This window comes from Pinus tabuliformis, chromosome 3_1, assembly GCF_031772625.1.
Source record: "Pinus tabuliformis cultivar Carrire ecotype Pingquan chromosome 3_1, CPIR1, whole genome shotgun sequence".
NCBI classification, from domain to species: domain Eukaryota; kingdom Viridiplantae; phylum Streptophyta; class Pinopsida; order Pinales; family Pinaceae; genus Pinus; species Pinus tabuliformis.
The window spans coordinates 847,710,192-847,854,370 of record NC_142301.1 but is presented as its reverse complement, the minus strand read 5'-3'; the positions used below and the strand labels follow the sequence as shown (position 1 = coordinate 847,854,370).

Sequence of the window (144,179 nt, the reverse complement as noted above, 5' to 3'; positions counted from 1 at the left end):
ATCTCAAACTTATTGCTGTAATTCATGGGTATTTTCAGATTACTTGCTTCCTTAGCCAATGCATCCACAACACCATTTTGGATCCGGGGCACACATGTCAAAGTATGTTCAGAAAATCTTTTCAAGATATCTAAAACAGCATTTCTATAAGCTCTCATGCGAGGATGTTTGGCCTGAAATTCACCTTTCACTTGCTTGATAACTAATTCGGAGTCGCCATATACCGCTATCTTCTTTGCCTTTAACTTCCGAAGGATTTTCAAACCAGCAATAAGAGCTTCATATTCCGCCTCATTATTCGAACAATCAAATGCCAATTTATAAGAACATACCCTTACCTTGCTTGGAACTTGATCTTGGCCTGAGAATGGGCTTCGGATCCACACACCTATACCAGCACCATCGCTGCCCACTGCACCATCAAAATCCATGGTCCAAAGACCCTCTTCATCATCTTCTAAGTGCTGAGAATCTGATTTTGATTCATGTTCTGCTTGCTGCCCATTTATTTCTGCAATTGGCCTCATGACAGCAGACCTTTCTTCACTTTCCTTTCTCAAAACTTCCCTGAAATTTTCTGAAATGTCTGGTATATCTTCTACTTGAACTAACTGACTATCTATCTCATTGAAATTCTCCGCAAACAAAACAAAAGATTCTAAATCTGTTTGTACATAATTTACAGGATGATTAACGGGCTTTTCCTTACTAGTGATCATGTATTTCATCTTTTGTTCCCGATATAACTTCCTCATTTGACCGAAAACTGGAATTGTAGCATATGAAAAATCAAGCTGAATTGTACCTTTGAGTTTGGCTCCCCATGACCTCGACAACAACATGCCAAACCGCGGAGGAATATCCGCCACCACCACATCCATCAAAACATTCTTCGCTGGAATTTGATCTAGACTCACCACTAAGTCTTTGATCAAGCCAATACATCTTACCCAGCTGGAATCAAATGAATACAGATCATGATACTTTCTTGTGATGTCAAGTCCCAGCTTCTCCATGATTGTTTTTGGCATTAAATTATGTGAAGCTCCCGAGTCAAACATGGCATTGTGCAACACAAACTCATGCAAACGCAAACTGATATAAAATGGAGGAATATCACTCTCGGGAGACTCACCATTCAAAGCTGGCCCAAAGATTAACTCCGGCTGATCATCTTGTACATTCACCATGTCTAGCATTGGATCAACATTCAGCAACTTAGAAATTTGCCCTCGATAAGTGGTGTTTTTCATGACCTCCGTTAAAGGAATAGATATCTTCAACTTTGCAATCTCATTCTCCAAACTGAAAACTGGAAACTTCTCACCTTCCTTTGCCGGATTATCTCTTTTCTCAGCTCTATCTTTTGGTGCATTTGATGGCTGGTCAATTTTAGCTGCCGGTGATGTTTGAGTTGATGATGGACCGGCTATATCTTTACCCTTTGAGGAAACCGAATCATTCTTTGCTGCAATGTCTTTCTTCTTCTGCACGGGATTTATAGGAATAGCCCGGCTTCTCAATTGTCTTTGCTGTCCTTGCTGATCTGATAATGCATTCAAGTACCCTCTTTGATATTCTTCAGATTCTTCTTCAAGTATCGTATCATTTGACAAAATATAATGCTCATCTTGGGGAAAGACAGAATTACTCACCAACTCATCTTCTTCCATGATATATGTAGGCATATCATCAGGGGTGAAGAAATGATTTTCCTCGCCAACATTATCGCCCTCATCTTCAGACTCTTGACTGACAAAATTCTGCTGAAAAGGTGGTTTCATTTGCTGCTGAGGTGCTGTGTCTTGTGCCTTTGTTTCGCGCTGCTTGATCCTATATTGTTGCTGCTGTTGACCTCTGAAATTAGGATTGCGAATTTGAGGCTCCGGTTGGTCAATAGTCATCTTTTCAAGTGCCCTCTTTATCTGCTCAACCTGCTGGAGAACCTGATTTGATGTGGATGCTTCCTCCTTGATTGTAACCTGCTTTTCTGCCTTCATCCTTGCTCTTTTGTCATTCAAATTTGCCTCAACACTGATAGCAATTTTCTGCATCTCTTCCAATGTAGGTGGATCTCTGTCTCTCAATGAATAAGCCATCTCCGGATCAAAACCATCCGGGAACTTAAGAAGAGCTGATTTTCTAGATGGCCTCAAATCATCGGGAATAGCATTATAAACTGTATTGAATCTGATTATGTAATCTTGAACAGACTCACCCGGATTACGCATGAGGTTGTTATATTCGGCAATGATTTGAAGCGGATCCTTTCTGATTTCCCACCGATCTAAAAACTGATTCTGAAGTGCCTCCAAAGTAGTGATGTTGTTGGCTGTCAACCCTCTGAACCATTTTCTAACTTCTCCTGCAAATGTTTGCACGAATAACCGCATGGTAACATCTTCTTCATCTAACTCATATAGATCAAAAAATGTGGTCATCTTATCAATATGTTGCTGAGCTGTAATACTTTGTGGAGTGCCATCAAACATGGGAATTTTACTTTGGTAATCAGCTGGCATATCATGAAGATTTGCAGGTAAAACCAATGGGGCAAACCAGGCAGCCATTGCTCTAGGTGGGGGAGTAAGATGTGTATGAAGTGGAGGAGCTGTGATAGCAGGGATTATTATAAGAGGAGGTGTAGTTTGTGGAGTTGGAGGAGTGGGAGGTGTGGGAGACGAAGGAGGAGAACCGGCTGCTGATTCAGGATAGGTGATTATAGGTGAAACTGCCACATAAGGAGGGTAAGACTCTTCGTGAGCCGTGATAGTAGATCCAATGTGATCAGAGATACTCTCAACAAAATCAGCAAGGGTAGTAGCTTGAACACTTGACTGAAGATGTCTTAAAATGAAATTTTCAACCAATTTATTATGTCTCTCAAACTCAATAACAGCTGCAAAATCAGGGTCAAGAACTAGAGAATCGAGCGCACTTTCAGACTTAGCTTTAAACAGGGACAACTCAAAGCTTTCGTCAAAATCTAAATCTTCAAGATAATCAAAAATAGCTGGGCATGAATGAGATCTGGAAATGGGTCTAGGATCTGTAGCCAGCTTGTTTTCTCAAAATGACTAGGAAAGAAAAAGCATTCAGCCTGTGAAAACTCTCAACCTATCATCCACGGCTCAGAGTTAACAAATACATGGGGATAAGATGTCAAAGAAGCGCTATGCTCACAAGCTCACGGAGATTGACTGAAGCAGCGTTTATCTACTTGCGCTGATGTAAAACAAGAGCGTTTTCGAAGGCTACCTGGCGTAACTTCAGGCTCCGTCTAAGACTTATGAAATAACACGTCTATGAACAAGAAATTAGATGTTCTTCCCCAGTATGGTCGCCAGTATGTTAGCACTTGAAATTTCACCTCAGGCTGAAAAGGCAAACCTCAAATCTACATCAAACCATTCAGCCTCGTAGCTAGCCCTACGGGGCAGGAGAAGGCTCTCTCCGGTCAATCTCGGTAGATTTTCAATAGGATGAGATGACTAACAATGTAACACTGATATAAGGCTAGTAAACTGGTTATAAAGGTTGATTTTGGGGGTTTTTGGGGTTTTGGTGGCAAATTAAGGAGCTGCAATTTAGGGTGCGGGGATTGGACACAGTTTCTGCAGGGGATTCTTTGGGGCGAGGTAGGAGCCTGTATTGATGTCTTTAGATGAATTGGATGATTAGGAAGAAAGATAAGAAGGCTAAAGAGAGCAAACAATGAATTTGAATTCTCTTTAGACAGCAGAAAACATAGAAATTAAACAAATTTAAAAGTAGAGCATGGCAAGCATGAATTCTAACTTTATCACTTCATTTGTTTAATATGCAGCAGTATAGAAAGGAAATGAATCACATAACAAAGCTTACAATAACATGGAGAAACACACCATCAACACATGAGTCCACAAGAATCCCAAAGATGACTGCAAAACCCTGGTCTTCCTTAGCCAAAAATTGCAGAGATACAAGTGATAATACAATGATAGCTTCTCCCTCAAGAGTCCAACCATGAAAATGAGCAAGAAAGTACATAATATAGATGATCTAACCTCTTTCCCTGCCTCCATGGGTCGAGCTCACTATCCTAGGCGCTGTTTGAACCACTTCTAAACTAAGCACTACAAAATAGGCAGTCAAAACAACTTGCCTCTATAAACTTGGAAACCAGTTCATACATTCAATTTTTACCCTTTACATGCAAGAAACTTCTAGAAGAGTTAAACAAGAGTAAAAGTATCCAAAAAATGTCACAATTACATCCAAGAGGACCACCATCCACCTCAAAAAGTCAAACTGGAGCCAAACTGCGTTTTCTGGGCTGAACTGGTCAAATCTGGCACAATTTCCTCAACGGGTCGCGCACATTTCCTCAACGGGTCGCACACTTTGGAGCTCTGTTTGGAGGCCTTCCCGGTGTCAGAATGAGGTGCAGGATAGCTCGTTGGAAAGGTCTCTGAGTCTAATTTCCAACCCAACTGGAATTTTTGTATTTGGAGGTCATTTGCCTAGTCAAAAGTCAATTCGCCAAAGACTGCTTTTGCAACTCAAAAAAGGGGCAGAAAGTCAAATTTTGCCTATATTTTGACCTTTTGGAGGCCCAAAAATCCATAAAAACTCAAGTCCATCCATAGGCATGTGTAACTTTGTATGAAAAATCTAGAAATGTTGAGTTTTTGCAAAATGGAGCTACGATGACAAAGGGTCTCACCGGGGGTGAGACCCGTTGAGAAGCCAAAACCTGTAAATTTCCCAAAATTACCAAAATTACCCAAAATTCTCAAAAAAATTTGGGATTTGTTCTGTGGCTGATGCTAGTGAGTGCCATGATCCTTGAGGGATGCCTCAGCCAAGATACGGAGTGGGTTGGTCTTCTTCTTCCGCCTAAGAGCCTCGGACAACCTCCTTTGGAACATTTTCATTTTGGCCTTGCAAACATGCATTCTTGCCCAATAGTGATTCTTCATGTTTCTCAGCAGCTTTTTCTCTTGGTTGGCCTTAGCCAACAGCCTCTCCAAGTGGGCATTCTCCTGAATGAGCAATGACTCTCGGTCAGTAGGCAATGGATCACCGGGCCTCCTACGGTTCAAGACTCGGTCGCTACGAATCCTCCATAGCTCATCAAGTGCCTTCTCCTCCTCTAGCTGTGTGTTCCGCTGCTCCAGGTAAGTGATGGTCCATTGAGCACCCTCAAGTCTCCTCTGTAAAACATCATTTTCAGCCCTGAGATGCTGAATGATCTCCTTTGCCTCTTGGCTAGGAGAACTGGCCTCGAGATCAATCACCGGATCCTCATGAATCATGGGCTCTTTGCCCCTCTGCAGTACCTGTGCTGATGAAGAAAGCGAGGCCCCTTCCACCTGATGTGGAGATAACACTCGCTGAGCTGAAGATGAAGGCGAGACCCCTTCCACCTGCTGTGGAGATAGTACTCACCTAGCTGCTGCAAATAAGGCCCTTGGGCCTTTCTGATAGGTGACCAAAGGAGTGGAGCTGACATGTCGGGTGACGGGAGCATCAGGCTGCTGAGATGGTCCTCCCTCCTCATGAATGACCTCCTGATGTGGCTGAGGTGGCACTGTGAAAAACTCACGAGAGATGAACTCCTCCCATGAGATGCCCTGCTGTGTCAACTGATGCAATACTACTAGCTGAATCAAACCATAATGGCAAAGGCTCCTGTACTGCTGGGCCGGGGTCTTCCTCTGCAACATGGGCACCATCCTCTGAATGTTATGAAACAAGAAGACCGGGATGTTCATCATCCTCACTCGAGTGAAATGCATCAAAAGGCGAATGTGATATGAATACACCTGTGAAAATCTGCCCTCACAGGTAAAGTAATGCATAATAAGTCTCATGAGGGGAGCATACTCGCTCCGGAGAAATCTGAATGGGAAAACACCCGTCAAAAGTCTCACAAATGATGGCCGGACATAGGGCTCAAAGTGAACAAAATCAAGTAATCTGCGCTTAGGCCACACCTCACCCACATTTGGTATCCCTGTAGCCTGTGAGATCACCTCAGGTGTCAATGTGAAGTTCACCCCTGCCAGAGTGACATGTCCATCATGGAGGTGTAAGACAAACAAGCAGGCCAACTCTCTATGATGCTGAATCTGAGAGATCCTCTCACAAAACTGATAGCAAGACATGTACTGGAAGCAATTCACTGCCAAAGGACAGGCCTGTAATTCTGCCAAAGAAGTAGGCTCCTCCCGCTTATGATTTCCTCCCTTACCTCCTCTACGAGGCCTCCTCTGTTCCTCAACCTCTGTAGATGATGAATGGTCATCACTTTGCTCATAAGTTTCGGTTTCTGACATGGTTTTGGAGCAAAGTGGACAAACTAAACTGTTGTCTCTGCCTGCAAAAGGTGCTGAAATCTATGCTGTTTCAAGGGGAACCAACATGAGGGAAATGTTAGGGGAGGGAACTTTTAACCAGGAATGGGAATATATAAAAATAACAGGGAGTTTTTAAGGGAAATTTTGCAAATCATATTCATATAGGAACACATATTTGTAATAGGGAAATCATTTGCAAAGAGTATTACATATGGGAAAAAACATGCATACAAGTGAACATGGGAACATATGCATACATGTTTAATAGGGAAAAACAAAAGGGAAACCATACACCACACATGTTGACATTTTATCAACAGTTTTTGTTATCTTGCATATGCATATGGTAGAGGGGAATTAGGGTTTCACTTTGTTTTGTTTTTGATACTTTGGGAGAGGGGTAGGGTTTTTAGTTTTAGTGATTTAGGGATGGGAAGGGGATTTGTATGTCATTTATAAAATAATCATGGGAAAAGGAAATGTACATATGAGTGTGGGCAAAAGGAAAGGGAAAGGAAATCAACCGAAGGGAAAAAACAACTTGAAACATCATAAACCCTAACACAATTTGGGCATGAACATTGCAGCCATATAAATCCATTCATTTGCAAGTTTTGAGGTTAAAATCATAGCATGAAGACTTGCATCCATCACCAATCTCAAAAACCATGCATAAAGAGCCTACCTCGACCGATTGAGATGAGTTGAAGGGAGATGGAGAAATTTGTTTGAAGTTTGGAGGCAAACAGCTCAACGGGTCGCGCAGGCCTCCCAACGGGTCGCGCACCTCCCAACGGGTCGCGCCCGTAGTAATTTTGCACTGTGGAAAGGTTCTGGACGGGTCGTGCACCGCCCAACAGGTCGCGCACCACCTTCAACGGGTCGCGCACCACTCTACTACCCGAAATCACTGCGATTTTGCTCCTTTTGCCAATCACTCTCTCAAAACCTCTCTTGCAAGCTTTAGAATGCACAATGAGAGTGAAAGGAGGGAATATGACCTTTTATAAACTTCATTTGAAAAAATTTCATCCATAAACCCACTTTATAAAGTTTATTTTGACACTTTTTAAAACACTGATTTTTTGGTTTCCTTTATCCTGAATTTGACTCTTTGAGTGCTTTAACTCGATTCTTTTTGCAGGTAAATCATCTGAAGGACTGTGGCAAGGGGACCAGGGTTATTGCTGCCTTTTTGAAGACTTTTTGGAAATTTATTCTTTTTACAAAAATTTATCATGACTTTGGCTTTAAAAACAGAGTTTTTAAATCCAAGTTTAAAAATGAACTGTACATGATGAGAATATCAAAGAAACATGTTTACAATCCTCCCTCTGGCTTGTTGGTCACTCAAGGACTTTCAAAGACATGACCTTGCTGAGACAAATGACCAAAACCCTAGACCTAGGACCTTTGACCTTAAGACAAAACAAGACAAGCTTGAAAAACTAAATGACATGATATGACCTGATCCAGCAAAGCCAAGAGGGGTATAAATAGACCAGCTCCTCCATCAGGGTTATGGCATGCCTAATGGGATGCAAACTTTGACACTGATGAGACACCTACTAATGCAAATGCAAAGAGCTTTGATCACTGATGGAGGGCTTTCAAGACCGACACTAACACCACCCAAGATACCAAAAAACTTTAACAGTTAACAAGAAGTTCCACTATTGGCTGAATTTGAAGAAAGAGGTGATTGATTTTGTTGCAAGTTTCTTGGATTGTCAGTAAGTGAAATTTGAATGTGAACATCCATATGGTTTATTGCAGCCTATTCTAATTTCAAAATGGAAATGGGAGGTCATTTCCATGGACTTCATTATAGGATTGTTGAGTTACATTGAGACATCGTGATTTCATCATGGTTGTGGTTGATAGGTTGAGTAAGGTAGGTCACTTCATTGCAACGAAAGTCTACTAATTCAGCTAGTGAAGTGGCTCATATCTTCATCAGGGAGACAATGAGGTTGCATGTAGTTCCCAAGAAGATTATATCAAATAGAGATGCCAATTTCACTTCCAAGTTTTGGAATGAGTTGTTTGTAGGCTTGGGGATAGAGTTATCTTTCAACATATCTTATCATTCGCAGATAGATGGGAATACATAAAGGGTTAATAGGATTCTTGAGCATGTGTTCCATGCATCAATAGAGGGATGGGAGGAGTATCTACCACTTGTGGAGTTTGCTTACAATAATGAGTAGTAGGAATCCTTGAAGATGAGTCCATTTGAGGCTCTTTACAGGTGGATTTGTAATACTCCCATCAGCTAGAGTGATCCAGTGAACAGGGTATTGATTGGACCAAATATATTGACAGAGATGGAAAAGAAGATGCGGGTTATTATAAGGAATTTAAAGGCAACACATGATAGGTAGAAGAGTTATGCAGATCAACACAGAGAATTCAAGGAGTTTGAGGTTGGGGAGCATGTGTACTTGCACATCAAGCCCAAGAGGATCTCCTTGAAGATTGGGTCATGTGCCATGGTGGAAACTTGGTATTGTGGACCTTTTGAGATCCTTGAAAGGATTGGACCATTGGAATATAGACTTGCACTACCCCCATTAGTGAAAGTCCATGATTTTTTCCATGTTTTATTACTTAAGAGATATGTACAAGATTTTGATCATGTGATTGATTGGTCTATATTGTAGGTTGAACCAGAGGGAAAGTTCCAGCCAAAGTTGCAATGTATATTGTAGTGGAAACTTCTCATGCTTTGGAAATGAGTAATAGAGAAAGGAATTATTGAAGAGAAGAGAAATGAAGGTGATTGGTTCTCAGGTTCCCTGGAGGCTATGGGTTGAGATAGTAGTTCCTGGAGCCCTGGACAGTGTGGGAAGATACCAATGATGAGTTAATATCTGCAGTGGTCAAATCTAAATATTATGCATTTAGACATTGATTTTAGCTGTGGATTATGGACTTCCTAGGAAGGAGGTGAATCCCTTATTGTTGATCATATGCGGGCATTATATCCTTCCTTATTTTCTAGTTGAGAAAATATGTTTGCTATATATTTATTTATATATGCGTATGTGTATTTAAATACTGCAATGAGTTGTGTTATAAAGCTCCAATAAGCAGTATGTTGTAAATACTGCATTGAGCTATGTTATAAAGCTCTAATAAGCAATATGATAGTCATGGTTTCCAATAGTGGGTCATTGTAAATACTACATCAAGTTGTGTTATAAAGCTCCATAAATAGTATGTTTTTCTAGTCATAAGTGTCATAGAACACTGAGGACGGTGTTCCCCCAAGTGTAACAACCTCAAGTTGATTTTCCATGTAAATAAATTAAACCAAGGTCATGGGACACTTATTCCAAGATGAATAGAGGGATGAAAATTATAGTGGGCATCACTTGTGGTTTATTAATGGCTATGGAAATTGGCATTGGAGTTGGAAAAAGGAAAAAGGCAATAAATGGAAATTGATTAAAAGAAATAAAGGAAATAGGAGAAAAGGAAGATGAAGAGACAAAATATGCATGCAAACGAAAATGAAGGAAAAGGAAAATGAAACAAAACGAGAGAGAGAACATTCTATGTCTCTCTTGGTTACTCTTATGCTCTTAGCTACTCTTAGTCACTCTTACACTCTTGGATACTTAGAGAATTCTTGGAGAATTCTAGCATTTACTTAGACATACAGGCATTCTCACTTGGACTTGGAGAGAGAGAGAACTTGGACAGAAGCAAGCAAGCAAGCAAAGGAATTTGAGGGCAACAAAAGAGAAGGTTCGAAAAGAAGCTACAGCAAGAGAAAATTGTAGGTAAGAGGTTTCATGTGTGATTTCATTGTTAATATTTGAGGGCATGGTACATGCATATGGTTATTTGGTTACCTTGTTGTCTTTGACATGGGATTTTCCTAGATTGATCGTGGTTTCAGCCTTTCCTTTCCATTTTCTGAATAGACATGGTGTAGTGGGTTCCTTGTTTTGATTAAGCTTTGTATGTTCGGTAGACTTTGGATCCTAGTTGAGGTGGTTTTGAGAAATTTCCCAAGGGTCGAGGGTCGAGATGGTGTTTGTCCTGGAAATCTTGACAAATGGGTGGAGACATGAAAATTCCTCTGGGTATGGTGAAGAAAGTTGGAGGCATCCAGGCTAGTTTTGGTATTAGTGATTTCTAGACTGGTTGAGGTGAAATAACTGTGGTTTGGGTATGAGGTGGTGTGTCCTGTGGATTCCCTGGTTGGTTTTTTTTTTTTTTTTCCCATGTAATCCCACATTCATGCTTGGAATATGGCATGGGGGTGATTGGATGAAAGAGAGGTTTGGTTCAGCCCAATCTATGGTCGGGTGGTTCATGGAAGTCCCTAAGTTGGTTGGATTTATGCATATGTTATTATGTGTTATTTCTTATTGAGACCAATGAGCACACGTATTGGTTATTGTGTTGCTTTTATGATTGATTTGTCTTGAATTTATTATGGTTAAATGCTAGTTATAAGCATGGTATATTCTTGTTGTATAATGTAATATTGTTATGAATCTTGCTTATGGATTGATAAGTTATTGAATGGTTATGTGAATGCATGGGTTGGCTAGTTTTTTATGTAGCTAGCTTGAGAGGGCATTGAGCCTTCTTGATAATTCTCTGATGAAGCTAAGAAAACAGTGAACATATATCCATTCATGACTTGTAGTTACTATGTTTACCATGTGTTTGACGAAATGTTTATCATGTGTTTGGAAAATTATGAGCAATATCTAGCCTTAGCATTTATCATACATACTTGTTATCATCTTCGATTGAATTCTAGAAAGTTTTTGGTTTTTTTTAGTAGTTGGTCTGTAGCTAGCCCTGAAAATCCAAATCAGTTTTGCTAGTCGCAGCCTCTCAACTGAGATATCTCAGCTGCAACCACCTGGAGGAAGGCTTGTGCATGCGGCTAGAGCTTTCTGATCGCATGCACAACTTGGCATGCATGCGACTAGAATGTAAGGTCGGGGAGAAAAGAAAGTTGTATCCCATGGCAAGATCATCAATATATCTTGTCTAGTATCTAGGTGATGTGGTGTTCCTCGTAGGTTGCAATATATTTTTGGTTAATAGGGCCCACTTCCATAACTAGTAATTGGATGTTGTGTCATGTCATAGTAACTCTCAGATCATGTTTACCCTCGAGAGCTTGTAAAAGTGGGTAAATGTGGTATGGGGTGGTTACAATAACTCATACCACTATCTTGTGCCCTTCTTTGTCTTCGTGGTGTTATTATTTTCTTGCGAATTCAATGAGTTGTCCTGGGTCACCCCACCTTGGATTTGTCCTTTTTTCTTATGGTTTTGGGATGCCTTTCCCTTGCTTTGCATTCACAAATCCAAAGTCTTGCTACTTCTATTTAAATGTATGCTTGATCTTGACAAAATATCGATATGCACTTCCAAGCAAGGAGATATACAGGAAATCCATCTCATCCTAGATATATTTGTGTAGACAACCACAGTACTTGAGTACCAGATGCCACTCAGAATCCTTGATACCCAATTTTGCGCAAAGGGTATGAAAAATATTTGTGAACTTTGGCAGAACTAGGTCCCTTCCTTGCCGCAGTGTAGTCTATTTTATGTACTTATCTTCATATCTCTTTACGAGGTAATATTTTTCCTTGACGATGTCTCATAAATAATTCCAAGTTGGTGTGGCTAAAAATAGGTAGGGTTCCTTCTCATCCCTATTCTCACAGTAGGTTTCCAACCATTCCTTGACATGGGGGGTGGCGTCGAGGAGCACAAAAGTAGTATTTCCCCTATTGGAAAACTTATGGACCAAAAAAATATCCTTTGAGTATAATTAACCATTTATCTATGACATCTACATCTATCTGGCCTTCAAATATAGGAATGTCAAAGTCAATTTGTGCCTTGAAACGGGTGGCGCCTCCGAGGTGGCTGCCATATGAAGATGTTTCGCCCATTGATACCCGTCGAAGGATCTAGGAAAATTTATCCATCATCTCGTTCCTTTATTGCTCAAGGGCTTCTTCGAGCAACATTTTGAAAGGATCCCCTACTCCCTTGTCTTTCTTTTCTTCCACTGTGGGAGATCGTCAGGTTCGGTAAGGCCGGTCTTGTAAGGGTTCAACTAGTACAAGTCCTAACTCATTATACCCCGACCTTGTTGGGGAGATTCACGAAAAAATAGAGAAAGAGAAAATTGATATTACCACTAATATAGATTTATGCAGGAATGAAATTAAATATAGATTTAAACAGAACAGAGAGATACAACAAAAACTGAACTTCAATTCATTAGTAACAAATACTGAAAATTGTTTACATGCAGAAATGGAAATAAACTATCTTGGGCGATGATAGCTTATCTTTGAGAAGAGATGTTGCAGTCACATGCCTTATGAGTTGTGTTACAATGAGGCTCGAAGGCCTTTTTATTATTCAGAAACAAGGGAAACCCCTAAACATCCAAAAACCTAACTCTAGGAGATGAAGCGCCAAAAATTTATGGGCCCCGTTGGGGTTAGTTGGTACACTAACTTCCCGAGGTCGTAACTTTGGAATATGATATTCGTTTGACACATATGATACCTCGTTTGAAGGATCTATCCAAGGACTGCAACCAACGACTGTAAACCCCTACTATAATCTGTGAATTTTCCTCTTTTCCAAAAAAAATGTCGTTTAGGGCCTCAAAACGGCTCCAGAAGTTTAGGGCCTGAAAAACTACCAAAAATAGTAAACTCTGCTACAATTAACCGAACTGAAAGAAACTATGTTGGGGGTCCAAGTGGAATAGGTAGGTGTCCACCAATATCCACCTAGATCGCAACTTAGTTGAGATTGCCATGCCATGAAATATTTTGTAAACTATGAGATCTAAGGTTCAATTCCCCTCGATTAATCCATGTCTATAAAAGGGGCATATGTAGGCACCTAGAATTTATAGTGGTAGTGGCCGGAATTGACACCATAGCAATCGAGTACGAAATTGGCTCGGTTGTAAATTCCTCTACATCAAACAAAAAAGTGAACATGCTTGTAGCCTTAATTGGGGATTCATTATCTCAAAATAAATCACAAAAGCATGCCCAAGATAGGTGTTCAAGTCTACCAAATGTAAGTTACCTAATAATGAAATGAAAAATCACAAAGGCTAAGGCTCCAGAAATATATAAAGAAAAGTATCTCAAAATAGGAGATTTCGAAGGTAGATTGGGTTGTTCATCTCTTGTGAAAAATAACAAAGTGCCTAGAATCCTCTAAAAACTGAAAGTCATTTCCACTTCTAGAAAATCAATCTAGTGGTACATACTATTTTTAGAATTGGAACCTAGATATTTTACTTTATCAAAATCCCCCAAAAGTCTAATCGTTTCTCTTCATCGCCATACAACCTAGCCCATGTATGGTATTTTCTAAAAATAAAACCCTAAAAGTCAAATTCCTCTTATCACTGCCAAACTTTGAGCACATGTGCTCCTGTATAAAGGATATCCTAAATGTGATTAGTTTCCAATATACATGTTTTCAAAAGATAAAATGTTTCCCATGATAACAAACCTCAAAAATCAAAAGGTACCATTTTGAAGCTCTTTGTTTCCCATGTGCATGCCACATGCAAGCATGGGAAACCTATGTAACTTAGGAAAACATAAAAAATTCGTACTAGTATGTGTGTGAAACTAATCCTTGAAGAAGGTTGCTATGAATATCTCATGCAAAAAACATGTTCAATAGTTAACTTCAAGATAAATATTGATGATCATGTTCTAAATATGGCTACAACATTCACAAATGTGTTGATGCTAAATCAATCAAATGAACTTTTTTGAAGTTTATCCTTAGTGATAACAATGATTCCAACTTCGGGAAAAGAGTTCCATGTGAGATGCTAAATATCCCAACACTCTGTAAATAATTAATACTTGCAAAAATAGAACTTGAGACCAAAACTTAGACTCAATATTACATAGCATTTGACTTGACTCTTAAGTGTTTACTCTTAGACCTATATCAAACCTCTTGATCCCATTATAAATATTTTATAAGATTTAAGATCGAAAAATAAAAAATAAAAAACATTTTTTTGGGGTACCCTATCTTGACCATGTACTCAAACTTTATTATAGCTTATAATTACCCTCCCTAATTGTCAAAATATAATAATTAACACTTGACAAAAACCCTAAAAACCAAGACAATTAACAACTTTTAAGAATGAAATTGTGTCATAATGACATTGAAAATCAAATAAATTAGAATCAAAATGGAAACAACTAAACCTATCAAATACCTTTTGGTAAATAACATGCAACACTTTATCAAGTAGACACCTATCATAAATCAAAGACATGTGCCTTAATGTCAATAAAAATATATGGTATCAAAGTAGAATTTTGTACCTGAGATCCTCCTTGAGGATCCCATCAAGGAGGCCAATCCAATGGTTGATCTTCTTTGAAAATATCCCATTGATCTTTTATAAATGATGAGTCAATATTTTCCATACAATTCTACCTCTCTACAATTATATTGCTTGGATTACTAATGAAATATAGCTTGGTTCTTTCTAAAAGAGGTCCAAATTATCCCATTCTGCTTCTCCAAATCCTAAATTCTTGAGATTTATTCTACCCTACAAGCTTCAATCATCTTCTCAACATTAATGGAAGACAAATTCCATGATTTATCAACATGCATGTCCAATTACCTTAGGAATTTCCCACCTATCCTCTAGGGTAGAGACTAAGGGTCTCACACATTCATCTTCCTCTACTAGCTAAGAGAGTGAATAAATAGGTGAAATATAATTATATTTTCAAATCATTCAGATGCTTCTAAAGAGTATGTTTTTGTTCTTCACCATATGCTTAGCCTTCAAAACAATGTGCTCCCATTGAAAAACCATCTAACCATTCTACTTATGGTGGGAATTACATGCTCTGTCCCAAATAAAACGTTGGTGGATTTGAATAATTTAATTGATCTCATTACTTATCCTTTGGAATAGATCCATAAATTTATGAACTTCTCTTAGACTATCAATTATCTTTTATCTGATGTTCAAGAATTAAAATTTAATGGTAATTGTATTATTAATTAAGGAATTTCAATATGAAATGTTCATACTAGTAAGAACAAGATTATATGTCCAAGAAGTTCAATCTCCCAGTTGAGTCACTAAAGGAAACATTTGCGGATTCATCAAGTGAGGAGTCTTCAATACACTTTGCCCACCAACTTATGTGTTGATCGATCTACTAGTTACAGGAAGCTAGACTTCAATCCCCATCAATGACCTTGAAATGTATCACCTCATAAGAAACCCTTGGAAAGGTTCCAAGTTGCTTTAAAAACATATAGGTAGGCATGCCTTTATGAGTAACTTATCTCCTCTTGCTTCAAATGTATTCCATGCTAAATTTAGGTGGTGTACACAGGGTTGTATTGTTGAACAAATTTTAAAATATACAATAAAATCCAAATCAATAAAGAATTTATGATATTTCATTTTGGAAAGAACTAGGATTTTTCTTCCTTAATATAATTCTATAGGATTAATGTCCTCATTGTAGTAATTAGCCATTGTTTTAGAGTTATTATTGGATATGATCGTGCTTACCACTCAATTTGTCTAATCGACCTTGGCTTGGTTGTTATAAGGAAAGGGGGGGTGCAAATGACCACCCAAATTCTTGATTTGTCTCATAAAGGACCACAAGATATTTCCAAAGAATTTTGAATCAATGTCACCCATGGTACTCCTAAAATTGCTATGAAAGTTTATTTTGAAATTTTACCATTGGGTACACTCATTCATGATAATGAAATTCCAGTATGTTATTGTTTGTGATTACTGAAAAAGTTGCACCCTTTTAGTTTATTTGATGGGTTGAGTCTATCATGAGCTCGAGAGTATAACCTGTTAGCGCTTGCAATTTCACCTCAGGCTGAGAAAGGCAAACTCCAAGGCAACATCAAACCACTTAGCCTCGTAGCTAGCCCTACGGGGCAGGAGAGGGCTCTCTCCGGTCTATCTCGACAAAGATCTTCAACGGGCAGAGATAACCAATAAAGAACATTGATTTTAGGCTAGTAAACTGTTAAAAGGGTTCGATTTGCGATTTTTAGGGTTTCGGTGGAAAGTTGGGGAAAGGCAATTTTGGGTGCGGGGATTGGACACAGTTTTTGCAGGGGGTTCTTTGGGGCAAGGTAGGAGACTGTATTGATGCCTTTGAAAGAGTCAGATGGGAAAGAATGACTGGTAAGGAGCTAAGGAGAGCAAGTAAACACCTTGAGTTCTCCTTAAACAGATGAAAACATTGATATCAAGCAAACTTAAAGGCAGAGCATAGCAACCATGAATTCTACCTTAACACTTCATTTGCCTAGTTTGCAGAAGGAAAAGTAAGAAGATGATTCACATAACAAACTTACAAGTACAAAGAGAAACACACCATCAATACATGTAACCACAGGAATCCCAAAAAGGACTGCAAAACCCTGGTCTTTCTTCCTTTGCCAAAATTGCAGAGATACAATGAGTAATACAATAGAAGCTTTCTCCCTCAAGAGTCCAACCATAAAAATGACCAAGAAAGTACATAATATAGGCAATCTAACATCTTTCCTTGCCTCTAGGGGTCGAGCTCACTATCCTAGGAGTTGTTTCAACCAACTCCAAACTGAGCACTAAAATCTAGGCAGTCAAAACAACTTGCCTCTATAAGCTAGGAAACCAATTCATTCATTAAATTTTTGCCTATCTCATGAATGAATCTTCTAGAAGAGATAAATGAGTGTCAAAATATCATAAAATTACATCATTTAAAACAAGGAGGATCAAAATCCACTCCAAAAAGTCAAATCCAGTCAAAACTGCGTTTTGTTGAGCTGTAGGTGCATTTCTGTGAAAATTGCCCAACGCGTAGCGCCCTGATTCTGAACGCGTAGCGCACCTTTGGAGCAACTTTTGAGGCACTTCCAGGTGTCCAAATGAGACAAAAGTGGGCTTGTTGGAAAGTTCTGGATGTCTAATTTCCAACCCAAGTGGAATTTCTGAATTTGGTGTCCATTTTCCCCTCCAAAATTGCAATCTCCCAAGACTGCTTCCTGTGTGTCAAAAAAGTGGCAGAAAGTCATTTTTTGCATGTTTTTTGACCTTCTGGAGGCTCAAAACTTGGTGAAATTTCTTGGAAATTGCTGAGAAAGTGTATTTTTGCATGAAAAATCTAAAAATGCTGAGTTTTCCTGAAATGGAGTTGCCCATCTTAAGGGTCACGCGCGGTGCGCTACGCGTTGAGGGCAAAAACCTGTGTTTGGCACAAAAAAATTCACAATTGACAAAATTTTCTCCAAATTTCTTGAAATTTGGGCTGGGGGTCCCCAATCAAGTAACAAGCTCATTCAAAGAGGCTTTGGCCAAAATTTGGAGTGGATCGGGCCTTTTCCGTCGTTTTAGTGCCTTGGCCAACCTCCTTGGATCTAGCGATTATAATTTTGACATTTCTCTAAAACCATGACACCTGTGCAAAAAGTGAAGGAGGTTTTTCTTCTTTGGCATGTTTTGGACAAAAACCTCTCTTAGTTTTCCAAAATTCATCTTTGTTGCTCTGAAACATGTTTTGAGTGAAACTTATCGCGATGTGTGAAACAAGGAATTTTGTCGAAATGAAGCGAAATGAAGGGGATAAGGGGCTTCTAAATTCTTGGGGAAATTTTTGGAAGTAGGGAGGGATGTTAGGAAGTAGGGGAAAGTGGAATCTCAGAGATTGAGTGAGGGGAAGGGGTCCAAAAGGGCAAAACACAGGCCAAACCTAGAAAATTGCCAGGTTGTAGCTAGAAACTAGGGTTTGTGCAAAAATGAGGAATTTGGGGGATCTCAGAGATGGGAAGTGTTTAATAAGGTACTTTAAGGATAGGGGAAGGTGTATGAACATTAGGATACAAGTTTTGCCGATGATTTGACCATCCAAGAGAAATTGGCTTCAAAACCCTAGGAGAGGAAAATGACCTTACCTAGGCGCAACTGAAGCATGGACAAGGTGTAAAATGACTCATTAGACACTGAAATGATAATGAAAACCCTATGAATGATGATAGACTCAGCAGAATCATGACATGGACCGACATTTGGACAACTTTAGAAGGAGTGAAAGCGAACCCTAGACCTAATGCCTAGTGACCAAATTTTGCTTGAAAACTCTTTGAAATGACAAAATTTGACCTGGACACTCTGAGACCACTTTGTAAGAGCATATTTGATCACTGGAGGAAGGCTGGAAAGACTGACACTAACATTGGCTCCAATGGGGATGGTAGCTCCTTGGAGGTGCCAAGAACGACAGATCTCTGGGATAGCAGACCAGCGCCTTATCCATTGGGCAATGGAGTCAAAAACTCAAACTAAAATGCATGACTGAAAACCGACACAAACTAACTTAACAACAAGACTGAAAATTGACTCACAAAGAACTCATGACTCAACTAAAAACTGACTCGATACTTAAACACAACCGACAAACTAGAAATGATGCTCAAAGGGGAGCTTATTCATCAAAACCTACTCTAACAGTTTCATTCATCACCTGATCAAGTGAAATGAAACAACCAATGCATCCAAGTAAGTATCATGTTTGTTGTTCGAAGTCTCCGCAAGTGCTCACTTATGAACAGCAAGAGAGAACTACTGAACGGCAACTCCCATGATAACTTAGAAACAGATCCGTTGAATGATATGAATTCTCTATCCGCCTCCAAAAACACTGCATAAGGATCTTGAAGTTCATGCACACTGGAACTTAGCTCATCCAATGGATTACTTCTCTTCTCCTCATACCATGAATGCAAACTTTGATCTGAGCCTTGTGACGAGACCTCTGTTGAAAATGAGAAAGAAACCGGCTGCCGGATCAAGTTCATATCAGCACATGTTTCAAGCTCACATATAGACAATGGAGAAAAACTTTGACCGCAAACCTCATCCAAAACATCAGCTATTGGATCATGAAAAACTTGAAAAGACTGCTGTAATGTACTCATTGAAAATGTATGACATCCTTCTAACTGTTCATCTTTTTCTTGAGAGATTTTACGAAGATTTTGCCTTATAAACTGAAATGCTTCGAAACAAAAGGGTATAGAATCTTCCTGCATCATCAAATCATGTATTTCGTCTTCCACGGCTTCATCTGTAATCTTTCCTTCAATTTCATTTGGTGGCTACAAATCTGATGCTACATGCTGCTCAAGAATTTTGTTATCTGTCTCATCCTCAACATTAACACTGAGAGATTGTTGATTTGTTATAGGCTGTTCATTTGAAGATTTACTATGTAATCTACCCTTCAAAAACTGAAATGATTCAAAACAGAATGGTACGGATTCACCTTGAATCATTAAATCATGTGTGTCCACTTCCAAGTCTTCAGCTGCAACTTGACAATCAATGGCTTTCGGGGGTTGAAAATCTGAATATGAGAAGTCTTGAACAAAATTTTCATTGCTCTCAATATGATTCAAATCAAGACTTGTTGACATTTGATTTCTGATTGCATGGTAGTTATCTCTGATGAACTGAAACGAATCAAAACAAAAAGGCAAAGATACTTCACTTACTTCAAACTTTGATGCACTTTCCTCATCATTGTCATAGCTGCTATGCATCATTTGATCATTGTACTCGAGCTGCTGTAAGTGAACTTCTTCCTCCCACAAACTAGCTGCTTGTTTGATTGCAAGATTAGCTTCTGTTTGGAGAACGTAATCATCATCATACTGATCAAACTGAGGCAAATCATCACTATAAAACACATCATCAAGCATACATGTCATATCAACAGATCTCTCTTCTCCAAGATGATCTACAAAACAATCATTATCAGGTCTATGACAACTAGGATAAGAAACAAAATGTTTTGGATCAGCAACTTGTTCTTCTTCAATCAGCAAGCCATGGGCTTGAACATCATAATCATTCCTTGTGTTGATCTTGTTCATCATCTTTTCCACTGCACTTACCAAAATGTCAAGCTTTACCTCTAGAGATGTTGATTTTTCTGGATCTATGTTTTTCATCTCTTCTTCCTTCAACCTTGCCCTTCGGATCAGCAGATGAGCCTCTACATTTACTGCATTGTTTTGCATCTCGTGAAGTGTTGCAATATCCCTTTCTCTCAGCTGAAACTCCATCTCCGAATCAAAGGCACCCGGATAGTGCAAGAGAGCAAATCTAGGAGTAGGCCTTATATCAACTGGCATCGAATAATAAACTTGGTTAAATCTGGCTGAAAACTGTTGTACTGTCTCCCCTGGCAATCTTTTCAGCTGGTTATACTCTTCTACAATCAAGAGAAGGTTCTGTCCGATCATCCACCTATCAAGAAAAACTTTGACAAACTGCTGGAAATCTGAAGTGCTTGCATCAGGCAGGGCTTTGAACCAACTCTTCACTTTGCCTTGCAAAGAAAGAGCCAAAAGCCTTATACTAACATCTTCGCTATCAACTTCAAAAAGGTCTAGAAAAGACTCAAAATTCTGCACATGTTGCTCAGCGTTGACATTCTTACATTCACCATCAAACCTCGGCAAGTATAGATCATAGTTTTTGGGGAAAGCACGAAGAACAGAAGGTAAAACAAGAGGTTTATACCGATCTGGAATTTTACAAGGTGTAGGGGTATGTACAGTAGGTATAGAATCAGTCTTAGTCTCTTGAGGCTCATCAATTTGAAGATGGTCATCACAAAATTCGGAGAAAGGATCTTGATCAAGCTCAAAGGCATGTAAATCTTTGGTATTCACAATCTTCAAAGGGAAAGAATCAACTGCAAGCCTGGGATCTTTTCTCAAGCATACTATACTTTGCAAAGCCTTCTTGACATTCTTGGGAAAAGAGAAGAAATAATTTATGACAAAGAACAAAATGTCTTGGATGCAATTCCAACTTGAATACCTGATATGTTCATATTGTCCTTCCATGTTTTTGATGGTCGGGATCATCCTCCAGTGGAGTCTTTAGATCTGATCTCGAAACTAATTTAGAGTCGCCAGGTGAATGATTTCAGCCTTGCCAGTGTCTGATCATTGTCCACCATCAAAAATCAGATCTGAACTTGATACATGTACTGGGGTAATTAACAAGTTAGATGTCACGTTTACAAGCTAGACCGGAGATTGACTGAAGCAGCGTTTATCTACTTCCGCTAATGCAAAGCAAAAGCGTTTCGAAGGCTACCTGGCATAACTTCAGGCTCCGTCTATAGCTTATAAAACAAATGACATCAACCAGCAAACCATTTGTTCTTCCCCAGTATGGTCGCCAATATGTTAGCGCTTGAAATTTCACCTCAGGCTGAGAAAGGCAAACTCCAAGGCAACATCAAACCACTTAGCCTCGTAGCTAGCCCTACGGGGCAGGAGAGGGCTCTCTCCGGTCTATCTCGGCAAAGATCTTCAACGGGCATAGATAACCAATAAAGAACACTGATTTTAGGCTAGTAAATTGATAAAAAGGTTTGATTTGCGATTTTTAGGGTTTCGGTGGAAAGTTGGGGAAAGGCAATTTTGGGTGCGGGGATTGGACACAGTTTTTGCAGGGGGTTCTTTGGGGCAAGGTAGGAGACTGTATTGATGCCTTTGAAAGAGTCAGATGGGTAAGAATGACTGGTGAGGAGCTAAGGAGAGCAAGTAAACACCTTGAGTTCTCCTTAAACAGATGAAAACATTGATATCAAGCAAACTTAAAGGCAGAGCATAGCAACCATGAATTCTACCTTAACACTTCATTTGCCTAATTTGCAGAAGGAAAAGTAAGAAGATGATTCACATAAAAAACTTACAAGTACAAAGAGAAACACACCATCAATACATGTAACCACAGGAATCCCAAAAAGGACTGCAAAACCCTGGTCTTTCTTCCTTTGCCAAAATTGCAGAGATATAATGAGTAATACAATAGAAGCTTTCTCCCTCAACAGTCCAACCATGAAAATGACCAAGAAAGTACATAATATAGGCAATATAACATCTTTCCTTGCCTCTAGGGGTCGAGCTCACTATCCTAGGAGTTGTTTCAACCAACTCCAAACTGAGCACTAAAATCTAGGCAGTCAAAACAACTTGCCTCTATAAGCTAGGAAACCAATTCATTCATTAAATTTTTGCCTATCTCATGAATGAATCTTCTAGAAGAGATAAATGAGTGTCAAAATATCATAAAATTAAATCATTTACAACAAGGAGGATCAAAATCCACTCCAAAAAGTCAAATCCAGTCAAAATTGTGTTTTGTTGAGCTGTAGGTGCATTTCTGTGAAAATTGCCCAACGCGTAGTGCCCTGATTCTGAACGCGTAGCGCACCTTTGGAGCAACTTTCGAGGCACTTCCAGGTGTCCAAAGGAGGCAAAAGTGGGCTTGTTGGAAAGGTCTGGATGTCTAATTTCCAACCCAAGTGGAATTTCTGAATTTGGTGTCTATTTGCCCCTCCAAAATTGAAATCTCCCAAGACTGCTTCCTGTGTGTCAAAAAAGTGGCAGAAAGTCATTTTTTGCATGTTTTTTGACCTTCTGGAGGCTCAAAACTTGGTGAAATTTCTTGGAAATTGCTGAGAAAGTATATTTTTGCATGAAAAATCCAAAAATGCTGAGTTTTCCTGAAATGGAGTTGCCCATCTTAAGGGTCGCGCGCGGTGCGCTACGTGTTGAGGGCAAAAACCTGTGTTTGGCACAAAAAAATTCACAATTGACAAAATTTTCTCCAAATTTCTTGAAATTTGGGCTGGGGGTCCCCAATCAAGTACCATGCTCAGTCAAAGAGGCTTTGGCCAAAATTTGGAGTGGATCGGGCCTTTTCCGTCGTTTTAGTGCCTTGGCCAACCTCCTTGGATCTAGCGATTGTAATTTTGACATTTCTCTAAAACCATGACACCTGTGCAAAAAGTGAAGGAGGTTTTTCTTCTTTGGCATGTTTTGGACAAAAACCTCTCTCATTTTTCCAAAATTCATCTTTGATTGCTCTGAAACATGTTTTTAATGAAACTTATCCCGATGTGTGAAACAAGGAATTTTGTCAAAATGAAGGGGATAAGGGGCTTCTAAATTCTTGGGGAAATTTTTGGAAGTAGGGAGGGATGTTAGGAAGCAGGGGAAAGTGGAATCTTAGAGATTGAGTGAGGGGAAGGGGTCCAAAAGGGAAAAACACAGGCCAAACCTAGAAAATTGCCAGGTTGTAGCTAGAAACTAGGGTTTGTGCAAAAATGAGGAATTTGGGGGATATCAAAGATGGGAAGTGTTTAATAAGGTACTTTAAGGATAGGGGAAGGTGTATGAACATCAGGATACAAGTTTTGCCGATGATTTGACCATCCAAGAGAAATTGGCTTCAAAACCCTAGGAGAGGAAAATGACCTTACCTAGGCACAACTGAAGCATGGACAAGGTGTAAAATGACTCATTAGACACTGACATGATAATGAAAACCCTATTAATGATGATAGACTCAGTAGAATGATGACATGGACCAAAATTTGGACAACTTTAGAAGGAGTGAAAGCGAACCCTAGACCTAATGCCTAGTGACCAAATTTTGCTTGAAAACTCTTTGAAATGACAAAATTTGACCTGGACACTCTGAGACCACTTTGTAAGAGAATATTTGATCACTGGAGGAAGGCTGGAAAGACTGACACTAACATAACCTTGACTAAGAAAGATAGGGAGCCATATTTTTAGGTTTATGTACACACTTGGAGCCTGACAAAAGGGTTTTTCCAGTTCTCCTTTAAGGATATTAAGCATGTTGTTGAGGTTAGCATTCATGGATAGTGGTTTTTTCATAGCAACTTGGTAGCATCGATCAATGTGGTAAAAAAATTTATCTACTAACAAATCGAATCAATGAGACTTTCATATTGAGGTTGAATTCCTAGCCATCCCCATGCAATATTGGGATTTACTAAACCATATATTTTTTCCACTTCGACGATTCATTTGCAACAAATCTCAACAATTCTTAAACCCTTAACCTGAAAGACACATTTGTATTAAGGTTAACATAATCAAATATCTGTGTAAATTTTTTCATTAAAGTCACACCTACGGTTATTTTCCAATCTTTATACTACATCAATTTGTTGAATACTTGTTTCCATTGCTAAATCCTTTCCCATAATGTTATAGGTTTTTCCCTACTAACTAAGGTTGATTACTCTAACATTAGGCCTTGGTTCTTACCCTAGATTTCTAGACCTGAAAGGTTTTCACATATGGTGAATGTGGTGAGTACAATAAAGTGGTATAGAAAGGCAAAGGTATTATATGCCCCAAGGCCCCAATTAAAGGTGCAGATAACTCTAGGCCTAAAACCTAGAATATAACCATTCCAGTGGTGGAAAAGGCATCTTCCAACCCTTTTTAGGTTACATCTTCCCATAAGGGTGGTAGCTAAAGAGCCTAGTCACTACCTCTGAGGATAAAGTGGTTATGCCATCATGGATTTAGAAGAAGCATAGAAAATACCAAACACCAATACCCTAGACCAATAGGTGCAATGTATGCTAGAGAAAAAATTCATTGTCTCCCATAACTCTTATTAGGTGCTCAATGGTAAGGATGGGGAGGAAAAGGAAGTTATTTTAGAAGGTTCCCAATGAAATCTACAACTTAGGATATGGGGGATCTTATATACATTTATAAGGAGACCATGGTGAGAATAATTTGTTCATTGATTTCATATTTTAGGCATCACATGTTTGCAAGGAGTGAAGGTTAGTTATTTCACCTTGAACTCAATCTTGTATCATATTTGGCCTTTCCCTATAGATTTGCATACCTTGTATGGAAAACGTCAAGGTGGGGTAGCCACCCTTATCTCATCCAAGTTTAAAGAATGTGTAATTGACTAAGTAACCAATCTATTTAAACCAGTGGTGTGAGTACTCCTTACGTTGGACAATAGGGTCCTTTGCATTAAAAATTTATATGCACCCATTGGTACTAACAAGATAAGTTCTTATCAACAACTAGATTCTTTGTTGGGACTTTAATCATATGAAATATCAAGTTGATGAAATTTGAACTAATCCTATTCACATGTTATAGTAGAAGTATTGTTCCCTGAATGGCCTTAAGCATAGACTTGCACTATATGACCGTAATCAATATCGATGGCTTGACTCTACTGAGTTTCCTAGTCCAATTTGTGGGATGCCTTGAGTGGGTGATCAAACAACTAGAAAAAACCAATATCTCAAATAAAAACACTATATTATTTCATTGTAATGGAAGTTGTTCAATGAAAGTTCTTGGTGCTAAGGACTTTGTTTATTAAGTTGAATTTTGAGAAATTTTATGATTCGGTGATGTGGTCCTTTATCTTGCCCATGTTTCAATCCTTTGGCTAAATTTTTGCACATCCAATGGAAACCATATTCTCATAAACGTTGAATTATCTCTTAGTCAGTCATACCAAATTCAAGGAGATTAGGTTGTTTTGGTCAACGAAGTAGGGAAAATTTTTAGGCCTATCCCTTTATGTGTCGATGGCCAAAACCTTAGGCTAAATCCTTCAAAACTGCATCTCATGTTGTCTAATAAAGCGTATTTCTCTCCTTAGACCTAATGGGAGCCATATGGTTAATGGTCATTTTTTTTATGACTCCTCTCTCACTATTATAAAAGAACAAGACTCATTGATAATGACCATGGATTACATTCATATTTTCAATGAGGCTTCATGGTCTAAGGTTAAATTGACTAAGACTTGGAGCTTCTCATTATTTTAAGATGAAATCCCAAATTAGCTCACCATGCAAGGTTGGTCATAGATTAAACCTAGGAAAATATTTAAGCTTTGGGGAATTCTATTAACCTTTTAGGCCTCTATTGAGGTTCATTGGGAGGTAGTTCTATGACACATAGCCAACAATTTTGAAAAGTGGATTACTTGCACTCCATATTTGGGAGCCTAGTTGTGAATTTGCTGCCAAATTTTTTGTTGCTACCTATTATTCCTATAATTTGGTTCCCTAAGTTGTATCCTATCAATGGATAGAGAAACTATAATGGATTTCCTCTAAGTCGACCTATAAGTTTCCACCAAGTAAAGGGGATCTTTGTTGTACCACATGTTAGCACTCAGATTTTCCTTGAAGTTGTCAAAAGAAGGAAATGGGTCTGAGGTAACCACAAACCAACTCTTAAGTACATAATCTAGCCAATCTATACTCAAAGAGGGCTCTCTCTTTAATATTTAGCTTTGATTGTTAAGGTATTAGGCTAGATATGAAAGCTTGGGGGTTTTGATTGTGTTCGGTGGTGGAATTCAAGAGCAGATGGATAGAACAGAGTAGATTATGCCATTGGGCTATGGAGTCAACTGCAGATGGCTAAATTGGATTTGGATGATTCCACAAAGAAGGGATTCACATGGCAAGATAGCTAAAAAAGGAACAAATGGTGACTTGAAAGAATGGAATGGCTTTGAAAGGGATGAAGGGCAGTTAAGAATCCTTCAACAAGTTTCAAAAGGAGGGAAAATGAATGATCACTAATAAAAAGCAATTAAGAATTTCTTATTAAATTATCATAATGATAAACTAAGAAGCCAAGAGCAGTTAAGAATTCCTTGCCTATGATAGTTTAGAGGAAAACATTTAGAATAAAAACGATTTTAAAGACAAATTGCAATTAAACACTTTCTGAAATATGCTTTTCCATTTTAATATTCAGACATGAACACAAGTGAAATAGTAAACCAGAAAACAATAACACATGAGATATAAAATACTTATTTTTCCATTGTTTGACACATGAATCCTGTAAAAAAATCCCTTTTTTATTTCTTCATCCAGCCAACCATACAAGAGTTGATCAACAACTTTTATTTTCCAAAATAATAAGTCTATAGAAATTTCTAAGAATCCACCCCTCAATACTCCGAATGAAGGAGTATTTAGGCAAAATTTTACAATAAAATATCTCATAACAGAGAGAGATATAATCTAGGAAAGCTAACTATATGTTACATAAAAGTAGAGACAGATGGTCTCGAAGATAGAAGATAAAGTGAACTGATGGCTTGTTGTCCCTGTTTTTGTGAACGAGCTGGAGGCAGGCCCTATAATTGAGCATCTTGTTGTCTTCTTTGTAATTCTGTGTTGGTTGTTCTGCTTTTCATCTTCTTACTAATACTCTTTGACCTGTTCTGATACTCTTTACCTGTTTGATCCTTATTCACCTTCTTTACCAAAATTGACTATGGTAAATACTGAAAATTTTACTTTTTTACCAAGGTAAATTACAAAATGTCTGTCATAGATGTCCACCAATCTTCCTTTGGTATCCTAGTCCTTTGAAGCTTCCTGAAGATTTCATCAGCCTCTATATATTTGAAAAAATTAGGCTGAACTGGAAACAAATGTTTTATTTCATGTTCAACATAGAAAAGGTTCTCTAGACTGTCATAGAGAACTCTGCCTGTAGGTAGTGCCTTTGGTGCAGATGCACTGGTTGATGAACTAGCTTGATTGTTTGCATACTGAGCTAATTTGTCAACATAGTCTTTGTGCCTCATTAATTTATCATTAATAACTAAAGGACTGGGAAGTCCTTTGCTCTGTAAAATGCCAAACTTTTCCATAAAATCATCAATGTCCTCTTGCATGTTCTGGCATTTTCTTTCTAGGTTCTGCATTAGACCTCTTTTAGTCAATACCTTCTTGACTTATAGGATAGTCCCAGTCCTATCCTCTATAGTCAACTCCTCTAGCTAGTACTTATTTCTGTTGTTCAAAAAAATTTATTAGCCTGATAGCTTCCTTAGGCTTTCCACCTAATTCTTCCTTAGTTCTCTAAATCTCTTGGAGAGCAACATGCACCAATTCAATCTGTTCAAAAATTATTTGTATGGATGGCCAAGCATCATTTATTGACTGAGTGATGATGGCCCAAAGAATGTTCCTAATGTCTGTTAAGGGCTTTTCAAAGGTGAGATATTTCTCTAATGTTTTCACCTGCTGTGTCGGGCCTTTATTCTTCCTTACCTCTTCAGCAAAATTGATTTTGGAGACATCATATTTCTGTTCTAAAGTAACAAATTTTTCCTTTACCTTCTCTAATTCAGAGACTTGCAGCTTCATCTCCTCCATCGACTTGATTAATTCTTCTGTACTTAATCCTAAAGTTCCTGTTGGTGCTGTTTCTGAGCTTGTACCTGTGACTGTCTCTGTTGTGACTAAGGGGACATTGGGTGCCAGAGCTGTTCCGAGTGTTGAAGGGACTGCCGTGGACACTATTGGTATCACATTTTGAGGCTGAGAGGTCGACTCTCCCTGCCTGCTTTACAATGACTTTTCTAATTCTTGTTCAGTTTCCTTCAATTGTTCATTTAGCTTAAGGAATAAGTCCATAAGCTCTTCTTTAGACTTCTTTTGAACAACTTCTGCAGTTTGTGGATGTCTTGATGGTGGCAACTTTAACTGCTTTCTCAAGGCAACTATGTCTTCATCTTTCTTCTTTATTAAGGCCTTTGCTGCCTTTACATCCTTTGGGTTATGACCAAATCCAATAACCAATTCCTCCAAAGATTTAATTCTATTATCTTTAGCTTGTGAGGAGGCTCTTTCCAGCTGTAATTGAGCAGTTGTATTATTCAAAGAATTTTCTAATCTTTGGGCCATCATAGCTTTACTAATCAATGTTGAATATACCATCTCCCCTATTTGCTTGTGTAATTAAATTTGGTCTAGGGGGTGGATGTCCTTAGCCATGACCTCAAAATCAGTTTTGAGGTAATCTACTATTGATTGAGCCTGTTGTACTTTGGGCTTGAAGAAGCTCATCTGCATCTTTCCTTCTTTGATGTCATAGGCTGACATAAACCTAGTTCGATTTGTGGGACCCATTTTCAAATATTGATCGTAGACTTGGGCCCTTAATGGTTCATTTTTAGCCTTTATTTCTTTTTAATATCTAGGTTCTCATTTCCTAGAGATCTAAAGAATGACACTTCAGCACTTTGTTGCCTTTCCAGTTCCTGTCTCTGTGAGCTAGAAGGTGTCCCACCTGTTGGGAAAGTATGTTGGCTGTCTGCACCTTCTTTCCTTTGACTCTCTATAGTTTCTTCAAAAAATTCCTCTTCTGAATGAGGATTTAGCCTGTGCCTCTTAGCACCAAGCTGTTCTGATGGGCCACTGGCAGGGGTAGCTACTTCCCTATCTCTTTTTTTGTTCCTTTCCTCATTTAGAGGAGCATGTAAAATTGGGGGCTATCCAATGTTGACTTGAGTTGGGTGGGCCTGTGTTTGAGCCTTCTTCTAAGAAGTTTCAGGATGCTTAGACATGGTTGATTGTTCTGTTGCTTGAGTGTTGGTCTCTTTTTCTCTTCCCTGTGATGTATCAGCAAGTGGTGCAGTAGTCTCTTGTGAGTGCTTTTGAGAGGTATCAGCTGTTGAGGCACCAATCCCTGAAGATGACTTTTGAGAAGTCTCAAAATGTACCTGTCCAAAAGAATCTAGGTCAAGTGTTTTTTCAAGATCCTTCATTACATTTTCTATGTTGACCTGCTCACTATCTGTTTCTACTAGGGTTCCTTCCCTCCACTCATCCATATTAGCAAATTGCTCAATTTCTAGAATTATGTGATGGAAGTATGGTGATAGTCTATTTTTCATCCTTTTATCACAGATGAAACCATGGAGGTCATATGGAGTCCAACTAAAACTTTTGTTTAATTTCATATCGTCTTCTAGAATTTGTTCTCCTGCTTTCCATGCTTCCCTATTGTTGCAGACAAATGGGCCTAGATGATCTTTGATTCTGAGTTGTGCTTTCTTCTTGGCCTTAGTGAAATGAATCAAATCTGAGTGTATCATTTGTCTATAATACTCCAATACAAACAGTCTCATTGGAACATATTTAGGTAGCTTGAATGGGGAAAGCTCACAACCATATACTCTGATTTCTGTGTGATTCTGGTACAAGTACCAGTCACCTACTCTGTACTATTTCGATAGCTGTAGGATCCTTTCGATTTCATCATTGATCCTTGGCGGAGGACTTCCTGTTAGCAAGGTAGTTGCTGGGTGGACAAACTGGTCAATGAACTCATTATATGAATAAGGACAAGCAAAAGATTCATGGAAGATAGAAGACCAAAAGATGACAGACCTTGGATTACCCTTTGTATCAAGTTTCTTGACAGAAATTGGGAACTTATCAAACTGATGGTAGAGGATGAGGTTATATATGAAGGTGGAATGCTTGAAGACTTTCTCATTCTCTAGTCTCATGAACTGGTCATGGATCTTGTCAGCTATAAATGAGGCGTAATCATACTTGACAGTAGGGGGCTGACCAGGGGTAAAGACAGACATCAACACTAGGGTCAATTCATCTACATATTCACTAGTGTTGATTCCCATGACTGCAACTATCATTTCAACTATAATTTTACCTATCTTAGTGAAGAAAACTGACAGGTACGGGGGGGGATCATTAGGTTGATGATCTTTTACTATGAAAGTTTGGCATAGGCGAGTAAGCTCAGCTTGGGATAATTGAGTTGATTTCTCAAACAAATTTCCAAGGGAAATGGGGGTGAGGGCTTGATTAGGATGAAATTGCAGCATCTCATTGATTGATTCAGCAGTTATTGTGAATAGGACTGTTTGGTTGGGAGACATCACGGCTCTGTGGTTGGGGTCATAATTTGCATGGCATTAATGAATTATGTCAGGGAAAACATGCACTGAGGGAGGAAATACATTGGGAGATTGGATTCCCACAGTCCTATGGCATCATAGCCATTCAAGTGATTATCTCGGCATTGGAAAAACACCTTCAAATGGTCTTTATCAGTGATTTGGTCTTTTATTTGAAAATCCTTGTCTGCCAGAGGTAGATAGTCTAAATCACTGTGAGGGGTGGTAATGGGAGCAATGTTTAGGGCTACCGGGATTTCCATTTTGGTTCTTGTGGATTCAGAAAGGAAACTAAGGTTTTCTTTGTAAAATTGATGAAATCAAGGGCCTGGGGGACTCAAATTTCAAAAGTAGTAACACAATTATGGTGAATTTTGGCTTTTTTAATCAATTTACAGTGGAAAACAAGTATTTGCAGGGTTTTCTTGTCGGGAAATTGATAAATACCTGTTTCTTGGGGGTAGGCAACGGAATGCAGGTACTGGGTGTGACTGGATGGCTCTGGGCGACGTTGGCTGCAAAGGTTGAAGCTAGTTGGCGACTGGAAGTACAAGCTGGTTGACTTCATCGTTTAAGTTTGCATGGATGTACAGGTTCGTAGAATAAACGACGAAAATGATTTATTTTGTTTTATATACAAAGTCAAGAATTGGCGGGTTTCGAGATTTGGACGGGTGACATCAGTGAGTAAATGACATGATGTTTTTTCATTTAGTGGGAGGTGGTAAGCGGTTTATATCGCACCGCTTATGGAGGGGAGGCGATATTTGGGTTTGAGCCAGCGATTCCATAGAATGATTGATGCATGGCGGAGGCACTATACATAAAACTGCTTTGTGATTACGGGTTATCGTGCAGTTGCAAAGGGTCGTGCGATATGCATGACAGCCATTGGATCTGGGAGGTGTGATCGGATGGATATTGGGGATGCGAAGTGATAGTTTAATGAAGGCGGGCCCGATATAATTAAGGATTATTTAATCGTATCGAGGGTGACAGGATTGGTCGTGCAGGCTATTAATTAACCGTGAGGGTTAATTAATCCCTTTTTAATGTGGCAGGGGGTCAGGGTTGTTAATTGGTTACTGATTAACCAATTAATCCCTATTTAAAACGTATTATGGTTATATTTTAACCAAAGGGGCGAGATATATAATATTTCGGTGTTCTCATATAGCTATAGTAATAAGGGAATGGGTAGATTTTCATAGGGGATCTATATAATAATAAGTTAATGGTTAATATGACATAATGAAATGGAAAAGCGCTAAGTATGAAACATTGATGTGCGTATTTAAACTTAGGCTAAAGTGAAAAAAAGGGGGTTTTTATGGAAAATATTGTAATTTTCCTAAGTAAAATAGAATTTTACTTGGGAAAACATTTTCAAGGGAATGAATGATTTATGAAGGGGTGTGATATTTGATGAATGGGCTTAAGTACTTAGGTATTATAAATCATTGGGCAGAGTGTCTGATCCCTCCAGAAGTCAGAGAAATGCTCTGAGCCCCTCTAATTTGATAGATACCTTGGCACTTAGGGGAAAATTTGTGAAACTTTAGGGAAATGAGTAGGGGAGTTAATTATTTTGACTTCGTTTTGCTTGAGATGCCTTCAATGCAATACATGCCTTTGCCTTTTGATGAAAATAAAATATTAACACATTTAGAATCATCATTCACCACATATCATTCTACAACCATCATCTACTTACCCTACCTACTTTAACCTAGCATTTTTACTTCTTTATTAGGGTGCACTTAGACTGGCAAACCCTTATCAAACTTTCTTTTCTTTTACATGGTAATGCCTATCTAAATCTACACTTATTGTTGAGATTTTATGTTAATTAAATTTGGAAAAAATCTCATGAATTTGACAACAATAGGATTTGTTTCTAAATTAGCTCCATTTATTCCTGATGAGGAGTTATTGCATCCTATATTTGTTGTGAGTGAATTTATGATTCAGTTTTCTACTCCCAGCTATAAAAATGTAAGCCCGTAGAGGATATGTGTGATGAGAAGGTGTGAGGAATTCTGTTGTTGTAATCTCATGTTGAGTAATAAGATTGCCGATGCCTCTGTTTGGTGGACGTAGCCCAGATTGGTTGGGTGAACCACGTTAAAATCTATGTGTTTTTCATGGTTGAATGTTGTGTGTCTTATTTGTTTTAAATTTCTGTTGTGTTATCTCTAACACTTGGTATCAGAGCAGGTTGAGCTGCCTGTTGCAGTGATTCAATCTGACAGCATTTTCAAAGATAGTCGATGGTGCAATCCAAGGGACTCTGAACGTTCTGAAATCGTGCAAGAGAGTACAAAGCGTGCGGCGTGTCGTGTTCACTTATTGATGAATCCTACTGGACTTCACTGGACATCATCAGGCACACAAAGGACAATGGTCGGTTCTACGCAGAGGCAAAAACACTTGCAGAGAAAGCTGCGTTGCAGTTTGGAAAGGAAAACCCTCCTCTTGCTGTGTTGAGCATTGTGCTGCCGATTGTTGCGGGTCCTTACATGACGAGCACAGCCCCTTTAAGCATACATATGGTGTTGTGTATGATTACAAGCTAAAGTGAGATCTGCGTATGGAAGACCAGAGTTATGCAAAGCAGAGTTTGGAGAAGCTGTTAACTGGTGTTGAACTGAAGCAGTGGTGAAAGGTGAACTGGACGGTGATTTCACGGTGATCTCTGGCTGGTTAAGGCTGCGTTAAAAGCAAGGTTGAATGGTGAATTTGCAGTGGTGAAAAGTGAGTTGCACAGTGATTTCGTTTTGCTTTTAGTTGAGATTCAAATCGACTGATGAATTTGCAGCGGTGAAAGGTAGTTGCATGGTGTCTTCAAGTTTTTTTCTTTTACATTTCTTATTAAAATGCCATTGAACCATTGAAAACAAACGATATTTGATTTGGAACGTTTTGAAATGGGTCTTAAAAAAAACGATTTCAAATGGGTCTCCTTTTGTACATTAAAAAAAAAGTCATTTGAAGTTTTTATAAAGCTATTACGAAATGCCTTTTTTACAAAACAAAAAGAAACGATTTGTATTATATATGATATTATATTTATATCATATTTCATTTTTTAAATGGTAATATAAGGCAAAGGCATTTTATTGGTGAAGGGCATATTTTAAATTAAAACTTCATTTATTAAAATTTTCAATTGGAGATTTTGTGTGACACAACATGGCAAAAACTCAAAGTGCTCGATTTGAGATCGAGAAGTTCAATGGCAAAAACAACTTCGAGATCTGGAAAGTGAAGATGTATGATCTACTCGTGCAACAAGGCGTGGCGAAGGCACTGTTGGGAAAAGCCAAATAGCCTTACACCATGACAGATGATGAATGGAGTGACTTGGATGAAAGAGCACTGAGCGGCATTCGACTGTGTTTGGCGGATGATGTTTTGTTTAACATCGTGTCAGAAAAAATTGTTGCTGGTTTGTGGACAAAGCTTGAAAAGCTGTACATGACAAAATCCTTAACCAATAGGATTCTTCTGAAGCGACAGTTATACAACTTGCGCATGAAGGAAGGTACGACGATAACTGATCATCTGAATACCTTTAATACTCTCCTGGTGTAGTTAGAAAGTATAGAAGTAAAATTTGAATCAGAAGATAAAGTTGTAACTTTATTATACTCGTTTCCCGAGTCATGGGATCATTTTGTTACTTCTATAAGTCTTAGTTCATCAGACACCCTTGAATTTGATGATGTTGTTGGAGCTCTGTTGTCTGAAGAAACAAGGAAGAGGTCAAATTCAGAAACCTCTACATCAGAAGCAATGATGGTCAGAGGTCATTCTAAAGAAAGACGCTTCAGTAAGCACAACAACTCGCGTTCAAAATCGAAAGGGAAGAAGAGTAAGGTAAAGTGTTGGTTTTGTGGCAAATCGGGACATTTGAAGAAGGACTGTTGGAAGAGATAGCAAACATCCAAAGAAGACTCTTCGACAGAGAAGAAAGAAGCAAACACGACAGATACAGGTTCGGCATCCATTTCAGGTATGAGTGATGAAGTGTTATCAGTTAGTTTGTCTAATCATGATCAACATTGGCTGTTAGATTCTGGTGCGTCAAATCACATGTGCATTCAGAGAGAATGGTTTAAAACTTATAAATAAATCACTAATGGAGTAGTTTACATGGGAAATGATGTCACATGTAACATTGTGGGAATTGGTAGTATCCAGTTTAAAATGTTTGATGGGACAAATAAAATTCTAACTGATGTAAGACATGTACCTAAATTAAGAAAAAACCTTATTTCACTAGGAGTACTAGACAGTAATGGATATAAAACCTTTATTCGAGGTGGAGTAATGAAAGTTTATAAAGGAATTTTACTAGTAATGAAAGCAAAGAAGGTTGGAAATCTTTTTTTGGTTAGAAGGAAGAACATAATCAGATCATGCTTCTACAATATCTAAAAATGACAGTAATTCTATTTGTTTATGGCATCAAAGGTTGGGCCATATGACCGAAAGAGGTTTAAAAATTTTATCTGATCGTAAGTTACTTCCTAGTTTAAAGTCTGTTAAGTTAGATTTTTGCAAACATTGTATATATGGGAAACAAAGCAAGCAGAAGTTTAAAACTGGAAAACATACCAGTAAGGGAATCCTTGATTATATCCATTCTGATGTTTGGGGTCCTTCTCCTACAACCTCATATGGAGTATCATCATATTTTGTATCTTTTATTGATGATTTCTCTAGAAAAGTGTGGGTCTACATGTTAAAGAAGAAGTCTGATGTATTCACAGTTTTCAAATAGTTTAGAGCATTAGTTGAAAACATCACTTGAAGAACCATTAAATGTTTAAGCACTGACAATGGTGGTGAGTTTACTTCAAAGGAATTTGATAATTATTGCAAGGACGCTAGGATCGAAAGATATAAAACCATTGTATATACTCCTCAGCAAAATGGAGTTGTTGAACACATGAACAGGACTCTTTTAGAGAGAGCAAGAAGTATGCGTAGTAACGCCAATTTGCAGAAGGAATTGTGGACAGAAGTTGTTTCTACAACTTGTTATTTGATAAATCGATCACCATCAACTGCAATAGGATGCAAAATTCCTCAAGAGGTATGGAAAGGTCATCCTTGTGATTATTCTAAACTAAAAGTTTTTGGTTGTGATGCATATGCTCTAGTTCCGAAACATCAGCGTTCTAAATTAGATCCTAAATCAAAAAGATATATCTTTGTTGGATATGGTGATGGGACTAAGGGATACAGATTGTGGGATCCTACTACTCACAAGATCATCATTAACAGAGATGTTAAATTTAATGAATCTTCACTTGAAAATCCAAATGTAGATGATAAATTGAAACAGGATAATGTATCTAAGCTTCAACACATTCAGTTTGAAACCAGTTCAAATACTGATGATAGTCAAGATGAACAAGTTTCAGATGTAGATCATGAAGAAGTTCCTACAGATAATAATTAGCAAATTGTGAAAGTACCAGAAACATCTTTAAGGAGGTCCACAAGAATCAAACGTCCTCCTAAAAGGTATGATTATTATGTTACTTCAATTGCTTTAACCACTAATGATGATGAACCTTTGTGCTATCAGGAAGCTGTAGAAGGTTCTAAAAGTGAAAAGTAGAAAGAAGCTATGAAGGACGAGATGATGGCATTAGTCAAGAATGCCACATGGGATCTGGTAGAACTTCCTAAAGACAGAAAAACTATGGGTTGTAAATGGGTTTACAAATTGAAAAGGGGTGTTGATGATACAGAGGACAGGTAAAAACAAGGCTGGTCGCAAAAGTTTTTTCTCAGAAAGCAGGCATTGATTTTCATGAGATATTTGTTGGCATTATGATGCATGTGTTGTACTTGATTGCAACCCACTCATATAAGAACTACAGAAGAGATATCAGATGGGCCATAATACATGGGATGTAGAGCATATTCATCAGGAAAGCCAAGCCATAAGCAAAGAGGCGCAGATGGAGCAAGAGGAGACAAGAGGAGCCATATATATGTATATGTCACATATATATGCCAAAGAAGAGGAGCATACACAGCTATCGGGAGCCTATCGGAGTAAGAAAGGCACTCTCATATGCAAGGAGGTCTTTGGAAGACACTACCAAGCCAGAAGAGCATATCAGGAGCTTATCGGGAGCCATTGGGAGCAACAGACAGAATTATCGGGAGCGCAGACAGAGCCATCGGGAGAACAGAAGCAGTTATCAGGAGCCATTGAGCCATTGGGAGCTTATCGGAGCAATAGAGGCACATTCTCATATATAAAGAGCTTATTGGGAAGAATCAGGCTTATATAACCCTTGGATGCATGCTTAATCATTATCGGGAGTCATCAGGCCATATATGCATGCTTTAACTCTATCGGGAGTTGTTCGGGCGATCAAATCCCATATATGCATTCATTAATACTATCGAGAGGTGTTTGGGTGCTTAAAACCCATATATATATGTATTACATAATAAACAATAACATGTATGCATTTCCCACTTTCGGCGGATAAACACAGTTATATGTGTTAATACATTTATTTCGGCATATATGCGCATCGGTGATTCAGGTATGTAACATCGTTGAAACCTCCAACTTGCATTGGACCCAACGGCATATCGCTTTTGGTTTATAATAATATCGCATCCGCAGTATATCGCAATGCATAAAGGGTTGCCCACCCCAATCCTCCGATTGCGATAAGAGGTGGCGGACCCGATGGAAGCATTAAAGGCAGCATATATTAACATCGCATCCGCGGTAATCGCCCATTTTATAAAGGCTTCCCACATCTAATCGCTGATAGTGATAAAAGGAGCGGACCCGATATATATATAAAACATGGTTAATGGGCATGTCGCATCCGATCCATCGGATCGGAAGTTGGGAATAAGCCATGATACGGGCATGCATTGTTAGCGATGAGGAGCGGACCCAATATATATATATATAGGCTGGTTAATGGGGCATGTCGCATCCGATCCATCGGATCGGCCATCGGCAAATAGACGATGTTATACAGCGATAAGGAGCAGACCCGATATATTATTGTTATGGATGCATTAAGTTTAAAGTCCGCCTTTTTTTGTTTGGACTTGTTTATCGTTTTCCCGCTATTTTTATCACTTAAATCGGTCAAAGCAAGCGAGCCCCAGGATTTCGGATCCTCTAGTTTCGACTCATGGTTTTATCAAAATCGTGACTATATAAGAAGAAAAGAGATCCTTTGGCAATGCATCGAAAAAGGATTGAAGATCTTAAGGAGATATAGATCGGATTTCTTGAGTGGAGCAATTGCAGAATCTAAATCGAGGAGAAAGTGCGCAGATTAGAGATCAAACCGAAGGATCACATGCTTGAAATGGGCAACCCGTAGCAGTAAGTGCAGATATTCTCCGAGAAGGAAATTGTGCAGCCGCAGACACGCATAACACAGAAGTTTCCTTTAACAAAGCTGCATTCATTTAACAGCGTTGCATTCATTTCGTAACTATGCTCTAGCCGCCTCTGCTATTTACTAAAGGGTTCTGAGTGTGCAATATTAAGTGTTTCCTGTGTAGTAATAATGTTTAGCCTCCGTGTGCGCAGCAGTAAGTAAATCCTCTGTTTGGGTCTTGATATCAGCCTCTGTTGACTAGATCGGGTGATAACTGTCATGTATATTGATCTGATGCTTGGGTAATTTTGAAGATTTGTTTATACTTGATTTGCCAAGAAGAAGTTTGTGCAGCTACAGACACTTGCAACATTCTAAGAAGTGATTGATTTGGTTATGTTCATAATGGCTTATCCTTATATGATCTGATGGACTAGATCTGATTGCTGACATGCATACTATCCTTGTAAAGTGTATTGATCTGGTGATTGGGTGATTCAAAAGATTGATTGATTATGTGCTTCAATGATTTTAAAGGGTCCAGTATGAAAATTGGATGAAACGTGGCCTTTCTGATTATCTATTGTGCTTCAGGTGTATCCAGTCTGAAAATGTATGAAACGTGGTACCCGGAGGAAAGAAGATTGTAGGTTGGCGCCTACATACTAGTATCTTAGCTAGTACAAGAGCATTGTAGCAGGTAGCAGCCTGCGTACTAGTAAATGGATCGGCTAGTACAAGATCTATGGGAGTTCTAGCTCTCTGCAGGTAGAAGCCTGCGTACTGGTATAAGACTGCACCAGTACAAAAATATTGTAAAAGGATTTTCTTATTAAGAAGAAGATTGAGATGACTTGTAGCAGGTGGTTTTCTCCCACATTGGGTTTCCACCTTATATCATGGTGTTCATGTGTGTGGCTTATGTGTGATGATCTGTTCTATTTTACTGCACCTGTTTACTGTTAATATGGTTGATAATGTTCTAATGCACTCATTAAGGATCAACTAACTGAATCATAAGAAATTGTGGAAGTAGCATATATAAATCTGAATATGGAAATGAAAAAGTATTATTGATTTGATAATACTGATTCACCCCCCCCCCCTCTCAGTATTATTTCCAACAATATTTTCACCAGTTGTAAAAATTGTTTCAATTCGAATTGTGTTAGCATTAGTTGCTTTACTTGATTTAGAATTACAACAACTAGATGTTAAAACTGCATTTTTACATGGAGATTTAGATGAGGAGATTTACATGGAACAACCGGAAGGGTTTGTTCCAAATCTCAACAAGAATTTTTTCTGCAAACTTAAGAAATCATTGTATGGTCTGAAGCAGTTGCCTCGACAATGGTACAAGAAATTTGATTCTTTCATGATGAGTCAAAACTATATAAGAAGTGAATATGATCATTGTGTTTACTTTAAGAAATTAAGTAATGGCATGTTCGTTATCTTAGTGTTGTATGTTGACGATATGCTTTTAGCAAGCAAAAGCATAACAGAGATCAACAGGTTAAAGGCTCAGATGGCTAGGACATTTGATATGAAAGATCTAGGAGCAGCAAGACAGATTTTGGGCATGGAGATTTTCAGAGACAGGTGATGAGCCCCAATTTTTGGTAACAATTTGGGCTCATTTGGCCTACTTACCTTGCTCAACCCTTCATCTTTTATCACTTATGCATCATTTCTTAGTATATTCGTGTTATTTGTAGGAAGAAGGGCAGGCATTATTCCTATGTGACTAATACATGATGATTTCAGGTGTTTTTGACATTAAATGGAGCAAAGACCACGCAGGAGGAGACAAGGAGACAGCAAAGGTGGCATTGCAGGTTTATAGGGAGGTTGTCCACAGTATTGAATGACCTCCCTCGTGATCTCCACCCCAACTCCAAGCTCCAACAGCTATCCCCACCGAGCTAAAAGGCAGCCAACGGATTCTACAGGAACAGCAGTTTACTTTTAGTTGGACAGCCGAGCTCCACTAATTGAGGAAGCCAGCTTGATCCTCATCATGTATAAATATTGAGGCCGTAGCCTTTGATAGGAGCTTTTTGAACTTTTGAACTACTGTTGCAATTTCTAAGTACGAGCTACAGCTCGGTTTTTGCTTTTTGTAAGCCAGTTTTAGCATGTTGTTAGACTCATGATTATTCAATAAAGGCAGGCAGCTTTGGATTCAATTCTGAGTTCTTAAGGGAGCTATAGCTCTCAGGTTAGGGCCCAACCTGAGAGCAATAGACCTCCTTTTCCTTGTATTGTTACTTGTCTTTCCTTTCAGCACTTCATTTCTTTGCTTTGACATGCATTTGAAAAACACAGTCTGCTGATTTAATTTCTTTAATGTGATTGAGTAGGATTAGTTTATGGTTAAAGTGCTTCCAGCAGCTTAGATTAGAGTAGGAGGATTAGCATTCATTAGAGCTCCGAGAAAAGGTTGATAGTGCACTCACTGCCATCTATGTTTAGAGATTGGGGGTGTAGATCGTACCAACCACCAAAAAAACGCAGTCTTATACGCTCATGCAAGCTGCAACACAGTCATTTCAATTGTAGATCCATCCATGCATTCTGATCTTGAGCAATACTCCTTCGTTCCAACACCATGCACGATTTCTCTCTGAAGTTTACATTGTTGTTCGATGGTTTAATAACACAGTTAGAATAGGTGGATGAATTCTCGGTTTTGTGCTAGACATAGAGGATTTGTTCCATTTACACTGCGCAGCATTGCTCTATTATCTTCCTCTTCTTCTCAACCGCGCCTAAGCCACCTGCTTAACCTTTGTTCAGCTCGTTTGCCTTCCAACCCCTCTATTGTTCACGTAGCTCCATCTTTTCGACTTTTCATTGCTTCCACCCTTCTATCCACCAACCAACTTTACCCACTCTTTCTCCATCTAATCTCTCTGTCCCTGAGCCATCACAAGCTCCCTTTTCATCCTACCTATCCACCCATACAGCTCCTCGAATCCTCCATCACCCAAAACTCCAACCGCAGCACATCCTGTAGAAGTTAGCAGACTTCTTGTAGAAATCCCGAGTTTCCTGTAGGATCCCCTGCAGACATCCTGTAGAAGCCTGCAACCTCGGTTGCCAAGCACCTGAACGTTGTGGACTTCCGTGGAATGATGTTAGAGATCCCCTGGAACCTCTCCTAGCCTTCATGACCTTTTTCCAGCCTTCCTTCCCTCCGAACTACCCCTGCACAGTCAAAACCTAATAAGAAACAAAGTCATAATAACTCCAACCACTTAAGCAAAAATACAAAAATGTGTTCTCTTCAATGAAAGTAGTTTAAATTCATGCATCTCATCTCACTAGAATTAATGGCATCATTTCTAGAAGTTTTCACTCCCACCATTGCATCATAGAGATTAAACTAGTCAGATTAGGGTTTACTAGGGTTTCCATGTTTGGTTGGCTTTCAGTTCATTCTTGCAAAGTAGGTTAATTTCCTTTAAGATAGCCTTCGTCCATCATCTAGAAAGCTTCTTCTGAGAACATATAGAAGTTGGCTTGAGCCCTAGCGGACTTGTGCCAGCTGACCAAGTGACAGCTGCGACAAGAGCTAGTACTTGTGCATACAGCACCGTCGCTTCCAAGTTTGTTACGAACTACCGGGTTGATAAAATTAGAGATAGGAAGCTCCAGGAGTTGTAGCATTATTGCTACAATACTGGAGCCCACCAACAGGAGCAATGGTAAGCTGTGGCTATCACAACAAAAGTATATTGAGAAAATAATCTTGAGGTTTGCTATGAACAATGTGAAGCCTGTTTCAGTCCTTTTAGCTTCCCATTTTAAGCTTTCTTCAATTTTATGTCCCAATACAAATGAATAAAAAGAATATATGTCTCGAATTCCATATGCCAATGTAGTGGGTTGTTTGATGTATGCGATGGTTTGTACTCGACCAAATATTTCACATGCAGTTGGGGTTGTCAGCAGGTATATGGAAAATCCAGGAAAAGAACACTAGTCAGCAGTGAAATGGGTGCTTTGGTATCTGAGAGGCACAAGTGATTACTGTATCACTTATAACAGGAGTAGTGAATTTGTTTGCGGATATGTTGATTCCGAGGATGACTTGATTGAGACCTTGATCCAGAATCCACCTCCAGTGCACTATCCTTAGAGAAATTGGTGGAGGATGCCCAAGCCAGCACCTTAGTGGATCTTTGTACAACCAACCCTGTCACTCCCAGAGTCAAGAATGTGGAGTTCGTCCCTGAGAGAACGTTAAAGATCAGCTCCTCCCTATCTCCTTCCCAGGAAAAGGAGTTGTGTAGCCTGTTGGCCAGTCACCTAGATGCTTTTGCTTGGAGCTATAAGGAGATGAAAGGAGTCCATCCCTCGGTCTGTACCCATCACATATACATCAAGGAGGATTGTAAACCGGTTAGGCAACCTCAGAGGAGAATGAACCCAGCCCTTAAGGACATTGTCAAGGAAGAATTGCAAAAACTATTGGATGCCGGATTCATTTACCCCATCTCAGATAGTGAATGGGTGTCCCCTCTGGTGTTGGTTCCCAAGAAGAATGGGAAGTGGAGAATCTGTGTGGACTACCGAGAACTGAACAAAGCTACCAAGAAAGACCATTTCCCTCTACCTTTCATAGATCAAGTGTTGGATGGACTGGCAGGAAAGAAGTTCTTCTCTTTCCTGGATGGGTTTAGCGGGTACAACCAAATCCAAATCAGCCCGGAAGACCAAGATAAGACCACCTTCACTTGTCCTTGGGGTACATTTTCCTATCGAGTTCTTCCCTTTGGGCTATGCAATGCTCCTGCTACCTTCCAGAGAGCTGTCTTGAGCATCTTCTCGAAGCTGGTCCATGATGCGGTGGAAATCTATATGGATGACTTCACTCCTTATGGGTCCAACTTCCAGGAAGCATTGTCCAATCTGGGAAAGGTCCTAACCAAATGCATTGAGATGAACCTGTCCCTTAGTCCTGAAAAATGTGAATTCCTGATGACTAAAGGGACTGTGCTAGGCCATACCATTTCTTGCCAAGGGTTACAGGTGGATCCTAACAAAATTGCTCTCATCAAGAAGGTTCCACCTCCTCAAATGGTAAGGGATGTTCGGAGTTTCTTAGGATTAGCAGGGTATTACAGGAGATTCATTAAAGACTTCAGCAAGCTAGCCTCGCCATTGTTTGGCTTGTTGGCAAAAGATGTGGAGTTTAAATGGACTGACGATTGCCAGAGGGCTTTGAATGAATTGAAGGACAAGTTGGTGTCAGCCCCAATCTTGAGAGGTCCAAACTGGGCCCTACCTTTCCACATCCACACTGATGCCTCAAACAAAGCCATAGGTGCAGCTTTAGGACAAGTTGAACAGAAACTTCCATATGCCATTTACTTTGTTAGCAAAAACTTGTCCAAAGCTGAACTCAATTACACTGTAACTGAGAAAGAATTTTTGGCTGTGGTCCATGCACTGAACAAGTTCCGACATTATATCACTGGCTACCAAACATTTGTACATACAGACCATGCTGCAATTAGATATTTAATGAATAAACCAGATGTGAATGCTCGTATTATTAGATGGTTACTTTTGTTGCAGCAGTTTGATTTGACCATTGTTGACAAACCAGGTAAAGAAAATGTTGTTGCTGATTTTTTATCTAGATTGGATTTGTCTGCAGATGAGGATGGAACAGTGGATGACCAGATGCCCGATGAACATCTGTTTGCTATCTCAGCACTCTCTCCATGGTTTGCTGATATAGCAAACTACCTTGTTTCAGCACAGTTCCCTCCGCACCTATCTTCAAGAGAGAAGAGCAGAATCATCAGAAAAAGTGCCTCATTTACTTGGATCGGGGGCAATCTGTTCAAGCTTGACCCCAATCAGATCTTAAGGCGTTGTGTAAGGGAGGAGGAAGTCTTTGATATCCTCCTCACCTGTCATGATGGGCCTTGTGGAGGACATTTTGCAGCAAAGAGGACTGCCTTCAAAATCCTGCAGGCAGGCTACTATTGGCCCACACTTCATCAAGATGTCAGAAGATATATCAGCCAATGTGACCAATGCCAAAGAATGGGGAAACCGACTCAAAGGGATGAGATGCCTCTCCAACCTCAAGTGACTCTTGAGCCATTTGAGAAGTGGGGTATGGACTTTGTGGGTCCAATCAACCCTCCTTCAAGGCAAAGGTCTTACATCATTGTGTGTACTGACTACCTGACAAAGTGGGCAGAGACTAAAGCAATCAAAGCAGCAACAGAAGAAAAGGTGGCCGAGTTATTAAGAGAAAACATCTTCTACAAGTTTGGCTACCCAAGAGAGCTGGTCACCGATCAAGGGAGCCAGTTCACATCCAACCTGGTTGAAGACTTACTAGCTCATCACAAGATCAAGCATAGGACTTCCACCCCCTATCACCCTCAAGCAAATGGGCAGGTGGAAGTCACCAATAGAGCATTAGAAGGGATCTTGACTAAGGTGGTGAGCAGCAGCAGAAAAGACTGGGCAGATCGCCTGGTTGAGGCCACATGGGCTTACAACACTACCTGGAAGACCACCACCGGCTTCACACCTTATGAGCTGGTCTATGGGAAGAAAGCTTTGCTGTCCATTGAGTTTGAGTACAACACTTTGAGGATGGCAGCTCAGCTAGATCTAGATCTCAGCCATGCACAACAAGAAAGGTTATTGCAGCTGAATGGACTGGACGAGCACCAGATGCAGGCCCTCCTTCACTCAGAATTGGTTCAACTGCAGAGGAAGGTGTGGCATGACCAACATCTCCATGACAAGCAATTCCAGCCGGGAGATTGGGCCTTGTTGTATGACTCCAGATACAAAGATTTCAAGGGGAAGCTGAGAACCAGATGGCTAGGACCATATGCAATGGAAAAATGCCATGACAATGGATCTGTTCTTATTCGAACCATTGATGAGGAAGCCATCCCCATGCTTGTCAATGGGCATCGCTTGAAGATCTATAGGAAGCCTCTCTCAAGACAAGAGTTCATCAAAACTATGGAGAAATCAGTGATGGTCATAGAGAAGGGTTCTGCCTCTGCTTTGGGCATACCCTGAAAGATCTAAAAAAAAAAAAAAATAATAATAATAATAATAAAGATCCTTGGGTGAAAACCTCTCTGAGGCGCCCAAGGCAGGTGGTAGGGGTGAAAACCTCATTGAGGCGCCCCTATTGTCTTTCAAAAAAAAAAAAGAGATTCGAAAAGATCCTTGAGTGAAAACCTCTCTGAGGCGCTTAAGGCAGATGGCAAGGGTGAAAACCTCATTGAGGCGCCCCTGTTGTCTTTCAAAAAAAAAAAAAAACAATAAGCAAAAAAGACAAGGACAGCAAAGTTCATAATGTAAAATTGCATGCAGGTTGCAGGTGTTCTATGGAGGAGAGGAAGCCTCTCAACTCAGAGCCAAGGATCCTTATCCTGCTGTCAGGAGACCTCACCAGCACCTCCTCCAAGAATACTCCTTTTCTCCAAGGTATGTGCACAATTTCATCACGGCTTGAGTCTTCTACAGGAAGATGTAGATTTTCTACACGAAGATGCAGATTTTCTATAGGAAGATGCAGACTTTCTACAGGAAACGCAAACTTTCTACAGGAAGCTCTGTATTTCTACAGGAAACTTCCTGTAGAAGTTCGGGACGGCCCAGAATTCATTCTATGAGGAGATCTAACGACTAAGGATTGGTTTGGACGCATGCAAGCTACTGTTGTCACCCTTGCACACTGCTGTCACATCGTCCTACCACCCTTGTCGACATGCAACGAAGTTACCTGCACCAGCAAAGCAGATCGTTGAGTTATCAAAGAGAAAGCAATTTTTAAGATAAAAAATGCTAAGATTCCATACCATATCCATCCCAGCCATCCACGAGCTCAAGAAGCGTGATCGTGAGGCCAAATCCTTCGTCGTGCAGCATGCACCCGAGGAGGAAGAACTGTTACAAGACATCCTGCGGGAGTCCTGTAACAGTTAAGCCCGCTAGAGTGTACACCAATCACAGCGCTGGCCATATGCAATGAAAACGCAGGCGCATGCAGCCACAGCATCCAATCCATCGTCGGCAGCCTGTAAACATGAACCTCCGGGCCTGCGCAAATTCATCAGCGGCAACCGAATCCACTCATCATCGTCCAAAAACCGAAAAATCGTGTTGCGGCCGCACAGGTAAGTGTCTCGACCCTTTCTTCCGTCAGATTGCATGAATTTTACTTTGAATTGTTTGCAAAGTGTGAAGAGAATGGGTTGAGCGGCTGTATGGCCAGTTGACTGGCCACGTCGACCAGTTAATGGTCTAGTCAGATGTTTGGGTGGTGGCCATGACAAAAAGAAATGGGCAGTACACACGTGAGAGCAATCCCGTCGGGAAAAACGAATTTAGCAGAAGAGACGGTGGCGGATCTGCATGGGGATGATGCGGCAGTAAGTGAACTCGCAGGCAAATGATGGGACGATGTCATCCAACGGTCCGGCGGGGACAGCTCACCCCCGCGCCACGGATTCCACCGATTCAAATCTAATTAGCTAGATCGCCCCATGCATTTATCATTCACCGTTTGGAACTCGAGTGATCATCCGAATCCCTCTGCAGTTCGAAACCCTGAGCCTTTGGCTATCAGAACGCCTGTGAAGCAACCCCGAGAGCGCAGACCAACTGCAGTCTTTCCCAGAAATCACGCGCTGCTCCTACAGGAAAGTTGTTTCTACAGGAAGGCGGGTTCCTCACGTCAAAAGGTGGCAGATAAAAAGGTAAACATGAACTCTCCATGCAATTGGCTTTTGAAGGTGGCAGAATCGTCGTCTATAGTCTGGTCGTAGGAAATTGTTGCAATTGTTGTCTGTTGTGCATAAACTGTCGTCCTACAGGATGTCAGTGTAATTAAGCTGTGTTAAGGTCCTCAGAGATAAGCTTCGTGGATTATGTGCATGACAGAAGCGTAATTCTACGCTCTGTCTCAGTAGACCAAATTTCTTCCGCATTTGCCACCTCTAGTTAAAGCAACAGTTTTTATCATGCCGGGTGGGTTTATTAGACGGGAACCCACTGATTCAACAAAGTTAAGAGAAAACCAGGAGGTGGTGGAGCTCTTCACACGAGCACAATGGATATCCTTCTGTGACAAATTGCAGGGTTATGACGACGAAGTGGCAGAAGAATTTTTACAAGCTCTGAGGCCGAAATCCAAAACATTGGCCACCGTGAACTTCAGGGGCCTAAGCCTCAAGCTCACCCCACAATATATCAGTCGAATTACTGAACTTCCAATGGGTTTGCCATGGGATAAGGAAGAAAGGAAGTTGAGCCAACAGGCCAAGAAAGAATTCTTTCCCCCAGAGGAGGAATTCTCGGAGGACAAAAATGGGGTGCGTAGAACCAGTTTACTGCCACCATGGAATGAAGTTAGCCTGCAGATCATGAAGTATATAACCTGTGAAGGCCGTTTTAGCATTGTGTACGGGTATCACTTTAGGTTGCTCACTGAATTGAGGCACCAGATTGATCTTCCTGTAGAAAATAAACTGAGCATCCCTTATTTCCTGCTACAGTCTCTAATTGAGTGTGCCACAAAGTTAAAAGAAGGCATACCAGACCAGGTAGCCCACCATGGATTGATCAAACTTCTCGTGGAGGATGCGCTTCATTCATATAAGGTTCCTCTCTCATGGGAAGCATTCAGAAATTTGACAAGAGATGGAGACATAAGGATGTTGACCGAGGAAAGTGGTTCCTCCAGCAGTGAGGAGAAAGAATCAGTGGCCGTGGGAAAGAAAGAAACAGGCCAGAAGACCCCGACCACAGTACAGAAGAAAGAGCAAAAGAAGAGGCATGAGAAAAAGGACGACAAAGAAAAAGATGACACACCCATCTTGACAGCAAGAGAGAAAAGGTTGCAAGGCAGAGTGGACAAGGCTGAGAAGGTCCACATCAGCAAAAGTACCTCATCAGCACCCGCAACCAAACCAAAAAGCAAAACCCATGCAGCAAAGCAAACCAAGGCGGCAACATCTGTTTCTACAGGAAAGCCGAAATCTGCTTCTACAGGAAGCCCGAAAATTATTGAAAAAGGGTCTTCTACAGGAAGCCCGAAAATTACCAAAACAGGGTCTTCTACAGGAAGCCCGAAAATTACCAAAACAGGGTCTTCTACAGGAAGCCCGAAATTGGCTAAAACAAGGTCTTCTATAGGAAGCCCTGAAAGAGTGAAACCCAAGGAGAAGAAAGCTGATATTCGTGAAAGGGAGGCAGCAGCTGTGTTGGCCGCCCTCAGCACGCCACCTAAGCCAAAAGAGAAGCGAAAGAGGGAGACCCCTCTATACTTTGAAGCTCGAAGAAGTGCGAGAATAAAGACGGGCAAGCCACAGCCCCCATCCAGCAGCCAAATCACTACAGGGGATGCCCCTACTTCACCCAGTGAGAGGTCCCCCTCGAAGATATCGGTCACCTACGAGAGGGGGAGCCCAAAAACAACTACTTGGAAAGGAAGGGTAGACCAATCGACTTCAAAAGCCCAGCTCAAGGTCAAGGAAACAGAGAAGAGGGAAGGAGCGGCACCCTCATCGCCACCAAGGGCAGAACAGGCAGAGCCACCAAGAGTAGGAAAGAAAGAGCGTATTCCGGAGCCTAGTTCTCGGCCAAGGACAAGGAGCTAGGGCAAAATTGCTCAAGGATGAGCAAATATTTTAGCTGGGGGTGATGATGAGCCCCAATTTTTGGTAACAATTTGGGCTCATTTGGCCTACTTACCTTGCTCAACCCTTCATCTTTTATCACTTATGCATCATTTCTTGGTATATTCGTGTTATTTGTAGGAAGAAGGGCAGGCATTATTCCTATGTGACTAATACATGATGATTTCAGGTTTTTTTGACATTAAATGGAGCAAAGACCACGCAGGAGGAGACAAGGAGACAACAAAGGTGGCATTGCAGGTTTATAGGGAGGTTGTCCACAGTCTTGAATGACCTCCCTCGTGATCTCCACCCCAACTCCGAGCTCCAACAGCTATCCCCACCGAGCTAAAAGGCAGCCAACGGATTCTACAGGAACAGCAGTTTACTTTTAGTTGGACAGCCGAGCTCCACTAATTGAGGAAGCCAGCTTGATCCTCATCATGTATAAATATTGAGGTCGTAGCCTTTGATAGGAGCTTTTTGAACTTTTGAACTACTGTTGCGATTTCTAAGCACGAGCTACAGCTCGGTTTTTGCTTTTTGTAAGCCAGTTTTGGCATGTTGTTAGACTCATGATTATTCAATAAAGGTAGGCAGCTTTGGATTCAATTCTGAGTTCTTAAGGGAGCTATAGCTCTTAGGTTAGGGCCCAACTTGAGAGCAATAGACCTCCTTTTCCTTGTATTGTTACTTGTCTTTCCTTTCATCACTTCATTTCTTTGCTTTGACATGCATTTGAAAAACACAGTCTGCTGATTTAATTTCTTTAATGTGATTGAGTAGGATTAGTTTATGGTTAAAGTTCTTCTAGCAGCTTAGATTAGAGTAGGAGGATTAGCATTCATTAGAGCTCCGAGAAAAGGTTGATAGTGCACTCACTGCCATCTCTGTTTAGAGATTGGGGGTGTAGACCGTACCAACCACCAAAAAAACGCAGTCTTATACGTTCATGCAAGCTGCAACACAGTCATTTCAATTGTAGATCCATCCATGCATTCTGATCTTGAGCAATACTCCTTCGTTCCAACACCATGCACGATTTCTCTCTGAAGTTTACATTGTTGTTCGATGGTTTAATAACACAGTTAGAATAGGTGGATGAATTCTCGGTTTTGTGCTAGACATAGAGGATTTGTTCCATTTACACTGCGCAACATTGTTCTATTATCTTCCTCTTCTTCTCAACCGTGCCTAAGCCACCTGCTTAACCTCTGTTCAGCTCGTTTGCCTTCCAACCCCTCTACTATTCACTTAGCTCCATCTTTTCGACTTTTCATTGCTTCCACCCTTCTATCCACCAACCAACTTTACCCACTCTTTCTCCATCTGATCTCTCTGTCCCTGATCCATCACAAGCTCCCTTTTCATCCTACCTATCCACCCATACAGCTCCTCGACTCCTCCATCACCCAAAACTCCAACCGCAGCACATCCTGTAGAAGTTAGCAGACTTCCTGTAGAAATCCCGAGTTTCCTGTAGGATCCCCTGCAGACATCCTGTAGAAGCTTGCAAACTCGGTTGCCAAGCACCTGAACGTTGTGGACTTCCGTCGAATGATGTTAGAGATCCCCTGGAACCTCTCCTAGCCTTCATGACCTTTTTCCAGCCTTCCTTCCCTCCGAACTACCCCTGCACAGTCAAAAACTAATAAGAAACAAAGTCATAATAACTCCAACCACTTAAGCAAAAATACAAAAATGTGTTCTCTTCAATGAAAGTAGTTTAAATTCATGCATCTCATCTCACTAGAAGTAATGGCATCATTTCTAGAAGTTTGCACTCCCACCATTGCATCATAGAGATTAAACTAGTCAGATTAGGGTTTACTAGGGTTTCCATGTTTGGTTGGCTTTCAGTTCATTCTTGCAAAGTAGGTTAATTTCCTTTAAGATAGCCTTCGTCGATCATCTAGAAAGCTTCTTCTGAGAACATATAGAAGTTGGCTTGAGCCCTAGCGGACTTGTGCCAGCTGACCAAGTGACAGCTGCGACAAGAGCTAGTACTTGTGCATACAGCACCGTCGCTTCCAAGTTTGTTACGAACTACCGGGTTGATAAAATTAGAGATAGGAAGCTCCAGGAGTTGTAGCATTATTGCTACAATACTGGAGCCCACCAATAGGAGCAATGGTAAGTTGTGGCTATTACAACAGAAGTATATTGAGAAAATAATCTTGAGGTTTGCTATGAACAATGTGAAGCCTGTTTCAGTCCTTTTAGCTTCCCATTTTAAGCTTTCTTCAATTTTATGTCCCAATACAAATGAATAAAAAGAATATATGTCTCGAATTCCATTTGCCAATGTAGTAGGTTGTTTGATGTATGCGATGGTTTGTACTCGACCAAATATTTCACATGCAGTTGGGGTTGTCAGCAGGTATATGGAAAATCTAGGAAAAGAACACTAGTCAGCAGTGAAATGGGTGCTTTGGTATCTGAGAGGCACAAGTGATTACTGTATCACTTATAACAGGAGTAGTGAATTTGTTTGCGGATATGTTGATTCCGATTTTGCAAGTGATTTGGATAAGAGAAGGTCAACATCAAGGTATGTCTTTACTCTTGCAGGTTGAGCTATTAGCTGGATGTCAAAGCTACAGAACATTGTTGCTTTATCCACTACTGAAGCAGAATACATAGCTGCTTCACATGCTTGCAAAGAAGCGATTTGGTTGAAAGGTTTGTTTGGTGAGTTTGGTGTTGGCATTATGGCATTATGGACATGTGTTGAACTTGATGGCAACCCTCTCATAGACGGACATTTCTCTTATATACATCTTGATGGGGACAAGAAGAGCCAAGAGGAGAGAAGAGGGGCCATTTACATATGTTTATCGGAACCATTGAGCCATTGGGAGCTTATCGGAGCAATAGAGGCTCTTTCTCATATATATGCTTATTGGGAGGTATCGGGCTTATTAAAACCCATATATGCATGCATTAATATTATCGGGAGGTGTTTGGGCGCTTAAAACCCATATATATATATATATATATATATATATCTATATATATATATATATATATATATATATATATATATATATATGTATGTATTATATAATAAACAATAGCATTTCCCCCTTTCGAAGAATAAACATAGTTATATGTGTTAATACATATATATCGGCATATATGCGCATCGAGGGTTCGGGTATGTAACACCATTGAAACCTCTGATTGCGAGCGGACCCGATGGCATATCAAATTTGGTTTATAATAATATCGCATCCGCAGTTCGGCATATATGCACGTCGGGGGTTCGGCTATGTGACTTCGTTGAAACCTCCGATTGCGAGCGGACCCGATGGCATATCAAATTTGGCTTATAATAATATCGCATCTGCAGTTTGGCATATATGCGCGTCGGGGGTTCGGCTATGTGACTTCGTTGAAACCTCCGATTGCGAGCGGACCCGATGGTGGCATCAAACATGTTTTATAACAATATCGCATCCGCAGTGTATCGCAATACATAAAGGGTCGCCCACCCCAATCCTTCGATTGCGATAAGAGGGGCAGACCCGATAGAGGGATTAAAGGCATCATATATCTCATCCGCGTTAGTCGCCCATTTTATAAAAGCCTCCCTCATCTAATCGCTGATAGCGATAAGGAGCGGACCCGATATATTATTGATATGAGTGCATTCAATTAAAAGTCTGCCTCTTCGCCCGTTTGGACCGTTTTCATTGTTTTCCCGCTTAAGCTCTTTTCTTAAGAGATCGGTCAAAACAGTTGCACCCCAGGTTTTCGGATCCTCTGGTTTCGATTCTTGGTATTATCAAAAGCGTGAATATATAAAGAAAAGGGGATCCTGCGGCAAAGTATCGATCACGAATGGAAGATCTCAAGGGAGAATTGATTATTTGATTGGCATTCTTGTGACCGGTAAAGGAGCAATTACTGAATCTGAATTAAGGAGAATGCGCGCAGAACAGAGAAAAGGATCGCAGGCTTAAAGTTCAGACATTTCTTCGAGAGAAATCACATTGCTTCGGGTGTATTGCAGTTCAGGTTTTGGGTGCGCATATTGGGTTTGTTTTGTGTCTAGCCTCCTGGTGCACTGTTATATGTATATCCTCTGCATTGTAAACAACCTCTGTTATTAATAGGTGACCAGATCAGATATTTGTTTATATTTTGATCTAGTGCTCGGGTGGCGCTTGGGTGATTTTGAAAGATCTAAGAATATATATGTTGATCTGATGCCTGGGTAATTCTGAAGATTTGTTTATACTTGATGACCATTCGATCTTCTTGGATCCAGTCTGAAAATTAATGAAACGTGGTCCTTGAACAAAGTAGGGGGTTGTAGCTCCCTTCCAGGAGAGACTGGAAAACGAGAGAGGGTTGTAGCTCTCTGCAGGTTGCAGCCTGCGTACTGGTAAAGGACTGCACCAGTACAAATTCATTGTAAAAGAAATTCTATTTGAAAGAAGATAGAGACATATTGCAGCAGGTGGTTTTCACCCACATTGGGTTTCCACCTTATATCTGGTGTTCCGTTGTGTGACAATCTATTTTTAACTGTTCTTGTTCATCACTTTATGGTACTGACATACAAGTTAATTATCAATTTCGGAAAAATAATTTAAAGCATAAATCTGGATGGTTTATTGAAAAGAAATTAATAATACTGATTCACCCCCCCCCCCCCTCTCAGTATTATTTCCAACATTTGGTAGGTTACAGGACAACATCAAGTTATTTTGTGATAGTCAAAGTGCAATTCATTTGGCTAAGAATCCGACCTATCATAGTAAATCAAAGCATATACCTATCAAGTACCATTTTGTAAGACAGGTTATCACTGAAAGGGGATTCTCTCTTGAAAAAGTGCATACAAAGGAAAACAGTGCAGACATGTTCACGAAACCAGTTTTGTTAGAGAAGCTATGTTGGTGTCTGACTTCTCTTGGCTTGCAGAAAAGATAAAATAATAATGGAACAGGGTATTAGGCTAATTGTTGTCAAGGTGGAGATTGTTGAGATTTTATGTTAATTAAATTTGGAAAAAATCTCATGAATGTGACAACAATAGGATTTGTTGTTAAATTAGCTCCATTTATTCCTGATGAGGAGTTATTGCATGTTGTGAGTGAATTTATGATTCAGTTTTCTACTCCCAGCTATAAAAATGTAAGCCCGTAGAGGATATGTGTGATGAGAAGGTGTGAGGAATTCCGTTGTTGTAATCTCCTGTTGAGTAATAAGATTGTCGATGCCTCTGTTTGGTGGACGTAGCCCAGATTGGTTGGGTGAACCACGTTAAAATCTCTGTGTTTTTCATGGTTGAATGTTGTGTGTATTATTTGTTTTAAATTTCCGTTATGTTATCTCTAACACTTATTACATCCAAAGGCTCAGATTAAACCGTTGAGCTCCTTTTTTCACTCTACCTATCTACTTATCTGCCAAGATTACACTATTTGGTCAGATCTTTATTCTCTATTTCTACAACATGAAATTGAAATATGAACTAGCCAAGTTTAAACTATTTGACTATTCATGAATTGTGGCATAGGTGACAAGTTGCACACAATTGTTTATTATACAAAGTGAAAAAGTAGTGGCATTTAGACTTGCACACTTTCCTTGGTCTTTCTTTTTGTTGGGGTTCATTTTCTTTCATTTTTTGACCATCTTTTATTCTTTTCACCCTTTGATTTTTCTTTTAGGGTATACCCTCTTTACATTTTTTAATTTTTTTTATTTTTTACCAATATGGAAAAACTTTGCAACAAGTAAAGGTATGAACATATTACATAGCTCATCAAGTCAATCATGATATATGACACCTATTGGTATAGGGGCATAATAGTGGCTCCACTTGGGGATGGCTTTTCTTGGTGAAAATTCAAGAACGGTAGATCAGAGACCTCTAAATGACTTTTACTTTGCTCTGCAATCTTCTTATGCTTGCTGCTTTATTGTATGTATGACAGTGATACTTCTGAAGCTTAGGGCCTTCACTTCGGGCTTCAACTCCAACAAGTTATTGTCCAATCAAAACTATGACATTACAAAGGATGTAGTATATACATGTTAAGAATCATGGTAACATTAGTAAGTAGGATTAAAGTAATGTTTTAACATCCGACCATTGACTGGTCCTTCTTCAACTCTTGTACCATCTAAGTTTTTGAGAAAATATAAATTGTTTCCTTGGAAAGCATAGATGATGTATGGTCCCTTCCATAGGAAGTCAAACTTCTCATGTTTCCCCTTATCCTCTCTTCTGGAATCCCATCTTAACACTTTATCTCCAAGGTAGAAATCTTATGCCTTGGTTCTTTTGTCAAATATCTTCTTAAGCTTCTTCTGCAACACTTGGGATCTTTGGTACACCTCCTCTCTAGTCTGTTGTAGGTTGATGGTCTAGTTTATCCTTCTTTGAATATCATTAGGTTCCACTTGAGCTTCTTGGAGTATTTTCATAACAGGAACTCCTAGTGATGAGGGAAAAACAGCCTCCATGCCATATACTAACTCATAAGGACTGGTTCCAATGGATTTTTTGGTTGTAAGCCTGTCTACCCACAATGCATTTATCAGTTTCTTATGCCAAGTCTTCTTGTTTTCTTCCAACAGTTTTTTGATGATATTAATGAGACTCTTGTTGGAAGATTCAGCTAGTCCATTCCCTTGAGGGTAATAGGCTGTGGAATGGCCTAGTGTGATATGATACTTGTTACAGAAACTGATCATTTTCTTTGATTTGAAAGTTGCAGCATTATTAGTAATGATTTTAGTAGGGCAACCAAACCTGGACAATATATTGGTCTCTAAGAAACCTATGATCACTGTGTCATTGGCCTGTCTAGAGGGGATGGCCTCTATCCATTTGGTAAAATAGTCAGTGGCAGTGAGTATCCATTTGTGTTGGCCTGAAGAGGGTGGATGGATTTCTCCAATGAAGTCAAGACCCCATTGTTGAAAAGGTTTCTCGGTGGAAATAGGTTTCAGGGGTAAAGGTAACAACTTTCTCTTGCCCTCAAAGATTTGACATTTATGGCAAGAAGTTACAAATTTCTTCACATCTGCAAACAAGGTTGGCCAATAGAATCCAGCCCTTAGGATCTTATCTGCAGTTGACTTCCAATAAAGGTGTCCACCACAGTCTCCTGCATGAAATTCTTGGAGATCCTTGTCAGCTTCATCTTTTAATAAAAAACTTAATAAAATTCCTTCATGATTTTTCCAAAAAAGAGTATTATCTAAGATACAAAATTTTGAAGCTTTCATTTTCAAAAATCTATTCTTTGTTCTGGATAACCCTGGAGGAGCCTGTAGGTTTTGTAAAACATAAATTACATCAACATACCAAGGTGAATTTGAAAAGGCCTGGCTGATTTGTGGAGTCGCCATCTCCTGTTCGTCATCCAGTTCATTTATATCCAAGGCTTGACAATTAGTTTTTGCCATAAGTTTGGCCAATCCCTGTCCTTTTATCAGTTTTGTAGGTTTTATCTCTATATCATACTCTAAGATGGTAGCAATCCATTTACCTCTTTTGCCCTCAATTCCATCCTGAGTCAGGATGTCTTTGACAACTGCATTAGGTACATAGGCTATCACATGAGAGTATAATATATAGACTCTGAAGTCTTTAATGGCTTTTACCAGTGCAAAAGCTTGTTTTTCCATTATTTTGTATTTTAGTGATGCATCTCTAAGTGCTTTACTAAAAAATGCTATAGGTTTCTCACATCCCTGATCATCCTTTTGTAATAAAACAGTTGCTATGGTGTGTTCTGATGCAAAAGAAAAAATGATGAAGTCTCTATCAAATTGAGGATTGGTGAGGACCGGTGTTCTGGTTAAGGCCATTTTAATTTCTTCAAATGATTGCTTGGCCTCTACTATCCATTTTATACTTGAATCCTTTTTAAGCATGTTATTTAGTAATCTAATGAGTTCTGCTAAGTTAGAAATGAATCTTCTCAAAAAATTTATCTTCCCTAGGAAAGCTTGAAGTTCTTTGATACTTCTTGGATGAGGTATCTGTAGAATAGCTTCTATTCTGGCAGGGTCAATTCAAAAGCCATCCTTAGAAATGATGTGACCCAAAAGTTTACCTTCCTCAAGACCAAACAAGAACTTCTTTGGATTCAAAGAAATACCATATTTTCTGCATTTTAAGAAGACTTGTTTGAGATGGTCCAAGTGCTGCTTATCTGATTTAGAAAAAACAGTTAGATCATCCAGATATATAACAAGAAAATCATGAATTTCTTTGGAAAATGCAATGTCCATTGCCCTTTGGAAAGTTCCTCCTACGTTTTAAGTCCAAATGGCATTTTGATATACATAAAAGTGCCCCATGGTGTTGTAAAAGCAGTTTTTTCTTGGTCATCAGGATGAACCAGGATCTGGTTATATCCGGAAAACCCATCTAAAAGTGAAATTCTAGAAGAACCCACTACCCTTTGCAAAATATGAAAAATATGGTCCATCTTGAGTAAAGGGTAGTTATCTTTAAGAGAAACCTTATTCACATTTCTCAGATCAACACACAACCTTATTTCCCCAGTTTTCTTCATAGTAGGCACTAAGTTAGACACCCACTCTGAAAATCTGATAGGGGCAATAATCCCTGCTTCATACATGCGTTTAATTTCTTTTTCAATCAATGGTAATAATATAGGGTTGATTCTTCTAAGCTTTTGTTTAAAGGGCTTTTAATTTTCTTTAAAAGGTATGGTATGTTGAATAATGGAGGTGTCATAGGACTTCAAATCTTCATAACTCCAGGCAAAGACATCCTGGAATTCTCTCATAAGTTCAACATATTTTGACTTATGATCAAGAGGTAAGGACTTTGATAGTTTTATCAGTTTTGGATTGTCCTATGTTCCTAAATTGTATTCTTCAATGTCTGCTTTTAGTGGTTCCATTTTAGGTTTCTTGGGAATGTCATTGGAATCAAATAGATCTTCTAGAGGAGTTAATTGTATTTTAGGTTAATAAACTATGTTTCTTCTTCAATTATCTCATCAAGGTCCATTTGTTTAAGGTCTTGAACTTCTTTCTGTGTGAATTTGGTGGGATGAAGCATATTTACTAAACTTTCTTCCAAAATGTTTGTTTCTACCTCATCTATCTGATTTGAATTAGCTATTGTATCGACATCTATGTAACTATTAGAAAACCCTTCATCTAAAGTCAAAAAGTTATTAATCTTCTCATCACTATCAAACACCTGCCAGTTCTTTATATTATCAGGTATGGTTGGTTTGTTCCTAATTTCAGCAATAAACAGATGATTAGGTTCGAAATGTAATTTGTAGGTGCTGGAAAACATTGCCAGGCTGTGGGCTTGCAAGTTATGTTTTCTAGGGATTGTAGCAAGCTGAGTTTCTAGAAAAGTATTAAGAATCTCTATAATTGCTCCTCTATAATATCCTAATCTAGGATCCTGTTGATGCCTCCAAAATCGTTACATCAACATCGGGGAAAACCACTCGGTCTGGACCTTAAAGGCAGCTCCTTTTCCGTTTGGTGTGGTGGTTCCAACCGGATATAATGGGACCAGTTTCCCAATGATTTGTAAATATTATGGATAAGTGATTGATCTTCTATTATCTAATGGTAATAATGGATGATTTATTCTAAAATTCAAAAATATAAAAACTAATCTATCCCGAGAGATTTCCACTTTAGTGCAACTTTTGATAATTCTTATTTACAAGTAGGCATATAGATGACTCTACTTATAAATAAAAACATTCATTCATATAATAATTACTTTGTTCAAGTAGTTGAACAAAGTAATAATTAAAACATTATTACACTATTCTTCATATATCGTTGACATAAATACGATTGAAAGAATAATATTCCTTAAACATTCAATAGTGATAAGTAAAAGGACTGCTGTTAAAACACATACATATATCAAATGATAGCAAAATTGAATAAACGTTGATTCATATAAAAGAATGGAGCAAAGACATAGATAATAGTACCATATGTAATTTGAATCCCTTCCGATATCAATCACATTCAAATCCCATCTTTCAACTTAAAAATACTCTCACAAAAAGCAATAGTGCATATCTCATCAAAGTATTCTTCATTAAAATTCAAAATATAGATCCAGTCTTCATAAAAAATATATATATCGAAAGCACAATAATGAAACTTCCGATCCAAGTTTTGATACAAAAATTGAGGACCCTTTCCAAAACAATGAAAGGGTCTATAAATACTTACTAAACTAACTAACTATGAAATAAAAATGTTGTGAGCTGGTATAACCAAATCATGAAAATCTCCTTGAAATAGACATGCTTGTAGTCGGTAGAACGATTCACTGTTTCGGCTGATTATCCTTTGGCTTGAGCTGGCATATAGCGAGCATTGGTTGCAATTCTGGAGGGTGACTCATACGTGAATGCAGTTGGGCTGAATACGTAGCATCATTAATTTCAGGAATCATGTAACCGATTGCATCGGTTAAACATTTCATTGCTGCCTTTTGACTATGTGGTTTAACCAGGAAGAACCAAAAGGTGTCCCAAGTTAAACTTTGGATGCCCACAATCAATCTCTCCTTCTTTTCCAATTCTCGTTTACATATCTGCTCCAATGCTTTGGCTGATGGCAGTTTCCTTGGAGTGCATTCTAAAATCAAATTAGACAGATAAAGAGTATCATTAATTAATTCAATCAAATTACCAGTCGCCGATCTACATCTTGAAGTTGCCCTCTCCACTTTCATCAATTGAGATTGCCATTCTAGGAAAAAAATTCCTTGTGTGATTCCAGAATTTGAGGCAGATTTGCAGCTTGTCCTTCCTTGGTTTCTTACCAAGAAAGAAACTCTCTTAATGTTTCATCGGCCTACTCCAAATTCTGCCTTGCATCAACTGATTTATCAATCATTGATGAAGAAATTTCACAGAGGGGCTGAGCAAGAGAAATATTATGACATAGCAAATTCAATTGATTAATCAATGCCTTATTGATCTAGAGAGCTTTTGATTTAAACTCTGCTACTTGAGGAAAACCTTTGAACCTTTCTATTTGTTGTGACAGTTGAGCGATTTGTTCATCTTTTGTTTTGCTCATCTGTTCATTCATTGTCTTCAGTTTGGCCAATGCTAGGGATAATTCTTTTTGTTTCTGAACTGCACTTTGATTTATCCTCTGCTTCTCTTTGAGAAATTGCTCGTTTAGCTGGTTGTTTAATTGTTGTTGTGCTGCTAATTGTTGTTCTAACTGTTCTATCCTGTGAAGTCTTTTGGATACCTGTGCCTCCAATGAAACAATTGTCTGATCTTTTTCTTTGAATAAGTTGCTCACTTCCGATGCTTTATCCATAGTAGCTACCGAATATGCCCCGACATATTGAGAGAGTTTTGTAAAGTCTTCGGACTCCATACCGCATTAGTTATCTCCATTTATGCAGGTAAAAGGAAAGATTGATCAAACTTTCTCTTTTTCCTTTGTCTTTTTACTACAGCCCTATGCTTAGGGCTGTAAAAGACATCCAAAGGTGGTATTTCTTCTACATGTAGAATGATTTCATCGAATGGATTTTCAGGAATTATCTCTATATCTTTTTGAGTGATGGGTGGGTGGTTGGTTTCCTCAGTCGGAACCATATTAGTTGTTGCCTTGTGACTAGTTGTCACTTCAGGTGTGCTAAATCCCTGTAAGCTCTAAGTATTGCTTATGATTGGATCAAATTGTTGTCATTCTTTAAGTAGCTTGGGATCAATTTGAGTATCTTTGTCTAGGAGTTGACTATTTTTTCCCTATTCCTGCTCCTGTTCTAGCACCTTTTCTTTTTCGGAGACCTTTTCCATATTGGAAGTCTTACCAGTAACTATTTGTTCAGCCTGACCAGATGGTTGGACTATAGGAGCTGTGGCTAAGAGGTCTAAAGACAGAGTTTGCAACCTCTGTTCTCTAACCCTATTAAAAATTTATAGCCCTTCATCTTGATATTTGATTCTAGCCAATGCTTTAACTTGGAATAATGATTCAGTTGAGACAAATAGATCATCGAAGTCATCATCTTCGTGATCAAATTTAGCAAGTTTGGCTTGGTCAAGAACATTATAGGCAACCTTTCTAGGATCATACTACCTGTTAGGAATTGTGGCAAGTTTCAGCGTTTGCATTTTTCTGTCTCCTTCTTTGTGTGCTTGTAATCATGAAGAGTGAAAATGTCGCACCGTAAAGGGAATATAGGCCATACCTGTTTCTTGGAATTTCTAAGGGTCTTAGATATCCCATCTACTATTATTTGATAAGCCAATTCGCGAGCTAACAGTTTATCGGGCATATACAAGGGAAGGACATGGGGTTTAGTAAGGCTACCAAAAAGCCTTATATAAGTAAATTTTTCCTCCCCAAACCAACTGCCTACTACTATCAAATTTGTCTCTACTTCCGGGGATATCCTGGGAGCAGGCTTATTAAAAATAGATTAATAAACAGGCAAAATAAAATTGTTGCAGATTTTATACAGATGATTTTTGTAATTAGCCTTCCATAACTGCTCATGATAGATATGGATTGGTTTAGGGTCTGTGGGGGTCCATCTCCACTCGCGCAATAGAAATTCAGAGTTGAAAAAATAGTATCCATAATGAATGCACTGTAATAGAATGGGGGAATGGTCCTAGTAGTTTGATATACATTTTCTCTGTACTCTAGAATTTTTGTGGCTAGTTTATCAGAGAAAATATTCGCCCAATCCATCACATAGCCATTGATTGCAGCCTCCATTAGAGGGACCATTTCTGTATTGAATTTAGAAAAATCATGTATTCTCCACATTCTGCACATCATAACTCTGGCATAACAGTAAGGAGAAGCGAATGAGTTGAAAGAGTACTTACCCGATGACTCGTGCTTGTGCTTTTCAGGGAAATGTCTCCACTGCTTTATCGGGGCTGATTCTGATTCGTTTTCCTTTACAAACGCTTCTAGGAATGCTTTGTTGTACCGCTTCTCAGGCTCAGGCAAGTGATACATTTTCCTTATATCATCAAGCTGAAATGAGCCGAATATCCTCCTGTCAGCTATGCAAAAGGTTCTGTTTGTAATTGGAATTTTCTCTACCACCCATCTCACCACGTCAGTATATGGCAGGACTTTAGCTCGTGTTGCTATCCTGTGAAGAAAGGAGCATGCCAATTCTTTAAGAGTTCCTTCAGACTTATTAGTTGAATCAGCCGTAGCCTCTTCTGATAATTCTTCGGGCTCTTCTACTTCAATTAGATTATAGATACTCTCCTAGCTAGTGTTTCCCAGTCCGAGACACGTCGTATCTGATATTAATCCTTTTTTGCTTGGTCCTGGATCTTTCACTGGAGGAGCTGCTGTTGCAGACTTCTTTGATTTCTTCCCCATTTTCTTCAAATTTCTGGTTTCGAAGGAATTCTGCACAAGTAGTTGAAAACCGAGATACAAAGAAATGCTTTTACAGGTCAATATGATAATGAAAAGAGTTACGTTGATTGGCAAGTGATAATGAAATATAGTTAAAGATTACCGCGGATAAAATCTAAATAAAAGATCTACCCTTAACTGCTTCATTGAATAGCCGTTTAACCTGTCAATCATGGTAAATAAGATCTTAAATGCCCATCATGTCGCTCATATGCCGAATGATTAATTCAAGCATGCCTTAGCTTTGTTTGATCGACGATCAACGATAAATCGCAAATCGGCAATCGGAAATGTCAAGGGAAAGGCTTTAACACTTTCTTTAAATATCTCCGATTACCGAAAGGTGATACAATGCATGCAAACCATTTTAAATATATTTTCGAGATGCACACCTAATTAATATATCGCAGTCGCGACTTGGCTCGGGCTTTCTTGTTTTGTCAATGTGACTCTGTCGATTGCCAATTGTGATTTGCTTTATCGCATCGGGGGTTTTGAACATGCCTTTATTCATGTGTTCACTTATTGTTGACATTGCCGATTTTCCAATTGCGATATGCTTTATCGCATCGGATGAATTAAGGAGCTCCTTTTTATTATGCTTGGCATTTGGCTTCTCCGACTTCCCGATTGCGATTGCCTTTTCGAATTGGAGAGAATGGATGAGGTTTTTTGTGGCTTTGCATATGTTTCCTTTGTTATTGCGATATGCGATCTCCGATCTCTTTATCGCAATAAAGAAAAGTTTTATAATATTTTTAAAGGAACACTTTTATTTTTATTTAAAAGGCTTTATAAAATAATTCATTTACATTAAGCCTTTTAATAATGGTTTTTGCTTATGATGGGTTAATACCAGTTTTATTTGTGAACACACAAATCTTATCTAAGTTGATTTAAAGGGACCCATTTCTTATTAAAATTTTATGTAAAGATTTTTTGGAAATGGGGGGGTTGTTGTACAGCACAACAATTGGCGATTCACTGGGAGAAGCAGTTATCTCTGAGAAAGTGATATAATACTTTAACTTTCTCAATCTGAAAACCTTAATTGATAGAGAAAATCTAATATAAGTAGATAATCATAAACTTTGAACATAATGATAACTATTTTTGTTATTTCTTATTCTTAAAATTAAATACATTCTAAGCGTTAAATAAACCTTAATTGGTTGAAAATGATAAAACAAAAGACTTATTCAACTTAACTTTATAATGACTCCTTTGTCATAGGTAGAGTCTCTGCTGCCAGCAAACATCTATAGTCTCGGCAGGGTTACCTTTTAACCATTTGATCATTCATTGTTCCATCCATTTCAGAGTATAATTTAAAATAATGAATCCAAAAGATATGTTTCCACATTTTTTGTATTGCATTTTCTTTTTTCCTTATTTTATAGGATAAAAAGCCATTGTCCTGGTTTGATGGCCAGCTATCGACAATGCCATTCAGTGGTTGTAATTTAACTGAACAAGTTGGCTCGTGACGAGACCCCTTATCTTATAATTATAAGCCATTACCATGTTTTGGTATGCAGTGTTGGTAATGTCAGTTGAACTATTCCCCTATGATCATGGTAAGCAGACTTGTAATAAGACCCTTTATCTTTTATATCAAATATATTTTAGAATTACACTCTTAGTAATTATAAACTTTGATGGATGGGATGAACAATTTTCTCCTTAAGAGAATATGGATGACAGGGTGAGAGTTGAAGATGCTAAGATTGAATCAGTCTCTGTTTTGTATTGATAATCGTTTTTAGGTTTCTAAACATTTTTAGAATGATTTACAGTATTTCTAAGTTTTGAGAAGATTTCACAAAAATAAAATGGTGTTTTCAGAATCCAATTATACCTAATTTCTTAGAATTTTCCTTTTCCTTAAAGGCTTCCATCTATCAAAAGTAAATATTAGAACTATTTTCTTTTAAGTAACTTATTCAATATAGTAAAAACCAATGGAAGGCTTTTCACAACTTTTTTTGCTAGGATTTTAAACAAACTAATTTATTCACACAAATCCTGTTGAAAATTGAATATTTACAAAGGGAGAAGGGGTTACCTCCTCAATTGAAATTTTTTTTCAGAATAAGGCCGTTGACAGAAAGAGAATCTCTCTTTCCTGATAGATCTTGCAATATGAAGGTAGAAGGGCCTATCTTCTCGCTGATTTGGAATGGTCCAAGCCACATTTTCTGAAACTTAGTGTCTTTTCCTTTTTCTTCATGGGCTTTGTCCCACTTAAAAACTAGGTCACCAACTTCTAAATGTTTTGAGCCGGTTGAAGTTGTATCAAAAGATGACTTAATAATCTGTTGATGTTTAGCATGTGTAATTCGGGCTTTCTCCCTTTCTTCTTCTAGTTTCAGGATCTGATCATGTCTCAATTGAATAGAAAATAAGGGAATTTCTTCAATAAACTGCACTAAGGCTAGTGATGGAAGTACTAAATTCGTTGGTATGACAGCTTCCTTTCCATACACTAGATTAAATGGAGAAGTTCCTATTGAGGCCTTCTGTGTTATTCGGTCAGCCCATAGTGCAAATATCAAAGACTTATGCCAATTTTTATGATTCTGCTCGATAGTTCTCTTAATGATTTTGATAAGATTTTTATTGATAGATTCTGCTAAACCATTACCCTGAGGGTAGTAGTTTATAGAATATTTCAATTTAAATCCCCTTCTGATAGCAAATTCAAATATAGAATTTCCAGAGAAGTAAGATGCATTATAAAAAATAAGAGTGTTTGGGACACCAAACTTGGTAATGATGAACTGATCTATGAATTCAATGATGGCCTCAAAGTTTGTTGTCTTCAAAGGAATTGCTTTGACCCACTTAGTAAAGTAATCAGTGGCTATGAGGATATACCTATGTTGTTTGGACGAATGTGGCATGATTTCTCCAATGATATCCAATCCCCATTGTTCAAAGGGTTGTTCAATGTTGACTAGTTGCAAAGGGAAATCTGGCTTCCTTTGTCTTCCACTAGTAGTTTGACAACTTTGGCATTTCCTTACATATTCATGAGTATATCTGAAAAATATGGGCCAATAATACCCAGCATGAATGATTTTGTGGGTTGTTGTATCAGCTCCAAAATGTCCTCCTACTGGTCCATCATGTAGCTCCTGTAAGATCTTTTTCGCTTCAGGTTTTTCTAAGCATCTTAACAAAATTGAATCATAATTCTGCCTAAACAATACATCATCTACAATTATGAATTTTTTTGCTTTCAGTCTTATGGAACATTTGTTTTTATAAGAAATATGAGAAGGAGCATATCCATTTTTCAAATAGAAAATCAGATCTGCGTATTGGGATTCAGGATTAGTGGTACTTATCTGATTGATTTCTTCAGTATCTTTTGTACCTTCAGGTTCCTGAATATTAGAAGCTCCTGCCAACAACCTGCAAAAACCTTGGCCTTTGACAATCTTTGCTGGTTTAATTTCCAAGTCATATTCTTGTAATGTTGTGACCCAATTTGCTCTCTTTTCTCCTAATTCCCTTTGAACTAGTAACTGTCTTACTGTTGAAAAGGGGACTATAACTTTTGTGTGAGCTTTTAAGAGAAAGGCTTTGTAGTGTTTAATGGCTTTGTATATAGCAAAGGCTTGTTTTTCAACTTCCGAGTAATTAAGTTCAGCACCTTGAAGGTTTGAACTATAAAATGAGATTGGTGCTTCCAAGTTTTGATCGTTAATTTGCGTCAGCACTGCTGCGTAAGATGAATCAAATGCAATAGTATATAAAATGAAATGATTTGAAAAATTAGGAGTGCTTAAAGCAGGGGCATTTATGATTGATTGTTTGATGGAATCAAATGCCTCTTTTTCTACAGGCCCCCATTTAAACACTGAATTTTTCTTAATCATGGTTTGTAATGGTAAAACAATCTGTGAAAAACCTAGTACAAATATTTTTACAAAGTTAATCTGACCTAAAAATGACTGCATTGATTTTTTATTATGTGGGAATGGAATATCAGAAATCTCTTTGATTCTATCTGGATCAATATAAATACCATCCTTTGAAACAATGAAGCCCAAGATTTTACCTTGGTCAAGAGCAAAAAAGGATTTCTTAGGATTGAGTGAAATGCCATACCTTTTGCAGCGTTTAAAGATTTGTTTTAAATCATGCGAATGACTTGATCTTTTCCTAGAGAACATAGTAATATCATCTAAATATATGAATACTAATTTATTGATCAGTGCTTTGAATGTTATGTCCATCGCTCTTTGGAACGTAGCTCCAGCATTGATTAACCCGAAAGGCATTTTTTGGTAGGCATAAGTTCCCCACTTAGTTTTGAAAATATTCTTAAGTCTGTCATCAGGGTGTACCAAAATTTTGTTATACCCTGAAAAACCATCTAAGAAGGACATCAGTTCAGAACCAGCTACTGAATGGAGAGTTTGCTCCATTTTTGGTAGAGGTAATTTATCCTTTTGACTTTCTTTGTTAAGATTTCTAAAATCAATACAAATTCTAATGTCACCATTTTTCTTCCTTACTCGCACTATATTGGACACCCAATTTGAATGTCTAATAGGAAAACTTATCTTAGCTTTCAAGTGTTTGTTTAATTCAGCTTTTATTTAACTCTATAAGTTAGGATGAATCTTTCTTAGTTTCTGTTGTACTGGTTTTTGTTCAGAAAGCATTGGAATCGTATGTTGTATGATAGATGTATCATATGTTTCCAAATCATCATATTTCCAAGCGAATTTTTTTTATATTTATGCAATAATCTAATGAATGTAATTCTTTCTTCTGAAGAGATTCTCAATCCCAAATTGATGTTTTATGGATTCTCCTCAATACCAAGGTTTATCAATTCAAATCTCAAAGTAGAACTTTGGAGCTTTGAATTAGTAACTTGTTTAAACCTGTCTTTGATGTCATAAAGATCTTCAAGCTTGACCACTGGTTTAGGTATTGAGTTTTCTTCAAGCTTTTCCTTCATTTGAAGGTCATGCTCACTTTCATCAATAATTTGATCATCATAGGACTTGTCAGAAGTTAATAAATTTAAAATGTCATCATTGTGATTGAACACTTGCTAGTTAGTGACATTGTCAGGAATTGATGGTCTAAGAATTAACTCTACTGAAAATCTATCGGGACTGTAATCTTCAGATGGAAGGAGCTTAGAAGCAACATTGGCTAGTAAATCTACTGCTGCATTCTAGGATCTAGGGATGGGAGAAATATTGAATGCTAAAAATTGAGATATTAGGTCTTGTACCAAGGACTGATAGTGTTTAAGGTGACTAGAAAGGCAATGAATAGTATTTCTGACTTGTCTTATAACAATTTCCGAATCACCGAACACTTTCAAATATTGAACTTTAAGACTAATTTCTTTATAAATTCCTTGAATCAAGGCTTCATATTCAGTTGTATTATTTGTGCATTCAAATTCTAATTTGCATGATAACATGGTCTTTTCTCCCTCGGGACTAACTAAAATACATCTTGCTCCTGCACCTTCACTAGATTTAGACCCATCAAAATATAATGACCAAAACAAAGATTTATCTACAGTTTTATTTATAGTTTCCTCAGCAATTTTAACACACCTTGATGTATATGTTAGAGAAAAAATTTTGATTTGAGATGTGAAATTATTAACTAAGAAGGGTGATGGTTGAGCAGTAAAATTGCCAAAGAATGATTCAGATGAGTAATTCCCCAAAATGTTGTTATTGAATGCTATTGGTTGATTTTCTTGTTCGAACTCAGTAATAGTATGAGTCATATGTTTCTCTCGATCAATCTTTATTTGATTTGGCTTTCCTTTATAAGGTAGCCACATATGAGACCAATCAGTGGAAATATAACCATGAAGTTTCTCAGACCGGTCTCTACTCAAAATTAAACCATAGAATTCAGGTATATTAGCGATTATAATATAAATTCTCTGAACCACTCTTGGATCAGCTAATAACCTAATAGTAACTGAGTTGATTTCTCCTAAAACCTAGACCTTAGTTCTATCCAACTGGACAATATGAATTGCAGACTTTTGGGGTTCAATGTTCAGTTTGGAACAAACTGAAGCTAGCATTATATTCGAGGAAGCCCCTGAGTCAATCAAACAATTGTGTAGATTTCTATTATAGATCTCGTAGGTTAAGAGAAAATGAGGAGTATGGGAATTCGATCTATCTCCAATTAAGACAGCATCAGTAGCTTCTACTCTACTAGGAGGTGGTTTACTTGTTTCATTGGCAGCTTTGGACAATACAGCATTAGGAAGAGGAGAAGATGGTACTGCATCTAACTCCTTAAGCAGCAATTTTTGTTGGTGTTTGAGTTTACTAAGTTCAAACATAGTAATATTTGCCTTTGTTTTCTTCATGTCTTCAATAATGTTGTAGTCCATAGAGTTTGTAACCACTAATGTTTTCGCTGTTGTAGGTGGATTTGAAGCTGATGGCTGATTTTGAGAAGGTGGGGCTGGAGATTTCTTTGTGGGAGTTTTATTTTTTGTAGGAGTACCCGTGTTCCTTTTCTTTTGATTCACTTGAACAGGTTCAGAAGTACCTTTACTCCTAGTAGTTACCGAGAAATCTTCCTATTCATTCTCTATATCGGAATTAGGTAAAATGAAATCCCACATCCCATGACATTATGCAGTTACTTCTTCTTCAGTTTCTTCAGATGATAAGGTTGTCTCCTCTTCTTCATCTTCTTTAGGGTCTGAGTCTGCCTTGGATATAGCATTTGGTGGCTTTGATTCAGGTTTCTTAAAGTTTCTAAATGGACTTTTTGTTGAAGTTTCCGCTATCCATTTTTTGATTTCTACCATTTCATTTGACATGGTTTTGAGAACTTTTTGAAGACCCTCCATATTGTATGGATCTTTAGCCATTTTCTTCTTTGAATCATCTTTGAAAGAGACCTTTTTAAATTTTCTGTCTTCAAGAGCAACTTTCTTTTCCAAGGCGGTGATACGTTTTTCCACAGCAATTGCCTCTTTCATGTTTTTTACTAGAGTAGGTTTTCCAACTCTATCTACAAAGATAGCTATGTTTGAAGGTAAAGCTATTGTATACCATTCACTTTTAACTTGTTCACTAGGCTTAGAGGTAGCTGGGATCTTATTCGAGTTTATTAAACCTAGAATTGAATTCTTTTATAGGTTCTTTGGACTCTGTCCTAAGATTTGAAAGATCATTGATTAATGTTGCTACAGATCTGTCATCACCATATTTAGTCAAGCATTGTTCTTAAAAAATATTCCAACTGGTAATAGATCCTGATGGTAAAGAAAAGTACCAAGACCCAGCTGATCCTTGTAGGGTATAAGGGAAAAGGCTAACGACCACATTTTCCTTTGTAACTCCCTTTAGATTAACTGACAACATAAAATTGTTAATGTGTTCATCTACTGGTATACCTGCATCTGGATTAAATTTTGGCAACCATTTTTCAGGGTGTGCTGGCAATGGATGCAAAGGTGCAGGCATAGTGACTGCACCAGGACTGCTCCATGGGTTTTGTGCCATTGTCAAGATAGTAGTAGATGATAATGCTGATGAAGTTCCAGATGGTTGGGAAGGGGCAGATATTGAGATTCCAGAAAGTTGCGAAGCTGATGTTGAAGTTCCAATTCCCTGTTGAACAACAATTTGTAATGGAGGAGTGGATGGTTGACTTTGCAATGGAGAAGATGAAATGGAGGATGATGATGAGATAGTTTCACTATCAGATCCTTCAGTTGTTTTCCTTGCCCTTTTCCTTTTAGGTAAAGGTAACTCAGTAGGTTCAATACCAAGCTTTTCACTTTGAAGTCTGGTGAGGGGGTGAGAAGGAATGAATTGCGAAGTCACACTGCCTTGTGATACCTTATATTTCTGTGGTGATATTGAGAAGCCTTGAAGTTTATGGATGAGAGACTATACTTCAGGAGATTCAGGACTTAATTTATCTGGGATATTTTTGGGTTGAGTAGTGGTAGTTGTCTCATCTTCTTCTCGCTTGAAAACTGGAGTTCCAGCATGCAAAGGAGAAGTCAGAGGAGAGGTGGAGGGAGATTTACTCTCAGAATGGGTTGTAGGTTTGGATTTGCTTGCCATTCACAGTTCATGCCCTGCTTCTAGTGCCAAAAATTTTTATGGCTTGAAAATTGCTGCATCAACATCGGGGAAAACCATCGGGTCCAGACCTTAAATGCAGCTCCTTTTTCGTTTGGTGTGGTGGCTCCAACTGGATATAATGGGACCAGTTTCCCAATGATTTGTAAATAGGATGGATAATTGATTGATATTCTATTATCTAATGGTAATAATGTATGATTTATTCTAAAATGCAAAAATATAAAAACTAATCTATCCCGGGAAATTTCCACTTTAGTGCAACTTTTGATAATTCTTATTTACAAGTAGGCATATAGATGACTCCACTTATAAATAAAAACATTCATTCATATGATAATTACTTTGTTCAAGTAGTTGAACAAAGTAATAATTAAAACATTATTACACTATTCTTCATATATCATTGACATAAATACGATTGAAAGAATAACATTCCTTAAACATTCAATAGTGATAAGTAAAAGGACTGTTGTTAAAACACATACATATATCAAATGATAGCAAAATTGAATAAATGTTGATTCATATAAAAGAATGGAGCAAAGACATAGATAATAGTACCATATGTAATTTGAATCCGTTCCGATATCAATCGCATTCAGATCTCGTCTTTCAACTTAGAAATACTCTCACAAAAAGCAATAGTGCATATCTCATCAAAGTATTCTTCATTAAAATTCAAAATATAGGTCTAGTCTTCAAAATATATATATATATATATATATATATATATATATATATATATATATATATATATATATATATATATCGGAAGCACAATAGTGCAACTTTCGATCCAAGTTTTGATACAAAAATTGAGGACCTTTTCCAAAACAATGAAAGGGTCTATAAATACTTACTAAATTAACTATCTATGAAATAAAAATGATGTGAGATGGTATAACCAAATCATGAAAATCTCATTGAAATAGACATGCTTGTAGTCGGTAAGAACGATTCACTGTTTCGGCTGATTATCCTTTGGCTTGAGCTGGCATATAGCTAGCATTGGTTGAAATTGTGGAGGGTGACTCATACGTGAATGTAGTTGGGCTGAATACGTAGCATCATTAATTTCAGGAATCATGTAACCGATTGCATCGGTTAAACATTTCATTACTGCCTTTTGACTATGTGATTTAACCAGGAAGAACCAAAAGGTGTCCCAAGTTAAACTTTGGATGCCCATGATCAATCTCTCCTTCTTTTCCAATTCTTGTTTACATGTCTGCTCTAATGCTTTGGTTGATGGAAGTTTCCCTAGAGTGCATTCTAAAATCAAATTAGACAGATAAAGAGTATCATTAATTAATTCAATCAAATTACCAATCACCGATCTACATCTTGAAGTTACCCTCTCGGCTTTCATCAATTGAGATTGCCATTCTAGGAAAAGAATTTCCTTGTGTGATTCCAGAATTTGAGGCAGATTTGTAGCTTTTCCTTCCTTGGTTTCTCGCCAAGAAAGAAACTCTGTTAATGTTTCATCGGGCTGCTCCAAATTCTGCCTTGCATCAACTGATTTATCAATCATTGATGAAGAAATTTCACAGAGGGGCTGAGAAAGAGAAATATTATGACATAGCAAATTTAGTTGATTAATCAATGCCTTATTGATCTGGAGAGCTTCTGATTTAAACTCTGCTTCTTGAGGAAAACCTTTGAACATATCTATTTGTTGTGACAGTTGAGAGATTTGTTCATCTTTTGTTTTGCTCATCTGTTCATTCATTGTCTTCAGTTTGGCCAATGCTAGGGATAATTCTTTTTATTTCTGAACTGCACTTTGATCTATCCTCTGCTTCTCTTTGAGCAATTGCTCATTTAGCTGGTTGTTTAATTACTGTTGTGCTGCTAAGTTTTGTTCTAACTATTCTATCATGTGAAGTCTTTCGGATACCTGTGCCTCCAGCGAAACAATTGTCTGATCTTTTTCTTTAAGTAAATTGCTGACTTCTGATGCTTTATCCATAGTAGCTGCCGAATATGCCCCGGCATATTGAGAGAGTTTTGTAAGGTCTTCAGAAGGATTGACTTCCTCTCTCCATACCACATTAGTTATCTCCATCTGTGCAGGTAAAAGAGAAGATTGGTCAAGCTTTCTCTTTTTTTTTTGTCTTTTTACTACAACCCTATTCTTAGGGCTGTAGAAGACATCCAAAGGTGGTATTTCTTCTACATGTAGAATGATTTCATCCGATGGATTTTCTGGAATTATCTCTATATCTTTTTGAGTGATGGGTGGGCTGCTGATTCCCTCAGTCCGAACCGTATTAGTTGTTGTCTTGTGACCAGTGGTCACTTCAGGTGTGCTAAATCCCTGCAAGCTCTCAGTATTGCTTATGATTGAATCAAATTGTTGCCATTCTTTAATTAGCTTGGGATCAATCTGAGTATCTTTTTCCAGGAGTTGACTATCTTTTCCCTGTTCCTACTCCTATTCTGGCACCTTTTCTTTTTTAGAGACCTTTTCCATATTGGAAGTCTTAACAGTAACTATTTGTTCAGCCTGACCAGATGGCTGGACTGTAGGAGCTGTGGCTAAGAGGCCTAAAGGCGGAGTTTGCAACCTCTGTTCTCTAATCCTATTAAACATTTCTAGTCCTTCATCTTGATACTTGATTCTAGCCAATGCTTTAACTTGAAATAATGATTCAGTTGAGGCAAATAGATCATCGAAGTCATCATTTTCGTGATCAAATTTAGCAAGTTTGGCTTGGTCAAGAACATTATAGGCAACCTCTCTGGGATCATACTACCTGTTAGGAATTGTGGCAAGCTTCAGCGTTTGCATTTTTTCTGTCTCCTTCTCTACGTGCTTGTAATCATGAAGAGTGAAAATGTCGCACCGTAAAGAGAATATAGGCCATACCTGTTTCTTGGAATTTATAAGGGTCTTAGATGTCCCATCTACTATTATTTGATAAGCCAATTCGCGAGCTAACAGTTTATCAGGCACATACAGGGGAAGGACATGGGGTTTAGTAAGGCTACCAAAAAGCCTTATATAAGTAAATTTTTCCTCCCCAAACCAACTACCTACTGCTGTCAAATATGTCTCTACTTCCAGAGATATCCTGGGAGCAGGATTATTAAAAATAGAGTAATAAACAGGAAAAATAAAACCGTTGCAGATTTTATATAGATGATTTTTGTAATTAGCCTTCCATAACTGCTCATGATAGATATGGATTGGTTTAGGGTCTGTGGGGGCCCATCTCCACCCAAGAAATGGAAATTCAAAGTTGAAACAAACAGTATCCATAATGAATGCACTGTAATAGAATGGGGGAATGGTCCTAGTAGTTTGATATACATTTGCTCTGTACTCTAGAATTGTTGTGGCTAGTTTATCAGACAAAATATTTGCCCAATCCATCACATAGCCATTGATTTCCACCTCCATTAGAGGGACCATTTCTATAGTGAATTTAGCATAATCATGTATTCCCCACATTCTACACATCATAGCTCCGACATAACAGTAAGGAGAAGCCAATGAGTCGACAGAGTACTTACCCGATGACTCATGCTTGTGCTTTTCAAGGAAATGTCTCCACTGCTTTATCGGCGCTGATTCTGATTCGTTTTCCTTTGCAAACGCTTCTAGGAATGCTTTGTTGTACCGCTTCTCAGGCTCAGGTAAGTGATACATTTTCCTTAGATCATCAGGCTGAAACGAACCGAATATCCTCCCGTCAGTTGTGTAAAAGGTTCTATTTGTAACTATAATTTTCTCTACCACCCATCTCACCACATCAGTATATGGCAGAATTTTAGCTCGCGCTGCTATCCTGTGAAGAAAGGAACATGCCAATTCTTTAAGAGTTCCTTCAGACTTATTAGTTGAATTAGCCGTAGCCTCTTCTGATAATTCTTTGGGCTCTTCTACTTCAATTAGATTATAGATACTCTCCCAACTAGTGTTTCCCAGTCCAAGACACGTCGTATCTGATATTAATACTTTTTTGCTTGGTCCTGGATCTTTCATTGGAGGAGCTGTTGTTGCAAACTTCTTTGATTTCTTCCCCATTTTCTTTAGATTTCTGGTTTCGAAGGAATTCTACACAAGTAGTTGAAAACCGTGATACAGAGAAATGCTTCTACAGGTCAATATGATAATGAAAAGAGTTATGTTGATTTGCAAGTGATAATGAAATATAGTTAAAGATTACAGCGGATAAAATCTAAATAAAAGATCTACCCTTAACTGCTTCATTGAATAGTTGTTTAACCTGTCAATCGTGGTAAATAAGATCTTAAATTCCCATCATGTCGCTCATATGTCGAATGATTAATTCAAGCATGCCTTAGATTTGTTTGATCGACAATCAGCAATAAATCGCAAATCGGCGAACGGGAATGTCAAGGGAAGGCTTTTAACACTTGCTTTAAATATCTTCGATTACCGAAAGGTGATACAATGCATGCAAACCCTTTTAAATATATTTTCGAGATGTGCGCCTAATTAATATATCGCAGTCGGGACTTGGCTCAGGCTTTCTTGTTTTGTCAATGTGATTCTGCCAATTGCCAATTGTGATTTGCTTTATCACATTCGGGGTTTTGAACATGCCTTTATTCATGTGTTCACTTATTGTTGACATTGTCGATTTTCCGATTGCGATATGCTTTATCGCATCGGAGGAATTAAGGGGCTCCTTTTTATTATGCTTGGCATTTGGCTTCTTTGATTTCCCAATTGTGATTGCCTTTTCGGATCAGAGAGAATGGATGAGGTTTTTTGTGGCTTTGTGTATGTTTCTTTTGTTATTGCGATATGTGATCTTTGATCGCTTTATCGCAATAAAGAAAAGTTTTATAATATTTTTAAAGGAACACTTTTTTTTATTTAAAAGGCTTTATAAAATAATTCATTTACATTAGGCCTTTTAATAAGGGTTTTTTCTTATGATGGGTTAATACCAATTTTATTTGTGAACACATAAATCTTATCTATGTTGATTTAAAGGGACCCATTTCTTATTAAAATTTTATGTAAAGATTTTTACAGCACAACAATATTTCCCTTTGATCTATTTAATGGTTAATTCAGAATCTCCTATGATAGATACTCCAATTGCCCCTAATATTTTAACAAGTTTTAGACCTAGCAAGAGAGACTCATACTCTGCCATATTATTGGTGCACTTAAAATTTAATATGTAGGCATGGCCTTCAACATGATCATTTTCTAAATTGTACACCCAAACTCCTACTTCTACCCCTAATTTATTGACTGGGCCATCAAATTATAAATGCCAAAGAATTCCATGCTCATAATTGGTGTCAAGGGTAGTGGGAATTTGTTTAACAGTGGGATCTAGTTTTTCACTTTCATCTGGTTTTTCTTTGGTATCTGATATTTCTTGGAGCTGAACATTTGATTTTTCTTTTTTAATTTCTTTTGGTTCTGTTGCTAAAACTTCTACAGTATTGGAAGGATTGGTTTCTGCATTGTAAAGAATGAATGAGTCCATATCATAGTGTACTGAGTAGATGGGGAAATTTTGTGGCTTTTCCTGACTACTTACTACATATTTCATCAAAGTTTCTCTATATAGCTTCTTAGGTTGGCCAAAAACCGAGATAGTATCATAGGACATGTCCAATTGAAGAGATCCCTGAAGCTTAGCACCCCAAGATCTAGACAATAACATACCATATTTTGGTGGTATATCTGCTACCACTATATCCATTAAAATTGTTTTTGCAAGGTATTGAACCAATGAGACACACAAGTCTTTTATCAATCCTAAACATCTCACCTGACTAGAATCAAAAGAAAAGAGATCTTTGTATGGTCTAGTGATGTCTAGGTCTATTTTTTCCATTATATACTTGGGCATAAAGTTATGAGATGCCCCAGAATCAAACATGGCATTGTGAAGGATTTTATCATATATATTTAGGCTCACATAGAAGGAAGGAATTACTCCTTCTAATGGTTTTCCATTTACTTCTGGGCCAAAGATTAATTCAGGCTAGTCATCAAAAACATTAACTGAGTCTTCTGTTCCAGTAATCTTCAGTGATTTATTGATTTGACTTTAGTAGGCATCATGTTTAGCTAATTCTGATAAAGGAACAGCGATTTTCAGCTTACCTACTTCGTTTTCTAGATTAAAGGGTTTCTCTGTTTGGAATTTTGGGTTTTGAATAGTAGCATTCTCTATGTTTTCTGGGTTTTCCATGTTTTTCTCCTTTTCAGGAGTGGAATTAAAATTAACAGGTTCTCCTAAATCAACTTCTGGTGGTTCTTCCACATTTCTCTTGGAAGGAAGAGAAGTGGAGGGTTGTTTATTGTTTGGTTGATTATCAGAGACATCTTCAATTATTGGATTAGAAGGATTAGGGTTTGATCTAGAAAGAATATGTACAGGTGTAGTGACTATCTTACCTTTCATAGGCTATTTTGGAACCTTTTTCTTATTGGTTTCAAGAACATCAATTCTTCTACTCCTTAAGTTGTATTGCTTATGCACCTCATAGATAGTTGTGTCATATCCCTTCCTAAAGTCGAATGATTCACCTGACTGAGTTTGAAATTGTTTAAGAATTTGGGCCTCTTGATCCTCTTGGGTCAAGAAAACTTCTCTTTCATCACTGAGTCCCATCAGATTTATTTGAGTGTCCTCTTCGGATTCCTCATAGTTTGAGCCTTCTGCATAATTCTCCTGGAAAGGGGCTCTGATGTTTTGGTCTGGACCAGTCTTCCCAGTGTTCTGGTTTTGATTTTTTATGAAATTAGGATTTCTCCCTGTGTTGGTTGGCTAACCATCCCAGGGAGTTTTCCTTTCAATTGTTCCTACTCTATCTCCTAACCTATCCATCCCTTTAATTATAATATCTAGTTTCTGTTCAAAGGGTGAGGATTCTTCTTTCAATGGTATTCTCCTTTCACTCCTAACCTTGGCTCTTTTAGACATTAGGTTGGCTTCAACACTGATAGCTATGCTTTGCATATCTTCCAAAGTGCAAGGAGATCATTCTCTTAGCTAGAAGGCCATGTCGGAATCAAATCCATCAAGGAATTTGATTAAGGCTAAATCAGGTGGGGGTATAAGGTTTTGAGGGATGGCATTATAGACATGGTTGAATCTAGTGCAGTAATCCTGCACAGTTTCTTGGGTTCCTCTCTTTAGGTTTTCATACTCAAATAGAATCTGAAGGGGATCTTTATTTTTCTCCCATCGGTTTAGGACTTGTCTATAGAGAGTTTCTAGGTTGTCTATAGAGAGTTTCTAGGTTGTCTATATTGTTTGTTGCTAGAGCTATAAACCAAGTTCTGACTTCCCCAGTTAAACTCTGAACAAATATTCTCATTCGCACATCATCAGCATCTATTTCGTAAATTTCAAAATAATCAGTCATCTCCTTGGTGTGTTGTTGGGTTGTATAGGTACCAGTACCATCAAATTGAGTGATCTTACATTGGTAATCCTGGGGCATGGCACCCAAGTTTTGAGGTAGTACTAGGGGGGCATATCTGCTTGCCATTGCTGTAGGTACAGTTGGGATTGGAATAACAATGGGTGTCTGAGTTGTGGATGGAGGGGTAGAAGGGGTGGTCTGATGTGGAGTGGTTTGAGGTTGAGATGTATGAGGAAATGGTGATGAGCTTGCAGAGGCAGTAGTGATTACAGAGGGATTGGGTGTTCCTTCAGTGGTAAGATCAGATTGTAGTGAGTTCTGCAAATGTCTATCAATTGACAAATTGATAGCTTCAAGTTGTAATTCTTCGATGAATATTGGGTCTAGGACTAGGTCAATTAATTCAGAATCAGATGAAGTCCTAGACAATGAGGTCTCAAAGTACTCGTCAAAGGGTTGGTCTTCAAGATAAATCCACCTAACAAGATAGGATCTTGATCTATAGGTGGGCCGAGAACTAGCAGAACTTTCTTGACTTTCTTGTCTCCTAAGAATTATGGGGATCAGTGTAGGTTTTAACCCTGTACAGAAATTACCTGCATACGAATTCTTAAACAAAGAAAATAAACAATGCGAGAGCATAACCCATAAAACACATATGCACAGAGATTTTTCCCTGGATCCCAAAACCGGGACTACCAGCTTGATTTTTCATTATGTTCCTTTCAATGTTACAATACATATTTATACATGCCGAAGCATCCAATACCATGGACCGAAAACCATCGCGTCCAATACCATGGACCAAAAACCATCGCGTCCAAAAAACATGTGCGAAAATCATGCACAAAACCATAGGTGGGTCTGCCCAACCTAACATATGGTCCAAAACCAAAATTTTCTGGGGCACAAAGTGGGGTTACGGGTGCCCTTCAAACCCCCTATTAACTACGTGGAAAGAATATAACACAACCCAACAATCTCCCACTTGTTGTTTTCTTTCCACAGGGGGCCACAGGAGAGCTTAGTCATTTTTTCAGCCCTGAGATTCCCATTGCTTCTCTACACCAAGAGAACTTCTCAGAGCTCACAGATTTTGTCAATACATCTGTAGTATTCTTCAATGTGTCCACCTTTACCAGCAACACCTTTCTGTCTTCTATCATATCCCTCACAAAGTGATACTGAACATCAATGTGATTTGTCTTTGAATGATAAGTAGGGTTCTTTGCCAAGAAAATTGCACTTTGGTTGTCACAACCTATTCTTATAGCTCCCTGTACTAACCCCATACTTGAACACAATCTCTGCAACCAAACTGCTTCCTTGCTTGCATGAGTGGCTGCCATGTATTCTGCCTCTGTAGTTGATAGTACCACTACAGATTGTTTCTTACTCATCCAACTGACTGCACCTCCAAATAGGTTAAACACATACCCACTTGTAGATCTTCTCTGATCCAGATCTCCAGCCCAGTCTACATCAACAAAGCCATGAATATCCAACACTCTGTCCAATCCTGGTCTTCCTTGGTAGCACAAACCATAATCACTAGTGCCACGCAAATACCTAAAAACCCGCTTCACTGCTGTCCAGTGCTCCTTCCCGGGTTTTGACATAAACCTGCTCAATACTCCCAGTGCATGTGCAATGTCTGGTCTAGTACAGACCATTGCATACATCAGGCTACCCACTGCACTTGCATATGGAACACGGGACATGTCCTCTTCCTCTTCTTGTGTCTTGGGACACTGTTCAGCAGATAACCTCACACCTACAGGAATAGGAACCTTCACCGGTTTACTATCCTGCATATTAAACCTCTGGAGTATTGTCTCGACATAATTCCTCTGGTTTAACCAGAGCTTCCTCTTTGAATGATCTCTTTTAATTTCCATGCCCAAAATATAGTTTGCAGCACCAAGATCTTTCATGTCGAATTTGGAGGACAATTGGGTCTTCAAATCCTGGATAATTTCTTTGTCATTTCCAACCAGCAACATATCATCCACATACAAGACCAGATAAATAATACGGTCACCAATTAATTTAAAATACACACAATGATCTGCTTTGCTTCTGGTGAAGCCAAGTCCCCGTATAAATGTATCAAATTTCTGATACCACATCCTTGGTGACTGTTTTAACCCATACAGAGACTTCTTTAACTTGCATACCAGTTCTTTCTTACCCTTCACCGCAAAGCCTTCAAGTTGCTTCATGTAGATTTCCTCTTCCAAATCCCCGTGAAGAAATGTTGTCTTCACATCCATCTGTTCTACCTCAAAATCAAAAGCAGCAGCAACAGATAAAAGTAATCTAATAGAAGTTACCTTGGCAACAGGAGAAAAAATATCACCAAAATCAATTCCCGGCACCTGGGAATAACCTTTTGCTACCAACCGAGCTTTGTATTTCTCCACCTTTCCTTCTGCATTTGTCTTCTTCTTGAACACCCATTTGCTGCCAATGGGTTTCCTTCCAGCCAGCAACTCCACCAGATCCCAAGCCTCATTTTTGTGCAAAGATGCCATTTCATCGACCATGGCCTCTTTCCAGAGTTTTCCATCCTCTGAATCCACTACTTCCTTCACAGTTCTGGGATCATTATCAGTAACAGACAAAGCAAAATTTGAACTGAAAGCAGATGGACTATACCTTTCTGGCTGCCTTCTTTCTCGAACTGATCTTCTCACAGCCAGAGTTTGTGGCTCTTCATCTTCTGATTCCTCCTCTGCTACAGAGTCTGATTCTTCCTCCTTTGGCTCAAACTCTATCTTCTCAAGTTCCTTTGGTTGGACTTCATGTTGAATAACATCTTTTACCTCTCTGAACAACACATCTCGGTTGTACACAACGTTCCGTGTGACTAGGTTCCAAAGCTTATAACCCTTTAAACCATCCTTATACCCAATAAAGATGCACTTTTCAGATTTACTATCCAACTTGGTTCGTTTCTCCTTTGGAACATGTACATATGCATCACATCCAAATACCCTTAGATGTGAAAGAGAGGGTTTCTTACCTGTCCATACTTCTTGTGGAGTCTTATCCTCCAACGCTGATGAAGGTGATCTGTTGATCAGGTAACATGCAGTATCCACCGCCTCTGCCCAGAATTCCTGTCCTAACTCGGCACCACTGAGCATGCTTCTTGCCCTTTCCATCAACGTCTTGTTCATTCTTTCTGCGACTCCATTTCGCTGAGGTGTATATGGAGTAGTCTTCTGCCGTGCTATACCACACTTCTTACAAAATTCTTCAAATTCCTTGCTGCAAAATTCTCCACCATTATCTGTTCTCAGCACCTTTATCTTCTTCTCTGTCTGATTTTCCACCAGAGCCTTAAATTCTTTAAACCTGTCAAAGACTTCAGATTTCTTCTTAAGAAAATATATCCATGTATTCCTTGAGAATTCATCTATGAATGATACATAGTACACAGACTTACCCAGTGATGGAACCTTCACAGGTCCAAACACATCATTGTGCACAAGCTCTAATATCTGTTTCGTCCTCTTACCACCAGAGGGGAAACTCACTCGATTCTGGTTCCCATGTACACAATTTTCACAGAAATCAAAATCCAGAGAGCTATTATTCATACCTTCTACCATACCTTTACCGTGAAGTATTTGAAGGCCCTTCTCTCCAATATGTCCAAGCCTTTGATGCCACAACATGGTCTTCTCTCTAGAGACCACTAGATTCTCTACTCCATTTTCAGGAACCATAGAACTATTGCACCCATCAACAACAGTGCTACCTTGCAGCTTGTATAGAGTTCCAATCCGAACTCCCCGCATTAATATCAGTGCTCCTCGAACCATCTTGCAGGTATCTTTCTCGAACACCGTCTTTACACCTGCATCATCCAACTTGCTTACAGAAATCATATTTCTGGCCAATGCAGGAATATGTAGAACACCCGGAAGTGTTCTAACCCTTCCACCTTGCAACTTCAACTTTACTTTTCCCCGACCAATGATTCTAGCCTTCCTATCATCTCCTAAGAAGACATCACCACCATCGTATTTCTCATACTCGCAGAACCACTCTCTATGGGGAGTGAAGTGAAAGGATGCACCTGAGTCAATCAACCATGCCTCATGGTCTACATGTGTACTTGAAGAAGCCAGGTACACATCCCCACCTTCATCTGAGGTGGTTTTCGCCTCTGCAGAAGGAGCATCATCAGGTCCCTTTCCTTTATCAGGAGCTTTAGATTTACAATCCCTTCTGAAGTGCCCTTCCTTTCCACATTTCCAGCACACCACCTTTGTAGGTTTTCCTGGAGATTTAGATCTCCCTCTAGATTTAGATCTCCGACTCGATGACTTATTTTTGTTTCTGTTCTAGGACCGTCCTCGTACAGACAAGGCATCACCATTCTGGTTGTCCATATTTTTCCATCTCATCTCCTCCATCAGCAAGGCTGAGACTATTTCATCAAACTGCAAAGCAGTTGCATTGCTACCTATTGCAATAACCAGACTATCCCACGAATCTGGTAGAGAACACAACAGACTGATGCACTTATCTTCATCTGAAATTTTAATATCAACAGATAATAACTGACTTACCACAGTATTAAACGCATTCAGATGCTCTATCACCGAGTCTCCATCTTTCATCCTCAGGTTATACAGCTTTTTCCGCAGGAACATTTTATTCACCAGAGACTTAGATTGGTACAAAGTCCCTAACTTGACCCACAAAGCCTCTGTCGTAGCTTCCCCTGATACATTCAGCAACACTGAATCCGAGACACACAATCGTATTGTGCTCTTTGCCTTCTGATCCAACTTCTTCCATTCTTCATCGGTCACTCCCGATGGTTTAGTACCCGAATCTACCACGATCCACTGATCTTTATCCACCAACAGATCCTCCATCTTGAGTTTCCACAACTCAAAATTCTGACCATTGAACTTCTCAATCTCTATCTTTCCACTGCTCGCCATCTTCTTTCACCACCAGAATCGATCTCGCAGATCTCCCACTGAACAGGGTCTACCACAGGCCCGAGCGAAACCCCTCAGCAACAAAGGTGTCCCCTTGAAGCCAAAACAGCTCTGATACCAAATGTAGGTTTTAACCCTGTACAGAAATTACCTGCATACGAATTCTTAAACAAAGAAAATAAACAATGCGAGAGCATAACCCATAAAACACATATGCACAGAGATTTTTCCCTAGATCCCAAAACCAGGACTACCAGCTTGATTTTTCATTATGTTCCTTTCAATGTTACAATACATATTTATACATGCCGAAGCATCCAATACCATGGACCGAAAACCATCGCGTCCAAAAAACATGTGCGAAAATCATGCACAAAACCATAGGTGGGTCCGCCCAACCTAACATATGGTCCAAAACCAAAATTTTCCGGGGCGCTGCCCCTGACCCCATAAAGTGGGGTTACAGGTGCCCTTCAAACCCCCTATTAACTACGTGGAAAGAATATAACACAACCCAACAATCAGATTGGGGTTCTCAAACACTTGTGGTGGATTGGGATCAGGATTAGCTCTAGTGTAATGAGTCCTTTCTGAAGCCAGGTTTTTAGGTTTTGTTTTTTAGTTTTTCTTAATTAATATCAACAAACAACTTCTATGATTTCTTTAAGAGGCTTTAGATATCAGATTTAAACTTTCTTAAAGATTTATTTGACTGAGGAATTGGTTTCCCAGTGGAGTCGCCACTATGTTAGCACTCAAATTTTCCTTGAAGTTTTCAAAAGAAGGAAAGGAGTTCGAGGTAACCACAAACCAACTTTTAAGTACAGAATCTAGCCAATCTGTACTCAGAGAGGGCTCTTTCTTTCAGATTTAGCTTTGTTTGTTAAGGTATTAGGCTAGTTATGAAAGCTTGGGGGTTTTGATTGTGTTCGGTGGTGGAATTCAAGAGAAAATGGATAGAACAGAGTAGATCGGGCCATTGGGCTATGGAGTCAACTGCAGATAGCTAAACTGGATTTGGATGATTCCACAAAGGAGGGCTTCACAGGGAAAGATAGCTAAACAAGGAACAAATGGTGACTTGAAAGAATGGAATGGTTTTGAAAGGGATGAAGGGCAGTTAAGAATCCTTCAACAAGTTTCGAAAAGAGGGAAAATGAATGATCACTAATAAAAAGAAATTAAGAATTTCTTATTAAATGATCATAATGATAAACTAAGAAGCAAAGAGCAGTTAAGAATTCCTTGCCTATGATAGTTTAGAGGAAAACAATTAGAAAAAAAAAATGATTTTAAAAACAAATTGCAATTAAACACTTTCCGAAATATACTTTTTTGTTTTAATATTTAGACATGAACACAAGTGAAATAGTAAACCAGAAAATAATAACACATGAGATATAAAATACTTATTTGTCCAATGTTTGACACATGAATCATGTAAAAAAGTCCCTTGCTTTATTTCTTCATCCAGCCAGCCATACAAGAGTTGATCGATAGCTTTTCTTTTCCAAAATAATAAGTCTATAGAAATGTCTAAGAATCCACCCCTCAATACTCCAAATGAAGGAGTATTTATGCAAAATTTTACAATAAAATATCTCATAACAGAGAGAGATATAATCTAGGAAAGATAACGATATGTTACATAAAAGTAGAGACAGATGGTCTCGAAGATAGAAGATAAAGTAAATTGATGGCTTGGTGTCCCTATTTTTGTGAACGAGCTAGAGGCAGGCCCTATAATTGAGCATCTTGTTGTCTTCTTTGTAATTCTGTGTTGGTTGTTCTGCGTTTCATCTTCTTACTGATACTCTTTGACCTGTTCCGATACTCTTTACCTGTTTGATCCTTATTCACCTTCTTTACCAAAATTGACTATGATAAATACTGAAAAATTTACTTTTTTACCAAGGTAAATTACAAAAAAATTGTCATTGATGTCCACCAATCTTCCTTTGGTATCCTGGTCATTTGAAGCCTCCTGAAGATTTCATCAGCCTCTGTGTATTTGACAAAATTAGGCTGAACTGGAAACAGATGTTTTATTTCATGTTCAACATAGAAAATATTCTCTTGGCTGTCATAGAGAACTCTGCCTGTAGGTAGTGCCTTTGGTGTAGATGCACTCGCTGATGAACCAACTTGATTGTTTGCATATTGAGCTAATTTGTCAACATGGTCTTTGTGCCTCATCAATTTTCATTAATAACTAAAGGACTGGGAAGTCCTTTGCTCTGTAAAATGCCAAATTTTTCCATAAAATCATCAATGTCCTCTTGCATGTTCTGGAATTTTCTTTCTAGGTTTTCCATTAGACCCCTTTTAGTCAATACCTTCTTGACTTCTAGGATAGTCCCAGTCCTATCCTCTATATTCAGCTCCTCTAGCTGGTACTTATTTATGATGTTCAAAAAAAATTATTAGCCTGATAGCTTCCTCAAGCTTTCCACCTATTTCTTCCTTAGTTCTTTGAATCTCTTGGAGAGCAACTTGCACCAATTCAATCTGTTCAAAAATTATTTGTATGGATGGCCAAGCATCATTTATTGACTGAGTGATGTTGGCCCAAATAATCTTCCTAATGCTTGTTAAGGGCTTTTCAAAGGTGAGGTCTTTCTCTAATGCTTTCACCTGTTGTGCCAAGCCTTTATTCTTCCTTACCTCTTCAGCAAAATTGATTTTCGAGACATCATATTTATGTTCTAAAGTAACAAATTTTTCCTTTACCTTCTGTAATTCAGAGACTTGCAGCTTCATCTTCTCCATTGAATTGATTAATTCTTCTGTACTCAATCCTGAAGTTCTTGCTAGTGCTTCTTCTGAGCTTGTACCTGTGACTGTCTCTGCTGTGACTAAGGGGACATTAGGTGCCAGAGTTGTTCCAAGTGTTGAAGGGACTGCCATGGACACTATTGGTATCACATTTTGAGGCTGAAAGGTCAACTCTCCCTACCTGCTTTTCAATGACTTTAATAATTCCTGTTCAGTTTCCTTCAATTGTTCATTTAGCTTAAGGACTAAGTCCATAAGCTCTTCTTTAGACTTCTTTTGAACAACTTCTACAGTTTGTGGATGTTTTGATGGTGGCAACTTTAACTGCTTTCTCAAGGCAGCTATGTCTTCATCTTTCTTCTTTATTAAGGCCTCTGCTGCCTTTACATCCTTTGGGTTATGACCCAATCCAATAACCAATTCCTCCAAAGATTTAATTCTATTACCTTTAGCCTGTGAGGAGGCTCTTTCCAGCTGTAATTGAGCAGTTGTATTATTCAAAGAATTTTCTAATCTTTGGGCCATCATAGCTTTACTAGTCAATGTTGAATATACCATCTCCCCTGTTTGCTTGTGTAATTCAATTTGGTCTAGGGGGTGGATGTCCTTGGCCATGACCTCAAAATCAATTTTGAGGTAGTCTGCTATTGATTGAGGCTACTATAATTTGGGCTTGAAGAAGCTCATTTGCATCTTGCCTTCTTTGATGTCATAGGCTAACATCAACCTATTTTTATTTATGGGGGCCATTTTCAAATATTGATCATAGACTTGGGCCCTTAATGGTTCATTTTTAGCCTTTATTTCTTTGAATTTATTTTTAATATCTAGGTTCTCATTTCCTGGAGGCCTGAAGGATGACACTTCAGCACTTTGTTGCATTTCCAGTTCCTGTCTCTGTGAGCTAGAAGGTGTCCCACCTGCTGGGAAAGTATGGTCGCTGTCTACACCGTCTTTCCTTTGACTCTCTATAGTTTCTTCAAAAAAATCCTCTTCTGAATGAGGATTTAGCCTATGCCTCTTAGCACAAGGTTGTTTTGATGGGCCACTAGCAGGGGTAGCTACTTCCCTATCTCTCTTTTTGTTCATTTCCTCATTCAGAGGAGTCTGTAAAATTGGGGGCTCTCCAATGTTGATTTGAGTTGGGTGGGCCTGTGTTTGAGCCTGCTTCTAAGAAGTTTCAGGCTGCTTAGACATGGTTGATTGTTTTGTTGCCTGAGTGTTGGTATCTTTTTCTCTTCCTTGTGATGTCTCTGCAAGTGATGCACTAGTCTCTTGTGAGTGCTTTCGAGAGGTATCAGTTGTTGAGGCACTAATCCCTGATGCTAACTTTTGAGAAGTCTCAAAATGTACCTATCCAAAAGAATCCAAGTCAAGTGTTTTTTCAAGATCCTTCATTACATTTTCTATGTTGACCTACTCACTATCTATTTCTACTAGGGTTCCTTCCCTCCATTCATGCATATTAGAAAATTGCTCAATTTCTCGAATTCTGTGATGGAAGTATGGTGATAGTCTATTTTTCATCCTTCTATCACAGGTGAAACCATGGGGGTCATATGGAGTCCAACTAAAACTTTTGTTTAATTTCATATCGTCTTCTAGAATTTGTTCTGCTGCTTTCCATGCTTCCCTATTGTTGCAGACAAATGGGCCTAGATGATCTTTGATTCTGAGTTGTGCTTTCTTCTTGGCCTTAGTAAAATGAATCAAATCTGAGTGTATCATCTGTCTATAATACTCCAATGCAAACAGTCTCATTGGAACATATTTAGGTAGCTTGAATGGGGAAAGCTCACACCCATATACTCTGATTTCTGTGTGATTCTGATACAAGTACCAGTCACCTACTCTGTACTGTTTGGATAGCTGTAGGATCCTTTTGATTTCATCATTGATCCTTGGGGAGGACTTCCTGTCAACAAGGTAGTTGTTGGGTGGAAAAACTAGTCAATGAACTCATTATATGAATAAGGACAAGCAAAATATTCATGGAAGATAGAAAACCAAAAGATGACAGACCTTGGATCACCCTTTGTATCAAGTTTCTTGACAGAAAATGGGAACTTATCAAACTGATGGTAGAGGATGAGGTGATATGTGAAGGTGGAATACTTGAAGACCTTCTTATTCTCTAGTCTCATGAACTGGTCATGGATCTTGTCAGCTATAAATGAGGCGTAATCATACTTGACAGCAGGGGGCTGACCAGGGGTAAAGATAGACATCAACACTACGGTCAATTCATCTACATATTCACTAGTGTTGAATCCCATGACTGCAGCTATCATTTCAACTATAATTTTACCTATCTCAATGAAGAAAACTTTCAAGTACAGGGGGGGGGGGATCATTAGGTTGATGATCTTTTACTATGAAAGTTTGGCAGAGGCGAATAAGCTCAGCTTGGGATAATTGAGTTGATTTCTCAAGCAAATTTCCAAGGGAATGGGGGTGAGAGCTTGATTAGGATGAAATTGCAGCATCTCATTGATTGGTTCAACAGTTATTGTGAATAGGACTGTTTGGTTGGGAGACATCACGGCTCTGCGGTTGGGGTCATAATTTGCATGGCATTGATGAATTATGTCATGGAAAACATGCACTAAGGGGAGGAAATACATTGAGAGATTGGATTCCTACAGTCCTATGGCATCATAGCCATTCAGGTGACTATCTCGGCATTGGCAAAACACCTTCAAATGGTCTTTATCAGTGATTAGGCCTTTTATTTGAAAATCCTTGTCTGCCAAAGGTAGATAGTCTAAATCACGGTGAGGGGTGGTAATGGGAGCAACGTTTAGGGCTATCGGAGTTTCCATTCTAGTTCTTGTGGATTCATAAAGGAAACTGAGGTTTTCTTTGTAAAATTGATGAAACCAAGGGCCTGGGGGACTCAAATTTCAAAAGTAGTAACAGAATTATGGTGAATTTTGGCTTTTTTAATCAATTTGCAGTGGAAAACAAGTATTTGCAGGGTTTTCTTGTCGGGAAATTGATAAATACTTGTTTCTTAGGGGCAAGCAATAGAATGCAGGTACTGGGTGTAACTGGATGGGTCTGGGTGACGTCAGCTGCAAAGGTTGAAGCTGGTTGGCAGCTGGAAGTACAAGCTGGTTGACTTCGTCGTTTAAGTTTGCATGGATGTACAGGTTCGCAGAATAAATGATTTATTTTGTTTTATATACAAGTCAAGAATTGTCGGGTTTCAGGATTTGGATGGGTGATGTCAGCGAGTAAATGACATGATGTTTTGTCGTTTGGTGGGAGGCAGTAAGTAGTTTATATCACACCGCTTATAGAGGGGAGGCGGTATTTGGGCTTGAGCCAGCAATTTCATAGAATGATTGACGTGTGGCGAAGGCACTGTACATAAAACTGCTTTGTGATTGCGCGCTATCGTGTGGTCGTAGAGGGTCGTGCGATATGCACGACAGCCGTTGGATCTTGGAGGTGTGATCGGGTGGCTATCGAGGATGGGAAGTGATGGGGGTTTAATGAAGGTGGGCCTGATATAATTAAGGATTATTTAATCGTATCGGGGGTGAGAGGATTGGTCGGGCAAGCTATTAATTAATCGTGAGGGTTAATTAATCCATTTTTAATGTGGCGGGGGGTCAGGGTTATTAATTGGTTACTAATTAACCAATTAATCCCTATCTAAAATGTATTATGGTTATATTTTAACCAAAGGGGCGGGATATATAATATTTCGGGGTTTTCATATAGCTATAGTAATATGAGAATGGGTAGATTTTCATAGGGGATCTATATAATAATAAGTTAATGGTTAATATGATATAATGAAATGGAAAAGCGATAAGTATGAAACATTGATGTGTGTATTTAAACTTAGGCTAAAGTGGAAAAAAGGGGGGTTTTATGGAAAATATTGTAATTTTCCTAAGTAAAATAGAATTTTACTTAGGAAAACATTTTCAAGGGAATGAATTATTTATGAAGGGATGTGATCTTTGATGAATGGGCTTAAGTAATTAGGTATTTTAAATCATTGGTCCGAGGGTCTGATCCCTCCAAAAGTCAGAGAAATGCTCTGAGCCCCTCTAATTTGATAGATACCTTGGCACTTAGGGGAAAATTAGTGAAACTTTAGGGAAATGAGTAGGGGAGTTAATTATTTTGACTTCGTTTAGCTTGAGATGCCTTCAATGTAATACATGTCTTTGCCTTGTGATGAAAGTAAAAGATTAACACATTTAGAATCATCATTCACCACATATCATTCTGCAACCATCATCTACTTACCCTACCTACTTTAACCTAGCATTTTTACTTCTTTATTATGGTGCATTGAGACTGAAAAACCCTTATCAAACTTTCTTTTCTTTTACATGGTAATGCCTATCTAAATCTACACTTATTACATCCAATGGCTCAGATTAAACTGTTGAGCTCCTTTTTCACTCTACCTATCTACTTATCTACCAAGATTACACTGTTTGGTCAGATCTTTATTCTCTATTTCTACAACATGAAATTGAAATATGATCTAGCCAAGTTTAAACTATTTGACTATTCTTGAATTGTGGCATAGGTGACAAGTTGCACACAATTGTTTATTATACAAAGTGAAAAAGTAGTGGCATTTAGACTTGCACACTTTCCTTGATCTTTCTTTTTGTTGGGGTTCATTTTCTTTCATTTTTTGACCGTCTTTTATTCTTTTCACCCTTTAATTTTTCTTTTAGGGTATACCCTCTTTAAAAAAATATATTTTTTTATTTTTTACCAATATGGAAAACCTTTGCAACAAGTAAAGGTATGAACATATTACATAGCTCATCAAGTCAATCATGATATATGACACCTATTGGTATAGGGGCATAACACCACAAAATATATATGGAAGTTTGGGAATGTTTGTGTCATTTTAGCAAGCTCAAGTCGTTAATGTCAAAAGGGTCATCCAAGTAATGGAGGGGTAAGAAAATTGGAATGTTCTACTTTGCAATTGTATCTAGAGGAGCACCATTAAGAGAAAAACAACTTGGAATGGTTGAACTTGTATACCCCTATATAAACTCAGACAAAAATCTAAATCAAAGGAACCTTTCTAGCCTAAAGTATACATTGGAAATACTATAATAATATCAAGCATTCCTTAATCTTGAAAGGGAATTATTTACAAATGGGGACTTCATTTAATGACTACTACATCTAGTGGTTCCCCCCAACATAGTTTTAGGGAAAATATTTGGATGAGATATCATGTTTCTTGGTTGAGAGCTATTTTAAGAAAGGAATCATCAATGCAAGTTGTTGATGTTCCGAAATGGGTTGCTCCTGACATCAACACCTTGAACTTCTTGGCGACTTGCGAGAAGCATCGGGAGCACTTGCCTTATTGTTTTAAGCCACACGAGTAAGGTTGATTCCATGCCAAGACTAGGGTAATCCAAATCTATCGCATTTCTCGAGAGAATCGTAGCCCAGAGAGGAATAATCTTAGAACATGCGATCTCATCTTTGTCAAAAATCGTAACCCTCAAAGAACGATCTTGGAGTTTACAACTTGGAAAAAACAAAAAAACAAAGAAATAACTATCTACTTTAACCCCTAACACTATACAAGAATAGAATACAATATTTTTTTAATGCAAGAAAGTAGAATAAAATGAATAGCACCCACTCCCCTCAAACTAAATATTTTAAATTGATCAAGCTATTATGTAAGAGTATTTGCTTTAATGATAATCATTTTCCTACATAATTTAATTATTGTTTAATACTATTATATATTTTAGAGATTAAAATCTCAATCAAATACATGATAAATAAGGTTACATTATAATGAAATCCATTTATAAGAAACAACAATTAACTAGAAGAAATATTGCAATCAATAAAAGCTCAAAAAAATATAACCTAAATAAATTATATACAAAACGTAAAACTAAATTTAAAGAAATAAATAAAAATAATAATTAAAACTAAATAGAAAATTATAACCGAAATAAATTATATACAAAACGTAAAACTAAATTTAAAGAAATAAATAAAAATAATAATTAAAACTAAATAGAAAATTATAACCGAAATAAATTATATACCAAACGTAAAACTAAATTTAAAGAAATAAATAAAAATAATAATTAAAACTAAATAAAAATATATACATAATTAAAAGGTGAAAACTTATATTAAATTACAAAATCATATAAAAAAGAAAAAGAATATTTGAAAACTAAGAGATTAAAAGAAGGATGTTTATACAACATTTAAACCTAGTTGCCTGTACTAATCATATGATAAAGCAATAAAAAGGAAAGCACATCGTTATATATATATCCAAAAAATGTGTATTCCGTTTTTAATTTTTTAATTTTTTTTTTAATTTTTTTGCTTTCGAATGTGTGCATCATAAAATTTACATATACGTTGTTTATTAAGGTTTATGTGCACAATAATGTAAACCAGGAATTTATACAAAAATTAAAATGATAAATTTATACATATGATTAGGTCACAAGGCAAGGTGATATAAAATGGAAAAATAAACTATGATACTGTACAAAATTGACAGAAGGTTGACTAACAAAGGGTAACAAAAGGTATTTTATTCTTCAAATATTTTAGGTACATAACTCCATAAGAAGATGTCATATGACAAATATTTTAGGTACATAACTCCCTAGGAAGATGTCATATGTCATATGAAATGAAACAAAATAATATTTTAAAGTTTACGAGATTAAAAATATTCTATGAGATTATTAGTTTTATGTTTTTCTTTTTTTGCAATTCAATGATTTTCTTATTCAAATTGATGATGAGCTAGCCTAATCTTCCAACAATCCCCTCGCTAAAAAGGCAATGCCAAGAAACTGATGCTAACATGTTCTCATAACTTTCTTTGATGTCTTTGAATGCATCACATTCCAAAATAGATCAGCAAATCAAAGGAGAATTGTATCATGCAAGACCATCACTCATCAATACCAATTTACTAATAAGAATTGTGGAAATTTTGCAAAAAAGAAAGATTATACCTTCGTCCAATTGTTGATCCATGGAACTTTCTATCCCTTCTTTGGGCAAGCTTGAAGGAAAGCCCTACAATCAACAATCGTCATCAGTTGCCTCCAAACATCAATTCACAAGAAATGGGAAAGAAAACAATAAAAAGGGAAGCCTCTCTGCTAGCAAGACCCTCACTCACTAGTCAAGCAACATTTTGGTATTTGGAGGTGGAAATCCTTTGTGTTGGGCATTATGCTTGATTTTATAGAGCTCATTGCAGTTAAAAACTGGCTCAAAACATTCTTTGATAGCAAGCTCGATAGTCCAACAATTTTTAGGGGGTTAGAGTCGTTCAATTGTATAGAAACCGCTCGAACTTTCTTTAACCTTTAACTTTGCTCCATATGGCTTCATATATCTCACATTCATTATTTGCAGAGAAAAAATTTGGTTCAACGTACATATAATAGCATATCTAAAGTTTCCCCACTATACGTAGTCTTCTTTGAATAATCTTTATTATTTTAAATTAAAATCTACAAACTCCACATGTTGTATGTCAATGGGAAATCCTGTTGTCATGGTCCAATCATCAAATTATTGCTTCTCTAGGGTAATATTTTCTATGAATGTATGTAAAGGGTGGCGTTGCTTCACTATGAAAATGAGCAACACCCTACCCATGGCCAAAAAAAAAATCAATCCTGAGTTGAATCCTCTTCTAGTAGCCTTAGTAAGCAAACTTTCCTGGCTAGCAAATGTGAATGGGTTTATGTCTGCCTAAGAAGGGAAATGTTCTTCGATTCTTGAAAATCCACCTTATATGGTTGCAGCCTCATCTGCAGACATTATTTTGTAGGTCTAAAGAGGTTTTCACTATTAGCATTTTCTACTAAAGGTTTCACCATATAAACCTCTTATGATTTAATGAGATTACACACTGAGGTAGCCAGATTTTCACCACCTAGTTTTGCACGTTAGGTAGTTTACTTTGATGTGTTACAGAAATATAATATTAATAGTATGATCCAGATTTATGTAGGAATGAAATTAAATATAGATTTAAACAAAAACATAGATATATAGTGAAAATTGGACTTCAATTCATTAATAACAAATACTAAAAATTGTTTACATGCAGAATGGAAATAAACTAGCTCGGGCGGTGATAGCTTATATTTGAGAAGAGATATGATGTCTATATTCCTTTTGAAATATGTTATAATGAGGCTCGAAGGCCTTTTTATTATTGAGAAACACTGGAAAAACCTAAACATCCAAAAACCTAACCCTAGGAGATGAAGCGCCAAAATTTAATGGGCTCCGTTGGGGTTAGTTGGTACATCAACTTCCTAGGGTCATAAATTTGGCATATGATCTATGTTTGAGGCTTATGATACCTCATCAGAAATATCTATTCGAGGATAGTAATTTTCGACTGCAAACTTGGATTAATGGGTATGGATATGCTTGTTTTCCAAAAAAAAACGTCATTTAGGGCCTCAAAATGGCTCCAAAATTTTAGGACTCGAAAAAATGCCAAAAAGATTAAATTGTGCTACAATTAAGGAAACTGGAAGAAACAATGTTGGGGGACCAAGTGGAATAGGCAGGTGGCCACCAATATCCACTTAGATCATAGTATGCCCCACAGAATTAATTTAAAATCACAATGCATGGTGTTGATGAAGTTCATGTAACATACCTAACCCATCAAGTCTTGTTAGAGGAATGGGATAAACATTTTCTTTTATAGAGAATCATAACCAGAGACTTGAGCCCATGCTAAGGCGCTTATTGAATTTAACACATGGATATATATATATATATATATATATATATACACCAACAATCATATCCGTTGGGATCCAACAACCATTGTTCATTCTCGCTCTATCTCTTTAGCTCTCCTTATGCCTCCAATGTGGGTCCTACTAGACACATCACCGTGCTTACCTTCTCCCGACACTTCCCTGAGTGCATTCTTTATTTCCACCAAGGTTTCCTTATCGGGCTTACAAAGATAGTATGGTTTCATTGTCACCTTCTCATTGGCCCGCTAATCCATTGTTGGTTGCTACCACAACCTGTCATGTCATCCTGGCGCCTCCCCTTGTTGCACCTATCGGTACCTATAGCGCCTCTGCAGCAGGCTAACTTTTCAAGTAGGACCATCTTCCCACCAATCACTCTTTGCTTTTAGTGCGAGCCCTACCACATGCTCTCCTTACATCATCCCACTTGGCCCTTCCCGATGAACTCCAGAGGACTCCCCTTCACTAACCATCGAGCTTCACTAATGGGCTTATGAGGAAAGTGGTGTCACAAGGCCTCCATGTGTTGGTCCTCTGCTCCACTATTGCCTAACACAACGACCCGTGCCATGTCACCCCAACACATCCATCTCGATTTCCTATGCTTTCCCCCTCCTTTATTTCTATAGGCTAAGACCTCCAGGGTGGCCTCTGGTGATGTCATCTTGTTCTTATGCTCCTGGCACTTTCCTTCTTGTCCTTCGGGTTAGAGCTCTCGGGCTCACATGGATTGTGGGCCACCCTTCTTCCAATGGCATAATTTTCAGGCGCATGTCACCATGCCAACCTCATCTTGGTGCAATATCTCAGCACTTCCGTCGGTCGCTCCTTTTAAATAACCTAGGTGGGGTCACTTCCCCACACATTACTCACCCCGATTGGTACACATGGTGGCTCCACCACGTAATCTCGCACTTCCTATCCCAACATTTTCCTTCAAATTATCCCTTATGCCTCTGATTTCATTACATTGGGCTAACATGTCAGGGGGAGATCCACTTCTAACCATATGCATAGTTGTCAGGCTTACTCATGGACTAGTTCACCCCGCCAACTTCATCTTGGCTGATCCCTTGGGCAACATAGTCGATATTCTGGGATGGAAGTTTCAGGTCATTTTGATTTCCCTCATTCAATCGAGTGAAGGGAAATCTAGTTGTGTCAATACCAAGCTTCCATGGCTAGGGCTTTGCCTAGATTAATGATAGGGTTAGTCGGATCTCGCTACGAGTATAAACCTCTGCCTCCATCACGGTGACACTTATTTGCGTTAAAATTTCTACCATGGCTAGACTAGAGAGAGGGCCTTTCAGACCATGAGCGACTTAATTTTCCTTGGTCTTAATGGTTACCAACAAAATCCGTCTCTTCTCTGCTTTTATAGCCTTCCACTGATCCATTCAACCATAGCTCAGTCGTGGTGGTTCTTCCGACATCATTCCTACTCAAACATTCGTTAATGGCAGTGGTGGATTACTAGAGAACCTGTTGGTGCTACCCCTCCTCATTTTGAGCTAAAACCTCTCCAATGGGTTCCTGACCCTTAGGCATTCCCTGTATTAGGATAGGGAATTCCTAGGATGCCAGCACTAGAAGTTTGTTGGCCGCTCACCACTAAGGACTCGTAGTGCACTCTTGAAGGGCTCTCACCTCCCCTGCTACATGCCTAGGAACTCTCAATGGTCTTCATCGATCCTATGACTTGCAATTCCTTCACTTTCTATACAAGGATTCTTATTGAAGACCTCCAGGGAATTCGACTCCAAAACAGGGTGCAGGTGGAAAGGTCCAGTGGAAGACGGTTCAACATTGGCGCCACCAGAATGGGAATGCTCGACTACTTAAAATACAAGGTTGAGGAGCCTCTAATGCAATGTTAAGGGTCCTTAATATTTTGAGAGGGAGTTTTCATCGGCATCAGCTCATGCCTCATACCTTGATTCATGGTGTAACAACTATTATAAGTTGTAGATATGTATAAATATTTGTAGATGCAAACCCTGTCAAATAGGTTTCCTTCACTATAACTTTCATTCAGTAATATTGGATTTGGTTCTAACGACCATCATGGTTAAACTTGGTTCTTGGACCATTTTGATGCCATACTCTGAGCACATTTTATTATTTATTTTTCCATATTCTGGTTCAATCCCATAGGGATTATTTCTGACGCTATTAACATTTTCTTAGTATATTAATCATTCATGTTATATAAATGGAATTGTCACATACTTCAGAGACATATTAATTAAAACCAGAGAAGCATTACACTTTGTTCAACACACCTTGAACACTATGTCAGTCCAGGATACAATACATACTCCTTACACATGTACACACCTTCAGTCCAAGAATGCAAATACATTTTTAATGACATTTCAATGCATACGAACACTTATCTTATAGTGTTTGTGAAACTGAGTCTAGTACAAGGACTCTCCACCCAACCTTAGACAAGTTTCAACCAAGCTACTTGCAGTTGTCACCTGCAAACCAGATTCCAAGAGTTTGAGGTGGTCCTGCTCTAGGGAATAAACCCCATTATTCCAACTGAAACGGGGACCCCAAAGGTTCTTCTTCCTCCGCACGCACTAGCTACTCAAAAGTTCACCAATACATAGGGAGTTTCAGAGGTCAACTACCTCCACCCTCGAGTTATCCAATAAAGGACAACCGATACTCAGAGAGAACTAGGGGCTTGTTGCCTCTCTTGTCTTCTGCACTGCCTCCTGTAGCTCGATTCTCCTTATGTATGCTATGCATAATTTGAACTCTTTGAGGATGCTACTCTTTGTGAATGTGTCCACCCTCCTAAGAGTGAGACTCCATGCCCCTTACTCCACTCTCTTTGTCTTTTTGTTGTTGGTCTCTTCCCTTCCCAACAATATGTCTTTTTTGTCCTTTCTGTATGGTTGTGGTTTCCAAGCCATCATGGTCTTGTGCCTAGTGTTGCAACCCAATTAATTTGCGACAACAGTCCCATCCCTGATCATTTAAGGCTCAATAGCCAGCCTTTAATGGTTGTCATATATTTCATATTTTCCTTCCTTTAGCAAGTAAGTTGAGTTTCCCAAGCAATTTGACCTCCCCTAGACATCTTGGAATATGTTTCCCTTACTCAACCCATTTAATTTTAAATTTCAATTATATGATGAAATTACATGGAGAAATCCAGCCATTCATGGTTGGGTTGTTATAGACCCCTCCTGTTGGGGGAACACCATCCTTGATGTGCTCTATCCATATACACAAAGGAAACATACTAAATAAAGAAACAACAACACATTGTATTTAAAGATTTATATTTATAGCTCTTTACAACATTTACATATATTTACATGTCACACATTCATAGTTGCATGCCCATCAACTAAGAAATTATAAAAGAAAATTTAATTCAAATCAACCACTTTTTGTGGCTCCTTGCAAATTCTTGGTGCTTTTCTTGCATCAAATTCATCATGGATCCTTTCCTTTGTTATGGAGGGTTGTATGCCTCCAATATCCACAACTACTCTTTTCTTGCACTCTTGTTACATTAACGAACATTTCTCAACTCATTGCTTCCCGATACAACCCCAATTTGCTTGTAATTCTAATCACCCATGCTCATGACCAAGAAACCAAATTTTATATTTTGACCTTCCCTTCTCTACTTCTTAGTCCCTCGAGGAATCTAGTTACTCGTGTTTTGTGCAGTCACTCAACCTTCCAAGGTCAAGCATCCCCTTCTCTGCTTCGTAGTCCCTTGGGCAATCCATTCCTTGGAAAGGCTTCCTTGCATCAGAAGGAGTTCAAATTCAAGGCACATACTTGCCTTAAAAACAACCATACAGTGATATCATGCTTCATGGTGATTAATTGATATCATTGGTGTTAGTGTATCATAATGGTGTCATTCTTGAAATATTTAATCAAGGTGCCATTGTACATTTGATATCTTTCAACTGTAACGACTTATCTTGCAGCCAAGTCCATCCACCCATTTAGGCGATTTCATGCTTTCCTACATCATAGCACATATGCCTCCATACATTCCATCATTAATGAAATGCAATAATTTTAAATAATACCTCATTAGTGGCTCGTTCATAAGGTGAAATTGGAATTCTCCTTTAATTCCTATCATGGAAAACTAGGTTAGCTCATAACCCAACCATCATAAATTAGATCATTGAATTTAGATTCATAAAAAAAATCTCAAAAGTCATGAAATATTGATACTTATCTTTGTTGGAGTCTTGTTGCTTGATTTACATACACTGAATTGGTAGCCAATCAGGAAAGCACCCAGTGCCTTTCCTTCACTTTAACCATGTACGGACATCGGATTGGTTTCCAGTCAACAAGCACCATGTGCCTTCTCTTCACTTTAACCAGGTATACACACAAGATTGGTTACCTATCAACAAGCATCCAATGCCTTCTCTTCATTTTAACCACATACACACACTAGATCGTTTTCCTGTCAACAACCATCTAGTGCCTTCTCTTCGCTTTAACCATGTACACACACCAGATCAGTTTCCTGTCAGCAAGAATCCAGTGCCTTCTCTTCACTTCCCTTTGATTTAAAATTTACCAAGTGACTATTTGGTGATTATGGGCACTACCAAACTAGATAATATTTTGTTGACAAGAATATAGGTGTGTTTCAAACCTGTGTAGTTCCAAACATTCCCATACCCGTCTGGACACTTTTTCACATACACAACACACATTTTGAGAGAGTCCCATACATGCTTATCATGAACACATAAACACAAAACACAGGTCTAGACAATCCCATACCTTCCTAACCTGAATACATTGCACAACAAACACTTATACACATGGTATGACACAATGCACGTATAGAATAATACATATTGTCAGGCCAGGGTAACTCCAGGATGAGCGGGAGAGAAAACTGATATCTATTATTCATTAGCTAACTCATATTTATATACATAAATACAACGGATCAGTTCATCTTCCTGATGACTGTCCAGTTCACCCATCCGTTTCGGATTAGGTGTCAACATTCCCCCCCTTAATCTGAAGGGATGTTGGTGAGTCCAAGCATCATTCTGAATCTTTCAAGCTTTTCTCTTCCAAGCGCTTTGGTGAAGATGTCTGCAATTTGCTCGTTTGTGGAACAATGATGGAGATGGATTGTTTTGGCCTCAACATGATGTCGGATCAGATGATATTTAGTATTGATGTGCTTAGTACGATCATGGAACTTTGGGTTCTTGGCCAACTTTATTGCAGATGTGTTATCAATCATGAGTGGAGTTGATTGTATTTGTTTTACCTGCAAATCTTCAAGAATTTTCCTGAGCCACACAATTTCTTTCGTTGCTTCAGTTGCTGCCACATATTCTACTTCTGTTGTGGAATCTGCTGGTACTGATTGTTTGCGTGATCTCCAGGAGACAGCTCCTGATCCAAGACTCATAGCATATCCTGAAGTAGATACCCCAGTTTCTTTGTCTCCATCGAAGCCTGAATCAGAGTATCCAATCAAGTTGAAGTCGTCCACCTGTGTATACTTGATTCCAAGGTCTTGAGTTCCCTTCAAGTACCTTAGAACTCTTTTTACAGCAGACCAATGTCCCTCACAAGGCTTTTGCATAAACCTGGAGAGGATTCCAACAGCAAATGAAATGTCTGGTCTGGTAGTAGTGAGGTAGATGAGACTTCCTACAAGCTGTCTATACTTTGTTGCATCCTCAAATTCCTTTCCTTCAATAGATGTGAGCTTCAAGTTTTGTTCCATTGGAGTACAAAGGGGATTGCACTCTATCATGCCAAATCTGTTTAACAAATCTCCAATGTATTTCTTTTGAGAAAGAAATATGGACTTTGGATGTTGGGTTACTTCAATGCCAAGATAGTAATGAACATAGCCAAAATCAGTCATTTCAAAAAAATTTCCTAATTCTTTCTTTATGGATGCAATATAGCTTTCATTGTTCCCTGTCATTAAAAGATCATCTACATATACCACAAGATATACAACTGTTTTGCCAACTTTCTTGACAAATAAAGTTGCATCATCAAGATCAAAATGATTGAAGTTGAGTTTCAGAAGATTCTCAGTTAGTTTTTCATACCAGGCTCGTGGTGCTTGTTTGAGGCCATACAAGGACTTCACAAGTTTGCATACTTTATGTTCATGTCCTTTCACAGCAAATCCTTCAGGCTGGGACATAAAAACATTCTCTTTTAGATCTCCATTCAAGAATGCAGTTTTTACATCCATTTGATGGACTTTCCAACCGTTCTGAGCAGCTAGTGCAAAGAGTGTCCGGATGGTGGCCCATTTTGCTGTGGGGGAAAAAGTTTCCTCATAATCGACCCCTTCCTTTTGTGCAAAACCTTTTGCCACAAGCCTAGCTTTGTGCTTGTCAAGTGAGCCATCAGCTTTGTACTTGTTCTTGTAGACCCACTTGCAGCCAATTGGTTTGGTTCCAAATGGAGGATCAACCAGCTTCCAAGTGCCATTTTTTATGAGGGCATCATACTCCTTCTGCATCGCTTCTTTCCATTCATCATGAGAAGCAGCTTCTTTGAAGGAAGTTGGTTCAAAATCTGTAGACAAGTTCAATTCACAATCATAAGTAACATCCATATCAACAGGTGAATTAGAGTTATCTACATCACCTCCATCTTGTCGGTTTGTATTTCTGGTTCCTGTTTTTCCAATTTCATCAGGATGAACACTTTCAAGTGTCTTTATCAGCCACTTTGGGGGACCTTTCTGAGATGGTCCAGGCTGCTCTGTTGATTGAGTTGGGTCTGATTCAAGATTGAGTCTCCCAATTCTATCAATTACATCACTTAAAGCATCATCCGTTGTTGGAGTGTCATGCAGGGGAGATTGTTCTTCAGAAGAAGATTCCACATGTTGATCTAGTATAGGAATCCCCCCTTCAAGATGTGGAATCTGATTATCAAACTCTTGAAATGATTTCGGTTTTGTGAATCTATCCAAGCGATCAAGTTGCCGCTCAACAACACTGTCAGATTTGGATGATTCAAGAAAAATGACATCTCTAGATAAAACAAACTTTTTATTTACTTCATCATAGAGGCGGTATGCTTTAGATGTGTTTGAATACCCCAGGAAGATACACTTACGACTTCTAGCACCAAGTTTGTTTCTATGTACCTTTGGTATTAAAGCATAACAGGTGGAACCAAAAATCCTGAGATGTTTTACCGAAGGAACATGTCCATACCATAATTCATAAGGAGTCTTGTTTCTTATAGCACTAGATGGACATCTATTCTTTATATATGCAGCACATAGAACAGCATCAGCCCAAAACATTGTCTTTACATTTTTGAAGAAAAGCATGGATCGTACCATATTCAAAATTGTTCTGTTCATTCTTTCAGCTACACCATTCTGTTGAGGATTATAAGGCACAGTTGTTTGATGTTTAATCCCATGTTGGCGAAGATAGTGTTAAAATTCATTTGATGTATATTCTTTTCCATTATCAGTGCGAATAGACCCAATATGAGATTGTGCATCATTTTCAATCCACTTATGAAAATTCTTGAATGTTTGAAAAGCATCAGATTTTTTCTTCAATAAGTAAACCCAACACATTCTGGTGTAATCCTCAATAAATGTCATGATATATTTATTTCCATTTGCAGAAGGAACAGGCATTGGACCACATAAATCTGAATGAATAAGTTCAAGCTTCCTATGTTCTCTTGAATGTGAATCATGAAAAGACTGTTTGCTATGCTTTCCTAGAATGCAAGCATCACATTGTTTATGTTTTCTAAGAATTGTAGGCAAACCAGCAACACCATTTTTCTTCAACAAGCGGAGACTATCATAGTTTAAATGTCCAAATCTAGCATGCCATAATAAACTTGATGGAAGTGTACCTTCTTCATGATGAGAAATATATGAAAAATGTTGTGCATGAGCAGAGGTTCCTTGCAGTTTAAGAAGTCTTTCTTCTTCTATACCCCTCATGACAAGTGAATGGTCAGATGCCTTTCTTACCTCAAGCTTTCCATCAAACATATGAATGGAGTGACCTTGCTGGCGGATGTGGACCAGGGACAACAAGTTTCTCTTGAGCTGTGGGAGATATAGAACATGATCCAGAAGAAAGTCTGGAAGACCAGGCAGTTTAAGCCTGATTGTGCCAAGCCCTGATGGCTTGATTTTTGACTGATCTGCAAAGTATACTGCTCCATCAACATTATCAGTGAAATCTTCAAAAAAATCTTTCCTATGAGTCATATGACAGGTTGCTCCTGAATCAAGCAACCAGTCATTTTTCGAAGAAGTAAGTGAAGCATTAAACAAATCTTCATTTACTCCAATGTTACATTGTGCCTCAATATAGTGAGCAGATTCAGGTGCTTTACCTTTGTCTGTGTCATCAGTTTTACCTTTCTGCTGATTTCTTCTCTGCTCAATCTTGTCCCATGGTAGCTTGCATGTAGAAGCATCATGTGATCCATTTCGTTTGCAGCGAATGCAATGCAGATCTGCCTTTTCTGCTTGAGGATGTCTGCCCCCCCTGCCTCTGAAGTATCTTCCTCTTCCTCTTCGTCCACCTCTTCCTCTTGTAGAATCTTGAGCAGGATGCTTTTCTTTATGAGCAAGGCAAATAGTCTCTTCAGAAGATTCAGGGACTGTTTTCTTTCCAAAGGCTTTCTCTCTTTCAGCAAACTTTTTCACAAGAGAGTCAAAGGTTATATATTTAAGATTTCCATTTGCTTGTAAAGACTCAAGATAATTGGAGTAGGTAGGATAGAGTGCTTTGAGAAAGGCAATAAGAGAGATATCTAGCTCAACCTTAGTGGATTTAATATCATGCATTATAGACTTTATTTCAGATGCAAGAGAAAGAGGATCATTATTTTTCAGTTCCAGAGTGAAGAGTTTAATCATGAGCTGAACAACTTCAAGTGCAGAATGTGTATCATAGAGTTCTTTCAGCTTTTGTAAAGCTTCAAAGGCAGTGGAATAGGATGAAATATGACGACTTACTTCTTCATTTACAGATGCTGCGATCAATGCATAAGCTTTGCTGTTCTTGTTTTCCCAAATGGCAAGTTCTTTATCTGATGTAGGCTGCACAGGGTCTTTGTCTTCTTCTCCGACACACACTCCTTTCCACAACTCATTGTAGATGAGGGTGTGTTTTACCATCCGAGACCATTCTGAATAGTTTTCCTTGCCAGTGAGAACTATTCCTACCATAGATATGATTGAATGCATTCTGTAAAAAAATATCTCTGCTAAAAAAACTTCTGTTGATAAAAGACTTCTAGGTTAGTGGAGGTAAAACCAAAATGTACATTTGTTATTTGTCGGTGAAATGATATCTTGATATGAATCACAAACCAGAAATATCATCATTCTGCCTTATAAAATCTCAAGCAATCCTCTTTCTTGTCCCTAAATATCATAATGTTGACTTATGAAAAAAATCGAACTTCATTTACTGCTGCAATAATATCACTTTGACCTCAAACATTTCAAATAATAAAAATCTGGAACTTCATTCCCATTTGTTGTTGCAAAATATCACTTTATGCTTTAAGACAGCATTATAAAAACAGTGCAACTCCCTACAACATCAATGGCAGATCAAAGGTCGGCTGACTACAACATCAACATTGCAATGAACAGACCAGAGAACTGTGCAACAGAATCTACTGAAAAATTGAATGTCCAAAATCCCGACATTGAAGCTAATTTTAAGAAAATTCGCCAAGAAAATTCCGTGGAGGCCGCACCATTTAACTGATCAAAACAAATAAAACGCAGTCGCAGTCATTCTTACACCATTCTTACAATAAAAACGCAGTCAGCTTCAAGATCTCCCATTACTCGCCATGGTTCAGGTGTTTCTGCAATGCACCGTGTGGGCAGTACAGGGAATACTTCAAATTCGTCCCGTCCTCGAAGAGAAAAGCGGTTAACTTATGTGTTAAATGATGCAAATGATTCCAGACAGCAGAGACGGCAGAATCCGATTTTTATAGGAGAGCAGATGCGATTTGCTGAAGAGAAGTTGCCCTAGAAACAAAACGAATTTTGGAGAGAGGAGATAGTGCAAAGAAGTTTGAACATAGGCTACACAGCGCTGAGCCAGCCAGAAGCACAGGAAAAGTTGCAAGATCATTTGCGAGGAGCAACAACAATGCGGAAGCTATCATTCAGTCATATTGGCACATGGATACGAAGCAAGATTTTTCTATATAATGTGACATATGGACTATATATGCTAGATTGGTGGGAGCGATACCTTTTCAACACAATAATGATATTATTGTTGTGTGTGCTTTGCTACAACGGTTCACGCTTTGCAGTAGAAAGTCTTGAAAGGATTATTTGGAATACAAGCGCAGGAACCCACAGCAAATACATGAGCAGGAAATACATGAGCGGTTATTGATGAGTAATAACCGATACATTCAGGTATTGATGCGCAGAGAGGGGCAGCGCAGAGAGGGGCAGCGTTTTCAGGCAAGCGTTTATAAAAAACAATGCGCAGACTCCAGGACAGAGGCACGGATGCGCAGAGAAAACGGATGCGCAGTCTCTCAGGACAGAGGTTTCATGAGGCAGCAGAAACCTGGCAGAGGCAGGAGTTACAGCTATTTCTGGGACCTGTGCTCTGATACCATGTCAGGCCAGGGTAACTCCAGGATGAGCGGGAGAGAAAACTGATATCTATTATTCATTAGCTAACTCATATTTATATACATAAATACAACGGATCAGTTCATCTTCCTGATGACTATCCAGTTCACCCATCCGTTTCGGATTAGGTGTCAACACATATTTTCCCATTCCCCTATGTAGTGCATGCACATGTACAACAGAAACACCATGTATACACATAACATATCACATTACACAATATCACAATAATCCAAAGACCACCTTGTCTCTCATGGCATATCACCATGTTTCTATTAATCCAAAGACCACCTTGTCTCCATGCATGTGAACTGGGCCATACTACCTCATTTTTTTCCCATGTTCTTAAACTTGACATGGGCATAATGTAAGAGATATGTTCACATGATTATAATTTAGCAGAATTCTCTTTTCTACCTAATAAATTCCTCATCACAGTGGGAATCTTTTCGTTCCATCCATATACTTGAGTAATTTTTTTTTTAGTAGTCATCCTTTCATTTGAATGACCTCTGACAGCCCTGTAAAAAACAATGGAATTTTAATAGGTATAAACATATACATCAATTAGCATGAACATGTATGCCATATACCACCAACCATCAACACAATCATGGATGCATCACATAAGTATCCATTAACAGAATCACATATGCAATATATAAGCATCCATCATCATAATCATGTATGAAAGGTATAAGTATTCATCAGTATAATCATGTATGCAGTATATAAGTACCCATAAACATAATCATGTATGAAGTACATAAGTACACAATATAGTTAGGGGTTAAGAGAACTCCCTTCTTTCCAGTTTCTTGGTTGCACGTCTCTATCCATTATTCTCATGGACCCAACCAGCCCATTAGGTTGTTACATTACTTAATCATGGCCACAACAGCCATTAGCTTGTGCCCAAATAGATCTAGGGTTTAAATGGCTCCCTGATTGAGGCCAAGCTATTGTTTTCATTCTTGTTTTTTTGCTCATTTCCATTTCCCAATAATGTTCCATCTTACCTGGAACTTTACTCGGCATGTTCTCCTTCATTCCTATCAAGAACTACCCATTTTCAGGATTCCATGGCATTTGTGCCACCCTAACCTCTTTATTCCAAGATCCCCAAGCACGCAATTCAAAATTTAAAGATCAAAAACCAATGCAAGATGAAAACAAAGGCAATTATTTCAAAAGGACATGAAATTCACAACTACAATTGTTCACAAAAAAAAACAAGTAAAACAAGACCAAACCACATGATAACCAATACCAAAACAACCATGAAAACCAAAACCAACATTACCATGCACAAGTCTAAAACAAAAGAATATCAAATGAAGAATTTAGTAAATTAAGCCATAACACATAAGCATAAAATAAACAACCCCAAAAATCAACTCAATCTCCATGAGTCCAACATTCATGGCACTCTCAACCGTCATATAATGCACATAGGTACGTGTGTACATCTGCACATTCACGTTCCAAAATATGTTCAAGACTTCTTCACAGGTATCACAGCAACCTTGCAGTGTTATATTCCCCAAAATTTCATAGGGGACCCTTTTCAACACACATGTACACTTATATATGTCCATGAGCTTGAGGGAATTCTCCCTCCTCCTTGGCATCTTACATCATTGATGTGTGTTCTTGTGGTTGGTAGGTGTTATTTCATTTCTTCTCATGGTTGTGGGGAAAGTTCCTTTATGGTGCTCTTCTCCACAACACCAGCAATAGGTTATCTTGTCCTCCTTCTTAGGCTCATGAGGCCTCTTCCTAATTTTACCATCCTTTCCTTTGGAGGATTCAACTTGGTATTTCATTTCCTGCAACCGCATTTACAACTCATCATTCCACTGATGCAATTCTTGTTGTTTCTTGGTGAGTTTTGTAAGTTCTACCCTACATATCTTTAACTCATCTTCCATGTCCTTGACTTTAGCCTCCATACTTCTAAAGGTTCTCTTCTCTTGGAGGAATCTCTCTCCTTGTTTCAATGTACTTGGTCTATATCTTGTTGCATAATGCCATAATACCTATTTCCTTCCTCTGTCACTGAGTCTTGCTATGTGTTTCCACATACACTCAACTATTAGTTCATAAAATAAGTTAACAACAAATATGTTAGTTTTCATCTTTTACCCTGATCCTATAGCTGTCACACATCCTTAAGAACGTCATCAACCACATATCATGAACCAGGACCTCAGTTATCACATACACAAGCTTTTTTTCAAAACTTAGCAATGCATGTGTTTTAAAATTATTCATAATCATCATCATGCCAAAGCAAGAGTTAGATTCCAATCCTTGACCCATACTAACAACATTATTTAAAATCATCCTTTCTACCGAGGCCACACTAGTGTTTTTTAATCAACTATTAAACACAAAGAATTCATCCTTCTCATTAAGGTCAATCCCATCCATGGCTTCTGCAACTTCAAAGGGTCAGTTAGCAAGAATCTCATGTTATCTTAACACTTATCATACTTCTAATCATCATGTGCAGATGCACTATAGGGCTTGCATGTAACTCAAGTTAACACATTTTGTAACCCCATCCCAGTCAACATGTGCTTTTCCCAAGCAATTGTTCAATAACTAACCATGATCCTTGTTGTTATATCAAATACATGTGACCAACCATTTATCAATCATTTGGCTTCCTAGAAGTTGCGCAACTTCATGCCTCTAATATCTTGAGGCACTATATCAGATATGGGCCATTGGATGTTCCCATCCAATTAGCATATATATATATATATATATATATATATATATATACCCAATATTATTAACCATTCCATGCAACTCAAACAATTATAGGATCATGCAAGCATTCACATGTACGCATGTCTCAATTAGTTGGCAGACACATAAATACCTACATATACATAATTCTAGCAAAACAGGGGTTTTCCCAAGTTTCCTTGCTTCATATTAATAGTCATATACATATTCTCCCAAGCATTCAAAGACTCACAATATCACCAACAATGATGATACACTAAATAAATCATATACTCAATCATGCCACCTAACTAGAGCACCATGTAAATGCACCTATCGCACTTGTTGTAATTGTTTAAAACCGCTCTTAACACTTAAAAATCTACTTTATTAATTTTCTAAAGGATCATTATGATGCCCTCTTATTCTAAGTCCTAGAGCTACTTTCCCATGATAGAGCCCATCCAATCGAAGTTTTGAACCTTGAGACTCTAATACCACATGTAACATACTTAACCCCTCAAGTATTTTTAGAGGAATGGGGTAAACATTTTTATTTTTTAAAATTGGTCATGACTTTTGGGTGCATGTCACCACGCCAGCCTCATCCCAGTGCAATATCTTGGCACTTTCATCGGTCGCTCCCTTTAAATAACCAGGTGGGGAAGCTTCCCCACACGTTCCTCGCCCTAATTGGTACATGTGGTGGCTCCAGCACATCCTATCCCGAAATTTTCCTTCGCATTCTCCCTTATGCCTCTAGGTTCATTGTAGCAAGCTAATGTGTCAGGGGGTGTCCACTTCTAACCAATTTCATAGCCACTAGGATTATTCATCGGACATTTATGTAATGTCGTCTCCTCTCACATCTACCCACTTTCACCGTCTTACCTGGGGTAAACATGAGCTGAGGCGTTACTATGATATGACTCAACCTCCTAGATGACCTTAAGGAAATGGAATCAACACAACAAGACTTTACTAACTTCTTTCAGGTCCCATAGGACCTCGAAGAGTAACCCAACCCCTCTAGGTGTCCAATCCCTGAGACAACTCACCTTTTCCATGACCTCGAGCCCCAATTGCTCCCTTTCCAAGGCCTCCATATGACTATGGGTTCCCAGTCGCTCAGATAGACCTGCATCAGTGTGACTGTAGCCTTTTTCTGCCAGTGGCTATGAGGATTAAGGCTAATTTCCAGGTTTGGGGATAAGACTCTGCTCAGAAATCCATGGAACTCCCAGAACTCATAAAATATATGAAGACAATGCTTGGAAACCAAAAACTAGTACCTGGACTTGACCTAACCATCCCCAACTGAAACTGACATTCTGTCAAACACTTGGTATATATGAAACCTATAGGTCATGAATGCAAGTCTGAACATAAGGGACTGAAAACTTGTCTAAGGTTTAACAATAAGGGTCTCTAAGTTCTCACATTAGCTAGCATAACATCAATTAAGTCTTACATTCATTATTTATTCAGTTACTAGTAAAAACATGAATAGAGCCATGACTGGAATCTGCCATAAAACGATGATTATAACTAGCATATAACCATATAAATAACCATAAGAGAACAACCATTAAAGCCACATAATAATCAATACATTTCCTTACCAAAATAAAGAGAAACTTAGATTTTATTAAACATAGGAAATTACCAACCGGGTTCGAGACTTCCATGAACCACTTGACTGTATATTGGCTTAACCATATCTCTCTTCAGCCAATTACACCCTACCATATTCCAATCATTAATGTTGTATCTCATGGGATAAACCAATCCAAAAAAAACCGAGGGAATCTAGAGGTTAAACCACCTCCACCCTCTCCATACCATGATCACACCTAAACCAGTGTCGAGATCACAAAACCAAACCGAGCTTTGATGCCTTAGAATTTCTTCACCATCCTTGAGGAATTTTCTTGTCTCCACCCTCAAGCTTTACCATGTGTCCTTCCATTGTCGGTCAAGGGATTCCTAGGACTTTGGGATTTTTCCTTAGACCACCTCACCCCGAATTTTGAAACCATCTAGAAATCCAAATCTCAAATCGAGAACAATCCCATCACACCATGGCTATACGTAAATGGAAATACTGGGCTAAAATCCATTGTTTCATCCTGGAAAAATCCATGCCAATGACAGAAAAAGAACCATATACCAACATGCACATACCATACATGTCAAAACTATCTGTGAAATCACACATATAATCTGTTACCTACAAGTATTCCCACTGGAGTTGCTTGATCCTTGCCTTCCTTTCTCTCCTTGTCCTTTCTTGATTTTCCTTTCCTTTCCCTACTTTTCCTTTCCTTTTCCTTGCTTGCTTGCTTTCCTTCTCCTCTTGGTGCTTTTCCTCTTTGAGACAAATTCTAACACTAACTGACAAAAAGCTACCAACTAATGCTTTGAGGTATTTTTATTGATGAGGCATCTAATTTCTTCAATTTTCCATTATTTTCCTTTATTTTCCTCCTCACATGCAACCTGTGATATTTCACCTTCCTTTTCTCCTAATTTCCATTATTTTCATAAATAAGTGCCTAAAATACCATTTTACCTTTCCAAAGGCTTAGCCATTGCCCTTGTCAATTTCCCCTTAGCCATAAAACACAACAAGTGATGCCCACTAGGATATTTTTCCCAACATTCAGATTGGAATAAGTGTCCCTTTCCCATGGTCTTATTTTACCTTTATTAGCTTTTATTACATGAACTTTTAACCCAAGGTTGTTACAAGTTCATCCCACCAACTCCATCCAGGATGATCCCTTGGGAAACGTAGTTGATCTTCCTGGAGGGAATTTCTGGGCCACATCGATTTCCCTCGTCTAATCGAGTGAAGGGAAATCCAGTTGTGTCAATACCTAGCTTCCATGGCTATGGCTTGGCCTAGATTAATGATAGGGTTAATTGGCTCCCACTATGAGTATAAACCTATGCCTCCACCACCACGAAACTTATTTGGATTAAACTTTCTACCGTGTCTAGACTAGAGAGAGAGATCATTTCAGATGGTTAGTGACTTGCTTGGCCTCACTCTTAATTGTTAGCAACAGAATCTGTCTCTTCTCTGCATTTATATCCTTTCACTGATCCATTCGGCCATAGCTCGGTCACGGTGGTTTTTTTGATGTCAATCATGCTCAAACATTCATTAATGGTAGTGGTCACTTACTAGAGCACCTGTCAATGCTACCCCTCTTGAGCTTGAGCTAAAACCTCTCCAACAGGTTCATGGCCCTTAGACATTCCCCGTATCGGGACAAGGAATTCTTAGCATGTCAGTACTCGAAGTCTATTGGCCACTCACAGTTAAGGACTTGCAGTACACTCATGAAGGGCCATCACCTCCCTTGATACATGCCTAGAAACTCTCAATGGTTCACATCAATCATATAGTTTGCAATGCCTTCACTTTGTAGGTAATGACTCTTGTCAAAGACCTTTAGGGGATTTAACTCCAAAACAAGGTGCAAGTGGAAAGGTCCAATGGAAGATGGTTCAGCACCAGCGCCACCAAAATGGGAACGATTAACTATTAAAAATACAAGGTTTGACAACCTTTAATGCAAGATTAAGGGTCCTTAAGATTTTGAGAGGGAGTTGTCATCGGCATCATCTTATGCCTCATACCCTAATTCATGGTCTAGAAGCTATTATAAGTTGTAGATGTGCATAAATATTTGTAGATGCATCTAGTGTCAAATGGGTTTCCTTCACTGTAAAATTCATTTGGTAATAATAGATTTCGTGCTAACGACCATAATGGTTAAACTTGGTTCTTATGGACCATTCTGATGCCCTACTCTAAGCACATTTTATTATTTATTTTGTCAGCCTAGTTTAATCCCATAGGGATGATTTCCAATGATATTAACATTTTCTTAGCATAGTAATAATTCATGTTATAGCAATGGCATTGTCACATGCTTCAGAGACATAATAATTAAAACTAGAGAACCATTACACATTGTTCAGCACATCTTGAACACTATGTCAGTCGAAAATATAATACATACTCCTTACACATGTACACACCATTTCACTCCAAGAATGCAAACACCTTTTTAACGACATTTCATTGCATAAGAACACTTATCTTATAATGTTTTTGGAAACTAAGTCTAGTACAAGGACTCCACCCAACCTTAGACAAGTTGCAGCCAAGCTACTTGCAGTTGTCACCTGCGAGCTAGATTCCAAGGTTCTGAGGTGGCCCCGCTTTAGGGAATAAACACCATTATACCAGTTGAAACGGGAACTCCAAAGGTTCTTCTTCACTTGCACCCACCATATGTTCAACAGTTCACTAATTCACAAGGAGTTCTAGAGGAAACCTTCCTCAACCCTATAGCTATCTAATAAAGGACAACCAATACTTAGAGAGAACTACGGCTTGTTGCCTCTCCTCTTTTTTGTGCTACCTCATGTAGCTCGATTCTCCTTATGTCTGCTATGCATATTTTTAACTCTTTGAGGTTGCTACTCTACTTCCCTTTGTCAATGTGTACACCTTCCTAAGAGTGATAATTCATGCCCTTTCCTCCACTCTTTTTGTCTTTTCATTACTGCTCCATTCCCTTGCCAACAATCTTTCTTTTTTGTTGAGAAATCTAAGGTAGCTATATTAGGTGATTTATCTTCTTTGATAATGGCTTGTGATTTATTTTTACTTAACTTAATTAGCTTATTATTCTCTTGATTATATTTAGTGTTCTTATCATCAAACAACTACCAAATCATAATGAACAATGAGACAAGAGGACACAATATGTAGGCAATCAGCTAGGGCCAAAACCTCTCCTTTTGAGATGAAAACCCACAATAATTATTCTATTCTTATAAAATCTTCAAATGATGAATTCCAAGACCTAATACTTGACAAATACCACTCCAAGATCAAGTCAAACTTTCTCTTTTATGAGCTTTATTTTCAGCAATTTTGACCCTAGCAACTTCGACCCAAACAGTTTCTTCTAAAATTTCAACCCCAATAGTTTCTTCTGCAACTTCAACCCCAACAATTTCTTCTGAAACTTCGACTTGCCCAACAACTTTCCAGCACTTCGATTTTCCCAACAACTTTTCAGCTACTTGACTTGCCCAACAACTTTCTAGCAACTCGATTTTTCCCAACAACTTTAGAAACCCTAACACAAAAGAGAGAGAGATCCAAAAACTTTGATCTTGTTTTTCTTCTTCTTATCCTTGATTTTCGTCCTTTTCCAGCTTCTTTCTTAAGGATATCAAACTTGCTTGAGGTATATCCAAATGAGGTCAAGTTCCTTCTTATATATAGGCTTTCCAGGGATATGAATTGCTTCCTTGAGGCTAATTTGATCTTTCATGTAGGCCGACTTGCTTAAGGCACCATGACAAGTTCTTCAAGGGTCTTTGACTCGAATAAATTTTTCTTTACAATATGTAACATGCCCAAAAGGGTCTTTCATACATGAAAATGACCCTTATGATTTGTTGACTCAAAGATAAACCCTAGAAGCAATTAATGGGTGCTTGACCTAAAAATAAATTTCCCTTGAGCATGAAACCCATGCCTCAAGAATGACAATAATAAATTTATTTTTCCCTTTATAATAAATACATAAAATCATGATTACATATTGCATTATGAAGATCGAACCTAGTTACATATTTCAACCCTCCCTGTTAACTAGGGAGGTATTCATAATCCATACAAGGTACTTGGACATTCTCAAATTGAAGAATTCTCATAAGAAGAGTCGGATTCGTAATCCATCTCATAAGCTATCTTACCAGCTTATACCATAGCATCTTATCATACCAATTGGCATTGTCACATAGCAAGGCCTTGACTAACATCTATATCTCTCTACAGGATTAGAACACAATGTTGGCGAGACAAATGAATAACAGACACCATCATCATTGTGTCTTAAGGCACATACCCCATCTGGGTGTTCACAGGGTATGTCCTTTTAAGACGATTCCTATCTTGGAATAACGCATCCTGAAGAAATTTCCTCTTCGACTACTCTTACATCTTGGATTCCCTACCACAGCCTCAAAGAGTATCAAAATCAATCTCAGATGCTTACCCAATCCTCCATTCTTTCTTCACAATATGAAAACAAGAATGATGTGTCTGTCTCTCCTCATGACCTTCACTAAGACTTACGGTTGTTAGTCTTGGTCTAGTGCATGACACTTGAAGTAGAGAACCATATTTTTCACTCCCTCTTAACCAGGGAGGACCAACTAATTCTTATAAAAGGAATATACCCAATATTCCTCTTAACTAGGGACTTGTTCAACAACAACTCTTTGGTGGAGATCATGGTATTTTCAACTACTAGTAGAGCTCCTCCTTTCGATGTCATGAAATTCATCTTCTTCATTATAGAGCCTTCATCTTCTAATTCTTCTTCATAGAGCATCATCCATCCATCACTTTCCTTCAACAAACCATAGGATTGAACCAATATTCATGTCATCCTTATTTTCATCAGAAAGTGATCTTCCAGTCCACATTTTTTTTTCTTCATACAACTACCTCTTCCAAGTCATGTTTCCTTCAGGATCTTCCATTCAACCACATTAGTGCTAGTTGTAGGTGACATCTACAACTCTCTTTCGATATACATGTATCAACCCATCCATATGTTGTTCAACAATAAAAATAAAAATAAACATCAAATCAAAGTTACCTCTTTTGATTTCCTTTTATAATGACCTATGCTTCTTGCAACATCAACATCCTTCACAATAATAAATATATTTGCAAGACTTTCAATGTCAAGCGTCTCTTTTCTTTACAGACTTTATCAAAGTCTTCATATTGTTTCTATCGAGATATCATAGCCAATTATTTTATTCATTGGATGTTGATCACTTATCTTATCTTATGTGACCATATTTCCATCTTTCACGAAATCTCCTTCCTTTCTTCACATATTGTTCCCCAAGAACTTCCCTACATAGTTCCTTCATCTTGTCAACTACCTCATATTCCATATGAGGACATATTATGTTGACTTCATTTTATCAATATGTGAACTAGTTCAAGGTATATGCATTCATGCATCTTTCTAAAGGAAGAGATCCTTCTTTTTCAAGAATGCTCATGAGATAGAGAATTTACCCATGCTATATGCAACTATATGATGACATGAATTAATCTATTACATACATGTATACATACCTCTTTTCTCCTTTTGGTCATATAGACCCATTTTGGCATCTTCCTTTATTTGCTTGAAAGTACTTGACATGTTTCACTAATTTGTCATAATACCATCATATTTCTAAACAAAAGATCCCACACAAGGTGGAATGTAGACCATGAGTGAGACATTTGCTTTTTCCAAGTGGAGGTGAAACTTCTAATCAAGATTCCAATGGAGGATCTTGATTATCCTCATCCTGCAAATGCTCCTTCCTATAGATGATTTATGATGATTTATTTATATGCTAGATGATTTTATTCCAATCATATTACTACTTCGGTATGAACTCCTATAATTATGAATACAACCATGTAGACTTTTACTTCGGCCATCCTTTCAAGCTTCTATAATGATTTCATGAGCTCTTTCTTCAATTGTATCCTCATAATTTGAGGGCCATCTCATAATATGATGCATCCTATCATACTTATAATGATTCTCATCTTGACGGTAATCTCTTAATCATAGTAGAGGTCTTTTCACCTTTTACATTTCCTTACTATGTGCCTGAGAGGCCTTAATAGTGAAGATCTATTCCTTCCTTCTTAGATTTCTTCTCATCAAGTTCTTCTACTTCTTCTATGATATGGGCTTCGATTCTTTCTTTCCTTTTCTTGTTGTCCTTCTTGAGTTTCGGACAATCTATCTTGAAATTCCCATATTCTTGACAACCATAGCATTGGATCTTTGACATATCGATCTTCTTCTTTTTTTGTGGGCCAAACTTTCCAAACTTTCCTTTTCTTCTAGACATGACAACGAATGCTTGAACTTTCTCATTTAATCCCACCACTTTTTTCCTTCAATCTTGTTTTCTCAATCTTACATAATGACCAAAGTTCATTGAATGGGGTAGCTTCCTTCTTTCCATAGATGCTTGATACAAAGTTGCCCCATTCCTCCAGTAGTGCATTAAGCACAACGGTGGTCATCTCTTTGTCGGACATTATTTCCCCCAACTCTTGCAGTTGGTCTCTTATTTGTGACACCCTCATAAAGTATGAGGTTATTCCTTCTTCCTTTGATATCTTCATCTTGTAGAGCTCGAATATCAATGATATCACTTCTCTTGCAGTGCTTATGGAGAATAATTCTACCAGTTTGTTATAGATGTCTTTTGACTTCTCTAATTTTTCCACATAAGGGATGAGGGAATCCTTAATTGATTCTATAAGGATTCTTTGAGCCCATATTTTCCCCTTCATATACTTTTCTAAAGCTTAAACTTCTTCTTCCGGTGGTTCGACAATTGAACCCTCAATATGTCCAATGACTTCATTTTCTATGAGGATCAAATTTGTCCTCCTCTTCCATGAAAGGAAATTTGATGACCCAACCAAATTATTTCTCTCCTTGCAAAATGAAGTCATTTTGATAGTAGATTTAGTTTTAGATATAAGCATACTTACTTGTCAATTGAAGATTCTCCTTTCATGGTGATATCTTCAACTTAATGCCTTCTTGATTTTGATGATGCTGTTTGCTTCCTTAAAGATGACAATGCTTCTTCTAGATATGTCCTTCTTCTAATATGCTTGTGATTAGATTCTTGATTCAAATAGAGGGAGAACACCTTGATTCCTTTGATGATTCTTATTTGATGTAGAGGTTTCAATATGATTTAATGTGTATATCTTATTTATTTGGGTGGAGGTGGGGTCCTCAAGGTCTTCTTCTTGTTGTTGCTTCTAGTTGGTGTGATTCTTGAAATGGGTAGTCCTTCTTGACGCTCCTTATATTTTTCGAACCTTATGTATCCCTTCTTGATGATTCAATGTCCTATTTTATGTATTGACGTTTCTTGATACTCCTTTTGATGGTCCTTCTTCAAGCTGACTTTCCTTGTCTCATCACCTTAGCTCTTATACCATGTTGAGAAATCTATGACATCTAGATTACGTGATTTATTTTCTTTGATAATTGCGTGTGATATATTTTTACTTAAATTAATTAGCGTCTTCTTTTTCTTGATTATATTTAGTGTTCTTATTATCAAACAAATACCAAATCATAAAGATCAATGAGATAAAATGTAATATACCTAGGAGGGATAATATGGGGTACATAGGGAGGTACCCAAGGGAATAATGTAATGATGGAATGGCCCATAGTAATAAATAAGGTGGTTAACCCGTATCATGTAAGGGACCACAAGTAGTTAGCAATAATGTAATAAACCCATGGTATTAGATAGATGGTATTGAGGGAACCATGGTAATGACCCATGGTATTGTATGTATGAGGCATATATAAAGGCTAGATACTCCCCATTGAGAGATGTCAAGGATTATTGTATGAATAGGCATATGGCTTGTGGAGTGTTCTCCTTCCTTAAGGAGTGAATGTATGGTGTTGCCCTACCTTAAGGGTTTCATTAATAAAGTGAAGCATTTCTATCTATATTCATATCTGATTATTTCTGGGTATATTTGTATTTTCATATATTTCCAGATCAGATCTATAACAAGTGGTATCAGAGCTATAACAAGTGGTATCAGAGCACTTTCTTGGGCAAAACAAAGATTTTTTTTTAATTTTTTGCAGGAATTTTTTGGGTGGCAAGTTTTCAGATCATATTTGTATGTTCTGGTGCAAAATTTGTAGAATCTAATTGTAGATCTGGGTTGTTTACAAAAAAATACCCAATTTGAAAAGAAAAATCAGCCAAATCAGAGTCTGGATGAGCGAGATATCATTGATTTAAAAATCAGCTGTGTTGTAGACATTTTTAGGGGCGGCGAGTTTGTAGATCAGATCTGTACGTGTTGGTTCAACATTTGTAGAATCTAATTTCAAATATGAGTTCTTTGAAAAAAATACCCAATTAAAAAAAAAAAATTCAGCCGAATCGGAATCCGGATGAGGGAGATCTCGCTGATTTAAAATCAGCTCTTTTTTTCAGAAATTTTTGTGACGGCGGGACATTTGCAGTGCGAATCGGAAATTCCAGTGCCTAGATCAAGATTTCTATCACAGGGGAATAAGCAAAACGGTTATTCCATTTCAGAAAACAGGTCATAATAGGGATTCTGAGAAATATTGACTAAATTGTGGCCATTTCAAATTTTCTCCAAGTAAGTGAATTTTTTTCAAAACACTCTTCATGGCAGTTCCAGAATTTACAGGAAAAGATAATGGTCCTACTATTGAAGAACACATAAAAACACAAAAGTCATTATGGGAAAAACATTGGAAATTTTGGGTAGTGGCTAAATTTAAAGATGAGGCGGCCACATGGTGGGAATTACTTAACCAAAAGAAGTGTTCCAACCTGCCCGATGAAGAATTTGAAAAATTCCTTTTAGACAGATGGTCTCATGCTAGAAAACAAGATAATGAGAAACATGTGGGGTTATTTCCAATTGGTATCTCCTTACTGCAGGTTAATGGATTGATTCAGAAGGAGAAGATCATTGTGTCTATAAATCCTAGTTGCAAGCATAATTTTATCAATGTTAATTTGGCAAAAAAATTGCCAGTTCTAGCAAAACACATTGAAAACACACAGGTTGATAATGAGGATGTTCAAGTTTATAAAGATTTGAAGCTTTCTATGGATAAGTATGTGTTGCATTGTGATTTTTATACTTCAGATATGGATAACATGGATGTTGTTTTGGAATATCCTTGGATGGAATCATTAGTACTGTCAATATTAATGTGCAGAAGAAATTCCTGAAGCTCTGGTATAAAAAGAAGAAAATTACATTTCAAGATATTTCCATTAAGACCCAAGCAGAGACTATGGAGGCAAAAGCACAAAGCTCTAATGAAACTAACACATCATATGATGAGCTTTTGATGGTCGACAATCAAACACAAACATCAAACCAGGTACTAGAAAAACAGGTAGTGTCTAAGGAGGTTGAAGCAGAAAATGTTACAGGTACTGATACATCAGATGAGGACTCAGTGATTGACGTAATATTGGAAGATAAGAAACAACAGCAGCACCACAACATGTACCAGATACCAATCAGGCTCCATTAGGTGGTGAATTAAAGAAAAAGACACCGTTGGTTAAAACTTCAGCATATCACCACCCACATCACCCCGCAAGAAAACAACCAACAAGATGGCAACAAATTATCCACAAGGACAACAACCCCTACATGACAGATAGAGAGGGGCGACAATCCACCTATTACACATCAACACAGAAGAGCAGCTAAGGTCAACTTCCATCTCAAGCGAGCGAGGCACTAGCTAAATCGGGGGTTCACCATTCTCTGGATGGCTAGATGCACGTGCATGGTACCAGTGGACTACTCTTTTGAGTAGATCTTATTATTTGTGTTCTTCTAATGTTTTAGTGATGAAACATGTTTAAGGGGGGTGGAATGTAGTATACCTAGGGGGGATAATATGGGGTACAGAGGGAGGTACCCAAGGGAATAATGTAATAATGGGATGGGCCATAGTAATAAATAAGGTGGTTAACTAGCCCCAAGAGTTAGCTCAATCGGTCAAATCAGTGCCTCGCCAATCGATAGGTCACAGGGTCAATTCCCGAAATCTCTTGGGGTCAGGTCAGTAAATAGGCCGAGGGGTGTTGATCCCCTTCAGGTGGAGTCAACTCAGTGTTGAACCATGGACATAGTGGTTGCTCAGTGACCATGGGTATCCGTGAAGCTCACGTAAAAAAAAATAAGGTGGTTAGCCCATATTATGTAAGGGACCACAAGTAGTTAGAAATAATGTAATAAGCCCATGGTATTATATAGATGGTATTGAGGGAACCATGGTAATGACCCATCGTATTGTATGTATGAAGCCTATATAGAGACTAGAGACTCCCCATTGAGAGATGTCAAGGATTATTGTATGAATAAGCATATGAATTGTGGAGTGTTCTCCTTCCTTAAGGAGTGAATGTATGGTGTTGCCCTACCTTAAGGGTTTCATTAATAAAATGAAGCATTTCTATCTATATTCAGATCTGATTATTTCTGGGTATATTTGTATTCTCATATATTTTCAGGTTAGATCTATAACAAGTGGTATCAAAGCTATAACATAAGAGGACACAAGATGTAGGTGATCAGCTAGGGTCAAAACCTTTCCTCTTGAAAGAAAAATCACAAGAATTCTTCTCTTCTTATAGAATCTTCAAATGACGAATTTTAAGACCTAAGACCCTTTACAAAGACCCCTTCAAGACCAGGTCAACCTTTCTCCTTGATGAGATTTCTTTCCAACAATTTCAACCCCAATCAATTCTTTAGCAACTTCGACCCTATCAGTTTCTTTTGGAATTTTGACCCCAACAATTTCTTCTGCAACTTCTACCCCAGCAGTTTCTTCTGCAACTTTGACTTTCCCAAAATATTTCCATCAACTCGATTTTTCCCAACAACTTTAGAAGCCCTAACACAGGAGAGAGTGAGAGAGAGAGAAAGATCCAAAAACTTCGATCTTGTTTTTCTTCTTCTTATCCTTGATTTTCGTCCTTTTCTAGCTTCTTTCTTAAGGAGATCGACCTTGCTTGAGGTATATCCAAATGAGATCCAGTTACTTCTTATATATAGGCTTTTTAAGGGTATGAATTACTTTCTTGAGGCCGACTTAATCTTTCATGTAGGCTAACTTGGTTGAGGCACCATGACAATGTCTTGGAGGGTCTTTGACTCAAATAATTTTTTCTTTACAATATGTAACATGTCTTAAAGGGTCTTTCATACATGATAATGACTCTTATGACTTGTTGACTTCAAGACAAGCCCTAGAAGCACTTAATGAGTGCTTGACAAAAAAAAAATCCCTTGAGCATGAAACCATCCCTCAAGAATGACAATAATAAATTTATTTTTCTCTTTACAATAAATACATAAAATCATGATTACATATGCCATTATGAAGACCGAACCTAGTTACATATTTCAATATTCTTTGTCTTTTCTGTCTTGTTGTGGTTTCCAAGCTAGCACGAGCTTATCCATGGTGTTATAGCCCAATTAATTTCCAACAACAGTCCCATCCCTGTACATTTAAGTCTCAACGTACAACCTTTAATGGTTGTCATATTTTTCATATTTTTCCTTACTTTAGCAAGTAAGTTGAGTTTCCCAAGCAATTTGACATCCCCGGTCCTCTTGGAATCTATGTCCCTTACTCAGCCCATTTAATTTTAAATTTCAATTACATAATGATATTACAAGGCCAAATCGAGCATTCATGGTTGGGATACTACAGTTCATTCCTTTTGTGGATTGTTCCATGTCCGTTAGTTCTAGTAATGTTAAAGAAACATATGCATCACAACGTTTTTTACATGCATGCTTGTTCAGGCCTCTTTGAATGCCAGGGCATCATCTATTGCTCTATCACCTTCTATTATAAATGATTTCATGTCTAAAATAATATTATGTGGAGTCATAGGAATGGTCATGCAAGTCTTATACTGACATTTGGAATGGAGTAATTCTGTCGACCAATAATCTGCAATGGGGCTGCCTTGGAGCTTAAGAACTATTGAACGTCACCAAACATGACTTTTTCCATGCCATTCTCTTTCATATACAAGCATATATGGATCAATAAATTTAAACGGTGTGTAGATAACAAGTAAACCAGTTATAACTAAAACATAGTCCATCGAATGGATAGTTGAACTTGTTAGACTCCGTCTCATGTCAGAGATTGATTCTTCTTCAAAACAGGGTTTTGAAGAAGAAATCATTTAAATGTTGCTTTTTAGATTATGTAATTTATCTCCAGCTCTTCAAAAGGCAGCAGCTTCCTCAGCTCCTATCTCTGCAAAAGCACAAACACAATTCAAAACATCATCAGCAATCAAAGTCTGGCAATTTAATAATCAAATCAACAATGCCTTCCGCTCCTTCATCCATTACTCGTACACGACAAGCTTTGAATCTTTCCAAGATCAGTCTACTTCAAGCAAAGATGACGAATCTAAAGTAAATCAAAATCCAGTTTTTCATGTAGCAGAGGCTGCCTTGAATGAGCAACCAAAAATCTCCAAGTGTGTTGGATGAAGTTAGAAAGGGGTCGCGTGGGAAAAAGAAGTCTTCTGGAAAATTGATGCTGGAAAATTAATGTTGCAGGTCCAGATGTTGATCAAATATTCATAGCCTCATATACCCTTGTATCCTGCAATAAATAAACCAGCAGGTGTTGTACACTGGCTTAATCATAGCCAAGATGTAAAGAATGTTGACTGGGTTGTAATTTTGGATGCGGACATGATCATTCGAAGACCAATAATTCCTTGGGAACTTGGTGTAGAAAAAGGCAAGCCTATGGCTGCATACTATGGATATCTTATTGGATGTGATAATATTCTGGCTCAGCTGCACACAAAGCATCCAGAATACTGTGACAAAGTTGGTGGGCTTCTAGTATTTCATATTGATGATTAAAGAGCTTTGGCACCGTTATGGCTTTCAAAGACTGAAGAAGTATGGGGGAATCGTGCTCACTGGGGAACCAACATAACAGGGGACATTTTTGGTCAGGGATGGATCAGTGAGATGTATGGTTACTCTTTCGGTGCTGCAGATGTTGGACTCCGCCATAAAATAAGTGATGATTTGATGATTTATCCAGGATATGTTCCACGATAAGGAACTGAACCTATTCTTTTACATTATGGTCTATCATTTACTGTTGGAAATCGGTCCTTTGATAAGGCAGAACATCAGGATGATGACATTGTCTATGACTGCAACCGTCTTTTCCCTCCACCACCTTATCCCAAAAAGGTGCAAATTATGGAACCTAATTTGAACAAGAGGCGAGGCTTATTTCTTAGCATTGAATGCATTAATACTATCAACGAAGGTCTTATGATTCACCATAAATCACATGGATGCTCAAAGCCATTTCGATCAAGTATTTGGAATTTTTGAAGAGGACATTTTCTTCCTCAACGATACTCATCAAGAATGGGCGCATGCAAAATGCAACCAAGCAATTGCCAACTCCAGGACTGGGAAGGACATATTATCCCAAAATTCATACACTTTTCTCCACAGAGTGCTCTGCATATTTTGATTGGCAGACTGTAGGATTTGTTCATAGTTTCCATCTGAGTGAGCAGCCAGGTCAGCTTACGCGCTTACTTAGTTGTACAGATGAGGAACTAAAGACATACACAGGACATGATCTGGCACCTACACATTATGTTCCTTCAATGAGTCATCATCCTTTGACAGGTGATTGGTTCCGTAGTTTTCTTCATTCCTAGTTTTATTCCAGGTCTCCGCAACGTTCCTATTTCTATGAATTTTAAAGTTACAGGAGTATTTGTAGCCAGCAATGGAAAAATTGTACTATTCTTCTTCTGACCAGTAATGCCTAGCAAATAACTCTTTGGCATCTACGATTATTCCGTAATTTCAAGGTTCCTCATCTCGAATGTTTGAATAAGTCTCTCATCAAGGATATCATTCTGAAATCAGTAAAAGTAAACCATAACGGCATGTGGTATCTGAGCGTGCATTTGCAACGTAACTATAACCAATTCAATCCAAATATCAGACCGAACTATCACCGGCTTGAACAAGTGTCTTGTGAAGGACAAGAGGAGCGAATACATTATTGCTTCAGGAGTGGAGAACTACAGGCTTCAGGATGTGGCAGTGATGAATTTGCAGGATGCGGTCGTGGTAGGTTCACAAGAATTGCAACACAATGGACACACTGATGTCAATTTACTTTGGCATTGAAAGTATGGTCATTTGAGCTTTCAACTTCTTTTATCTTTTTAGCAGGTTGGAAATGGCAGTCGGTATGTTTTTTATTCAAGAGAAGAAAGAGTTTGTGCAACATGATTGCAAGGTGAGCAACATAAGGAGGTTCTTGACATATGAGTAATTTGGAGAGCAAGCATGGTGTTGGAACTGTACATGTAGACGGTTTTGTGGGATAAGCAGGCAATAAAATTGAAACAGTGCTTTCCACCTTGGGTTGATGTTACTGCGTACTCAATTTTTTTTTTGTCACGATGTATCAACATTTTCCAGTGATCTAAAAGAGTTGATGGGATAGAAACCCATATGCCAGGCCAATCTTTTCTGCGATTATTGTGCGTCTAGATGAAATAAGGCCCTTATGTGTCAAATAGAGCTTGCTGGCATTGATCGCATAAGTTTTAATCCGTTGTCAACTAAAGAAAAATATGGCGCACGTCTTTGACACCTGCTCTTCACTTCAGTCACCTGAAGACACCTGTTACCAGATGCATAAGATTCGTTTTTATCTATGACCTCAGTTAGTCATACGATGGAGTCTGCGCTCCAATTGTTAGGCTTTTTGGTTAGAGATTTTCGAGGGGAAAGTTATTACATGTTCTATTTATGTAATTCAGGTGAAACAGCGCAGGAGTTTTTTGGGTTGATTTGTTTTCTTTTACAACAGAGGCTTGTTTAATGTATTAAAAGAAAATCATTAGGGGGGAGTTAGTAAGTAAGAGAGAGGGGAGAATTCTGAGCGCTGAGAGCTGGAGGAGAAACTGAGCTTCATTGTACAGTCTATGACAGAGATTTTTAATGAAATTTCACAGCTCTGACTTCTGAGATTCCTGTGGTATGTTAATTTAGCATAAGTGTTTCTTGTATTTCATATGTAATCTGTTATGTTCCATTTCACTACATGATCATTTCTAACTGAACAAATGAAGTGATTAGGTAAGAATTCATGCCTGCCATGCTCTGCCTATAAGTTTGTTCATGTTTAATGTTTTCCTCTGTTTGACAAGGATTCATCTCCTATGCCCTTGTCAGCTCCTCACCAGTCTTGCCATCCCATTTAAAATCTAGATTTGATGCTAAATTTCTTGCCTACCTTGCCTCAGTCGATAACCTGTGTTGTTCATTATATTTCTCTGTTTCAAGCTGTGATTTTGCCCATGCAGCCCAGAAAAACCCACGTTATTTAATCAAAAACCCCAAATCAATCTTTCTAATCAGTTTACTAGCCTAATATCAGTGTTACCCGTTTGGTCATCTCATCAATTGAAGATCTACCGAGTTTGACCGGAGAGAGCCTTCTCCTACCCCGTAGAGCTAGCTACGGGGCTGAATGGTTTGATGTTGCCTTGAGGTTTACCTTTCTCAACCTGAGGTGAAATCTCAAGCGCTAACATACTGGCGACCATACTGGGGAGAACATTCGACTTGTTGATTGTCTCATCCCAGTACATGCAATCAAGGTGCAGATCTGATGCTGATGGTGGACAGCACTCAGATACTTATGCAGGCTGAACCATTCACCTGGCGACTCCAACTCGATCCAGACATTCCAACGCATGCTGATCTGTTCATGCAATGGTAGGGTATGTGGCAGACCCTGCACTTTGTGAAGCTCTAAACGGAGTTAGAGAGTGGTTAGTAGATATTGAAATTAATGAAGAATTTTTCAGTATTTTCCTTCAATGTTTGAAATCTCCGAAGCTTCATCTTGAAAGCAAAACTAGATTTTGTGAGTTAGTTGTTGAAAGAGTTGAAAATGAGATTCAGTATCTCGATGAGCAGATTCAGTCATATGATTTCCAAGACCCTAAAAAGTTTTTGGAAATCGTTCCTCCATTGAAACAAGAAATAACAGATTTGCCTATAGATGTATACATTGACAATGTGCAGCTGGAAGTATGCATTGCAGAGTTGGGGCAGCCAACAGAGTCCGGTTTCCGTGATCCTATTGCGGCATATATGGACATGTTTTTCAGTTTGATTGACAGATCAGGCTGTCTTTTCCGTGACCAGGGTCAGTACGTGCATGAAGGGCTGCCAACAACTGCATCTGTGACTTCGTGGCAGCATTCTCAAGCGGCTTCATTTTCAGGTTTACTTGAATGGTTAATTTGGCATTTTAGTGTTACCTGATCTAGTGTTTGTACAGCAAAGTAGGGTAGCTTTGTAAATAAATAAGCAGCCATAAGGGCAGCATCTTGTTTTAGTTTGCTTGAAGATTGTTTGAGTTCAGTTTCAGTTTGAAAATAAGTCAAGAGTTGTGTTGATGATGACTCCATTGCCCAATGGGTGGAGGCACTGTCTGCTCTCCCAAAGTTCTGCGGTTCTTGGCACCTCCACGGAGCGGTAGCTTCCATCCCAAGTGGAGCCGATGTTAGACTCCGTCTCATGTCAGAGATTGATTCTTCTTCAAAACAGGGTTTTGAAGAAGAAATCATTTAAATGTTTCTTTTTAGATTATGTAATTTATCTCCAGCTCTTCAAAAGGGAGCAGCTTCCTCAGCTCCTATCTCTGCAAAAGCACAAACACAATTCAAAACATCATCAGCAATCAAAGTCTGGAAATTTAATAATCAAATCAACAAATGCCTTCCGCTCCTTCATACATTACTCGTACACGACAAGCTTTGAATCTTTCCAAGATCAGTCTACTTCAAGCAAAGATGACGAATCTAAAGTAAATCAAAATCCAGTTTTTCATGTAGCAGAGGCTGCCTTGAATGAGCAACCAAAAATCTCCAAGTGTGTTGGATGAAGTTAGAAAGGGGTCGCATGGGAAAAAGAAGTCTTCTGGAAAATTGATGCTGGAAAATTAATGTTGCAGGTCCAGATCTTGATCAAATATTCATAGCCTCATATACCCTTGTATCCTGCAATAAATAAACCAGCAGGTGTTGTACACTGGCTTAATCATAGCCAAGATGTAAAGAATGTTGACTGGGTTGTAATTTTGGATGCGGACATGATCATTCGAAGACCAATAATTCCTTGGGAACTTGGTGTAGAAAAAGGCAAGCCTGTGGCTGCATACTATGGATATCTTATTGGATGTGATAATATTCTGGCTCAGCTGCACACAAAGCATCCAGAATACTGTGACAAAGTTGGTGGGCTTCTAGTATTTCATATTGATGATTAAAGAGCTTTGGCACCGTTATGGCTTTCAAAGACTGAAGAAGTATGGGGGAATCGTGCTCACTGGGGAACCAACATAACAGGGGACATTTTTGGTCAGGGATGGATCAGTGAGATGTATGGTTACTCTTTCGGTGCTGCAGATGTTGGACTCTGCCATAAAATAAGTGATGATTTGATGATTTATCCAGGATCTGTTCCACGAGAAGGGACTGAACCTATTCTTTTACATTATGGTCTGTCATTTACTGTTGGAAATTGGTCCTTTGATAAGGCAGAACATCAGGATGATGACATTGTCTATGACTGCAACCGTCTTTTCCCTCCACCACCTTATCCCAAAAAGGTGCAAATTATGGAACCTGATTTGAACAAGAGGCGAGGCTTATTTCTTAGCATTGAATGCATTAATACTATCAACGAAGGTCTTATGATTCACCATAAATCACATGGATGCTCAAAGCCATTTCGATCAAGTATTTGGAATTTTTGAAGAGGACATTTTCTTCCTCAACGATACTCATCAAGAATGGGCACATGCAAAATGCAACCAAGCAATTGCCAACTCCAGGACTGGGAAGGACATATTATCCCAAAATTCATACACTTTTCTCCACAGAGTGCTCTGCATATTTTGATTGGCAGACTGTAGGATTTGTTCATAGTTTCCATCTGAGTGAGCAGCCAGGTCAGCTTACGCGCTTACTTAGTTGTACAGATGAGGAACTAAAGACATACACAGGACATGATCTGGCACCTACACATTATGTTCCTTCAATGAGTCATCATCCTTTGACAGGTGATTGGTTTCGTAGTTTTCTTCATTCCTAGTTTTATTCCAGGTCTCCGCAACGTTCCTATTTCTATGAATTTTAAAGTTACAGGAGTATTTGTAGCCAGCAATGGAAAATTTGTACTATTCTTCTTCTGACGAGTAATGCCTAGCAAATAACTCTTTGGCATCTACGATTATTCCGTAATTTCAAGGTTCCTCATCTCGAATGTTTGAATAAGTCTCTCATCAAGGATATCATTCTGAAATCAGTAAAAGTAAACCATAACGGCATGTGGTATCTGAGCGTGCATTTGCAGCGTAACTGTAACCAATTCAATCCAAATATCAGACCGAACTATCACCGGCTTGAACAAGTGTCTTGTGAAGGACAAGAGGAGCGAATAAATTATTGCTTCAGGAGTGGAGAACTACAGGCTTCAGGATGTGGCAATGATGAATTTGCAGGATGCGGTCGTGGTAGGTTCACAAGAATTGCAGCACAATGGACACACTGATGTCAATTTACTTTGGCATCGAAAGTATGGTCATTTGAGCTTTCAACTTCTTTTATCTTTTTAGCAGGTTGGAAATGGCAGTCGGTATGTTTTTTATTCAAGAGAAGAAAGAGTTTGTGCAACATGATTGCAAGGTGAGCAACATAAGGAGGTTCTTGACATATGAGTAATTTGGAGAGCAAGCATGGTGTTGGAACTGTACATGTAGACGGTTTTGTGGTATAAGCGGGCAATAAAATTGAAACATTGCTTTCCACCTTGGGTTGATGTTACTGCGTACTCAATTTTTTTTTTTTGTCACGATGTATCAACATTTTCCAGTGATCTAAAAGAGTTGATGGGATAGAAACCCATATGCCAGGCCAATATTTTCTGCGATTATTGTGCGTCTAGATGAAATAAGGCCCTTATGTGTCAAATAGAGCTTGCTGGCATTGATCGCATAAGTTTTAAATCCGTTGTCAACTAAAGAAAAATATGGCGCACGTCTTTGACACCTTCTCTTCACTTCAGTCACCTGAAGACACCTGTTACCAGATGCATAAGATTCGTTTCTATCTATGACCTCAGTTAGTCATACGATGGAGTCTGCGCTCCAATTGTTAGGCTTTTTGGTTAGAGATTTTCGAGGGGAAAGTTATTACATGTTCTATTTATGTAATTCAGGTGAAACAGCTTAGGAGTTTTTTGGGTTGATTTGTTTTCTTTTACAACAGAGGCTTGTTTAATGTATTAAAAGAAAATCATTAGGGGGGAGTTAGTAAGTAAGAGAGAGGGGAGAATTCTGAGCGCAGAGAGCTGGAGGAGAAACTGAGCTTCATTGTATAGTCTATGACAGAGATTTTTAATGAAATTTCACAGCTCTGACTTCTGAGATTCCTGTGGTATGTTAATTTAGCATAAGTGTTTCTTGTATTTCATATGTAATCTGTTATGTTCCATTTCACTACATGATCATTTCTAACTGAACAAATGAAGTGTTTAGGTAAGAATTCATGCCTGCCATGCTCTGCCTATAAGTTTGTTCATGTTTAATGTTTTCCTCTGTTTGACAAGGATTCATCTCCTATGCCCTTGTCAGCTCCTCACCAGTCTTGCCATCCCATTTAAAATCTAGATTTGATGCTAAATTTCTTGCCTACCTTGCCTCAGTCGATAACCTGTGTTGTTCATTATATTTCTCTGTTTCAAGCTGTGATTTTGCCCATGTAGCCCAGAAAAACCCCGTTATTTAATCAAAAACCCCAAATCAATCTTTCTAATCAGTTTACTAGCCTAATATCAGTGTTACCCGTTTGGTCATCTCATCAATTGAAGATCTACCGAGTTTGACCGGAGAGAGCCTTCTCCTGCCCCGTAGGGCTAGCTACGGGGCTGAATGGTTTGATGTTGCCTTGAGGTTTACCTTTCTCAGCCTGAGGTGAAATCTCAAGCGCTAACAGAACTGACACACAACTACCTGGGAAATAACCATGAAAACAGCAAGTCTTAACAACAAAATGTTCAACGAATGCTTAACAATAGATTACTCAATACTGGGACCAAACTATTTGCAGTATTCACAACCTAACATTGATGCCACGAGAGGACTTATCGCTCACCCAAAAATAAAACAATAATCATACCATCCGTTGCAAGTAACTGATGCAATTGAACGGGTATTGAGAGCAATGAGTATTGAACAATTGTTGCAATATTACAAATTCTTGTCAACTTTGCATTTTATGAAATGATGACTTCACCCACAAGTACATTAGTATACATGTGCTTCTACTAGAGAGGGACACAAAAATATGACTATGGGTTGTTTCCAATCTATAAAATTCCCTTCTATAGTTCTCCATTATATTTTAATTCCAACTTGTGAAGCTTTCTTTTGTAAGGATTTATGAGAAAATAGAAAATGTATATCCCACTTGTACCATAGGAAACTAGAGTACGTTATTCGTGTATCTTTGACACCGTCCATCTCCTTCGACCATGCATGGTGGTCTATGAGTGTTGGTTCACGCTTCATTCATGTGGTTTGAAGACAAAGGTCTTCTTAGGAGTCTGTGATTCCTTGACTTTAACATTTGAGTGCATATGATCTCATATATCATTCACTTTATAATAATGTGAAATGGGCACAAAAAACCATAGTTTAATAAATTCCTTCTTCTCATATGACCATGAAATTCTTTTGTGGTTGATGGGTCTTAGAACGAGTACACTAGGTTGGGTGATATTCTTATGGTGTTTCTTGAAGACATATACATCTTCTTGGATTTTCTATGTAATTTTCCTTTGAAATTAAGAAACTCAATTCCTACATGTGTAGTGTAAAAGAGCCATACATTGTTGATACACTACGTTCATGGATTATTCATTCGATGATCATTGGCCCTTATCACTAACCCTTTTGGCAACGATCTACTCGTGCAGACCGTAGTCTCACCCGAGGCGATATTAGGGGATGTTGGAACTAGGTTTCCACATCTATAAGGATTATGGAGTGTGGCTCTTGACTTAGTCTAACTCGCCTATGAATATATTACTGCGCTACGCGATCTTACTTAACATTATACCAAATTCGATCTATTCATACAAAAAGACTACTTCGCAGGTGTAAACCTATATCTACTATGCATAAATCAATGGACCTTAATTGTAATTAACTGTAACAACATTCATATATTAATTATGATCTTATCTTTTACAGTGCAGCACAAAAGTAAATAGTAATTGCATAAAGTAAAGTACAAAATGTAAGTACATAGGTTTGCCTTCAAAATCTTCTTTATTATCTTCAGATATTTAGAATTACAATCCTTCTTACCCTAGGCACACAGTTGCATGGAGCCTGCGCACACAACCATATACTGACCAAGGTCTTTGTGAACACAGCTGCAGGAGCCTTCCCCTTCACTCTCACACAGAAATATATGAAAATTACAAACTCAAAACATCAAAACATATTGATCCATACCTGTGCCTTTTGACTTACCAAGACAACCTTTTATATATCTTTTTCTTTTACAATACCATGGTCCACAAACCATGGGCAGAGCTCAAAACATACAAATTGATCCCATCCTTTTACAAAATAAGGGGCTTTGACCTACCCTAAAGACCCTATGACTCCTAAAACACTGTGCGAAGCGCGCTCCACTCCTCAAAATGCAAGCTCTTTACAAAACTTTGACCTAAGGGGACCTTACCCAACAGGCCCCCAACACAAATATGTGACTCATCCCGAGTCACTCAGTTGGTATGTCCTAAATCTTCGATTTGAGACCATTTTATGCATCCTTCAAAGGTTGAAGTGTCTATGCGCACTGCATGGCGGCCTGTCATACTTACTCTACCATCTTCTCTGTTGTCGACCCTGTTGTCACGTAACTGATGGTTCTTTGCATCTCCCTTATGATCTTCATCTTGCTCTCCACTGTCTATGAGAGATGAATGGCTTCATCGGACCATGGTTGTGTCTGCGTTGAAATGATCTGCTCCTTTCACCGTAGTTCATCAATCTGTCTCTACAAAAACTTTCCCTCCTAGAGATGGGAAAACGGTGGCACATGTGCTAGGGCCCATGCCATTACTTTGATTTCATCAAAATATTATTTCTTGTCGCAGATCTCTGCCTGTATCTTATGGACATGTGGGTCCTCCTGTAGCAAGGCCCATATCTCCATAGTGTCTTTGAATATCTTGCTACAGTCCTTGATTATAGTATCTATATTCTACATAACAGCCTTGATATCCGCTTCATGCTGCTCGCAAACCTCTAGTGGAGTGGTCAACTGCAACATCATCTGCAACTCTGCGATTTGCTTTTCCAGCTCAAATTTTACTTTGTGACTTCCACCATTGATTCTTTTTACTGTTGTTGCAAGCTTCTGAAGCTTATCTTCAGGTGTTGCCTCTGTCTGGATCTGGAGCTTTGGTAGCTCATTGCAAGCTTTGGTGATGGCCTCTTCTAGCTTATGCTTGTGTGCAACTGCCTCATCATGATCCTTGATGGTCTGATTCTTGTCCTTGAACATCTGTCGTTTATCATTTTTAACTTATTTAACTACCAACAGAGCGTGTTGATCCCATATATTTAGTTCATCGGCCACTCCCTGATGTAACTCGTGCAAGGTCTGAATGGGGAGCACTGCAAGATTGATACTCAGGTTTTTCTAGTGTTGCACGCACTCTCGATCTTCGGCAGTCTCAAAATGTAAAGCACTTCCTGGTAGTGGCACAGCCCAGAGCTCGGATGTGATTATTGCCTTGTGCCTCCCGGTAGTCGTCCAAAAATTATTGGCACAAATATTCTACTCAGTTAAACTAGACGCCCTTGCTGCACTGCATAGCCAATGATACGACCAGTACGGGTACCTCGTCCACCCGACACTTCCTCATTATGTTCCTAGCCAAAATGTGTGCGTCAAAGTGCACAGCCTGATCATTAATAGAGCTGATGAGAAATCCCCGAGACTTCCTCATCATATCATAATCCTTCTTCATCATCTCGACCAACTTTTTCTCTGATATTTTCTGAAAAATGTGTCAAAGGGGTTTCCTCCTTGGTAGGGAAGCACAGTTATTCTTCTAATAAACATATCATCAATTGGGATTTTCATTCCCGGCCACAGACATCCATCATGAACCAACACCAACAACTAGCACACACAGATTGTGTTGATATTATTGCGCCCGAAGTGTGGAATATATAGCATATTCAACAACCCATCTCATTGAATTCATGTTGCCCACAGCATCGGTTCAACCCTTGTTACTCCAACTTCTTCATATTAAACTGATTTTGGGTACTTGTTAGGCTTGAACTAGGGATACTTGCTTTAATTTTTAAGATCCCAGTCCTCCATGCACAGTTGTGGCACCTTTGTCAATAACTCTCCCTCAAGCATCACCTCATCCAGTAACAGTGGTGTAAAGACTTTGAATTTGATAGCATTTGGGTCCCTGGTAACCTTTGAGGTCAAATTTCATGGCAACATATAGGGTGGAAACCTGGAGATTGGTTCCACATCTTTTGCATCGATATCTTCTACTCTAGCCACTTATTCCACATCTGAATCTTGGGGCTCCATCAACTGCTTTTGCTTGTCCAGCCTCTCCTTAGTTCTCTGCTCCTTAGTGATTTTTCTTCGTGATTGCCTAACTGGAGGCTTCTTCTTATGCGTGCTTGCACTAGCAGTTTTCTTCCTTGAGGACCTCGGCCCGGTGACATGAGCTAGTGATGTAGCAGTCATGAGGAATCATGAGGAATCCTAGCCCTCGTATAACAAATTCTTGTTCAATCTCCTCCCAATTCTTACCAGACATGCAACAGAACGCTCGGCTCACACTTAAGTGAAAAATCACCAGTCAAAATCTCAATGAGAATTTTTTTTTAATGTGGAGCAGGTTGCCATATTTATAACCTTTTTGAATTTCAAACTCCATGGTCTCCTTCTGATCCCCATCATAAATACGAATTTGGTGGCAGATTTTCCCAAATATGCCCATTAAATGCATTCCCCCCACTCCTTTTAATGACAATTTCCTTGTCAAATCAACTATAGGAACCCCAACGGTCATATTCTGGATGAACTGCGTCAGACCCCGCCCTGCATTGTCTAGACATTTTGAATAATAAACACATATTCAACAGAGATTATCCCGATTATACACTATTGCAGAATACATGCATAATACATAACCTCCTCTATGTTGATCATCAATTTGTAGAAGCAGAAATAATAACATGCGCACATAGAAGCATCAATCACACATATCAACACAGTATTTTCCCGGGGAAAGCATCTCGCTAAAAACCCCAACTATCTGTATATTATATTGATTGAGAACATGTAACAAACATAGTACGATACTCCTCACAAGTACTCAGTACTATCTCCACCTGTTACACACAATACAGCTCAGATCTGATCTCCAAATCTCCCCCGCTACTTTGCCTACCTCCACTGCACAATCCTGCAAGAGAATGAATGAGAATGGCTGATCCAAACTCCTATTTACCTTGTGAAAATCACCCACACTGTAAATCACGTGAGCACAAGCTATATTTCACTTGATATTGGCCCACACTACGCAGAGATCATTGGCATAACTCAATCCCATGCATGTGCACAATCTCATGCACAACTGATAGCAATCTCAACCTCTAACACCTATCTCCACTGAACTGTACATGCACTGAGTTAATTGATGTATTCTTCAGTTGCATTATGAGTTAATAATTAGTGAATTAATTAATAACTAATTCACACAACTCATCACTTAGTTTATTGATCAGTTAGACTAAATACAACTAGTTCAACTAAGTCAAACTGAACACAACTCCATTAACTGCTCATCCAACTCCACAGAACTCAACCACATGAGTTCTAACTGATGTACTGCATGCAATAGCTCAACTGACCCACAAAGAAAGCGTATTTCCTTCTGACAGCTGCATGTGCCACATTTGTAGCTCAAACTGAAGTGCTCCAAGAGGATAAGATAAATTTTATAGTCTAAATATTATTAAGAGACAATAATATTTGACTTTTCTATTTTTGACTAGCAGTCTAAAAATAGACTCTGATCACTCCTGCTGTGATCCAAAAATAGACTTTGCGCCATAATTTTCCTGTGGGCCCACTTAGTGAAGGCGACTCCTTTCCACTAAGCTCCATCATCTTGTTGCATTCTCAACAATCATTTCTTGTTGCACACTTTTCAACACTCCCTCTCAACAAGAAAGGCTTCCTCTCAAATCCGATCCTGTAACTCTGGAATGTTCTGCATGCAACACATCTGCCTGCTCCACTTTGTTCCAACAACACTTGGAACAAAAACACTCCCAAATGACCACTTTGTTGGGCTAGGAACATACTCTGATGCTGAAGCTCTACCTGCTGCTGACAAGTGCTCCCTCTCTGATATCTGCGCTACTGCAACATCTCCATGCATCTCGCACCATTGCACATCTCTCTGTGGAACCTAGCACTATGCAAAACACTTGTGCCTCTTGCATTATTGCAACCTACTAGCTATGTGCTGTCCTGGGATTCCCTACACTGTCGCTCTCTCTGCCGCTCCATCCGCATCTGTCTCTATCCAATCAGTCAGTTCCTGCTACTCCACATCAGGGCTCTCGTAGCAAGGTATTATCCAAGAAGTTTGGTACCTCAAGGATCCTACCCCTCCTCCTTGGGATGATCAATCCACATCACCCCACCTCCTACCTGGAGGTATGGCTGCATGCGATCCCTCAGCCCACCTGGCTCAAAGTTTCCCCCTACTGGAGGTCTCTGCATGAGTAGATGTCTCTACTCGATCTCCTCTCAGCTTCCCTTGTTGTGGCTGCTCCACAACCTCCTGAAGCTATTGCACCAATCGTGGCTCCTCCACAATCGTCTGAGACTTCTTCTGGCTCTGCATGTTGAGAGGTAATATACGCTCCCTCTCAACCACCAAGTATCCATCAGTTGCCTCGCTGCTCAAGGCTTTGCATGCATCTTGAACCTCAAGAGCATACAGGTTCTTGACCCTTGAACCAATCTGCTTCACCTATCTAGTGATGATGTGTCTAGGGAAAACATTTCCCTTACTGAAGAATACATCATAGCCTCTGTCTTCCAGCATCGCGATTGACACCAAGTTTCTCTTCAGTCTTGGTACATACTTGACATCGGTCAAGGTAAGGTGAGCTCCATGCTCCCTCTGAAAAATAATCGTGCCTACACCTGAGACACTATACTTCTCATCATTACCCATCCCTATGAGTATTTGGAGATCTTTCTCCTCCAAAGTACTGAACAAACTTTTGTCACTGGTCATGTGGAAAGAAGCTCCACTGTCAAGAAACCAACCACTTCCCACCATGGATGAAACCATGCATGCGAAGAGTGTGAAGTCCAACTCAAACTCTGAAGCAAGTGAGGCTGCCTCACCTTTAGATCCTTCCCCGGATCCCTTCTTGGATTTCTTCTTTGGGCAATTAGTAGCATAATGGCCCAACTCATGACAACAAAAGCATCTCACCTTCGACTTGTCAACCTTCTTCCCATCATTGGAAGAACTGGATTCGGAAAGAGAAACCTTCCCCTTCCCCTTCTTCACCTTACTCGCTAAGGCACAGTTCTCCTCATCATGCATAGATGAAGAATTGTCCCTGGTGTGCCATCTAATCTCCTCTTGAACAAGATCCGACCAAAGTCTCTCCCATCCTGGCAATTTCTCCCTTCCATTCACCGAGTCCTGGTAGCTATGCCAACTCTTAGGAAGGCCAAGGAGTGCTAGACTCACCATATCCTCATCCTCAACATTTACCCCCACACTTCCCAGTTCATCCTGGCATTGGGTGAATTCGTGAGATACTGGGGCATACTGTCTCAAAACTCAAAACTCAACCACTTCTGATCTAAAATTCGTGAGAACAAAGTATTTCTCGTACAGAGATCGACTGTATGGGCATTCACCGGATATCTCACCTTCCAAAAGAAGGATGAATCCATAGGCTACCTGGTCCGATTACAGACTCTGCCTGAAGAAATAAAATGTAAACACTTTCTGAATAATAGATCTGATGATCAATCCTCGCTTTGATATCCTGTAGAACTTTTCCTACAAATCAACCAGCTCCGATACCATGTAGAAATTTTGAATAATAAACACATATTCAACAAAGATTATCCCGATTATACACTATTGCAGAATACATGCATAATACATAACCTCCTCTACGTTGATCATCAATTTGCAGAAGCAGAAACAATAACATGCGCACATAGAAGCATCAATCACACATATCAACACAGTATTTTCCCGGGGAAAGCATCTCGCTAAAAACCCCAACTATTTGTATATTATATTGATTGAGAACATGTAACAAACATAGTACAATACTCCTCACAAGTACTCAGTACTATCTCCACCTGTTACACACAATACAGCTCAGATCTGATCTCCAAATCTCCCCGCTGCTTTGCCTGCCTCCACTACACAATCCTGCAAGAGAATGAATGAGAATGGTTGATCCAAACTCCTATTTACCTTGTGAAAATTGATGAGTCCCAAAAATGGATAATTATATGGGCTCATTCAACCTCCTAATTCGACTTAATCCACCATTCTCATTAGTTTATTGCATGTTTTTTATTATATTTATGCTAATAGAGTGAATTGGGTTAGTCATTATGCCAACAAGTCTAGTGGGTACTTTGTGCAGTGTTGTGGTTAATTTTGAGACAAAATCAAAGGTTTTAATGAGCACTTGGCAGCCAAATTCGTGGAAGAACAAGGGAGAGGGATTTTAGGAAGGTGTCCCCTTAATTCATGGGCCCTTACCTCGAATTCTCCACCATCAGCTCGGAGTTCAAGGGCCACCAAATCAATTATCACAAGGGCAGCCGAGCAAGTGCTAGTAAAAGTGCTATTAACTACAAGTTTTGGCAGCCGAGTCCCTAAAGTTTAGGAGGACTGTTGGGGTCCTCAATTTGTATAAATAAGAGGGCTTAGGGCCTCATTTGGGTTAGCCAGTAGTTAGCACTTTGTAGGCAGAAGTTAGATAGTTTGTAGTTCGATTTTAGTCAGTAGATTAGCTTTGCATTTCAGCAGATTTTCAAGCTTTCCCTTGTGGACAGTTTTTTATGTAACTCTTCTTTTCTTGCTCAATAAAGATGAATCCAGCTTTGCACCAGCTCTAAATCTCTCTTAGGAGGCTGTAGCTCTTGATTTTGGGCCCAACTCAAGTGCCCATTACCTCCTTTGTTTACTTTCATGTGTCTTTGTTGCATTCTTAGAATAAAATCTGCTATTTAGATTTAAATCTTGTTTTGTTATTTAGGTTGCTTTTGATGGTTAAAGTAGCTTTTTATGTTCAGATTGAGTTGATAGGTTAATAACAGGAAAAAGGCTCCAAAAAAGGGTCAACAAACACTTTTGGTTTCATCTCTTCCTTATTGGATCAGGGGCTGGAATTGAAGTAACCGTGATGTCCCAAACAAAAACACTAGTTTGCTTTACCATGCAATCCTTAGTGTACTGCTTTCATTTGCAGAAGTTGGTTATGTGTTCAGATCTCTGAAATGTTTCATTGCATAGTTGATATACATGGTTCTCTTTCAAATAAAGTTGTTGTTCATTCACTTTATTGTTAGTTAGATTAGATTAGCTAGGACTTTGACTAATTGCAAGACTTTGTTGATTCAGTTGAATGTATACGGTGCAGAGCATCTCTACCACTCTTTCATCCACCTAAGCTTCATCAGAGCCATCTGCTCCATCTCCTAGCTAGGTTCCTCGTCTCACATTTGTCCTCTTGCCCAGGTAACCCTACCTTTTTGTGCAATCATTGTTTCAGCCTTCTTTGAGCCAATTTAGCCATCTACACCTTCTCACCACTCCATCCACCAGTCCCTGGGCCACTTCACACCCCTATCCTACCTCCCTATCCATTCATGCATCTTCCCTCACTCACCCATCCTCTAAAATCCATGTTTCAAACATCCTGTAGAAATTTCTGAACATCCTGTAGAACCCCTGCAGACTTCCTGTAGAAGCTCACAAATGAGGTTTGTTGATAGCCAAACTTTGTGAAACTCTCTAGAAGGGTGTTAGGGAATCCTTAGACCCTCTCTAAACCTTCCCGACCTCTTCCAAGCATTTCTCCTCCTTGATCCACCCCTGCACAGTCAAAGAAGAGTGAAAGCATATGCATGATGAAACTGGCGACTTAATCAAAAATACAAAAAGATGTTTTCTTCAAATAGAGGTAGTCTAGACACATGTATTTTACCTTCATAGAAGTAATGGCATCTCTTTTAGTAGTTTTCATTCTCTCCTTTGCATCCGTAGGACTAGCTGGTAGAATTAGGGTTTGCTAGGGTTTGTGTTTTCCTTCAATTTTTCAATCTCTTTTCGCAAATAGATTAGCTTCCTTCGAGTTAGCTTTCATCCATCAATTAAAAAGCTTCTTCTAAGAGCTCATAAAAGTTGGCTAAAGCTCCTAGCGGACTTGTGCTAGCTGACCAAGTGACAACTGCGGCAAGAGCTAGTACTTGTGCATACAGCACCGTCGCTTCCAAGTTTGTTACAAACTACCGGGTTGATAAAATTAAAGAAGGGAGTCCTGGGAGTTGCAACATTATTGCTGCAATACTGGGGCCCACCAAAAATCACCCACACTGTAAATCACGTGAGCACAAGCTATATTTCACTTGATATTGGCCCACACTATGCAGAGATCATTGGCATAACTCAATCCCATGCATGTGCACAATATCATGCACAATTGATAGCAATCTCAACCTCTAACACCTGTCTCCACTGAATTGTACATGCACTGAGTTAACTGATGCATTCTTCAGTTGCATTATGAGTTAATAATTTGTGAATTAATTGATAACTAATTCACACAACTCATCACTTAGTCTATTGAACAGTTAGACTAAATACAACTAGTTCAACTAAGTCAAACTGAACATAACTCCACTAACTACTCATCCAACTCCACAGAACTCAACCACATGAGTTCTAACTGATGTCCTGCATGCAATAACTCAACTGACCCACAAAGAAAGCGTATTTCCTTCTGACAGCTGCATGTGCCACATCTGTAGCTCAAACTGAAGTGCTCCAAGAGGATAAGATAAAGTTTATAGTCTAAATATTATTATGAGACAATAATATTTAACTTTTCTATTTTTGACTAGCAGTCTAAAAATAGAATCTGATCACTCCTGCTGTGATCACTCCTTCTGTGATCCAAAAATAGACTTTGCGCCATAATTTGCCTGCGGGCCCACTTAGTGAAGGCGACTCCTTTCCACTAAGCTCAATCATCGTGTTGCATTCTCAACAAGAATTTCTTGTTGCACACTTTTCAACACATTGTAGTTACTCATTCTTCATCGCAGCTTCCTCCATCTAGTCCATCCTCTTGAATACCACACACCACTTCCTCCTCGACAAACTTCTTCTTTGGTAGAGTAGTTTAAAGTCTCATGCTTCCTTCCAACTGCCTGTAGGACTAAGAATTTTCTTCTTTCATATAGTCATTGTGCAGTCCAAGGACAGAATGATCACTGTAGATTTTCGACCTACTACCATTTACTCGCCCAGGAAATAATTCTCCATTTAGCTTCGCGAGTTGAACTACACCACCATCTAAGATATCCCTGACAATGTATGGTCCTAACAAATGAATTTTGAATTTTCCCAGGAACCTTGCAAACTTACTATCGTAAAACAGAACCAAGTCTCCATTATTCAAAGTTTTATGCTTAATATGTCGGTCGTCCCAGGCCTTCTCCATGGCTTTCTGCACTTGTTCGTGAAATCCTGCAATAAATCGATATTCCTCAAGTGCGAGCAATTATTCCAATATCTCCTCCATAATGTTCAAGGTTGAAGTTGTGTCTTTGATATTTGGTTTTAAATACTAATAATTTACTTCTGACAAAATATGATCATCTCTTCAGTACCAGAGGAATTTGACCTTAGGGCCTAAGGTGATCCACTTCTTAAGGTTAGAAGTGTAACAGAGAGATGATGAGGACTTCCTTCTTAAGGGAAGTATGATGTCAAAGACCTGGAATGACGAATTACATTGAAGCAATTAAGAGAGACTCCTCTTCATATACATATATGATGGATCCCATGATAAGCTACCAGCTAGATGGATCCTTACCTTGCAACGTATACTCTGAGTCGGGTTTGACCAAAGATATATATAGCCTTGCAACATATACTCTAAGTCAGGTATATATATATATATCAAGATGTTGCAAAGTTGGTATTCAGATACCTACATGATACATTCAGCCATGGATTGAGACAATGGTGAACCAGGAGTGTTTTGAACATGAAGAACACATTGAGATGTTGCTTCCATATAGGTCTTGCTTTGATTTCCTGGATGAACAAGTAGTAGACTTCCATTGCACTTAGTCCAAGAAGTGGTAGATCATATTGTGAGCAGTATGGATTTTTGATGGAGAAATTAGGCTCTAACATAAAGGGAGCAATGAGGCTCTAGCTCAGTGGGAGCAATGAAGCTCCAACAGTGATTTGTCATGGAATTGAAGCAGTGAGGCTTCAACAAATGAGAAATTTGTTATCATTCTCACCAAGAATTTACCAAAAGAAAAGTACTTGGTCTTCAGAGAACAACCTGGAGTTGTGGAGAAAGTATCCATTCTGGGAAGGGATCCTCACAAATCAAAAACATTGAGATCCAGGAGATCCTAGGGGCATAGGGTATTCCTTGAAGCTATAGGGTTGGAAGATACTTATCATTTTTATAGGTTGGTATCCCCTAGTCAAGTTTGAGACTCAACAGAGCGCATACCCTACCATGCATCCTACCCACAAGCGAGGCTTGTTGGGATTGTCGCTCATCTAGCCGATGAGTGAGGAAACTTAGGTTGGAATATTTTTAACTATGGAAGACGTGTCTGGTAAATTGATATCCCTAAGTTTGGGATACATGTTGTTCAACCACTTGATCATTAAGGATCAAGTTGGGTGACGTAGGGTTGGAAGATCTTTGTCACCTATGGAAAATTGATCTCCCTTATTGTCTTTGATATAGGGTTGGAAGATCTTTACCCTAGTGGTAAAGTGATCTCCCCTAGGATGATTCTTATTATTTAGATAGAAACATCATTATTAAGCTAAGATGAGGTCATGGAGCTTGACCTAAAGACCAATAGGGTTTGGAGATACAACCAATCATGGATTGAGATAGTGCCAAGTGAGCCAGGAGTGTTGTGAATAGGAAGAACACATTGAGATGTTGCTTCCATATGGATCTTGCTTTGATTTTCTGGATGAGTAGGTATAAGACTTCCATTGCGCCCAGTGCAAGTGGTGGCAGATCATATTATGAGAAGTATGGATTTTTGATGGATCAATGAGCCTCTAATATAGAGGGAGCACTGAGGCTCTATCACAGTGGCAGTAATGAGTCTCCAACATTGATTTGTTGTGGAATTGAAGCAGCGAGTCTTCAACAAATGAGCAAGTTGCTATCATTCTCACCAAGAATTTTCAAAAACGGAAGTACTTGGTCTTCAAAGAGATGCCTAGAGTTGTGGAGAAAATATCCCTTCCAAGAAGGGACCCTAGCTTAGCATGAACATTGAGCTCTAGGAGCTCCTTGGGGAGTGGGGTACTACATGGAGCTATAGGGTTGGAATGTCCTTATCATTTTGATAGGTTGACATCCCATAGTCAATTTTAGGACTTGACAAAGTACATACCCCAACATTCATCCTACCCACAAGATAGGATTGTTGGGATTACACTCATCTGGCCAATGAGTGAGGAAACTTAGGTCAGAATATCTTTACCTATGGCGGGCGTGTCGAGTGAATTGATCTCCCTAAGTCTGAGATACATGGTGTTCAACCACTTGATCACTAAGGATCAAGCCATGTGACATAGGGTTGGAAGATCTTTGTCACCTATGGAAAATTGATCTCCCTTACTGTATTTGATATAGGGTTGGAAGATCTTTACCTTAGTGGTAAATTGATCTCCCCTGCAATCGTTCTTCTTATTTAGACCAGGACATCATTGTTTAGTTGAGATGAGGTCATGGAGCTTGACCTGGAGACTAGTAGGGTTTGGAGTATCTTTACCCTTGTGGAAATTGATCTCTCCTACTATCATTTGTGGATTATTCTTCTTTTATGAGACGAAATGAGATGAGATGAGATTCTTTTATGTTGAGATATGTACATCTGAGATGAGACACATGGTGCAGGAAATTCCTCCCTAACTGAGAGGCAGTGTTAAAAATTAGGGCAGATATGGGACGAATTTCTCCACAAAAACCCATCTACCCCAAAAGAAACCATCTTGCCCCAAAGAGAATTCAATTGGAAAAAATAAATTATTATTTAATGTGACACAAATATGGGAAAACAATCATTAAAGAAAATATATTCAAATTTGAATTTAAGTATTTCCCTCCAATCTATCTAGTTAATTTGATCCCTCAAGACACCTATTGGAACCATCATAAAATATTATAAATACGAATGACTTAACTCTCGTTAAGGCATATCAATCACATCTAATATTTGTTTCTGAGTGGTTAAAAATACTATCGCTATCTGAGGCACTTAAGGATAGTGAATCTTCAAACCCTGTGATATCTCATAATTTCTATGGCTTACATTCGTGGTTCGCATCTTTCTCGGTGGCTTGTATTTCCTTTCTGCGGTTTGCATCTAGTCTTGTGGCTCACATTGCTTTCATGTGTCTCACATCTATTCTTTTGGTTCACATTATATTTTTATACCTTGCATTTATATTCTTGGGGATTGCAATATATTCTTATAGCTTGCATTTATATTCTTGTAGCTCGCATTTATATTCATGCAGCTTGTATTATATTTCTATGACTCGCATTCATTTTAGTGGCTTGCGCTATTTGTCTATGGATCACATTACATTCTAAGTGGAGCGCACTACATCTATGCGGCTTACACTATATCTTTGTGGTTTGCATTCAATCTTTGTGGGTCATATAATTTTTTTGTGGCTCGCTTTCCTTCTCTGTGACTCACATTTATTTCTTTGTGGTTCATGTACTTCTATGTTGTTCACATATATTATCGTGGCTCGCAAATATTTCTCTGTGACTCATTGGCTCGCATTTGTACTTATAATGTTTGCATCATATGGTTGTAACAATTGCTCTCTTGACAATTATGAATGGAATTAATACTTGGAAATATTATTTGTTCTCCTTACAATGTTATATGGCTATGATTATTACACCCATAACTATGATATTGACAATGATGAAGGACAATATCTATGACAGTGATTCCCATGACAATGATTACCTATGCTTATGAAAATATTTTTTGACAAGATACCTTTTGTCATGGTAGTTA

At 38.6% G+C, this 144,179-nt stretch overlaps 1 pseudogene; it reads left to right on the top strand.

Annotated features, from left to right (window-relative positions):
• The first annotated feature begins 34,356 nt into the window (after positions 1 to 34,356).
• LOC149190188 (peptidyl serine alpha-galactosyltransferase-like) lies at positions 34,357 to 127,489 on the top strand (annotated as a pseudogene).
• Positions 127,490 to 144,179: the final 16,690 nt, after the last annotated feature.